Raw genomic sequence first — 142514 nt, forward strand, 5'->3', positions numbered from 1 at the left:
ATTTACTAAGCAGGCCAAATTACTGTACCAACAGGTGAGAATTACAAGAATCAATAGATGGGAATGTTCGGAGGGTCAGTCACTGTTTAAACAAAGATTCAGCCAGTTTGCTGTAATAATTAAGTTGCCGACCTACAATGCAAATTAGGACCCAGTGAGAATGAAAGTAATCTGCTAGGATCAGCTTTGGTGTCACGCCAGGCACTAGGTCAGGGGGGAACATCCAGGAAGGGGGAAGGGTCCAAGGGGGCTCGAGGGGGTCCAGGCAGGAGGGAATCGAACTCTCAAACCAAACCAGCAGCCACTCCACATAATCAACTTAGGGGGAAAACTCTCTCTCTCTCTCACTGCGACAAGGAGAAGCCACGACCTGCACACAGGGAAGACAAGGATCACTGTGGAGATGCCACAGAAAACACTGGAGGAGACGACAGAGATGTAGGAGCCAGAGTTTCACTACCAAAGTGGGTCAACGTTCCAGCGATGACTGGCAGGCTACCCACGCCTTAAGTAAGAGCCCCTGATTGCTCATCTTCCACAGGTGGGGACCAGCCACAGGTGAGTTGGGCGGAGGCTCAGGAGGACTCTCGTCCACAGATGACTTTGAACACAAAGCAAAGAGACACAGAGACAGACAGAGTCCACTGCAGAGGCCGGGTCCTGACATTAGTTTTTACGCATGCCATGAGCACAAATGCGACTCACTGGTTTTTTGTTTTCCTGATGTTGTGTGGGCCTGCAGATGTTAATTAAAATCAAGTGAAGGAATTCAACTCACGCTCACTTGTTGGCGACAAACAAACAATTAAAGCCTAGACAGCAGGAAATGGCAAAACAAGGAATATGAGCCATTATTATTTCACTTCAGGTTGACGTTCATTGTCCATGAATGTCCCGGTATTTTTTGCTGGATTTACAATAAATCTTTATGGCTTCAATTATTTCTAATGCGTTTTCATTAAACTTACCCAATGGCGTTGGCGATTATGGTCCTCCAAGATGGCGTATCCCTCACACAGAGCAACAAGTCATTGTTGTCATTATTTTTTTGATCCAGTCTTTCATTCCATCGATGATGGTTTCTCTCCTTCTGCCTCTGCTGCTTTTCCCTTCAACTTTCTCAGATGCAACATCATGTTCCTCATCCTCCTCTTCTCATAATGTCTCCAAAGAAACTTGCTTGCTTCTCTCTGATGTTTTGTTTTGAAACCTGTTCATTAGTCGGCCTGATATTCTCATCCTCCTCCTGATGAACTACATGTCTGCCGCACTCATAGTGTCTACAGTTTCTTGCTTATTGTCCATGCTTTGCTTGCATATGTGTGGTGGTGTAATATGGGTCTCTTTGTGATGCTGGACTCTTTCTTGTCTTGATCCAGTCTTTCAGTTAATTTGTTGATTAACTAAAAGTCAGAGAGAGCTTTCTTTGTTATTGCAATCTGAATCTTGATTTCAAGCAGTGGTGCTCCATCTCTGCCGGGGCCCAAATATTGAAATTATTTGGCTTGTTGTAATGTGGAATTCTTTGGTCCGATGTTACGTGTTGAATGATCTTTGTTTTGGAAATCATTGTCTGACTTTTTGTGATGTTTAGGAAGAGTCCCACTCCTTAACTTTCCTCCTTACATCAACACTACAATGAGCGGGTGGAGGGAGGTTTGGAGTCTTCTCTCACCCCCATTCTCTGCGGCCTGCTGGAGCGGGGGGGCTAGGAGGAGGAGTTGGCCGTCCGACTGCGGTCTGGAGTGTGGGGCCTCCCTGCTGCTGCGGAGTCGGGGCGGTCTGCCTCCCCCCACCGCAGGGAAAAGGGTAACACCACCTGCGTCTGGGTGCAGTTCCCCCCTCCAGGGGCAAGGGTACCCGGTTCGTAGAGTACGCTTGGGGAGTGTGATCGTGTGTACAGCGTCTCTTTATGTCTGTCTCCACGTTGGTTGAGTGTGGAGTAAGTGCATATGAGAGCATGAGGGTGGGAATGGATGTTTGTGTCTGTGTGTGCCTGTATGTCTGTGTCTATATGTCAGGTTGGGTATCAGACGCCACCTCTCTGGGGACATCTCAGGCCCTCCAAGGTTTGGAGGCCTATCTCCACCCACCACCACTTCCCCTGCCAGTGGCGGACTCCCTCAGGTGTCGGTGCGTTGGTGGTTCTTTGTGTCTGGGGGTGGGCGTCCAGGTACACACCGGCTCACTCCTTGGCAGCCGCTTATCGGGGCCTGGAGCCTGGGGCTTGCTCGGGCCACTTCGGAGGTGGGGTGCCCCCGGCCTCTCGGCCTGGGGCTCGGTCACTCAGGCACAGCTGGCTGCCGGCGGAGCTCACGGGCGCGTCACTGCAACTCCCCCTGGATTCTGCTCGGTGGCTGCTGAGTGAGCCCTCATCTGGGACTCTCCTCAGCTCTTACTGGGACAGTGGCACGGCTGCCCCTCTGTTGGTCTTCCTTGGTCTCTTGTGTTCTGGGGGGCTCTGGATGTCTGGAGTTTTGATCTCCTCCATACCTGCTTCATACCCTGGAGGATGGGGCTGTGGCTCCCCACACCCTCTAGCAGATCGTTACATGGAGAAACCTTTGGAATGCAAGCATGCTGATCCACACAGGTATGCACACAGGTGTACACACGGGTATTCACAGACGCGGACTACAGCTTTCTTGGCTGCTGCCTCAAAGCACATTGTGCGCTGTCTATCTTGCGTGCTGCACAATATCGTTTATTATTTAGTATCTACTGATATCTACTGCTAGCTAGTTTATTGTGATGGTGCCGTTTTTTTTATTATGTTGCTCTTTGTTGTTTGCTTTCTCTTCTGTTTTTTTTCTCCATACAGGTGACCCAGGTGTTTTGTTTTTTTTGTTTGTTTGTTTTTTTTTCTTTCTTCCCCCCCTTCTCACCGTCTCTTCTCCCCTTTGGTTTTCTTTCTCTCCCTCTCTTTCTTTCATTCTTTCTCCCTGTCCTATCCCCCAGTCATGTCTGTCCCGTTTGTAGCAACTGAAAATAAAATAAATTCATAATTATAATAAAGGTCAATCAAATGGACCAATATGGCAAGGCCATGATGATCCACTTGGTAAAATAAATCCGCTTGGCATCTTTCTTGGCCTTCAGACAACAATTCTGATGGCTAAAGATCCAAACGGGACACAAAAAAAAAAAAAAAAAAAAAAATTTCCTCCTTACAAAGCAAAAAGTCTCATAACAATGTGCAAAGTGCCTACACTGGAGTCCTCGTCAGGTAGAGATGATCATGTGTCACAGGTGACCCCCAAACATCATTCAATGACCAAGAAGCAATCCATGTCAGTTTCTTTAAATGCTGGCATATATTAAAGTTGGTTAGAGTTTATTACTGGAGACTATCATGGAGGTGCAGTGGAATCCTTTTTGTTTGGTGACAAACACCTGTCCATTGATGCTGCCATCCATTGTCAAATGCTGATTGGTTGAGAAGTGGCCAGAATAGCAAAAGGAGTGATAGCAGAGTTCACAAGAAAGAAAGAAGCAAAATAATAATAATAATAATAATAATAATAATAATACGGTGGTCAGCACAGTTGCCTCACAGCAAGAAGGTCCTGAGTTCAATTCCACCGTCAGGTCGGGGTCTTTCTGTGTGGAGTTTGCATGTTCTCCCCATGTTTGCGTGGGTTCTCCCTGGGTACTCCGGCTTCCTCCCACAGCCCAAAGACATGCAGTTTGTGGGGATAGGTTAATTGAAAAATCTAAATTGCCCATAGGTGTGAATGCGGGAGCGAATGGTTGTCTGTCTCTGTGTGTCAGCCCTGCGACAGACTGGCGACCTGTCCAGGGTGTACCCTGCCTCTCGCCCTATGACAGCTGGGATAGGCGCGTCCCCTGCAACCCTGAAAAGGAGAAGCAGAAGCAAATGGATGGATGGATGGATGGATAATAAAAAATTTAATACCGTTTGAGAAGTACAGGGAGTGTCTGTAGTCAATGCTTTCCATTATTTTAAACACTCAGTGTCAAAACTAGCCATACCCTTACAGAATACTAATATCTTATAACAGCCAACTAATGCACATTATCGTATAAAATACATGATTGATTTTATTTCTCTGTGAACTAAAATTGATGTTTATGTTCAGACTCTTCTTTCCACAAAAAATGTTTCACAAATGACGGCACGAGGCAAACTCACTGTTCCTACTGAAAGCACACACAATGCGACCAATAGAAAATGAGATTAAATATACCTGTTTTATATATATATATATATATATATATATATATATATATATATATATATATATATATATATATATATACATGGAACGCCATAACCAAGTGGCCGGCATAGTGTACAGGAACATCTGTGCCGAGTATAACCTGGAAGTCCCGAGGTCAAAATGGGAGACGCCCCCAAGGGTGGTGGAGAATGACCGAGCTAAGATCCTGTGGGACTTCCAGATACAGACGGACAAAATGGTGGTGGCTAACCAACCGGACATAGTGGTGGTAGACAAACAGAAGAAGACGGCCGTAGTGATCGATGTAGCGGTTCCGAATGACAGCAATATCAGGAAGAAGGAACACGAGAAGCTGGAGAAAAACCAAGGGCTCAGGAAAGAGCTGGAGAAGATGTGGAGGGTGAAGGTGACGGTGGTCCCCGTGGTAATCGGAGCACTAGGTGCGGTGACTCCCAAGCTAGGCGAGTGGCTCCAGCAGATCCCGGGAACAACATCGGAGATCTCTGTCCAGAAGAGCGCAGTCCTGGGAACAGCTAAGATACTGCGCAGGACCCTCAAGCTCCCAGGCCTCTGGTAGAGGACCCGAGCTTGAAGGATTGACCGCCCGCAGGGGCGTGCTGGGTGTTTATATATATATATATATATTATGTAAACGATTTAGCTTTTAGCCCAGTGACACATTAAACTAAGACTAAGACCATTAACTGAAAACAAAGGTATTATTTAACTCTACAGAAAACACCGAGCTGTCAGCAGCAAAGTGAAGCGCGTCACATTTTTGACATATTTGTCAAAGACAAATTTGTCTTTAAGCTGAACACAACCCATTTATAAAACACACTGTCGTGGTTAATATTAGGTTTTTCACACACCGCTCATTTTTATCCATTTACTACATTAGCATCAAAGCCCATAAATCATCACTGGCAACAGCCTGACTTATGATACAGAGTCTTGTTTAAATGAATGGCTTTTTGCTGGCAGCTCTTGGCAGGACATGAGCAGTCATAACTTTGAAAGACAGCTGCACTTATTTTGCACCTGAATTTTAAAAGTATTGGCCTTCATTACTTGCATTAGAATGAGATACTATTTTCTCATTGGTGCAAAACTGCCAGCCTTGACCTGATGATCAACAACCCAGTAACCTGATACTGGAGCCAAGTAAAAAAACTAATTCATATGTCTTAGGTGTAGCCCAACAGTTTTTTGACATTCATTTTGCCCACATTGAGCCGTTCTTTTTTGAAAGTGGACAGCCTTATTAGACAGCCAAAGCCTGGGGAACTGGGACATCTAAACACACAAAAAAGAGGGAATACATCCTCATGTTGGATGACAGAATAAATATATGAACTAATCTACTTCCATAGAGGTACCATGTAACATTTCCAGCATCAACAAGTGCCTTGCTCTTGTTGATGATAGCATCGTGATATTAACCAGCTCTCTGGTGGCAGAACAATAAACATGAACACACGTCTGTCACGATGTGTCGTTTTTAAAGCTTCCCTCTGCCCAGTCTCAAAAACTAGGCAGACACGTGGACATCAGCATCCCTGTCTGATGAAATTTACATCACGTGGACCCTCATCGTATCATCGGACCTGTTAAACAACTTTAGTTGGTATTTGCTTTTTACTTAATGATAACTAGCACACAGTAACAGTTAAACAATTATATTTGATGCTAATAATATAAACAAATGCAAAGACTTACACTTCTGTCTTCTTCACAACATTTTTTGATAGTTTTAAGAGGCAAATACCTTTGAGACAAGATGTCTGTTGTTTCATGTATAGAAGTGTCGTGAAGCACTCCTTAGTCAAGATTTATTTTAAGTAAATTTCAACATTAGTTTTAGCTGAGTGAGCACTGAACTGACACTCGAGCTTTTCACTCCACAAGTCTCACAGTGACAGCAAAGCTTTAAAGCAGGTTCCACAGAGCTGACACGCTCAGCAGGCTATAATGACTTCTAAATAAATTGCGAGATTTAACTGTCAGAGGAAATCACACAAATGTTGTGAGCAGCAGTGTATTCATCTGAAAAAAGAAATGAAACTGAGGTGTCTGCCTTGAACAGGTACCTCGTGCACCAGAAACACCAGAAACATCCAACAACAGTCATTTGGAACATATCGGTTACTTTAGTCGAGTTAAAACAACTATTTGAATCATAAACTCACAGTCACTTATAATTTTAATTTAAAAAAACATTAATCACATTTGCAGTACAAACTGATGATGATGAACTTTGAGTTCAGCTCTGACTCTGTGTCACAGAGTTTTCAAGATTTGTCTCCAAGAACACGGAAAATATGGAAAAGTTCTGTCCATTGACATGAATGAACAGATTAACAGATTAAATGTAGTCACTATTCCAGTAACTGCAATGTGATGCAATAGAAGAATAAACGTGTGCGTGTCGTTATTTAATGCTAAGACATTTATTTCACCATATGGTTGGAAATCTCTGGAATGTGCTTCAGAAGGAAAAACTGATGAAGGAAAGCTAACGGTGTCTTTATGGCGGGTTAATGAGAGCTGCAGGGATCATATGGTCATGATAGGAGCCAAATATTCAGCTGTAGGCAGCAACAAGTTTGGTTTTGGTCTTTAATGGGGAATGGCTTTTCTAGCATTGAGGGAGCAATATTACTTTAAACCAATTTAGCACATGATGAATAAATAACAAGAAGCTTTGCTACAAGAAGACGACATGTGGAGTGTAAGTGTTCCTGTCCCGTCTGTAAAGACGTGTTATCTGTGGCCTTTTTCATAGATTTGAGTAAAGAAATGTTGAAGAAGTGTTATTGGCATGGTGTTGGGTCTATTTTGTGTGAGAGAGAAGAGAGCAAAGAGCATTTTCTTAAATTTATTAAGCAGTTCTGTGCTCGCTCAGGAGAGCGCCACACTCAGAGTAATGCTTTTTATTATGTGTGAAAAACAGGACACTAAGGTCCAAACAGTTTAGGGTGGCCTGATGTCAGCTCAGGTTTCTTCTTCTGTAGCTTTTCGGCCACTTCACCCATCACTATGGCAACCACCTCTTGTCCTATAAGAGCTGTTTTATGACTGACAGGGAGTTTGTTCCTTCCTTGCAGGAGTCCACTCTGCAGGTGGGGGAGAGTCACAGGAGAGGTGGAGAATAAACTTAACCTGGGTGTCTACTGTCTTGTGCACTCTGGGAGATGATTGAATGGTAAATGGTAAATGGCCTGTATTTATATAGCGCTTTATTAGTCCCTAAGGACCCCAAAGCGCTCTACATATCCAGTCATCCACACATTCACACACTGGTGATAGCAGCTACATTGTAGCCACAGCCACCCTGGGGCGCACTGACAGAGGCGAGGCTGCCGGACACTGGCGCCACCGGGCCCTCTGACCAGAGGGTGGGTACAGTTTCCTCTGAGGTGGGGTCAGGTGGGCTGCCCCGGGTCCTGTGGGGCTGGGCGGTCCTGCTGCCGTAGTCCCCGGTCTGGATGGGCCTGGGCTCCCTTGCCTTGGTGGGGCCAAAGGACGGGGGTGCCTACTGGGGTCAGCGGGGGAGCTGGCCCCAGGGAGGGGCATCTTGCTCCTCCCTTCTTTTCCTCCCCATCCCCGGCTGCCTCCCTCTTCCCGCTCCAACACACCCACCCACACAAGTAGGGCCTTGGGGTGCGGGTGTGTCACCAGGGTGCAGGGGAGGAATCCCCCCCCCCTCCGTCCCCTTCTGGCCACCTGTGCCTCAATTTTACTCCACAACTTAGACATCCAGTGGGCGGTCTGTGTATTCAACCCCACCTCTCAATTTTAAATCCATGTAGACATTGAGGGTTCTCGGGAGGGGCCGTGCTAACACCTGCTGCTCTCTGGCAGCAGCACCATGCTCTCCCGTGTTTTAAATGCACCTTAGAACAACACGCAGCAACACTACACATGAGCGAGAGGAGGGAGGTTTGGGGTCTTCACACACCCATGTTCTCTGCTGGCCATCGGGGCGGGGGCTGGGAAGAGGTGTTGGCCATCTGATTGGGATCTGGGATGCGGGGCCTCCCTGCTGCTGCGGAGCCTGGGGCGGTCTGCTTGCCTCCACCCCGGGAAGAAGGGTAACATCTCCTGGGTCTAGGTGCCGTTTTCCCCTCCAGGGGTGAGGGTACCTGGACCCGGGGTATAGAGTTTGTTTGGGGAGTTTGATTGTGTGTACATGTCCATGTATGTCTATCCCTACGTTGGGTGAGTGCTGAGTATTTGTATATGTGTGCACGAGGGTGGGAATGCATGTTTGTGTGTGCCTGTTTGTATATGTCAGGTCGGGTCTTACACTCCACCTCTCTGGGAACTCCCAGGCCCTCCAAAGGCCTATCTCCCCTCACCACACTCCCTGCCGGTAACTGATGCCCTCAGGGGTCGGTGCGTTGGTGGTTCTTGGTGTCCGGGGCTGGGCGCTCAGGTATGTACCAGCTCACTCCCGGTGACTACTTGGCGGGGCCTAGTGCCTGTTGCTCGGTCAGGCCTCTTCCAGGGCAAAGGGGGCCCTCGGGCCTCCAGCCTCTGGGCCTGCGGCTCGGTTCACTCTGGCACAGCTGGCTGCCAGCAGAGCCGGCGGGCACGCCACTGCAGCCCCCTCTGGCTTCTGCTCCGTGGCTACTGGGTGACCCCTCATCTGGGGCTCTCCTCAGCTCTTCCCAGGAGGGTGGCACGGATGCCCATCCGGTGGTCCTCCTTGGGCTCTTGCACTCTAGGGCCTCTGGATGTCTGGAGCCTGGATCTCCTCCATGCCTGCTTCATGCCCTGGGAGACGGGGCTATGGCTCTCTACGCCCTCTAGCAGACCATTACATGGGGAAACCTTTTGTATACAAGCGCGCTGATCCACACAGGTGTGCACACGGGTGTTCACTGTTCATAGACAGAAACTACACCTTTATTGGCTGCTATTTCCAAGCACATTGTGCGCTGTCGGTCCTGCTTGCTACACAACAACATTCAATATTTAGTATTTACTGCCGTTTACACTTAGCTAGATTAACGTGATGGTGTTGTGTTTAGTATGTTGCTCTATTTTTGGTTTTTTTTTTGCTTGTTTTCTCTTCTAGCCTTCGTCGTGCTGTTCAGGTTGCCTAGCAACCACGATACTAACCGCGAGAAACGTTACATACAGCTTTGATTGACAGAAATGAAGGAGAAAAAATGTTTTGTTGGTCATTCATTTTTGTCATGACATCACTTTGATTAGTTGAGTATCTGAGGCTGAGACCACAGGACTGTAAAACATGATTGTTGGGCTTCATGTCTGTGCTGAACAGTCATTTAAGATTAGCTAGTAAATAACAATTAGGTAATGTTGTTCATGAGACTAAAATCATCTCACTGTGGTAATGTAAATATAATATGGCCAATATTATATGTATTGTCAGATTATTATGATATATATATACATATATATATATATATTAGGGGTGCAACGATACACAAAATTCACGGTTCGGTTCAGTTCGATACTTTGGTGTCACGGTTCGATATTTTTTCGATACAAAAAAAATGTTCATGCCTTTTTAATTTGTCATTTATTAAAATTATAAATATATATTTTAACTCAAAAGTACAGTTTTTAAATTTAACCCTAACCCTTGTGCGTGTTTTTTATTTTGACAGCGAATGCGCACCTGCGGACCACTTATGTGCAGCCCTGGTTATTTAGCTCGTCATATTGCAGCCACAGAAATTCTTTTGTCCATGAAACCATAAAGCTGCACTTTCTTTTTGCCTTATAGTCTGATTTGTCATAACTTCTCCGTTTTGTGGTAAGCTTTTCTTTGGCTGTCACTTCTTCACCCTTCTTATTTGGCTCAGCAGAACTAAAATATATATCCTGCTGCTTTTACACACGCACTCACATAAGCTCAGCGATTCTCTGCACGATCAACCTCTCACATGTTTAAGCTTGCTGCGGGAGATTTCACTTGTCATGTTTGCATAGTAAGCTACCAATTAATAAGACGATGTCAGAGGAATTGGTGCACAAATTATCATCACTCACAGATCAGTGCTGTCATTGCAAAGTGAAAGCAAAAAAACAAGCGCAAATTCAAACGCGATTTCAATATGTCACATATTGACAGTGGCTCACCGATGGCAATGACATAATTACCCAGCTACATTTCTGAAAGAATGCAAAAGCATTGACATATACTTTTCCTTCCTACAATAGCCCGACGGGCAGGGAAGAGATAGATTTTGGTAGCCCGACTGAAAAGATCGCTAGCCCCGGGACGTCGGGCTAGCGATATTGCGAGCCCTGTATCTGATTGAGGAATCACTCATCTTTGGAAAAGAGAGTTTATTACAGAGAAATGTCTCTTTCCAAAATAAAAGCTATACTATACGCTTCTTCTGGGCTATATTCTCAGCAGCATATTAAACATATAAGGAGAATCATGTGCTAACAGCTGTCTAAATGACTCGGCTAAAGTTAGTAGCATGCTTGCTTGTTTTTTTTCTGCTTCCACTTGTCTTTGCACTAGGATGATGTCGGCGTAAATGTGCAGTCATATTCGTTGTGTTCCCACTAGTGCTTTCAGGTTAATCTCGTTGAAATGACCTTAACGCCACAACACGGCAAATCTCCGTTAACGAGCTACCGCCGATCGCCCCGTGCATGGGACTAGACGGCCAACACGTTAACGAGCTAACTGCGCTAACACACTAGTTCCCACCCATGTAATTGAGCATTGCATGGCACATCCAACATACTGTTTTACTTTAGTCCATGACTCGCTTACCTTCGGGGTCATACGTCACATGAAAACCAAAATAATTCCAAACGAGTCCATGTTGCAAGGAGAGCTTAACTTCTGTCTCGCTAGCTTGCCCTGCGCTCTTCCTTCTGATGATGCTGTCTGTGTTGAGCGCTCATTGGATCTGCGTTCGACTACTACCGCCTAGGTGCACTGTCGAGCCTAGGCGGAGTAGTCGAACGCAGATTCACTGAGCACTAAAACAGACAGCATCAGTCAGAAGGGAAAGGTTGATAAAATAAATAAAAAAATTTTGTTATTGTTCGACTACATATGCGGTACCGAACCGAAAGCACTGTATCACAACGGTTTCAATATCGATACGAAAATCGTTTGCACCCCTAATATATATATATATACAACACACATATGACAGGATGTATCCTCCTGAGACCCAGGGAAAAAAAGTATTGTTTTTGATTTTTTTTCAGAGAAATCAAGTGGTGGGGAATGGTCAAAAACACATTTACAAAAACAAAATTGGTTTTTTTAAAACTATGTTATTTTGTTAACAACCGCATCTGGTTGGGGCTTCCTTGTTCTTTGGGATTTTTGGAGAGAACTCTTTATTACTGGTATTATTCAGGTCTTGTTTCAATGGTTTGTCTCCCTGGTTGCTTCGTGACTTCTTCTGCCGTCTCCTTGTTCTGCTCTCAGCCAAGAGGAGCTTGAACTCCAGATACAGTGAGTTCTTTTCACACATTGAGATCACTGATAACTTTCAGCAAAGACGTGATCTTGTAGAAACAATCAGGTGTCATGGATTCAGCTATAATTGCGACTCTTATTTTTTACTTTACTGGAAAACATTTCTGCATTTTACCCATATTTTATTTTTAACTCAAAATCAAAAATTCCAGATTCTCCTACATATTGGTTTTGGACCAGATAGGACGACAGATTTCAGGTGGCCCTGTGTTTTTCTCTATTACATCTGCCACTGCATGTTGATAATCTTCGTGTGGCTCCTCCTGGGTTCTCACCCTCTCCTATCTGGCTAACATGACTCTCATCTTCTGAAAAATCTATGTTTGAATCTCCCTCAATTATTCTGTTAAGAATTATCTCTGCCTTTGTCAAAGAGTTGTCTACTAGGAAAAAGTGAAATAAATATAAGTACAAAGTCCCGACGTGCACTAGAGTACACATTAATAAATTAGTCATTTCCTCTGTGAAACTAAATAAGCTTAATTCTTAAAAACCCCTCAAATTATTTACTAGATGTTTATTTTTGAAAATTAATCAAAATCTGATTTTAAAAAACATTTTAAATGTAAATATCATGCTTACCTTTCTTTCTTCCATAAAATGTGCTTGTGGGCATGCCAGCCATTTTGAAAAGGTGGGAAAAAAACAATTGGCAAGGCCACACCCCCACACATGTGATATCATTTTAAAGGTACTGTTGTCCTCTCTAAGAAACATCAGGACTTAGAAGAGTGGCAAGCAGAGTATGAGAGGTACAAGCAAAAACTAAATGTGTACTACAGTGCACAAAAATGAATTACTGGGTCTCAGGAGGATATTACTGAGACCCAGCAGTGAGCTTGAACTCTGGGTCAAAGATTCAAGTTGCAGTTATTTATATTTTCTATCACCTTAAATCTTCACTCAAAGACAAGTATCTTTGACAGTGTATATGTAGATGTATTATACATAAGAGACAAATATTGTTCGTTTAATATGTTGGCATTATTACATTTGGCTCAATGCTCACATACATGTGTAAAAAGGAAAATGTACGAGCTGTGAAAACTGTGTCTGATAGAATGAAGAGTAGACTGATATATTAAATATTCCTTTATTGGGTGAGAAAATCAGACCATGTCATAACTGCTTTAAGTCATACAGAATAGATATCAGAGCCTTAAACAGGCTGACTTCTGCTAAACACATAACATCCTTATAGAATATGATGTAACACTATAGATCAACTTACCTCAGAATATATAAAGCAAATAAACAATTACAGCAATATGATGCAACAAACACAGCAGTACTACTAATCCAAAATACTCAAAGCTTCATAGAACTGAAACAAACATTTATTTTTAGCTCCATTCTGCTGCTGATACAAACTTTAGGTTTCTGAATATTAAACTTGTTGCTGCCTTTCATAGTGTGTAACTTGAAGGCCCTGAGTACTTTCTCCCACACTGAAAACACTGGGAGGATAAAATTATTTGAACATTACCTAATAAGACTGATTCAGGACAGACAATTAGTTATTTTAAACTTTTCTAGCAGTCCTTCACAAGTCCTGCATTTTGGGTCCAGCCCGTCCCTGACATGGCATTACAATGTATGACAGATTAAAAACAGCACAACATTCACAGTGTGCAGTAGGAAGGATTGTAGTCTCTGCACATACATGAAGAAAAATTACATTGTTGGTCCAATGTCCATTTTTAACATGTTCAGCCTGTGAGAATCTGGAGAAAATGAAGGAGAGGCTCAACATCCTTCAGTCAGAGCTGTCGTCATACATGGAAACCTTTTGAGTCCATCAGGTTTGTGTTTAATATTAATATAATAAAGAATAAATTTACTGAATTTTCACTGTGTGTGTGTGTGTGTGTGTGTGTGTGTTGGTGGCATGTATATTTTTCCTTAACACACCAGCAAACAGCAGAGGACATTTTGGTGATGAATAGAGAGGCAAAAATAAAACGGTCTGCTCTGCTCCATGAATCTGATGATGAGGTAGAACCAGCAGACAGATGGGGCGCCTTCACTGATGTTTTTCTGTGACAGCTGCCCTTTCATGATATTTGGCTTGTATTTTGTTTTAGTTAAGAGCACTGTCAGTTTAGTTCAATTCAGTTATATTTGTATAAAGCCAAATCACAACAACAGTTCCCTTCTGGAGCTTTATATTGTAAGAAAAAGACCCTACAATAATAAAGAGAACTTCCCAACAATCATATGACCCCCTATGAGCAAGCACTTTGGTGACAGTGGGAAGGAAAAACTCCCTTTTAACAGGAAGAAACCTCCGACAGAACTAGGCTCAGGGAGGGGCGGGGCCATCTGCTGTGATTAGTTGGGGAGTACAAGTAACAAGTATGATTCAATGCAGAGAGTTCTATTAACATATAGTGAGTGAAGAAGAAACACCCAGTGCATCATGGGAATCCCCCAGCAGCCTACAACTAAAGGAGGATTTGGGGTCACCTGATCCAGCCCTAACTATATCTTAAAATCTTCAAAAAGTAGAGATAGTCTGTCTTCCAAATGAAGCCTCTGTGTGTATTTTTAAATATATCTCGCTGTAAATGACTCGCAGTTGATGAAACTGCAATGATTGATAGCTTTTATCGTAGCCCATTGTCGCACCAGTAAAGCACCTGCATGTGTTACTTTTTTGACATCCTTGCTATTTAAATGTTTTCTACGATTGTCGCCTTTCACTGATTTTGTTTTTTTCTCTGGCCTCAGTTTAAAAAATGGAATTTGATCTGGAAGACGTTGTGGCTCAGCCTAGCATCGCTGCTTGTTCTGTCTGTGCCTGTATCCTCCGGCAGTTAGAGTTAGACACACGTGCTCTGCTTAGAGGTAAGTATGAGTTTCAGATCTGTGGAATGGGGGAAGAAAATAAAAGGGAGACACTTCAGAAATAGTGCTCCGTCTTCATTATTGCAGTCTGTGTTCACAGACAAAGCAAAGGAGATCTGTGCTTGAACGAAAAAAACGTTTAAAAGTCCAATGTGTGCCATTTAAATCCATGTGATAAATTCTGTTTCCATGGACAAATAATTCAATCTCTGTAATCATTGGTAACACTTTGGTGTTTTGTGTGGTTTTTCTTTCCTAAAATGATTTTTCTTTTTGAAACGATGAGGTCATTAGGCAACTTAAAGCTCTACGTGATTACATCACCATATAGCGTATGTACCTCCTATTTTATGTGCAGGAAGGGAGCGTGTCACCCACACACAACATCGCTGTAACCATACAGCTGCTTTCCTGCATTTATATTGGCAGGATATGAGCACTGTTGGAAAGCATTTAGGTGAATGAGGCAAGTTGTACAAAGTGTTTTGAGCAAGTGGATAAGCACCAGTCTATTCACAGCCCAAGTGTCACTTACCTTCATTTGTAGGACACGCCCATCTGCTCTTTAATTGGTCAGTCTCCTCCAGCTGCTGACGCACTGAAAAAATATTCTTCATGCTCAAGAAACAAAATCAAAGGTTGATTTATTCAGATAATGAAACATTAAAGTAAATGCTCTTGGGATAAACTGACTGTATAGTAATCATGCACATTTATTGGACCAGCTCTCCATAAACTCTTATATCTCACACTGTAACTATGTAACAAAGTGACATGGAAAATTTACATGTAATGAAATTATTCAAATCAGCTTTTAGGGAAGTTTTTTTTCACTGTGTTGTCAGGCCAGCAGAGGGGGAAAGTAGCCAAGTGCAGTTACTTAAGTATAATTTAGATGCACTTCACTCACATTTACACGGCTCCCGTTTGGTCTTCTTCACAAACTGTATATACTGTAAGGCTGCAAAGCACAATAACTTGTGTCCAACATCTTCAGTAGTCTGATAATGGATGCATTTAATATTTTATATGTTAAAATTGGACTGAAAATTTCAAATTTGTTTCTGGAAAAACACAATAAATGTATCAGTACATGAAATGATCTGTCCTTAGAAAAGCCTTAGTTTTAGCTTGAAAAACACTTTTTTACAATATCACACTCTGACTTCAGCTGTCACATGGTTTAATGTTTTTAGGCTGAGACTGAAATAATGAAACCGCCTTGAAACAATCAGCGAATGCATTTGATGCTTCACCAGTGCTCCACTCACTGATGAGAAAACAATTTAATCAAATTATGAATGTCTTGGATTTCCTTAGAGTCACATCTGTTTGATCCACGTTAGGATTTTGTCTCGTCCTTCAGATAATTCTGCAGGATGCACTTTACCACAGCTTTGTAAAACACATGCGATTATTTTCACATTAAGGGACTTGCTGCACTTTCTTCTTTGCTTAAATAATTGCAGCTTGTCTCTTTGTCTATTATACTGGAATCTCACAGGCTCGCTATTCACATACAAAACTACAATTAATAATCTATAGCATCCTGCTCTTTTGTGCTCGATGCATTTATTTCTTTTCCTTTTTCATTTAATTATTTGTTTCACATCACAAACAAAAATAATGCCTTTGTTTATTTGATTGTGCACCAAAGGCCCGGGGACACAGAGCTGGTCTTTGTGAAGCAGACAAACTGCTGCGAGTTGATGCTTTCTCTGCTTTTGTAACGCTGTAGCACTACAGCCTCTTTCGGCTTCACTCGGGATAGTGGATAATGTTTGAAATCAAAGTACTTTGTCCTCCTGCGTGCTTCTGATCACGGCGTCCCCCCTTTTTAGGTTGAATGTAAACGTCCTGTCGAGTCATGTCCGCTCTCAATCAATCAAATGTTGAGATGTGACCAGAACTTACAGTGTAGCTTGGTAATGAGATTTGGAAATTTGTGAAAGAGAGAAGGGGAATGAGATGCAGCAAATGGTCTGGCTTGTTGGAAATTAGTCTCCGCTGTATCACTAAAATAAGCCATAAGCAGAATGCCACAGCAGAGCTACAGAGAGGTGAAATAGGCACAACTGGAATGCTGATGTGATAAGGACAGGTGAGGCGTTTTGATATAACTTACTGAGGTCATGTCCTTCAGTTGGCCTGGAAATATGTTGGGGTTGCTGCCATGCTGTGGTATAATAGAGGAAATCATAGGATAGTCCCCTCTGAAACTGTTCCTCACAGCATGCACATGGACACATCAGCAGTGTCACGGTGCATTAATACAATACAATGTATCCAAATGGGGCCTGTGAGAAGACCAGCGTAAGTTTGCACTGTACTGTTGAGCATGCAGAGAGTACTCACCCCTTAAATCTTTTCCTCTGTTATTCCCTGTTTGTTTGTTCCGTTAAGTTTAAGGACCACGGAAAGTTCCCTTTCCTGGTGTTCAATGAGAGCTACATTCCCACAGAAGGACAGATGATAGTGGAAGTCTGGCTTTCATGCTACGGTAAAAACTGAGGCAGAGGGATGAGAGCATTGCAACGTGTTCCTCTGCGTGTGATCTTCTGGTGTTTGCCGACTCACAGATATACATGTGGCCTTGATCTAGTGCCCTTCTAATTTTTGAGTAGACAGGAAGGAGGCTCACTTCACCACATTATCCACCATATTTACTTCATATTGCATGTGATGCTCACATACTAAAGTGAGATTTTATTGCCATTTGATTAAAAGTTGCTACAAAAACATCCTCATTTTGATTCATAGTTTATTTTTAATGGTACATTATTTTCGTTCTGGCTTGTAGCTGCTCAATTACGCCCACACAGTGAGTGACAGCTTAGTATGAAAAGTGCTGTGGACATGTTGCTTCACTGGGACACAACAGCACGAACCTTCAGGCTGGGCCCAGGACCTCGTCTCCATGTGCTTCACTGTGATCTGTGAGCCTATAAATAAATGAGCTGCTAGATTTTGAAACGTTTTGTTTTATCTATTTATAGCTGAGTTTTGCTGGAGGAAAAAGAATCATTATTCTTATTTGGCCGTAAGATGGTTAAGGGTAAAAGACGCATTGATTAATGACACATACCTTGTTTCCTCTCTATTTAAAAACACAGTATTGACCAACACATTTCCAACCCTCCGTTAAGGTTGCTCGTACATCACAGATATTTTCCTACATTTCCTACATTCTTGAGCAGGAAGCTGCATCCACAACTATGTTTTAAAGTAAGCATATTTTTTCCCAGCTGTGCGATAGACTCTAGAAATATCCAGGGTCCATTCAGCTACTTGCCCTGTGATAGCTGACATATGGGCCAGCTCCCTGGGCTGCCCGACCCAGAGTCTCCTGGGGATGATCTTTGCCTCAGGGTCTCATTGCTGCTTTTTGTGCATGATGTGATTTTTCTTTTTGCTCCATCAGGGTGGTGTCCTCCAGCTCATGCTGGGGTACTTCTTTTTTGAATGAGAGGTGGCAGAAATGAGAATTAGCACTTTCACGGTTCTCAGACTCGAAAGTGCTTAAAAGGAGGATGAGTCGTTGCCCCAAATGGAAAGAAGTTAAGTATTTCAAGCTCTTGTTGACAACTGAAGAGAGTGCATGTCCGCAGTTAAGTGGACACAAACGAGCTGTGGACAATGACCAAAAGGGGCTTTGATCATAATTCACAAAATGGAATTTATGTTATTTTTCATAGAAGTCAATGCAACTGGAAGTCTTTCTGCAACAAGAGCAATCCAGTAAAAAGAATTGCAGTTTATGGCACTGGCAGATATGTCCATCTTATATGTGAGCGGGGTGCAGTGGTTGAATACGCCGCCCCTACATGTGCCAAAGTGTTTGTGACCAAGACACTAAGAGCCAAGTTGCTCCACGTGGCAGGGAAGCACCTTGGTGGCAGCTCCTTACACGTCATACTGTGTATGTGCATCTATTTTATTTAATTTTTAAAAATATTTTTTGGCATGTAAGTGCAGGCTGTTTACTTACAATCCTATGAATGCCCGAGAACACTCATGACCATGTAGTCATCTGCATATCCAGACATGTTTGTGTGTTATGTGGCTCACCAAATACAAAGCTGATCTGGATTGGTACTCTAAGAGAGACTTTCTGTTATGCCTGCTGTTCCAGCCTGTACATGGATATATCAGTTGTGGCTCCTCCAGCTGCTGTGTATTTTGGCACACCCCCTTGTGGCATATATCGTATGATAATGCAGACTCTTCATTTTTCACCCAGCCTCTCACAAATGAATATGTTTGATCTAAAGCAGCTCTTCGTTTTGGACCATCCTGCTTCCTTTTAGATTTTGTTAGGGATGAGGTTCTTACATAACTTTAAAGTTATTGTCAAGTATGATGTTGCATAGCAACTGGAGCAATTTTTGTGTATGATTACTCACAGTTGCACTACCAATACCTGTGTCTGTGCTTCATGCTTGAAAAGATATATCAGACTTGATTATAATCTGTTTTATCTTAACTGAAAAGTCATTTATGACGGGGTTTGTTTTTTTTTTGCACAAACTGTGGTAGCGCCTGATTAACCGCACTGTCTGTCCAGTTATCTGCAGCTTAGCTTCATGTCGGCCCCTTCGAGCTCCTTACCAAATACAGTAGAAAGGTAAAAGCTGAGTTACATCGCCAGCAGTCCTGAGCTTCCATCTTAAACGTCAGAGGATAATTATCCAATGCTGAATGAGCCTGAGGTTGATTATTTTTAGTGGTTAGAGTCTTGGGTGTAGTTAAGCTCTGCCTTTTCTTTCTCTCTCTTTCTGTTCAGCCGTCTGCTACTGTAGCTGTGCATGCATTTTAATGCCTTTGCCCCCAAGCTGTATAGTGTCAACAGAACACTGTTGCTGCATGAACAACTGGCACATTTCTTACAGCTTTTTCTGTCTCCACCTAAAGTTAAAGTTTAAACTTTGTGCCAGTGGTGTTTAATTACTCTCAGGCACAGTGTGTTATTCAAAGCGCAGTGGTTTGTTCTACCCCTCACATTCCTTAAAGCCTTTTTTCGGTCAATAACAGGATTGCAGAGGCAGTCTGCCTGCTTGCTACAGACATGGAAGAACCACGGGGACGTTGTTCGCTGCCCTGTGGACGTTTTCCTCTAATTAACATTCAAGTTCAGGCACAATCCAGGTTGTAATGTTGAACTGTTATTGCATCAAGGAGGCAGAAACACCTGCCTTTAATCATCTTCCTCTGTGGGTTTACACAAGAATAGAAAGTGATGATTTAATAAATTAGTGAGTGGTTGAATAATGAATCAATGCTCCGGCTGTATGACAAGCCCTTTAATGTCGATATGACAGCACAGTGGAAAACAGGGTTAAAACTGCGTGTCCACAATTGCGTTTTAATGCGTGTCAGTGTGTGCGCTCACACACACACGCTCAGACATCTTAGGTTCGTTTATGAGTCTGGAATAAAATCTTCTTGAAGGCCCTTCTGAAGTCTCGGTTAAAAATGGTGTAGATGATGGGGTTCAGGCAGCTGTTGCAGTACCCGATCCAGAAGAAGAGGTTGAAGAGAGTATCAGGGATGATGCAGTTCTCCCTGCAGACAGCGTGGAGGCTGTAAGTGAAGAAAAACGGGAACCAGCAGAGGACAAATACGCCCATCACCACTGCCAGGACAAATGTGAAGCGCTTCTCCCTCATTTGAGCCACTTTGTTTTTGGATAGAGACGCGTGTCTACTGCGGACGGGCACCGGAGACGGGAGAAGGAAATGGTTGGAGCCGTGGTCCGATGATGCCCACGATATGGAGGCACAGGAAGGAGGGGGCACAGAAGGAGGGGGTTTCAAACTGTTTGCTGCTCCCTCCGCGTCCTTTCCCTCATCTGTTTTCATCCTCCCACCGCCTCTCCTGGGGAAGCGGAGCGATGAGGAAAAGGACAAGGATGTTTTTATTTCACCTTGGCAGCTCCGTTCCTCTAAGTCGATCTCATCCAGCTCTCCTCTCCTGTGAGTGCTGCTGTTGCTGTCGACGTTGGAAGAACTGTGTCGGGCGGGGGGCCGCGGGCTGTCCAGCTCGTACTGAGGACAGCCCTTCCTTTGGCAAACCCTGGACGTGCCCACGAAGCACGTCTCGGACTGTGACGGCTGCCGCTCCATCACGTTCTTCGCCACGAACACGGTGGAGGCCCGCTGCTTAGCAACGCGGTATATCTTACAGTAAACGAGTATCATGATGACTCCCGGGGCGAAGAAGGACACCAGGCAGGAGGAGAGGATGTACCATGTCTGGTTGTTGAGGAGACACTCCTGTTTGTGCGTGTTATTCTCACCGTACGTCCCCAGATCCTCTTTGTGGGTCATTAGCAGCGGTGGGGACGAGATGACAATAGATATGAGCCACACGATGCTGATCATTGTTTTGATCCGCCGGGGAGTACGTTTGCGGTTGTAGCTCACCGCTTTGGTGACGGACCAGTATCGGTCAAGGCTGATGGCACACAGGTGGACAATGGAGGAAGTGCAAAAGAGGACGTCCAGAGCCAGGTAGAAGGAGCACCAGGTGGAACCAAAGTACCAGTAGCCCATGACCTGGAAGGAGGACAAAGTGATTAAGACGTGTACGAAGAAAAGTGCTTATTCCTCAGTCAGCATCTGTCAGCAGGGAATCGCTTAATCGAATATTTCACTGCAGTATAAATATTCTGTCAATACCTCATAACTGCCACACTGGCTGCTGCTTTTTTACTCTGGAGGCTCTTACAGCAGCTGCTGCTCTGGTCTTCCTCCAGCCAGTTCAAAACAGTAATCTTTTCCCAGAAATATTCATCAACCCCCCGCCCCAGCTTCTGCTAGCACCAAGTCTGTCCTTTTCCAATGTCCCTTTTCATCTGCCCTCATGTACTTCACTTTTTTATGACCTGCTTGGTAAAAACAAAAAGTAGCACATGTTACCCTGTTGCACTCCTAGTTTATCGATTTAGAGGTGTGAAATGAGCCTGCATGTTAGATGAGGGTTAAAATAAATTGACTGTTTTTATTTGCACAGCACACAATCATAAACAGCAATTCCTAAAACTGGGCCAACAGTTCTTCTTACTTTTCAAGCTGCTGATCATAGCTGTGGCAGACTGAAATAACAGAATACAGCAGGATCTTTAAGTGCAGTAAACAGAAAGACAGACAGTGAGATAAATGGGAGGGAAAGCACAAATCAGTAGTTTCATTTCAACACTATTGTTGTTAAACTGTAAATCTTTATATGGAAGGATCACCATGGAATATTCCATCGTTTTTCTTTGAACATCGTACTTCTTGAATTTCAGGCGGCGGGGTGAAGCTGGCTTCAAGAACAGATAAACAGTTATGAAGATAAGCACTCAGCCGTAGACTGAGGTGTAAGCTCAGCATTTCTCACAGATTCCATTTATACACAAGACACAAGCGCACTTTAAAAGTGTTGCAAACATCTCATTTTATGAAATGCCTTTTCTGTAAATTGCCTAACTTCTAATAATTAATAGATTAGTACAATCGTCTGTCTCTCCAGCGAATCTCCCGTCACATTGAAAGACGCTAACTCCAACATGTTGGACTGCAGCTGGAGCCTGTACTCCTTGTTCTGTTCATTAGCCTCCGAGTGCCTAGCAAAGCACCACGTGGTTGATAGTTAGAGTGGCCCCCTTCTCATCTCCACCAACTGCAGTCCAAGACAACAACATCAAAGACCACTGTAACCATGACCATCCATCAGCAGGGAACATAAGCCATGCTAGACGGTTAAAATAAGGGCTTGGTAGTTAACTGGTAAGTCTACATATTAGTGCAGTTTCTTTGTGTTCTCTCCAGTCTCATCTCTTTTCCTTGTCAGAGTACCTGGTACAATAGCCGTGTCCAAATTCAGAGGCTGCATCTTCCTGAGGACCCGGCCTTCGCGGTCTACGTGGGCCGGGTCCTCCGAAGGCCAGGTAGGCCAGAAGTGAGTGGCTGTGAAATTGGACGGTCTAGCCAATAACATTTTTAAGTTATCTAAGTGACTTATGTATCATGTTTAACCTGAGTAGTGAAAGACCGCGGGGGTCTGAAAACGATTTGCCGGGACTTCGCCGTTCTCGCCGGCTCTAGTGAGCCTTGAACCCCCGGCTAGCTATTGAGCTGGTGGGTAACAGACGTCTCCAAAAACATCTGAGCACTTTTACAAATATGTGATTTGAAGTTTACACAGCAACATTTTCACTTGAAAATATCTTAAAAGTTTATTTTGTGACCCAGAAAGAGTAATAAGAGTAATATTAAAACTAAGTAGCTGCCGCCATTGTTGGAAACTGGAATTGGCCGTCTGAGCCACGGTATGAATCCCACGAGGGATACACCAGACCCATCCTTCAAATCTGGGGAAAAGGAGGACGCAAATTTGGACCGCCTTCATCTTTGGGTTGCATTGGTTGCATTGGACCGCTGTGATGTAATCGACCTGGATGCAGCCCATGAATTTGGACACCCCCAATGACTCCCCTCATAACTCCACCCCATCCTTCAGCTGAAGAAAGAAGTTGCAGACGAGACTAGGTAAGAACTAGTTACAATGTAACCAGTTAAGTAGGAGACTAAAGACGGCTCAAAGTACCAGGATGACGGTGGTGTGAGAGTGAATACAAAGACCTGAGCAGGAAGGAACAGAAAGTACTACAGATATGAAGCCATGTCTAACACAATACAGCTGCAGGATCATTTCAAGGAATAATAGCTAATGAAAAGCAGGAACAAAGCACCAGGTAGTTATTGCTGAGAGCAGAGGAGAACATCAGAGTGGATTCAGCAGCTACACATCAAACAGGTGCCTCCGAACTTGAGCGAGGGGAAACAATTAATTAAATTGTTCAGAATTATCTGTCACTTTTTTTAACAAGCCAAGATGTTGACAGTCTACTTCTCACACATTTTCATGCAGAACGCGAGCCAGAGAGCGTCTCTTCATTACTCAGTAAGACGTTCAAATTCATTTCATGTTTCTAGCTCAAAGGACAACAAACACTTCCAAGTAAAACATGAACGCTTCTCCATATCAGCCCTGACTGGGCTTCCCCGCTCAGTTACTCAGTTATAATATCATGGCTCAGGCTGTCCGTCAGTGTGTAAGGTGTGTTTTTCCTACTTCCTGTCTACCTCGCCTGCCTCTCCTCACCTGCAGGTCATCGGCAGTACTTAAGGAGCAGCTCAGACCTTCACTCTTCGCCAGATCGTCGGCTACTCTGTAGCGGTAAATTAGCCCTAATGGTCGGTTTGACCTTTGTTACTTCCTGTGAGACGGACATCTTATTTTATTAGGATCCTCTATCCAACAAGAATGGGTCAACACTCGTCTTCCTGCAGCAACTGTCCCTTTAGTTCCCAAACATTTACTGACCGATGTTTCAAAGATGGGAGATGTTAGACTGTGGTAACCATGGCTCCGTGTGAGCATCTTTAGCTGTTTTGTGTTATTACCATCAAAAACAAAATGACTCAAAATGCTTCATTTTCTCAATTGAACCATTTGATGGTTTCTATGTTCTGTTGTAAATAACATGGGTTTATGAGATTCTGCAAAAAGAGCATTCTCTCTAACGTGAATAAAAAAAATCCACACGTCCACCACCAAAAATAATGATATTAAAAATGTACCTGAAGTTACACCAACAGACACCTCTGTGTGTTTGCACCCAGCACATGTTTCAGTACTCACTGGTATTACTTATACAGGTTTTTCCTACAAACTCAGGGGTTTTCACAACAAGCCACATGCTCCCATACCCACGATGCATCATTCGATCCCTTTAAGACCTTTCTAACTAACCCTCACACACACATGCACACTCACAATCTGAGAGATGCATCGGGGGTTTGGTACATTACCTTGCCCATTAAGGATTGGATGAGGCTCAGCTCCAATAATTGACCTTTGGTGTAGTAGATGACCTGCTCTACTTCCTCAGTCACAGGAGGAATCGATAACCCTCTGAGGTCTACATCAGCGTACTGAAGGCGGTGATCCTGACCCTCGCTCTAACCGAACACTACACTTAAAACAAAACAACAAAATTGATGTTTTGGTAAATATGTGATTAGCTTTTGCTGCGTGTCAGCAAAGCGATCATGTCTTTGTTCCAGGTCTGCCAAGACTTTGCCTTTCAATAAACACAAAGCCTGCTGATTTCCTGGGGTTAGGGTTAGAGTTGTCCCTGACCTCAGAGCGTCAACATTCAGACTGCTCAATCCCAGCTTTAATTTCACACACTGCGCTCAATCCCCATCGGTGTTCGAGAAAATCTAGGAAATAATTCCATCCATGACCTTTATGCAAATGTATGAGCATGAGTGAATTTATGTGTCGGTCTTTTGTGGTGACAAGAAAGCTGTGTGCTTAGGTGAATGCACCTGAAAGAATCCAATCACAGAGATTGAGCTTCTTGTGTCGGGGCTCAGCCTTAGAGATAAGACGAGGAGATCAGTCAAAGCCATGAGGTGCTTCGGGCATCCTACTGGGATGCCTCATGGGTGTTTCTGTTGTGACGTGTTTTAGAAGGAGACCCCAGGACAGATCCAGGACACGCTGAAGAGACGGACTCTGAGCTGGGCCTCAGTATCTCCCCAGAAGAGCTGGAGGGGGTGTCAGGGTATCTTTGCTGCTGCCCCCAACATGCAGACCCCGTTAAGAAGTAGAAACTGAATGGATGGATGAAGTAAATTTGTTGCCATAAACAGCTGATGGGGCTCACACTTCCGCAGGCTGCAATTATTACAAGGAGATGAGGGAAGGATATGATTTGATTCAATGTGCTTTAATCAAAGAGTAAAAAATGGAGAAATGTCTTCAACGTTTCTTGTGTCTCAGCAGCAGAGCAGAAGCTGCTGTGAACATTACATACATTCATGTATGTTTTGTGCATTATTTATCATGTATTTGTTTCTTCTGCATGCTTCAAATGTTTTGAAAATGTCTGTTTTCCTTCTGGGTATTGCAAGGTCAAATCGGAAATGCATTTTTAAAAACAAGTGGATGGAAATGCTTCTCTTGATCCACACCTGGATACTAATTCAAAATTCAGCACCAGAAGCTCCCACCCCACATATTTACCCCTGGCTTCATTGTGATGCAGTCTTTATGTGCATGCAGTACATGTTTTTGGCCCAACGCTGGAGGGTTCCTTTAACCCTGTCATGCATGAATTATGACAACCTCAATCAGGATTTTTTTCTTAAGTATTTATTTTCATCTTTAGCCATGAAAAGATGAATAAAGTACTTATTGTTATTGCATTGCAATTTTGAGGTACTAAAGTCGCTTTGAAGAGCAGCTGTAGACCTGGTCTCCAACTTCGAAGCATTCATTTCAAAAGCAACCAGTTCATTTTCACAGAGTTGCATTACTGGTCATGCTGTGGTCTCCTACCAGTGTTTCCCCAGTGTCACTGAAAGCCTAAAAGCCTGCTAATAGAAAATATGTAAAAAGGTCTGCACCATGTGATTCACAGTCCTTGGATCAGTCTTTATAAGTAAACTAAAGGCTTCACTATATCTTCCACTACACTGCTTTCTTTTGTTGGCGTTTTAATCGCAGTGATTAAAAAAACCACAAGCTGCCCTTTTTCTATTTGTCATTTATCCAAGTGAATGGTAAATATGGTAAATGGCCTGTATTTGTAAAGCGCTTTACTTAGTCCCTAAGGACCCCAAAGTGCTTTACACTACATTCAGTCATCCACCCATTCACACACTGGTGTGAACATTTCACATGACTTAATTTAGAAGACTCAGTGGAGGATTCCCAGTTGTTACAGCGTCTTTTTGTTGAGGTGTGAAGGTGGACACCCCCGTGAGTCTGTGAAGGTTCTCAGTCATCCAGGTCATCGTAGTCTAAGGAGCTTGGAAAGAAAAGCGTCTGGACTTCTTTAAGTTGCTTGAAGACGTTTCACCTCTCATCCGAGAAGCTTCTTCAGGTCAAATGGTGGAGAGTCCCAGATTGACCTCAGAAAATCACATGATAGGGTGGGGCTAAGTTTCACAGCGGGTTCACCTGAAACCTTGGCTGATTGTGACCCACACCCGCTTTCCCACCATGGATCGTGTGATTAGGTAGAGGATCATTAGGGGGACCTTTGGCCCTCTCGGGGGGGACAGTCCTACAGGGTTTGACTCTGGGACTCTCCACCATTTGACCCCAGAACTGAAGAAGCTTCTCGGATGAGAGGTGAAACGTCTTCAAGCAACTTAAAGAAGTCCAGACACTTTTCTTTCCAAGCTCCTTAGACACCCCTGTGAGGTAATCCAGCTTTAAGTGAATGGTAAATGGTAAATGGCCTGTATTTGTATAGCGCTTTACTAGTCCCTAAGGACCCCAAAGCGCTTTACACATCCAGTCATCCACCCATTCACGCACACATTCACACACTGGTGATGGCAGCTACATTGTAGCCACAGCCGCCCTGGGGTGCACTGACAGAGGCGAAGTGATTCAAAATTAGTAATGCACATTTCTAAAAAATATGTTACTGTGTACATCAGCACTGAATATGAATAAATATGTGTTTGTGTTACAGTAAATTATTCATATACTACTATAGTAGGTATACAATTTAAAAGTGTAGTGCATATCATTGCACTGCACTGAAGGTCCAACCAAGCATCAGAACGGGAGAGAAAGGAAAGAAAAGAAAACTGAGTACTTCAGAAACTGTTGATCTACTGGAATTTTTCCACACAAGCATCTATAGAGTTCACAAAGAATGGCAGGAAAAAGACAAAACATCCAGTTAGTGGCAGTTCTCTAGAAAAAAAAAAGCTTTGTCTTTCCCAGAGGAGACAGCTCAGAGGAGGGGAACAGTAACTCAAACAACGACTCATTACAACCAAAGTATGCAGAAGAGCATCTATGAATGCATCATACACTGGGCTTGGGCCACAGCAGCAGAAGACCACACCAAGTGCTAATCCTGTCAGCTAAGAGCAGTTTGCAAAGGCTCACCGAAGTGAACAATAAAAGGTTGGACAAATGTTGCCCGATCTCATGAGTCTGGATTTCTGCAGAAACGACATGAAAGCATAGATCCATCCTGCTTTGAATAAGTGGTTCGAGGTACTTATGGCGGTGATGGGAGATATTTTCTTGGCACACTTTGGCTCTTTACCAGCTGTGCGTCATTTAAATACTACAGCCCACCTGAGTATTGTTGCTGACCATGTCTATCTCTTTACAGCCACAGTGTACACATCTTCTAATGGCTGCTTACAGCAGGATATGCAAATGATCCCAATCAGGTTTCTTGAACATCACAGGCTTTGAGGGTCATTTCAAACAGATGAGCTACTTGGGTATGAGATTCCTATTTGATGCAATCTCGCGGTAATGGAGCGGAAAATGGGACAGACTTTGTCACAATGGTAGGAGGGCACGTTGCAATCCTGGGATGAAAAGTGTCATGATCAGCTGTGTGCTGCAGGCAGGAAAGGACCCAAAGGCAGACTCGTAGGCGAAACTCAAACACAGGAATAAACTGTACAAAACTAAACTGGAAAATCTAATGAACTGAACACACAGAGACTCACACAACCATGAGGGAGATCGCAACGCCGGACAGAAGGAAACAAAGAGCTTAGACAGGGAACAACAAGGGAACAGGAAACACATGGGGAACTCAGTTGGAGACAGAAGACGCAAAGCTAAACACAACACATGAGACGAAGTACCTTCAGAGTAAGAGAAGCAAAACAAAACATGGTGTACACAGACAGGAGACTACCAAAGTAAAACAGGAAGTAACGCGAACACACGCACAGAGACATGGCTGGGGAAACACGGATAAACATGACGGAGACATGACTGCAGAAACACGAGGAGGGAAGCACAACACCAGACCTCACGGCTAATATAAACACACACACACAGAAAGAGACACAAAGCTAAACAGAACAAGCTAGGCACTGCAGAATAAACTCAAGACTAACAAAGTGGACTTAAACATAAATCACATCACAAAAGGACAAAAACACAGGAAAACTCAAAACGCTGGGTTTTCTTGGGCCATGACAAAAAGCTTTTTTTAATTCCAAAAAAATAAATTGCCTAAATAAATTTATTGGGTGACTGGACTTTAATTTAAAAAAAAAAAAGTTGAGGCTTACAAATGATGCAGAATAGTTGAGTCCACAGCACAGTCTGACTGGTACTGGGCTGTACTGGCAGCTACACCTTACTCCAAGCAGTCATTTGTATTGATCGCGGCTTCAGCTGAAAACGTAGCAACACAAGAAGCACTAAGCTGTATTATATGGTGACCTGCTCTGAGGGAAGTGAGCTTTTGTGTACTCTAATGAATGCCATCAGGAGTTATTATGTATTACTAAATAACTCAGTACCTGCAAGACCAGTGTCCTTATTAGCTGTTCTATGTCGTATGATTGCACCTGTCATACGCCTAAATCAGGCCAACATATTTTAACATACTGTAAATATTGTTTTATAAACAAGAATGAGTTTGGACTTAACATTTATCAACATGATGACATGATTTACTGTTATTATGGTGTGCCTTAGGACGCATTATCAATGCGGTTTGGCCTCTGATGTACCTCATCACCAAACAGCACGAGGCTGCAAGCTCACGGGGCTCGGATCAGTCCCGTACGCTTGGTACTTGCAGAGGGTCGGTCTGCATAGCAGCCAGTGAGCGCAGAGTGAGAGGATGATGAAAGTGAAGAGAGAGGGGAGAATGGAGGGTGTCCTGAGGGTGACACTAAGGATGAGCAGGGGACAGAGAGATCATGGAAATCATAAATACTCAAATGAAAATGAAGAAAATCATGTTCTCTTAACCTTGATACTCCCAGTGAAACTCATTTAACCATCAAATAATTGTAGACTGCAGTATGTTGAGAAATGAAAGGAAAGGGCTGCACAGAGACTACTCATCTGTCGGCAGACTCAGCGTTGCAGGAGCTCTGTGGTGAGCCCCTGCTTTGGTGCAGTGAACACTGTATTTTTTCACAAGAGAAGAATCGAGATGGAGAGAAACCTCCAGACCAAGTTTGAACAACATCTAAAATTATTGGACTTTCAGAGATTTGACCTGATCGGCGCTAATACAGCTATTAATTCTTGTTTGTAAACAGACAAGGAACAGGAACCGAATACATAGAAAACTGTGTGAACTTGGAACTACAAAACAGTCGCCTCACCTCATTGGCTAGGGAGAAGGGGATGACCAGAGTTGCCACCAGTATGTCCGCTGAAGCCAGAGACACCAGGAAAAGGTTCTGAGGTGCCCTCAGGGCTCGACTGGTGAACACCGCCACCACGACCAGCACGTTCCCCACCACAGTCCCCAGGATGATGACCGTGACCACCAGCACGATAAACACCGACGCCACCTGCGAGTGAGGAGGTAGAGGAGGAGATCTGGACGAGCCAGAGGACGCCTGGCTGACATTCTCCAGAGAAGAGTTTGGTATCAACGTGGCCGGCGTGGTGGCCGTTACAGGCGTCAACGCCTCCGATGCGTCCATCCTGCTTAAACCACTGACGTTGTGATCTCCATTTTCACTGAAGACCAGTGCATGTGTCTTTATGTCACAAAAAAACCCAGCAAAAACACAGAAATGTCCCCCAAATATCTTCACCAACTTCAAAATATTAAAGTTTCAAAAAAAAGAAAAAGAAAAGATGATTTGTCTCTTGACAAAAATCGATTTCTGTCATTCTCACAGGACGATAACTATCCTGAATATTTCATACTATTATCCTCTGAAACATGCAGCTTAATATCAGTGGTCGTGCCCAAACACACTCTGCCACTACATGAAGGGTTTGCATGAGAAATTTCATTAAGAAAATCCCATCTTCTAAAGTCCCCACTTTTAAATTTTATATAAAAGCTACAGACTGACCTGTTTAACTCCAGTGAGCTGAAGGAACGAAGACAAGCATATGGCTGCGTGCTCTAGTTGGAGTGAGGACAGAAAGCCTATTTGGGATGCATGGTACCCTCATTCTGCTGCACTGGGAAAACAACCAGCGGCTGAAAAGTGGAGGGAAAAAAATACTCAAAAGAAAAGATTAAATCTTTAAAAATAAAAAAAAAAGAGTCAAGAAAAAAAAGCAGGTCCTCACTTTCATGCGAGTTATTGCTGAGCTGAGTGACGGTGCTGCTGCCGCTGCTGCCGCTGCCGCTCACTGAGTCGGTACTGCTGGAATAGAGAAGAGAGGAGGAGGAGGAGGAGAGAGAGATGAAAAGAAGAAAGACTTGGACAGGAGCGAGAGAGAGGAAGAGGTGTTTGAAGGAGAAGAGGCAAGGAAAGAGCAAAGGGGTGAGACAGAAACGATGGATGAAGTGTGAGAGTGTGGGAGGAGGGAAAAGGGGAACACGGGGAGATATAGGAATGGGGAATGAAAAGGAAACTAATGAAGCTAGAGAGAGCAAGAAGAAGAAGAAGAAAATGAAGATGAGATGAAAGAGGGGAACTGGAATTGGGAGGAAACTGAAAATAAGGGATCGTTAAAAAGAAAAGAAAGGGGAGAGGGGAAATGAAGGGTAAAGATGAACAGACAAAACAGGAAACAGAAAAGAAATGAGAAGGTGTAGAAAAAGGAAAGACTGCAGGGGCCTGTGGAGGAAAGAGGAAAAAGGAAGGATGAATGGCAGGAAGAAGAGGGGAGGAGAGGCGAGAACAACAAGAGTAGTTATGTAAGAAAAAATAAAGACAGAGAAAAGGGAAAAAACAGAGGGGAAAGAACGGACAGGAAGATGAGGAAAACCGGGCAAAGCAGACAAGTGAAGACTGGAAGACAGGAAGAGATGAGGAAAACTATGACAGGCTCAAGAAAGAAGAGAGAAGGAAGTGGGAGGAGTAAGGAACTGAGTGTGAAGGAAGCAAAGAGAGAAAGGGAGAGTGGAAAGTGGGCAGAAGAGAAAGAAAAGAGGGGAGAGAAAGGAGAGGAGGTAGAGAAGGAAATGGAAAGGAGCCTCGGAGAAAAGAGAGAAAGAAGAGTTGTGTCAACTTCTGAGTGCTCATCAGTTTCCATTTATCCTGAGATGAGAGAAGTCAGAGCAAGGAGCCTTTTACTTAATCACTGATGCTCTTAATTTAGCTGCCTGGCACTGAGCGCTCACATGTAGGCAGATCGACCAGAATCCGCCTGCACTGTGGTTACACTTCTCCTGCATGTGAATGCAACTCACCACAGTGACACTCGCAGGCCTTTCACACCAGCGTCAGAGGTGGCTGAACTGTCACAGCCATGCGTGACAGGAATCCATGCAGGGAGGTAATCCTGTGGTGCCACGGCCCGTGGGCACCTTTACAGTGGATTAGTGGATACATACAGTCTGTCTTCTTGCTCTTACTGCCTCGCTGCATCAACATCATCAGGGATTCCTGAGAGAGCGTTCATATTAGCCACGTTTGGAGCCGTTTATTCAACCTGTGGGGCTTTAGGTCATTGAGAATAATGAATCTTCATGGAGGGAAATTAACGCATCACCACCAAATGCATTGCTGGTGGTGCTGTTCCATATGTGCTCTTCAAGCTAGCAAAGAGTGTTCCTCCTCTCCCAAGTCCAAAGCCCCATTTTGCTTTTTATTTTTTGAAGTGGTCCAGATCCACACAGAAATGTAGTGGTTTCTTTATTTACCCGTGCTCCTCCTACCTACCAAGTTTGATCAGATTTGGCTTGGTAGATTTTGGCCAACAAACAGACAAATGGCAGTGATCGCCTACTTCTATTCTCTCCCTGGCAGAGGACGGAAAGAACAAGCCCAGGATCTGAGACACAGGGAGTGTTTCTGTTCACATCAGGCACTGAGAGCTGACTAAACAACCCCCAGAATCACTCCACCATGTATGCTAACATACTTGTATATATATAATGTGATAGTGTCCTTTTCCCAATTGTTGTAGGATACTAGATGTAGTGTTCCTGCTTCCACAACCTGCATTGAATCAGTGTGTTGCAGGTGATACTGATTGTACCATAGTTTAGCCATTTAACACAGCACACTTTTCAGTTACTGAAGACAAATCTTGAATTTACAGTAAATCCCTCAGAACAAACCACAGTATTCATGATATGCTGTGGTTTCCTCCCATACACACCAGAGCACGAGAGCTTAGTGTGGATCCAACTTGGAAAAACACAGTGATGCTCATACAATAGTGGCTCCCCCGAAACACTCATACTGTTGTTTCTTGCACACAAGAAAGCCACAATTCTTCTCACTCCAAGCTCGATGACTAAACTCATTGAAGAGAAAAACATCACATCATCTGCAAATAGTAGAGACAAGATCCTGTTGCCATCAAAACAGACGCCCTCTGCCCCCTGGCTCCACCTGGAAATTCTGTGACAAATGTTCTACGGATCCAGAGGCTTTCTCACTGACTTTAATGCAGTCTTGTAGAGCCTTGAGAAACTCAGAGCAAATCTCATCCACTGTGAACAGAAAGCCACTTCAACCTTCTGAGTCATCTGATGGTTTGCCAGCTGACTGAACTTCTTGTTCTGTGCGTTTTCCTCTGCCACAGTCCAATGTGCTTTGCTGCTTTTACCTGCCAATAGTTAACCTCCTCAGTATAACAGCTGCCTTCACCTCCAGTGTCCACCGTCTGGTTAGGGGATTACCAGCACGGTAAGCACCATCTACCTCGTGACCACAACTCTGCAAGAGTCCAGTGAGGTGTGGATTGGGCACCAGCTGAAGGTGGAGACGTTTGAGAAGCCAAATCCATCTTTTATACAGTCGTCCCTCGTTTATCGTGGGAGTTATGTTCTAAAAATAACCCGCAATAGGTGAAATCCGCAAAGTAGCTAACTTTATATTTTACAATTATTATAGATGTTTTAAGTAAAACCCCTCACTACACACTTTATACACTTTTCTCAGACAGGCATGAACATTTTCACACTTTTCTCTCTTGTTTAAACTCTCAAAGTTCAAACCTTCGTAGAAAAATAAGTCCAGTATTATAGAATGAAACCAAAGGCTCCTGCAGGTGGTCGACAGTGTTGTGTTTGTTGGGGAGAAAACTTACAAACACACAGTACAGCACTTCAGAGTCACGCTGCTAGGATCGAAGATTTACGTGAATTTGACAAACTGAAGGCGTTCTGTACTGTACAGAGACACGGCACGGAGATTGATTAAAAATGGTCTACAGCCAATCAGGATGCAGAACACAATGCGCTGTGCAAAAAATGTTTTTAAAAAAATGCATGCAAAATTGCAGAAAAAGAGCGAGGCCGCAAAAGGTGAACCGCATTATAGGGAGGGAGCACTATATACAGTTTATTTACTGACTACCTGGTATATATAATTTTGTAATCGTTTCAGGCATCATCTGTGATCTTTGACAAAAGTATACATACATACTGATGTTTCTGAGGTGACTGCTACAGAGCTGAACTTATAAAGGTAACCATGTACTGTGAGAAGCTGTGTGTACCACAAACAACAGTAGTGTTTGGTGGATTGTGGTTTATGTGCGATGGTGTGTGCATGGCAAGGATTGTGTCGCCCAGTGTTTGTTCGTTTTTCCAATGAAGCCTTGGGCACATGGAAATAAGATCCATCAGGTGTTTCCACCCAAACAAAATGAATCATTTATTGTGGGCTTTGGTCTTAATGAGATTTGTTGACCATCCATTTTTTGCCTTTGTGCGTTGTGTTTAATGTTGCTTTCACAGCTGCAGAGTGACACACTGCTCTGATTTTCTAGCCATAATTACCACATTATGGTGAACATATTAGCAGACAATTGCCTACTTACCCAGACAGCATCCAATATAAGCATCCATTCACAGGTCTATTTGTATCCATCTGATCAATGTTAATCCAACAATGACTCGATGTTTCCACCTGTAGTGACTCCAGAGAGGAACAGCTTTTTCATGGAGTTCCACTATGACTGTTTTTGATGTTTGTGCTTTTATTCACTTTAATAATAATTCTTTGTAGGTTTTCATATGGGACATGGTGATTTCATTCAATATGAAAGTCAAATATATTAACTGCAGAAGCTTTAACAGCCATTTCCCTTCTGAGAGCAAATCTTAACAGTTTTGGGGGATTTATCTTGACCAGGAGATCAGCTTTGGCTAACATTAGCTTGTGTGTGGGGAGTGCCAGAGGCTTTGTTCAGACCAGGCAGCTACGTTATGAGTAAATTTCACACAACAAAGTGTTTCTCGTTTGGACAATAATTAGATGTTGAAATCGTTTTTTAAAAATGTCTAGTAGCACATTCAGTGAAACGAGGAACATCACTGAGTACTGAGCACTGACAGTGATGCTGACAGGAGGCCTTTCTGTCTTAGGCAAGATAAAGAACGGATCCTTTTTTATCAGACTGTTGAGCCCAGTGGACCAAACTGACCAAACTCTGAGTGATGATTGTTGCGGGATGTTTTTTATGTGCCATCATAAAATAATACAAACTGCTGCAGGAAAAAAAAATTTCTTGGAACGTTTAGTCTTATCAATTTTTAATGAATTTGAACTGAAAGGTTCATAAATGCTTGCTTGCTTGCTGTGGTGGATTAGTGTATTCAGGCATTTTCGTGTTGCAAATGAAGGCCACCAACAGCCTATAGAGAAGGTACATCTGCAAACAAAAGGCTGACATTTGGAGCTATGAAAGCATTATGCACTGAAAATGACAGACGCAGCTTAAACAGAATTGCACAGCCTCTTATTGTCCTTTAAACTGGTAAGAGTTGAATGGTGTACAAACTGAAATAACTTTTCTCTGACTGACCACTAAGAAGGATAAAAGCTCAAACTTTTCCACTTGTATGAATCTTATATACAAAGATTGCAGAGTTTGAGAATTGCAGGTGCAATGCTGCCACGTTGCTGTTCATGCAAAACCAACATAAAGAAAGATGCATGAAAAAGAAGGAAAACACCCGATCAGGCTGATATCTCAGCAAAGCGCGTGATAGACATTTCACACGTGGCATCTCCAAAACATTAAACATTTAGCCACCTAGCTTAATTGTTTACGGCAATTAGGGAATATCACTTTATTCAGTCAAATATTTAGTACGCGGTGTTTGCATGTGTGGGACTCTCGGCTCATACATGCAAACATTTTGGCATCTCTTGTGCCACAAATACATTTTATATATACTTTATTTTACTTAAAATGTGATACTGTACTGCAGTATTTTTGTCTTTTTATTTTGTATGTCAGTCTGTATTTTTACATCTCATAGTTATGGATGCACTTGTATAAAGTTAGTGTGTGTGCGTGTCTGCATTAATCACACCTTGTGTTTTAGAGGTGGGCCTTCTTCTTGCTCCCGTCCATCAACACCTGGGCACCTGAGCTGACCTCACCTGTTACTGATCAGCTGCTCTTTATTTAGGCTGGCGTAAGCCGGCCGCTCGACACCAGGGCCCGTATCCCTAAAGAATCTTTGTGCAAAAAGTGGCTCCTAGCGGCCAAATTCTAAGAAAATTCTCAGAGTCATGACGTTTTCTTAGAATTTCCCCTAAAAGTGACACGACAATCCCAGTTAATATAAAAGCTATTCCTCAAGATTCCTAGCGCTTAAAAGGGCTCCTAAGGCGAGATCTGCTAAGAGCAGGGAAGAGGACTTTTAGTGGCTTAGGAGTTCCCCTAAGCAGCTGCACAAAATGGCCAACAGAAGAGGCAGGAGAGATGTCCTGCAAACACTGGATGACAGGGAATTATTGAGATGCTACAGATTGGATCGTGCAGGAATCATGTTTGTGGTGGATCTCCTTAGAGATGCAATTACTTCACCAACTCGACACCACAACGCTATTACACCGGAGACGAAAGTAATCACAACCCTGAGGTATTTGGCAACCGGGAAAATGCAACGATGCAGCAGTGATGACTCTGGTTTGTCCCAATCCTCCATCAGCAGAGTCATCACCCAAACACTGACAGCTTTGTCACAACCTAATATTGTGACACAATTTGTTTCATTCCCGCTGGATGCCCGCACTTTACACACACATAAAAGGGCATTTATGGAGATTGCAGGATTCCCTGGCGTTGTGGGTGTAATTGATGGAACACATGTGAGAATAATTGCGCCATCAGAGGACGAGGCTGTCTTTGTTAACAGGAGGAATTTCCACAGCATCAATGTGCAAATAGTGTTCAATGCGGCCTGTAAGATTTTGGACATTGTGGCTAAATGGCCAGGCTCCACACATGATGCGAGAATGCTCTCCGAGAGTGGCATCAGACAGCTTTTTGAGAGACGCTATGTGCCAGCTAATTGCCACTTGATAGGGGACAGTGGCACCCATGCAAACCATGGCTCCTTACCTCCAGCCACGCCAAGGGCCCCAACTAAACTATAACAGGCAAGCCAAACAATACAAAAATCATGGAAATGAAATGCAAGCAATATGTTAGAGCATCCAAGTAGTGCAATATTTCCATCAAATAATTAAAGGTCTCTGTATTCTATTGTAGGGCCCACAAGACAACAAGAGCGGTGGTGGAGCGTGGCATAGGCCAGCTTAAGAGGCGCTTTCATGTTCTCCACGGAGAGGTGCGGCTGAGGCCTGAAAAAGTCAGCAAAGTCATCATAGCCTGTGCAATATTACACAATATTTGCAAGGTTAGACAGATTGCAGAACCTCTGGAGGATGGCGATGAGGATTAAGACAACGATGAGGATGGTGGTGAAGAAGATATTTACATTCCACAGGGGAACCTAGCCCAGAGTGGACTGCCTTACAGGGCAAACTTCACAAATTTACATTTCAGGCAAGCTGTAGCCCCATGTCTTTTGAGAACTTGTGATGGTATTAAGAACTACCACAGTTTTACTGCACATCACCTGCAATTGTTAAATGCAAGACACAGAACACAATCTGTAAATGGTTTATTTTTTAGATGTTCAATTTTAAGGCGGTAGCACTCCTCCTGAAGGGAAAGGACTTTTTTTTTGTTGTTCAAACAACATCAACTGTGAGTTGCAATCTGCTCTCCTGCAGGGATGCTGACGGAGCAGGTGCTGCGGATGGGAATGGTGTTTGATCCGCCGGGCTATCCTGAGTAGCAGCTGCAGATGGTTCAGGCAGCAATCTCATCGGCAAACTTGATGGGCCCGGTTCTTGTGATGGCTCCATGCTACAGAAATACATAGGCCTAGTTTAATTATTGTTTTGATTAAATTAATACAATGAGCATGGATAACACATGAAATGGCTTCTGCAATGAATAAACACTGTAGATATGAATAACCCTGTGTCCTACCTTTGCTGCACTTAAAGGGCCTGCATCATTGATGTGTCAATGCCTGCTGGCAGCCCGGTGACACTGACCTCAGAGTGTCCCAGGACTTGAAAGACAGTGTCGGCCACCTGGGACAGCCGCTTTGCAGGTGGTCCACCCCCTAGAAAGAAACAGTCAATGAACACAGTACTTAGGCATGTAAATTAACTTTGTCAGCAGGAGCAAGTTGCCAGATAATGTGGTAGGCTATAATATTTTGCTCACCTGTGAGTGAGGATTCCCGCTTGTGTGCTGCAATCTCATCTTTTGCCTTGGACTGCAGCACATACCACCTTTTCTCACAATCGTCACCTGTCCACACCACCAGTGGAAAAGAGGCATCGATTGTTTGGGATATTGTGTCCCAGGCGTGCCTCTTGCCTTGGCTAGTGACAGTTGGGCCAAATTTTCCTCGTAACATACCTTTATGTTCATTCACCAACTGGGCCAGCAACAACCCTTGCTCCTCAGTCCAGTTCGGCTTGCGAGTCCTTTTTTTTTTTTTTTTTCTCCATTTTCTGTGTTTGTAGGATATTTGTTAACAAGCCTTTATAAATAGACCAGCCAGCAATCACAGACATTGATAAAAGCTGAGCCGTGTTACCCTCGTTAAGACCACACTGGACTTGTAACGTTGTGATTTCTACTTCATTAAGGACAGCCCCTTGAGATAGGCCATCTTGTTTTCAATGGGGTCCATATGGGAGTGAAAGTACAAAATATGCCAGCTAGGATATTAATATGAGCAAATAAGACACGAATCATTATTTGAACAGGGTGTAATGAGTTTAAGTTTTCACATATTTTAGATTCTAATGTTAGGCTATAACCCCTACAGCTTACTATTCATTTTCCAGATATTTTTTTGAATGTGAAATATTATTTACAATTACAGTCAGCATAAGATTAGAGTGTATAATTATGTTTATTGATTTGAGGGTACATCCTTTGCTCATTATCACCAAAAGCTCATTTCCATCAAACTTGTAGGATCAACCAATCACGGCTTTTGAAATGACTCATACCTAGCAACGGGGTCAACCACACCTCCTCACTAAGATAGGATTTTCCATCCATTCCTTGCTCAGAGTTCACTGAAAATATTCTGGAATCACTTCTAAGCTAAAACTCCTGGCAAGGAATTTTTAGGTTAAGTTAGGCGCTCTCTGAGAGGATTCTCAGAATCTTTAGGGATACGGGCCCAGATGTTTATTTAACGAACAATTTGTGGGTTTTTCTCTTCTGTGTTTGAATGTTGTCTAACTTTTTTGTGGGAGCTCTCAATTTATCTTTGGCTTCCTTTCTGGGACCTGGGCTTAGAGTTACCTGGGAGTGAGTGACTAAAGTGAAAGGAGGCAGCAGGTATGTTGACGGGAATCTCTTAACTGGGAGGGTGAGGATCAGATGGCTTGTTTTTTTTCTGCTGCTGCTAACGATCTGAAGTTTCCATTGTCTGTATTTTTTAATCATTCACTGTAAATAAACGCACTGAACATGGACGCTGTGTCGGTATTTTGAATCAGACATGACACTAGAGCAGGTGTCCCATTACCTCGTTTGTATTTTTATTAGTTTAACTGTTTGGAATCTAAACAATATAATAAAGAAAAACACACATTTGTTCTTTTGGATTCTTTATTACGTTCATTTGATTTTTCATTCTCTGTATCTACTGTACAATATAAAGCGCCTTGAGGCGACTGCTGTTGTGATTTGGTGCTATATAAATAAAATTGAATTGAATTTAGGATTTTAAGTGATAGCTTGTAAAGGTGAAGAGACAAGGGGACCGTCCATCCAACTGTGTCAGAAAAGAGCTGAAGTTTGAGCTGTTTACATTTAATCATTTATCTGCAGTCTAAACTTTTGGTATGTGTAAAAAGACAATTGGTAACAGTACTCATCCTTCCTGGTTGCTTCCTGCAGGATGTGGAGCAAAAGAGTAAAAGCAGCTCAATCACCTGCTTCTGAGCTCCAGTGTGCCAGTTTAGGGGAGTCTGGTTAAGAAGGGTTTTAATTTCAATAGAAATGGTTGAAGCTTATGTTATTGATTTGTTTATAGTATGTGTTGGAATGATGTATATGTTTGTTATGTGTTCTAATGTTATTGACTGTTTGTTTGTGTGGAGGGTTATGTTTTTATTTTGACTGGTTAGCCCCCATACTACAGTCCGGATGTTCACCTGAAACAGGGAGAGTATAAAAAGAAGGCAGATGCTTTTAGAGGGTTGTGCTGTGTTAACATGTGCCTTCTTCAATAAAGTTTTCCAGTCCATGAATACGTTTTATTCCAGTCTCGCGTCATATTATTGGAAGGGATCTAGGAGAACTGGCCAAACTGACAGGTTCCCAAACTTTTTTTTTTTTGTTAAGCCCCCCTTTGTTTTACAAGAAAATCCCCCCCCCCCCCCGGGCGCAAACACACCCATATTTTGTTTTCAAACTCCATTGCAGTTTATTTCACACCTCAAACATTTAGTAAACAGTTAAACAAATACAAGTAATCTGCAATAAATTACAGGCAGCAAAAAAAAAAACCAACTACTAACTCTTTTACGGCACGTCCACACCTACACGGGTATTTTTGAAAATGCAGCTGTTTCTGGGGGTTTGGGCCTTACGTCCACACATACACGGCGTTTCGAATCACCAAAAACTGAGATTTTTTAAAACTCAGTTTTTGTGTTTACATGTGGACGAGGAATACAGAGTTCGTCACGCAACCTCAAAGGTATGTTAATCTTACTGTTAATCTGACCATCTGCAGTTTTTACACACTTACATATACACACACAGTTACTGTCCCTCCATTTACAAAGGCAGAGGCGTCACAGTGTGATTATTTTACATGTAGTTGTTTTTTCCTGTGTGATAATATTCAACATTGCTATCAATACATTTTTCAAAAAATGCCTCTCTGAGCAAAATGGGTCAAAAACATAAACAGCTGTAGGATACTGTTTGTCTGGGATTTCCCACATGGAAAAGATATATATATATATAAATCTTACAAAGTTTGTATCTGTCTTGTGTGAAACTTGTATGAAAAGCATACAAGAGTGAAAACAGATATAAGATCCCTAGAAAGCAAGCTAAAACTGATGCAAGTCTTTTATAAGTTTTTCCTATTTCTTTTCCATATGGGTTGGACGGCCCATCGCTGCTCCCAACGCAGGGAAACTAATGGGGAGACCTACTGTGGCACTTGTGAAGCCTAAGGCAGGATATGCTTCATCATATTTTCTAGTCTTTGGTTTGGAAGGAAGTTGCTTTGGAAACATATTTGGCGATGCTTCATCTTCTGCTTTGCGTTTGTGTGGGAGCCCCTCAAAAACCTGTCCAAGCGCTCTTTTTTTTCCTCCTTTTTTTCCTTTTTATCATAATCAAATATCATATCTCACTTTTACATTTCACATCTGCTTTTTGTTTCGGGTTCACACTAAAATGCATTCGATCGTCAAAGTTTCATTCAGAGAATGAGAATGAGCTGCCTCGTTAGCTAGAAAGGTGCTGTAGTGGATATTGAATAATATGCTCAAGTTATTCTTGTCCAGTTTCATACAAATCATTACCTGTGACCTACTTCCACGTAGTGTTTATATGCTAAATACAATAGCACTCCCTCCAAAGTAAATATTACCCCGAGTGCTTCTTGTTGTTATCCTTGGATTCATTGCAAAGCTCACTCTATATTTTATCAGTCTGTACGATATGTGTTCCAACTTACAGCATTGTTTAATTTGCTATGTTTAATTTTTTCAGTCTCATTGCTGCATGTGTGTAAAATCGAGCCGTGCTGTCTGCCTTCACCAACATTTGAGAAAAATGGATCATCCTAAAGAGGTCATTGACTCTGAGCATTGGACTCTAACAGGATGCCACCTTTGCAAAAAGTCCGTTTGTGACTTCTTCCCTCCAACGTATTCAACAATCAGCTGTAAGTGATTGCAAAGTGGGAGCATTTAGAAACTGCAGCAGCTGAGCCTTGAGGTGAGAGACCATGTAAGTTTCAGAGCATGCTCACCAAATGTTGCATATCAGCACAGAAAACTGCGAGCTTTGTTACAGGGCTCTGGTCTTTAAGTATGTTTAAGTAGTGTGCAGTGTCATGATCATTTTGAAGAAAACAAAAAACATTTCCCCGTCTTGCACTGGAAATACACTGTACTATTGTGGCACGGCCCACATTATGGAGTAGATTACTTTCCATTTTCTATATTAATTTTTTTACATCTTTGTTTGATATTCACTGTGCTGATGTGGATGATGAATGTTCTATTATGGAATTTCCTATTATCCCGCCATTATAAATGTAATAAAGATTGACTGTACAAGAAACTCCTTATTACCTGCAAGTTAGGTAAGTCACTCCATCTTATATTATTACAAGATCACAAGATGAAGAAATGTTGTCTGTTTTTCCACAAAGTTATCAAGAAATGATGCAGTATTTAAATAATTTGTCTCCTTTCCTGTAAAATACATAAAATTTCTTGAATTTAAAAAAAAAAGGTGAAACTGGAACAATGATCATTTGTTTCCTGTAAAAACCTGACTTATCCCCACATTATAGTGTGTCAACCTCTAAATATTTGTAGGTACATTAGAAATAAAACACCCTGAAATTTGTTTTCATCACAGGGGAATCGGGCTCGAGTCGTATTATGAAGTCTTACTAGAGTTCCTATGACTGAGCTAGTCCTGTACATATAATGTGTAGGTGGTCCATCACAATAACACCTCTTTGCAGAAATAATCAGAAATCACAGGAAGTGTGGGAAAACTCTGACAGCACCAGATAATGATGCAGTCAGACTAATAGAACAGACATTTACCAATATATAACAATGACCATTAGAAAGGAGCACTGGAAAACCAGCTAATAATATCCCAGCGGCAGAAACTGTGTCTCAGTTCCAGCTGTGAAGTGTGAGTCTGACTAAAACTCATTTTCATGAATCATGTCAGGATCCACCGACATGTGCCGAGGTCTCTCTGACTTTCTCTTCTATTCTCTGCAAAAGTCTTGAAGCCCAAAAGGCAAATATAAAAAAAAAATGAATAAAAACTTTAACTTTCTGGGGTCGTGAGTGCCGTTCTCATTCAGCTGCCGCTAGGGTCATGTACACAGATATATACAATACAGTGGCTGTTTTTCCCTGAAACATTGTCTGAGGCAACAACTGGAGACCTGCTAACGAGTTTAGTTACTTTCTTTTCACATATTTGACATTCACTGTACAAAAGCATTTCCAGACTGCCTACAGAATGTGTGCATGTGTATATAACCTTGATGCTAGGAGATTTATAAAGCATTTCATATATGAAATAAAAGTTTATCAAATAAAAATTGCAGTTTGTTCACCTGTTTACGCAGGACTGTAAGCTGTCTTCTGTGAGGCGTGAGCAGTGTTTGTTTTTAACATAGTTCATGGTGGAGAACAGCTGCTGACATAATGTGGATCCGAAGATCCATAATTGGCCTACCTGGGTTTGAAAGTCTCGATAAATGCACGGCGTTTCGGCGGGTACACCGGCTTCCGCGAGTGTGACGCTTATTTTGAGCGATGAAAAAATAATAGAATCTAATTTTATTTTTATATTTCTAGAACTACAAGTTAAAAAAGAACTAACATAAATAAAATACACTTCAGCTAAATACTTCTAATTTATTTTCCCAAAACACGCGGAGCCGCACTATAAGGACTAAAGAGCCGCAGGTTGCCCACCCCTGGCTTAGACCATTCAATGACCTTGATGCGATCGTGGCTCAAGAGTTGGGCGTTCGCCTTGTAATCGGAAGGTTGCCGGTTCGAGCCCCAGCTCTGACAGTCTCGGTCGTTGTGTCCTTGGGCAAGACACTTCACCTGTTGCCTACTGGTGGTGGTCAGAGGGCCCGGTGGCGCCAGTGTCCGGCAGCCTCTCCTCTGTCAGTGCGCCCCAGGGTGGCTGTGGCTGCAATGTAGCTGCCATCACCAGTGTGTGAATGTGTGGATGACTGAATGTAGTGTAAAGCGCTTTGGGGTCCATAGGGACTAAGTAAAGCGCTATACAAATACAGACCATTTACTATTTGATGTGCTTCTTTTCAGCCTTGATGATGTCTTTTAGGTGCTTGTCATGCTAAAAGACCCGCCCACAGCCTGACTTCAGTGTTCTGGCTGAGGGAGGAAGGTTTCCTTCCAAGATCGTACGTAGCCCTGTCCATTGGTGAAGTGAAGTCATCCTGTATCCTCAGCAAAACAGCCTCATCTCGTCACGTTTGCACCTCCATGTTGGACTGTGGGGATGGTGCTCCTTGGGTCATACTCAGGGCATGAGCTCGATTTTGGTTTCATCTGACCACTTTGTCATGTCGTCAGATGTTCAGTGGCTCAACCACCACCTTTCTCAAGCTCATCCTCAATCCATGAGGCAAGATCTTGGATGGAACTCCAGCCTGAGGGGGACTGATAGTCATTTTATATTCTTCCATTTCTAAATTTTATATGGTGCTTTTCTAAGTGTTTTATACAACATTAACCCAACCACGTTTTTCTATACACAAGTGCCTTCTGTCTGACATTCTCACACATTCAATGCGGAGGAAAGCAACTTGCCCAATCAAACCAACAACTTTCAACTAGTAGATAACTTGCATCACCTCTTGAGCTAATCTTCCATTTCTGATTAATCATGTCGACAGTCACCTTCTCAGCAAGCTTCTTGCAGATGGTATCATCGCCTGTTCCAGCCATGTGCAGGTCTACAACCATCAGTCATCCTTTGACCTCTTGCCTGTGGTGGTGGAGAGGTTGGAACGGAAGAAATATGATACATAAGAAGCTGAGATCAGGAGTATCTTTGATTGACTTATTGATACTGTATCATGTACTTTTTTCACTCAGTGACATGTAAATCGGTTCATAACTTTCATGTAATGTGTTTTTGTGGGTTTTTGCATGTTTTTGTGTGTTTTCAGTTGATATTTTGTCCCTCTTCATTAAATTGAAACTACCATAAAAATTAGACACTGTTCATTTCTTTGACAATGAGGAAACTTACAGATTTATGCAGTGGATAACAGTGTATAATAAAGTGGAGGAAATGTATTTTTTTACTTTAGTCAAAGCTGAGTGACAGTGATATATTCTTTCTAATCAAAAATATGAAGATGACAGAAATGGTGGCAAGGCGAGAATGAAAAAGTCCCCGTTACACCAGGCAGGTGTTCAGCTGCAGTTATAAGCCCTCGGTGTATGGTGATGTATTACTGCAGGGAGCCTGTAGCCACTGTGTCGCTAAGTCACTCTGAAATTTCAGTGAACTGCAGGTTTTAAAAAAACTGCCTGAGTCCTGTCAGCTATGCAGTGTCTGTTTAAATTGGAGCTCAAAAATTTAAAAAAATGAAATTAAAAAACTGCATATTTTCAGTGATGTGACGGGTGATGTGTGTGGACCCACTGCATGAGTCAGATCTCTAACATGAGGGGACGGGTCAGCAGAGGTGGGAAAGAGACGCACACCAACACTGAAGACAGACAGACAAAAAAAACCTCTCAGTCCTCTGAGTGCAATGTTCTGAAAGCTCTCAGTTTCTAAACTGTGTGACACCTGACAAAGAGTTTTAAATCCCCGGTCATAGTCCAAAGGTCCGACTAATCTAATGGCAAATTAATCCCCAAAAGACGAGAAAAGCTCATTAAAACATTTCGTCTTTAAATATCAACTAACAGAGAAGCTTAGCAACCATCAAGAGTGTAATGTTTTTTCAGCTAAAGCTCGGAGCGGCTGGGAGTCCTGCAGGACGCTGTTATGAATCTAATGCTGTTTCTTCACTTGGCCCACTGAGGCTGTTTCATTTGTTGTGTGAAATCCCAAAAAACAGCACATTAGGGAAGCGAACACGTTTTGGGAAGTCCACATTTTTATGCATTTTTCTTGGCAAATTTATCAATCAATCAATCAATACTTTATTTATATAGCACATTTAGAGACCAGAGGTACAACAAAGTGTTTCTCAATAGTAAAATATGAAATAAAATTAATTACATATGGGTACAATAGTAGAGTACAAATACAGTAACAGTACTATGTTAAAACAAATATTTCACTCCTAGTGTAAAAGTTAGCTAAAATCAACACAGAAATATCAACTGGAAAAACCCAGTAACACAATAGGTTAAAATTACATACAGATGCAATAAAAGTACAAAGTGTACATGCGATAAATCACTAACTAACTGAAAATACTAAATCAAATAAGTTTTCAATCGTGTTTTAAAAGACTGAATAAATTCGCGAATATCAGCTGGAAGACTGTTCCAGAGGTTCGGTGCAGCAATGGCAAAAGCACGATCACCTCTGGTTTTCAGCCGAGACCGAGGTTGCACCAAGAGCATTTGACTCGATGATCGAAGTGCTCTCCTAGGAGTATGCAGGCTGAGAAGTTCAGTTAAATAGCACAGCACAATATTATTTACGATTTTGAATGTAAGCAATAAAATCTTAAAATCAATCCGATATTTGATGTGCAGCCAGTGTAGGTCAGCAAGGATTGGGGTAATAGAATCAAACCTTCTAGTACCAGTTAAAAGGCGTGCCGCTGCATTTTGGACAAGTTGCAGTTTATGAAGACGGGCAGATTGGAGGTCCAAGTAAAAGGAGTTGTAGTAGTCTAATCTTGAAGTAACAAAGGCATGGATATGTTTTTTCAAGATCCATTCGCGGTATGTAAGGCTTAGCCTTAGAGATTTGTCGTAGTTGGTAAAAGCTAGACTAGAGAGGACACTTATTTATCAAGTTTAAAGGAACTGTCCAAAGGAACACCCAAGCTACGTACTGTATCAGAGAGGGAGGTAGCAAAGGGCCCAAATATATCGGCTAATTGTCCCCGAGGGATGTGGCTATGAAAGACAATAATTTCAGTTTGCATTTAGAAAAAGGGAGTTACCCTCTTCCCGCTCCACCACAACCACCCACACATGCAGGACCTTGGAGTAGGGGTATGTCACCAGGGTGCAGAGGAGGCTACCCCCCCCCTCTGTCCCCTTCTGGCTGCCTCTGCCTCAATTTTATCCCACAACTTAGACATTCACATTACTCACACTCTCATTACACATACATATAGGATCTTGGGGGTGGGCACGATACACGGAATCCAAAGTACCATCAGGGTGTACACCCCACCCCTGGCGTCGTTGCCCACCTCTCAATGTTAAATACACGTAGACATTGAGGGCTAGCAGGAGGGACTATGCGCTTACCTGCTGCTCTCTGGCAGGTAGCTCCATGCCCTCCTGGGTTTTAATTGCACCTTAGAACACACATGCATCAACACTACAATGAGCGGGTGGAGGGAGGTTTGGAGTCTTCTCTCACCCCCGTTCTCTGCGGCCTGCTGCAGCCGGGGGGCTAGGAGGAGGAGTTGGCCGTCCAACTGCGGTCTGGAGTGTGGGGCCTCCCTGCTGCTGCGGAGTCGGGGCGGTCTGCCTCCTCCCACCGCAGGGAAAAGGGTAACACCACCTGGGTCTGGGTGCAGTTCCCCCCTCCAGGGGCAAGGGTACCTAGACCCGGTTTGTAGAGTACGCTTGGGGAGTGTGATCGTGTGTACAGCGTCTCTTTATGTCTGTCTCCACGTTGGTTGAGTGTGGAGTAAGTGCATATGAGAGCATGAGGGTGGGAATGGATGTTTGTGTCTGTGTGTGCCTGTATTTCTGTGTCTATATGTCATGTTGGGTATCAGACGCCACCTCTCTGGGGACATCTTAGGCCCTCCAAGGTTTGGAGGCCTATCTCCCCCTACCACCACTTCCCCTGCCAGTGGCGGACTCCCTCAGACATCGGTGCGTTGGTGGTTCTTTGTGTCCGGGGATGGGCGTCCAGGTACACACCGGCTCACTCCTTGGCGGCCGCTTATCGGGGCCTGGAGCCTGGGGCTCGCTCGGGCCACTTCGGAGGTGGGGTGCCCCCGGCCTCTCGGCCTGGGGCTCGGTCACTCAGGCACGGCTGGCTGCCGGCGGAGCTCACAGGCGCGTCACTGCAACTCCCCCTGGCTTCTGCTCCGCGGCTGCTGAGTGAGCCCTCATCTGGGACTCTCCTCAGCTCTTTCTGGGACAGTGGCGCGGCTACCCCTCTGTTGGTCTTCCTTGGTCTCTTGTGTTCTGGGGGCCTCTGGATGTCTGGAGTTTTGATCTCCTCCATACCTGCTTCATGCCCTGGAGGACGGGGCTGTGGGCCCCCCACACCCTCTAGCAGATCATTACATGAAGGAACCTTTAAAAAAAAAAAAAACAAGCGCGTCCATGCTCACAGGTGTACACACGGGTGATCACACCCACAAACTACACCCTTTTTGGCTCCTACCTCAAAGCACACTGTGTGCTGTTGATCTTATGTGCTGCACAATAATGTTTAATATTTAGTATTTACTGTCATATTCCCATATATCATTGTGATGTTGTTTATTCTATTACTCTTGTTCTCTTCTGCTTGTTTTCTTTTTTCTTTCTCAGCAGGTGATCCAGGTGATTGATATATGCATTTTTTTTTTTTTTCTGCTCATTCTGTTGGTTTTTGTCTTTTGCCCTTCTCCCCCGTCCCTCTTCTCAGCTGTTTCTCTTTCCCTCTTTCTTTCTCCCCTTCTTTCCCCCAGTCAAGTCTGTCCCGTATTCAGCAAGTGAAAATAAAATAAACAATAAAAGGTGAATCAAATAGACCATTACGGCAAGGCTGGGATGGTCAATTTGGTAAAGTAAATCCGTTGGGCATCTTTCTTTGCCTTTAGACAACAATTCTGATGGCAAAAGAGCCAAACGGGACAGGCAGAAAAAAAAAAAAGAAAAAAAAAAGAAAAAGAAAAAAAAGAAAAGAAAAAGGGAGTTACTGGATAACCAGCCTTTGACCTCCCTCATACAATCAAGAAAGCAGCGTAGAGAAGATGGGGTGTCATCGGTCAGACAAAAATAGATTTGAGTATCATCAGCATAAAAATGAAAAGAAATGTTATATTTGTCAAATATAGAGCACAAGGGTAGCATGTACAATGAGAACAACATAGGGCCCAGAACAGACCCCTGGGGCACACCACAACGAAAAGGGGTAACAGAAGAAGAGTAGCTCCCCATCGTAACAGAAAAGGACCTATCCAAAAGATACAATTTAAAGCATTCAAGGGTGTTTCCTTTAATGCCTACTGAATATTAATATAAGTTTTTGCTGATAACACTGGATATGAAAGCATCGCTGTCCTGCACCTTTGGTTTTACTAGTTTTTAGAGATTTCAGTTCTTGTTCATTGTAGTGTCTGTTTTGTTCTTGCTTTGGTTATCATTTACATTCTGCATTCTTTTGAGTTTTTAGTGCTCAATCTAGTTTTCTGTTTGTTTATTTGTTCCTTCAGGTTTTCCTCCTGTGTCTTTTCATATGTTTCTGTTTCCATGTTTAGCTATTCTTTCTCACTTCCTGTTACTTATTTGTGTCCTGTCTGTTGTTTACGCCTCTGTGTCTCGTTACTCTACTACACATTCTACATTACTGTTCTGTTTCCACTCCATCTGATTACCCCTTCTGGGTATCAATAGCACTGTTTTTCCTTTAGTCTTTGTCACAGTGTCTGTTAATATCCCCTGTTGTTTCCTGTCAGGCGGTGTGCTTTAATTTAATTTCTTGTATTTTTTGACCTTTTTTCATCTTTTGAGCCTAAAATAAACGGCTGCATTTGGTCCTTCACGTTCAGAAAGGTAAATGAGTTCAAATTTCATTTAAAAGTAAACTAAGAGGAATAAAACCTAAAAGATCTTTTCTGTCCCTACTCAAAGACTGAACAAAACAAGACATAAACACAACAGTCGAAACTGTACGACACTAACAAATTTCCTGAAGCCTACACTACACATTTACATAACAATAGCACCTCAAAATGGTCCCAAAGACATTTCAGCCTTCAGTCTTACAGTGCTTACACTGTTTACATGCCTGTATTTCAGGTGTATGGTAATAAAACGAATACTATTAACTGAAGAGAATTCAGAGTGAAGTACTTTCATATCAGAGTTGTAAATGCTGCTGTATGCTTTTATCAGAACAGACAATTACATTTAGTGAAATCTGTCATTTGTCAATATGACGTCACTCTCATACAACTCGAGCTTTAAAGGTAAGAAAAAAACTTTGGTATTTTTGGTCATTTGTTTTTTTGTCAGCTGGAGGGAAAGTGGTGTGAAAAGCCTGTCATTAGTGTACGCTTTTCATGTAGACACACTAAAGTGATGAAAGCAGCTGACTGAAGTATGCTCAAACCCTGCATCCTTTCTCACCTCTGCACACCTTGCCAATCACTCTGTGAATTGGATGTGATTGCTGGCTTGGGAAAGTCGCCGAAATTGCCAGATGCTGTTCAGTCATCCACTTAATCCAGCCTCCTCACAACAGATGTTGAACCTGGCAAGCGTAGCTTCGCTCTCATTCAGCCACAAGAGCATTAGAGAGGTCCAACGCTGATGTCGGCTGATAAGTACATGGCTTAAAGTGAGGCCAACTTCTGCACCAGAAATGTGTTAGGTGACTCGGAGAGGAATGGAAGAAAGTTGGCTGTTAACCCAAAGAAGTTCAATTCAATTCAATTCAATTTTATTTATATAGCGCCAAATCACAACAAAAGTCGCCTCAAGGCGCTTCATAGATACAGAGAAAAACCCAACAATCATATGACCCCCTATGAGCAAGCATTTTGGCGACAGTGGGAAGGAAAAACTCCCTTTTAACAGGAAGAAACCTCCAGCATAACCAGGCTCAGGGAGGGGCGGGGCCATCTGCTGTGATTGGTTGGGGTGAGAGAAGGTAGACAAGATAAAGACATGCTGTGGAAGAGAGACAGAGATTAATAACAGGTATGATTCAGTGATTTAATTTAAATTAAATATAAATGTTCACATCTAAATTTGCTCAATTTGTAATTCTTATAAAAGTTCAGACGTCTGATATCAGACATATCACACTGTTTTAAAACAGATCCACTTTTTCATTCACCCTTCAGACCCGCTGCTGTGAGCAGACATCCAGGAAACATGAGATGTGTTTATTTCCTTTTCTTTTGCAGTACTGAGTATTGATTCACTTCCCTCCCCACTAATCCTGCACCAAGTTCTCACTTTTCCATGATAAACGGGAAGTAACACTTTTTTAAAAGGGCTGTAATTCCTACCTTATACTGTGAACACCCCGGCTCATCTTATGACAGACATCGTGAATGAAAGACTGGTTGGATTTGCTGGCTGGCGTTTACCTTTGAATCAGCCATGAGGCTGTCCTGACCTCTGACCAAACATGTGGGATAGTTTTGTGGTCTGAGGTGTCCAGTCAGGTTTTTCCACCTTAAACTGGTTGATTGAGCTGAAATCTGCACTACTGCAGCGTGTAGTAGCAGTCCGGTTTCCCCATAATGGAACTAAATAGCATAGATGTACTCAGTTTGTATCATATCGTGTCCAGTTAGATGTGAATTTTCATCAGTTACGAGTTAAAGAAATATCAGTCTTTGTACTTCATGTCATGTTTTAATGTATTTCATTTTTTATTTATTTTCCAGACATTTTTTCAAAGGCGCTCTGAAAACCATTAAACATAATATCTACCTGCTGGCATAGTGGCAGCCCTGATACAGTAATTATGGGTAAGTTTTAACTAAGTAATATGAATAGATTTTTTTCCCTCTCGCCCTGTGCATCACCACTTCTCTGTGTGCGTCACACATCCATTAGCCTTTGAGATCTGGTTGTATGTATTTTTCATGACGCTAACATGCTGGGGCTCCAGCGGCTCGTATCCATTTTCAGCGGCATGACTAAGGCTTTGCATTTACTCCCCCTAAGAAACGTGAACAGACTCAGAACACAGTGTTTCATGTTTCTATGCGGTGATGTCACTGGAGTGCACACAGCCTCATCAAATGGGTTATACTAGTAATTATTGGTAGAACTTTAAGCAGTTCCTTAAAAGGACACATGAGGCTGTCCCCAAACATTAGTGACCCCCATAGACTCTTCTGTCAAAGTGCACCTATCATCCCACTTGGACTGACAGGTGCATGACACAAGCATTACTGGGTCTGTGACCCAGTGTTTCTGTATTACTATTGAACTTTGATTTTGTCATTGTTTATCTTTTCTTGTCTTTTAGTCTGTGTCTGTTCTGTTTCCTGTTTAACTTTGAAAGTCTGTGTCCTATGTCAGTGTATTGAGTTTTGCTTCTCCTTGGTCTTGACATGTCTGATTACTCCCAGCTGTGTTCCCCTTCTGTGTCTCATTCCCTCGTTATCCCCCTGTGTATTTAAGCCTTGCGTTTCCCTCTGTTAGTCGCTGGTTCATCTGTGTGTCTACCCCTGTATTTCTGCTGTGTGCTTCTCCCTGCTCCAGGTTTCTCGTTGCAGGTTTTTGTTCCTTTCATTATTATTTTGTCGCTGTTCCCAGTTTAGGTTTTTGTTAGCGTAGTTCCCTGCAGTGCTCTGCTTTGGTTTATATTTTGCCTTTCTTTGTTAATGAACTTTCTCACAGCTACGCTGTCGTCCGTGCCTGCGTTTGGGTACAAATCCTCCTCCTCCAGATGATCTGCCTCCCAGATTGTGACAGTTAGCTCATACAAGAAGATTGTCGGCTGGTTTTATTGAATGATATTTTATTTATCTGGTTTCATTTCTTATCATCTGGGCCTTCACATTAATAGCTTAGCACGTCCTTTCTTCTTTACACCCATCGTCTGATACTTACTGGAGTCCAGTTTATGGGGACAACAGTCTGATGCCCAGACCACTCTACCATGAATTATTCCAAAGCCTGAAGAGATCTGCCCCAGGGCTTCGATCTGGTGGGACATTTCCCCATCACCTCACATGCCTCCAATACTATCAGACAGAGTGAGCCTCACTCTGTCTTTAAGGCTGAGCCCAGAGTCTCTGCAGAAAAGCTGGATCTGCTTGTATCCCCAGTCTCAGTCTCCCGGTTCTAAGACAGCAGACAGTAGTGTTTAAAAAAAAAAAAAAAACTGTGACAGCCTGAGGTTCTTCTTTCGTTTTTGTGTCTCTTAGCTTCGTAAGGTTTCTTTTCTTCACTTCTACATATGAATTAAAGTGAAGTAAGTCTAGACTACTCTAGTGGCTGTGTATATTTCCAAGGACTAAACAGAAAGATTGTAAATTGTGGAGTAGATGAAAGTGACTCTAAAAACATTATTCAGACAGCTCGCTTTATGATATAGACTTTGTCTGGATGGACATATTTGCCATTTCCCCTCCAACATTAAATACCCCACAGTGCAGTGTAATGTGCATGAGTTTAAACTCCATCAACAATATGAAGAGCAAAACGTGAATGGGTCTGAATTGATGGGCTGCAAAATGATACTTTTTGGATCCTTTCTAATGCTTTTCTTCTTCCTGCCTTCAGCAGCTTTGGGAGACATTTTCATTCCTTTTGAGAGCCGATGGTAGAAAGGTGAAGGAAATGAGGTGAAAGAGAAAGGGGATGACATGCAACATAAGTTCTCCAGGCAGCCTCCAACCACAGACACTGCAATTACATGGTGACTGCCTTAAGCCCTGAAGCCTGTGAGTGCCCTTAAGTCTGCTTAACCTCCCAAGAACGCATTTTTCAAAACAGAAATTGCACAAGTGCTTCCTCTCACTATTACATGAGAAAACAGCCTAATATATAGCCACCACCTAAAGCACACCTTACAACATGTATCCTAATGTGGAAATTTGAATTGTGCTCATCCCTACGGTCCAGGCTCCTTGTCACTCACAATAGTTGTCTGTATATACGTCTGTGTGGGTCTATTATCTTAGTGAAGTGTTTATTTTAAGATTCAGGCCTCAAATCTTTGCACAGTGCCGCATGTTCTCCTGTCATTTCCACGGGGGAATTAGTTAGATCCCATTTGTTCGAACAGCCTTTTGTCTTTAATGATGAGTGGGATCCCTGATTGAAGCGCACCTTTATAACATGGCATCCTACACAGAGAGAATACAACAAAGGAGGAAAGGTTAGATTAAAGGTCAAATACCCATTTATTCTCATCATTTGTCTTTGCAGGCCTGACTGCCATGTACAACAGCACAAGGACAGAATCTTACATAACAGCCTATTTTAGACCTCAAGTGATAAAAGAACACGTGGACAAAGCTCATAACACAACTGCAATATAAAGGTGTCCTTCCCAGAACAACGAGTGTAAAAAGTTTAGCTAGAAAAACAACAGTTAATGGATTTAAATCCAGTCCTCTGAGAATGTAGACAGAACTGTGTCAGCTGTTACAGCTGCTCTCTGCCAAAGTCTAATCTGCCCTTCCTGGTCTGGTTTGCACCTTACTGTAAATCTTCTGTATTTACGTGTAGACACTGATCGGCCTGAGATACGCCCACCTCCTCAAGAATGTTCTTGTTGTGAAGTTGTTTTTCTTAACCATGGAGAGGTAGACTTTTTGGTATTGCTGACAAGTTCAACAGTTAATGCAATACTTTGGATAAACCCCTTGAGTTAAAGCTGAAAGTCTGCACTTTAATCATATTTTGACTGTTTGATTTACAGTTCACTGTATCATCATAGAGCAGCAAAATCACAAAAACGATACCATCGTCTAAAACCTCATGTACACACAGTTGTGGTCAAAAATTTGCATACACTCATCATGGTCATGAATATCATGGTAAGTCTGGGCTTTAATAACTTTAAACAACAAGAATTTGGAGCACGATCAAAAGAAGCCTAATGGATGATTTCTATGTAACTGCAGACTCTCAGATCTGTAACTGGACATAAGTATGATGTGTCAGCATATTTCCAAGGTCTGTAGGACGACCAAATCTGTCACCCAAACAGGAATCTGTTTAGGAACAACCCAGGAACCAGTAAGCCTTAAATCTTCCATGAACTGGCAGCTGCTGGAGCACCAGCACCACGAGTGAAGCCAGTTACTGTAATGGACTGATTGTGCCAACCAAGAATGAAGCCTCTGCTACAAAACATCCATGAGCTCGACTGACGTGTGCAGCTGCCTTCTGGAGAAAGTTTTATGGTCAAACGAGACAAAGATTGAGCTCTTTGGTTATAATGACAAGACCCTGTTTTTATTTTGTTTCTTTTAACTCAAGATAATAACCAAGTAAATGCAGAGGATTTGATGCCAATTTTACAGCATAAGTGCTGCGCATCAGCAGTAAATGTCAGCACTGGGTGTCAACAGTTCGCTCGTGTTCAGAGCTTTTTCTATACACCCACACTTTCCTGTACAGAAGGCAGACAAGTAAGTGTGCATCGTTTGATGGCAGCTAATCCATCAAATTAGTTCACAGCTGTTCTGTAAAGGTCGTTCAATGGCAATAAAACGTACCAAAATAAATAAACCGTTGATGAGGTAGGTTAGAGGAAGGGCTTAAATACTAAAGATGTCCTCAAAGGGTTCAGAAGCCATGATCACAGCTACACTGTGTTTATCTCTACTGTCTGAGCAACAGAGCAAAGTCCACTTCCTTCTTCCTGTAAGATCAGGAGCTCTCCTACCGCCTGCTGCCCGTGGACCACAATGCACTGCTCTGCGCTTTCCGATATCAAAACCTCCACCAGCTCCTGTTCTGTCCCTGCAGGCAGCGAGCCCTCCGAGGTGAAGAGCAGAGGAGTGGAGCTTGGCGCTGACAGGTCGTCTGTGTGGACGTACACGACGGCGTGCTGGATGTTAGCTACGCTATCTCCCTCTCTTGAGTCAAGTGTCTTTAATTTTGCTTCCTCTTCTCCTTTTTCTTGTGATCTTCTCTGCTTCACCTCACCTCCGTCCTTCTCTGCTGTGCCCTGAGGGTTCTTCTTGGGTCTGCCTCTGATTGGCTTTGGGTGACTGCATCCTGAACTTGCTAACTCTTGTGGAACCTCCTGATTTCTGGTGTGCATCTCCTCTCCATGTCCTTCTTCTTCCTCTTTTTGAACTCCTCCGTCTGTCCTGTGCTGAGCTTGGTGCCTCAGCAGACTTTGTCTCACAGTGTAGGAAGCGCCGCAGTGGCAGGTGTATGGTTTCTCCTTCATGTGGGCCGACTTCACGTGTCTCCTCAACTTGGTAGCCAACGTGTAGCCTAGACAGAAAATTCAAAAGTACACTTCAAATGCAAAGATTCACCAAACATGAATATACAATCTGCTGACTCAGATTAGCAGCTCGTAAATCAACCCTAAAGTATACCCTGCTTTATCCTCCTTTTTCACTTTAATGGCTGGTGTAGTATATCTATATATTTGTCAGGGTCAAACTTTAGCAAGTTCAGAGCATAAAGTTACAGTCCAAGCTGCACAACATGTCTCTACACATGAGCTGAGCATGAGTTTATTTTAATCCAAGGTCATCTGTCATCAGAAAAGCACAAAGAGTGGAAAACAAATTAAACGTGGATGATGGAAGATGAGCTGACTCGTTGTTTGCAGCTGTGTTGCTTTTTACACCTGTATTGTTTTTTGTACAGTGGACGTCTGATTTCATAACCCATCATTATTTTAATGCAATTTACAAAATCAAGAAAAATCTGATATATTACAGCCGTTGTATGTAAAGCACTCAAGGCCTGTGTTTATCTAAGAAATATGATCCTCTGGAAAAAAGGTTTAAACTAAGAACAGCTCACTTGAAGAAATCATTTTCTTCATTAGTCTCTCACGTCAATGTGGAGGAGTTTCAGCTCACTCTTCTTTACAACATGGCTTCAGTTCATTGAGGACTGTCGACATTCATCTATCTTAAGGTCATGTTAGAGCATTTTAATCAGGTCTGGACTAACTGGGCCTGGAGTGCTTGGAATCTTTATCCTGCGGCCAAGCTCCATCTCACACACACCGACTGCAGAGTACTTCAGTGTACAGGGGAGGTCACGATCAACCGTGACTACAAGGTGCCCACCGCTCCACCACCCTGCCTGACAGATGATGAGGTGTTTATTTCTCACCAGTTATGGCCAAACATGTCCTCGTATTTGTCCAAAGGACTTTGTTCCATGCTCTGTTTAGAGAGACGAGGCTTTCAGTTCAGTCTTTTTTTGATTTAACTGTCATGAACTTTTACATTTAACATACTCGTGAGAGCTGTAGAGCCTCAGGTGTAGCTGTTTGTCTGAGCTTTGCACAGTTTGAGCCTGGGTGGATCTGTTTGGATGTGCACTCCTGGGAAGACTGCGGCTTCATATTAACACACACCTACATGCAGCACACTGTCAAACCTCCTGCTTTTGGGGAGTCAGGCTCACTTATACATTTGATCATCAACACCTGCCTCTTATTTAGGGTGCACTTGTTTCTTCACAGGACTGTAAAGAGTACTCTGAAAGTTCTTCTTCACAACACTAAATAACCCTTCATGTATCTGTCAGTAATATAACGTCCATGCTCACTGCTGTAAATACAAGAACAGAATTAAACTAGAAAGTGCATTTTCTGAAGAAACTGCAGTGTGAATGCTTGAATCTGAATGTATGCACTGAAATGAATTAATTGCTGAATTTAAGTTAAAAATATTGAATGAGATAAAAAAACAAAACAAAAAATTTAACCTGAAAACAAAAGTCCTGAACTGCTAAAAGCTGAAGGTTACACAGAAGAAGAAGTTGGAAAAAAACTGAAAATGTTTTAATTGTAAATTAGAAAAACCTAAGGAATGAGAAAAGAACATTTAGAGTCAGAAAACATCTGAAAGAATATTAAAAGGTCATATTCTTTGAATCACTGAATGACTCAAATGTGATCCCTCCACTTGGACCCACACAGTTTAAAAAGTTTACATCTCTGAGCTTTGAAAGACAAGATGTTGGAAAAAGAACAACGATGGCGACGTTTTGAGGGTAAAATGATGGCTGTAACACTGTGGACACAGCAGCAGTTGAAAGAGAAGTGTTTAAGATGAATTTTGGCAGAGTGGCAGAGAGAGCTCGTTAAGCAGGCAGGTGTGAGCCTGGTTGCTATAGTGACTGCACCCAATGGCTCCATACACACGTACACAGACATGCGCCTCACTTTTGCTCCTTAAAATGAACAGAAAAGTCAAGCCGAAACAAATCGTTCCCAAATGAAAAGTAAAAGTCGTATTGACAAAATTCTTTCACCGTGAGCGACAGCAATGTCTAGTCTACCTAATTCTCAGTTTTCATGCCTGTGGAGCTTATTATATGGACGTGGTGTCAGTGGAAAGACACCATGCTCTTCTGATTTTCAAACCAACCTTCTGAGCCATTTTAACATTAGAGTCTATGGAAGAGTTGGAGGGAGGAGGCTGTGCATTGGTGACATTTATGAAAGAACCATAACACCTAGTACAATAGTAAACACACTGGATGAAAGAGGACAGCAATGGCTACGTTTTGAGGGTAAAATCATACGTGTAGAGCAAACGCTGTGGACACAGCAGCAGTTTTAAAAAAGATTTTATGATTAATTTTTTCGCTCCTCTCACTCTAGCAGTTGAGCTGTCTCACTCTAGCCCCAACATTCCGTCCCATACACACCCATTATAAACTCTGAAACGGGTGAAAAAACATCATGAAACTTAAACTGGAACTGAAGAAAAAGTGTAATAGATATGGAAAAGATAAATACAAGTTGAATAGTTGAATGTCTTGTCTTCGTTTTAAAGTTTGAATGGTGGCTCTATGTCAACGTATGTGGAAGTAGTAGGAGTTTAAAAATGAGTAAGTTGAATGAGAATTTGAAGGGTCTCCCCATTGAAATACATGGGAAATTTTTGTTGAATAAAGTTGAATAAAATTAAAAATATAAATGTTAAAAATGAGAAAAGTAGAAGCAGTCATGTCTAAAAGAAGAGGAATCTAACGGTGTTTGAATGGTTTTGAAGGAGTAGGAGTACAAAGAACAGATCCACACAGTTTAAAAAGTTTAAATGTCTGAGCTTTGAAAGACACAGTGTTGGGAAGAGAACAATGATGGTGACGTTTTGAGGGCAAAATGATGGCTTTAACACTGTGGACACAGCAGCAGTTGAAAGAGAAGTGCTTAAGATGAATCTTGGTACAGTGGCAGAGAGAGCTCGTTAAGCAGGCAGGTGTGAGCCTGGTTGCTATAGTAACCGCACCCAATGGCTCCATACACACGTACACAGACATGCACCTCACTTTTGCTGCTTAAAATGAACAGAAAAGTCAGGGAGAAACAAATCGCTCCCAAATGAAAAGTATAGGTCGTATTGACGAAATTCTTTCACCGTGAGCGGCAGCAATGTCCAGTCTACTGAATTCTCAGTTTTCATGCCTGTGGAGTTTATTATATGGACGTGGTGACAGTGTAAAGACACCATGCTCTTCTGATTTTCAAACGAACCTTCTGAGCCATTTTAACATTAGAGTCTATGGAAGAGTTGGAGGGAGGAGGCTGTGCATTGGTGACATTTATGAAAGAACCATAACACCTAGTACAATAATAAACACATTGGATGAAAGCGGACAGCGATGGCTACGTTTTGAGGGTAAAATCATACCTGTAGAGCAAACGCTGCGGACACAGCAGCAGTTTTAAAAAAGATTTTAAGATTAATTTTTTTGCTCCTCTCACTCTAGCAGTTGAGCTGCCTCACTCTAGCCCCAACATTCCGTCCCATACACACCCATTATAAACTCTGAAACGGGTGAAAAAACATCATGAAACTTAAACTGGAACTGAAGAAAAAGTATAATAGATATTGAAAAGATAAATACAAGTTGAATAGTTGAATGTCTTGTCTTCGTTTTAAAGTTTGAATGGTGTCTCTATGTCAATGTATGTGGAAGTAGTAAGAGTTTAAAAATGAGTAAGTTGAATGAGAATTTGAAGGGTCTCCCCATTGAAATACATGGGAAATTTTTGTTGAATAAAGTTGAATAAAATTAAAAATATAAATGTTAAAAATGAGAAAAGTAGAAGCAGTCATGTCCAAAAGAATAGGAATCTAACGGTGTTTGAATGGTTTTTCTAAGTTGAACGGTTTTGAAGGAGTAGGCTTTCAAAAAACGTACGGAATAGATAAAATATAATAATAAAGATTAGAAGAACAATACTGTGAATGCTTTTCAAGCATTCACACTAATAATAAAGATTAGAAGAACAATACTGTGAATGCTTTTCAAGCATTCACACTAATAATAAAGATTACAACAACAATACTGTGAATGCTTTTCAAGCATTCACACTAATAATAATAATAATAAAGATTAGAAGAACAATACTGTGAATGCTTTTCAAGCATTCACACTAATAAAGAAATTTGCAGACTTGCACAGAGATGGTAAAATTATGATGACTGATAATGGAGACGAAGACAACAGACCATGAGGACAGGGAGGAACAGAGGGAACTCGGGACAACTGGAGACATTTAAGGATGCAGGGACTGACAGAGACGGGGAAGACGTCTCATCGTGATGACTAAAGTTCATCTTGCCTGGCTGAGCAGCTCTCGGTGCTCAGCACCCCCAAAGCTCTGATCCTAGAATCGCCCCTGGAATGATCTGCTGCTGGGAGGAGCTGATCAAATCAGAAGGAATCACATCCATGTCTGTCCTGGGACGGGGTGATGGTGCAGGAGCATGAGAGCATCTACAACGACTACAGACTGAACCTGAAGACAAACACAGAGGTTGTATAGAACAAGAGTAAAATCTGCTGAGGCACACAAACTGACTACAAGACACAGAGGCAGGAAAACTGAACCCAGGGAAATAATCAAACCAACACCATGAACAGAAACTAGAACACAAAAACAATTACACTCCAAATGCAAGGTTACCTGGCAAGGGGGATGGACCATAGTGCAATTTGTCCTGATTGGTGATTGGTCAAAAGTCTAGAGTGAAAGACTTCTGATTGGTCAAAAATGTGCAATGAAGGCGACTTCTGTTTTTCATTCAGTCTGTTGTCTTTTTTTCTTTATCAGGTGATGTTTCCAGCTCCTTTATCCCACCTGATGCCTGGACTGCTGTCTGTGGTCTTCAGCGTGTTATTTATTGACACGACAGTAAGCATTATCAGTGTATATACAATAAAAGCATCTAGTTTTTACTCCAACATTGATGAGGATTTTTCTTTGGCTCTTGTGAACCAAGAGGTTGGAAAATCCCCTGAAATTACTCTTGACATTTGCACGAAGAGTCAGTGTTGGACTTTGCTGCTGCAAAAACCTGTGTTTGCCACCTGCTTGTACACATTGCTTCTTTGTTTCTGGTCTGTTGTGTGTTGTGTGAGCCTGTTGGCAGAAAACACTGTTTGTGTGTAACTTAATAAAAAACATATCAAACATGTTTCTTTCTATAGATTTTATTTATTTATACGTGTATGTTTTGTCAGTGACTTCGGATCTTTGTGATGCTGATTCAAAGAAGGTCAGTGAGTCTAAGGCAGATTAAAGCCCAACTTAGGCGTTCATTAAGCGAATCCACAACTCAGTTACTGTAACACAGGACACTTTATTAAAGTGGATGAAACAGAAATACAGGAAAACAGCACTGCAGGGTCGTCAGTCAGTGAACTTGATTATGAATCCAATACGAGGAGCTTTACAAATTCAACTGTGTACAAAGAGTCAAAAGTGCCTGTCGGCTGCGCTGGAATCATACACGTTACCATCAACAATATCATCGTGAATGTTTCACGGAAAGTTTACAACGAGCAACATGTACTGAAAATAGCCGTACACGGGTAAATCTGCCCAGTGTGATATTAAATATATGATACACTTCATGAATCTCACATCATTTGTCATGAGCCACCAAAAGCACCACTGAGCACAGCTGATGTGAAGGCGCGTGGACTCTGCTCCATGAAGCTTCTGTGCGTCGGTGAAGGCAGCGACTCGGCTGAGCAGGTTCGTCTCTTCCAGCTCCAGACTTTGCTTATGGGAAGCTCATGTGTTTCGAAACACCGCGATCACGTGACCACAACCAAACCAGGTGGTGTACCTGCTGCTACGATAAGGCCAGGACAACGATTCACATTTTGTATCACACACAGTCATTTGGGCCGGGCCTTGTAGTTACTGGATGAGTGCTTTGATTGATGACACTCATTGTTTTTGCTGTGGATTGTGATGACTAGTATAGATTATTCAGTCAGTCAACAGACTCCAGTAAATATATTGATATATAAATAACATAAATATCTCACTGGAATGATTAACAGCACATAGATGAGAGAAAGAGAGACAGGTGGATGAGCTCCATCCACTCCTATCAGCAGAGAGCGAGAGCGCCACACTCAGCTGCAAATTCATTAAAGTGTCAATAAAAAGTTTTTCTCTGCTCAACAGAAGTTCTCAGCTCTGACTCCGTCTGTTCTCTACCTTTTTCTACTTTCAACAGAAAACTGTATTTGCTGCATTAGATGACATCATCCTCACAACAACACACGCCACCATGAAGAGTATATTCATACTGTCAACAGAGAAACACTCATTAATTACAGGCAATCCTTTTCTTAACATATTTTCTTGGCAGAGGAGTTTTGTCTTTCCTTCTTTCGTTCCCCCGACGTGTCTGTTGTGAATATTTCATAAACAACAGCAGTTGTGCTGGGACGGCACCACCAAAGCTCCAGTCTCAGTAAAACATCATGTAGGTGTTACAGGACGAAGCATCGCTCAGGAAAGTTTATTCATGGTTAGAGGTAAAGATGTGACGATTGGTCAGAATCAGCCCCTGAAAATGTGATTAATTTGACCTTTTTATTTAAAAAAAGAAAACAAATTTTGTCAGTTTTTAAAATTTAAATATAAATGCTTAGGTAAACTGAAAACTGATCATCCTGTTGGGTCATCGCTGGCCTGACGTGATGATCATAGTTACTGACAGTCTGGCATAAAAAGAGCTCATCTGCATCACTGTTTCACAGAAAAGCATCCTCGAGATGTAGAGATAACAAACTGGCAGCAGGAGTCACAGCAGAGATGGTTTCAGATTGTTCTGGCACAAAGGCTTCGTATGTTTCAGTGTTTCACTACCTTTATCTCCTGGGAAACGAAAGTCCAGAAACGTAATCCAATACACAAGCAAACGAACACAGACATGACGAACAGAAACAGACGCTCCGACAGAGAACAAAGGAAACCACAGGCTGTATGTACACGGACACAACCAGGACTAATCAGGAGCCTGGAACAAAAACTGCTGAAACTAATCAAGACAAGTAAATAAGACTAAATACAAGACACAAGAAACAAATGATGACCAAAACCAGACAGGAAGTAACTAAAGTGGCCGAGCATGGCCATCGCGGAGCTTTGGCTGCTCCGTGCGTCTCACATCACTTCCATGAATGAGATCTCACTGAAACGATTTGCATCTCCATCGCCCTGCACCGATCTCTCCATCAGCGTCACATCTGACTTTACAATTGGTCTGTGATCTCAGGTGCAGCGTTAAGGCCAGCACAGTCGTTAGTAACCGGGGCAGAGGTCGATCGGTGCGGAAATGTCCTTTATGATCCACACGTTTGCTCTGCTGAGGATTTTACACCCGATGCCCCTCCTAACACAACAGTGCCATTTTTCTGGGCTTGGCACCAACACTAGGAGTAAAATAATGAAGTAAAATGATAGGAAAGAAAACTTGTGGTAAAAATATAAAAAATAAATAAATATAATACTTTTTAAAAAGGGACTAACCAGGTCAGTTGGTCAGAAACTGTGTAAAAGCCAGAAAATAAAATATAAAAACAAGCAAACAATATAAAGAAAAGTGTTTGTGACTTTATTTGTCGGTGAAGGTTCTCAGTCATCCAGGTCATCGTCGTCTAAGGAGCTCTCTTTCCTTAGACGACTTTATTTGTCAGAAGAAGAGTGAACATAAAAATCTAAGCAATAATATTTGTAAAATAAAATACAGAAATGCTTTTAATATTTGACATATTTTGTTGGCAAATTAATAAAAATGAAACCATTTTCACAGGAAAACTGGTGGAAAATCTGTATGAATGTAAACATATCAATAAAAACAAATCAGGACAACAACATTAGCACAGTGAGCTAGTGATGTGTCGGTCGCACACGAAACGGCTCTTAGAGCCGACTCTTTGACATGAACGTCGCGAGCCGTGGGTTTTTCTTTTTCTTTCTCTCTCTCACACTTTTTTCTGCACGTGAGTCTTGTGCTTTGCGCTGAGCAGAGGGGGGAGGGGTATGGGCAGAAATCTGTGCCATCAGAAACTGAATTTGAATAAATTAAATTTGAATTTGAATTGCTCGGATTGAATCTGAATTGTAACTTGAATAAATGCTTTTGAAAACTGAATTTGAATTAGTCTAATTTGAAATTGAATTTATGGTTTGAAAATGATCATCACTAAATTGAAATTGAATTTTATATTTTGAAAATGAATTGATTTGCTTTGAAACTGAATTTTATCCTTTAAAAATTCAGCTCTCGAATAATTTCAGTTTCACTTCTCACCATTCAGTTTCAGTTCTACAATTCAGTTTTTTGGAACTTACATCCGGTTCCGGTTCAAGCGCAGATTAATAGAACTACGTTTTACTAGCGGACCGAAAGTGTTACTGACGGGAATCTACAGCGTCTTGAGCTGAATTAAGACTTCAGAAGTCATTCGTCATGTCGAATGAGCAGCGGATAAACTCTCAGGTTGGTAATAAATGTATTACATGTATAAGAACAAGCGTCATGTTAACAAATGATAGCCGTAAGGTAACTTTTATGCTTATTGTAGCTGCTAGCTAAAAACGCTAATTTAGCGTAGTTTGCCCTGAATTCAGCTTTGACAACAAATATGATCGACTGTTTCTAGTAGAATTCCAAAGTTGTCATCTTGGACCCTCTCAGAGTACCCCCTCTGTATGCTTGCAGAGACCCCTACAGTAGGGAAACATGCCAAACTGTGTCCAAACCTTTGTGTTTTAGCTTTATTTATGTCTTGCACAGCATCCCAACTCTTTAGCTAACTTAATAACTTTAGCTAAAGTGAATAGTTAGTCTAATTCATTAGTGCAGCATTACTGGATCACCTCTGTTTGAAGTGATATAATATGATATACAACTATCACTGTGTTTAACTACCATAATAATTCTTAGGGTACTGAGTGCATGCTTAATTAGATTTTTTTTTTTTTAAACACACTGCTCCATTGCTATGTTTGACAGGCTGAAGTTGTCGGGTCACCTCCTAAATCGACCATCTTTTACAGGTGTTTTGTGCCAGAAATGGAGTGTCCACTGAAGACTGAAGACACTGAATCTCTACGCCTTGCCATCGATCCCTCTTGTGCCTTCATCTAGACAAGAGACATTAACTTAACCACTCTCATATGCTCTGTACCTACATCACCTTCCCTGACAGTCGTAGCTTGGCTCATCTGAGGGTGAAATTATAAGAATGTGTTATTTTGCAAAGTGCTCTCTAGGGTTCCTAAATAAAATATGGCATTGAGGTCATTTCTTTTGAATTAATCCCTTCTTCTGAAATATAAGAACATCTCCTGGTTTTAATGGCACTTTGGATTTCCTTACTTTCTGTTCCACTCCCAACCCCAAATAGATGCTGACAAGCTGCCACAGTAACATGGAAGAGGGAAAGAAGTTGGAAAGGACTACTACAAATAAACCCAATGCCTAACAATGTAAAATGTAAAATAAGAACAATAATAATAATAAAGATAAAAGATGAAGTAACAAGTTTTTAGTTTATTCCAAATGATCATCCAGATGTCTGTGACATGTGATGACAAACACCATAATGGAAGGCCTTAGTCATCACATGCTTAAACTCATCATATATTTTTGCATATGTTGAACAGGCAGTCAGACATGCTGTAACTGTGTGGTAGAAAACAGCATGAACACCATACGGCAGGGGTCTCAAACTCCAGTCCTCGAGGGCATGGAAAAGTTGCATGACACTGGCCCTTGAGGACTGGAGTTTGAGACCCCTGTCATACGGAATATGACAGGTGTGGCTGAACTGCATGAAGACTGAAGTTTCTCTTCTCTTCTGGGAGGTCAGGAATGTGGCCTTGTCCTGTGAGCCACTGTAAGGATGTACTTAGAGTAGAACTGGACTGTCACCAACCTCAGGCTCTTCACCCTTTTCAAAGACAAAGTAGTCATTTAGATAAAATATTTGATATTGTTTACCTGTAAATGCACAAAGAGAATTTAGAAATGTAATTATTGTCAAGAGTGAACAAGCACTGATAGTGTAATCTACAGCTGTGGCCAAAGGTTTAGAGAATGAGAAGTGTTGTTTGCTTATTTACAAAGTTTGCTGTTTCAGTGATAGTTGTATATCATATTATATCACTTCAAACAGAGGTGACCCAGTAATGCTGCACTAATGAATTAGACTAACTATTCACTTTAGCTAAAGTTATTAAGTTAGCTAAAGAGTTGGGATGCTGTGTAAGACATAAATAAAGCTAAAATACAAAGGTTTGGACACCGTTTTGCATGTTTCCCTACTGTAGGGGTCTCTGCAAGCATACAGAGGGGGTACTCTGAGAGGGTCCAAGATGACAACTTTGGAATTCTACTAGAAACAGTCGATCATATTTGTTTGTCAAAGCTGAATTCAGGGCAAACTACGCTAAATTAGCGTTTTTAGCTAGCAGCTACAATAAGCATAAAAGTTACCTTACGGCTATCATTTGTTAACATGACGCTTGTTCTTATACATGTAATACATTTATTACCAACCTGAGAGTTTATCCGCTGGTCATTCGACATGACGAATGACTTCTGAAGTCTTAATTCAGCTCAAGACGCTGTAGATTCCCGTCAGTAACACTTTCGGTCCGCTAGTAAAACGTAGTTCTATTAATCTGCGCTTGAACCGGAACCGGATGTAAGTTCCAAAAAACTGAATTTAAAACTGAAACTGAATGGTGAGAAGTGAAACTGAAATTATTCGAGAGCTGAATTTTTAAAGGATAAAATGCAGTTTCAAAGCAAATCAATTCATTTTCAAAATATAAAATTCAATTTCAATTTAGTGATGATCATTTTCAAACCATAAATTCAATTTCAAATTAGACTAATTCAAATTCAGTTTTCAAAAGCATTTATTCAAGTTACAATTCAGATTCAATCCGAGCAATTCAAATTCAAATTTAATTTATTCAAATTCAGTTTCTGATGGCACAGATTTCTGCCCATAGTAAATGAACATTTTTTAAATTATTTGAATAGATATGAATGCTTGTGTATAAATACACAAACAATACACATATGCTTTCAATTGTGTAATTTAAGTGATTTAGGTAGCTGTGTTTTGGAAGTTCAGTTAAAGTGTTTTGTCTCTAGGGGTCACCGTACACTCAAAAAAATGAAACGTTGACTTTAATTAAAATTATTTTGTCAACAGGTTCCACGAAATTGAATTATGTTAGTTTAAAGCAAAAATCTTTAGTTCATCTAATTTAAAAAAAGTACTTAAGATTAACAAGACTTATTTAAGACTAACTAAATCAAGTTATGTTGTATGAACATAGATGATATATTTACAGGTTAGATAGTTTAGATTAGTTACTTCAACACATTTCTTATTTGTGGCAGTAAAATGTTAAATTTAAGTTAGATTAATTCAAATATTATATTTTCAGCCACCTTGTGCTTTATTAATTAGTTTTACATAAATCTATTTTGTCAACAGGTTCCACACAAATGAATTAAGTACATCCAACTTATTTTTTAAAATTTCTTTTATTGCCAACACATTCAGTGAGCATTTGTGTAAACCCAGTCCAAAATAAAACACAACAGCTCATTAGGGTTAGTAATTAACAGTATGTAGACAGATGCAACATCAAGACTTTAAATTAAATGTCTGTATCTACCAGAAATAGAAGGAAAAAAAAAAACGCATTGAAGATCACATAACACATTGATAAGATGACACTTGAGTTATGCACATGTGATGCTAGTAAGGTCTGTGGAGTGTTTTTTCTTTTAGTGTCTAAAATGAATAGCAAAGTTGCTATTTGCAATGATTGCTTAGGGTCAGTCCAGTAACACAACGCCAATGAAGTGCTTTCCTTTAACAATGCAAAGTGAAGTGTCCACCTCAACAGCCACAATTAAAAAAAAATAATTAATGTAATAATAATAATGATAATAATAATAATAAATAGTCCACTGATATTAGCAATCAAAGAAAATTACATCACCATCCCAAATAAAACTTTAACAAAACATGCCAACATTATGGTCTAACAATAAAACAGCTTGTCAGCGTTCAGTTTTTTTGCAACAGCACAGCAGTAACCATTTAACACTCGCCACTGTCAACGTTTATTTTACCAGTGTTTGGGCAAAAAAACTTCAGTTGTAAACATTTTAACATGGAAACAATTGTTCGTCTTTAAAAGTCCGCAAAATATACATTCATCCTGCATTCCTAACTTACCCTTATTCTTAGTATGTTTTGCAATTACCTTTACAATGCACACAATGTAACACAAACTGAATATGAACATATTTCCACCTCATAACAATATGTCTTGAACGCTAATATACACACCACCCTTCAACATTTCTGGTGCAGTATCATCTCTCAATTAAATCCTTTAAATCTCAATACTTTTGATGGTCTCTTACTAGCCCCCCCACAAGAGTAAAATCTCTCAAATTGTAGTAGTTTACAAACTTTTCAAAATGTTCTAAATTTCTCTTAAATGTAATTTTCCCTTTATCTGTCATTTACAAATTACCATTTTATTCCCATTCAGCCTCCGAAAAACTTCTGTCCATCTGACAGAACATTCATCATCCAAATTAAGGGTTGGCTTATTCATTCAGTTTATTCTTGAGCAACTGTACCTTGGTCAAGAGTCTGCTGACATACAGATGAAGGAAGAGCTTCTGAAGTACTTCAAAGAAAGCTTTCAGTCTCGAGGTTAACTGAGATTCAGTGTATATATCCCATCCATTAAGAGTGCACATGCAGAGGCCAGGTCTTCCAGGTCATGTAGGACACACTAGATCATAGGTGTCAAACTCTGGCCCGCGGGCCAAATTTGGCCCGCAGCCTACTTACATTTGGCCCGCAAAGCCATACCAAATTACTATCAGAGCTGGCCTACTGGTATGATACAGCTAATATATATATTGTTTAGTATTAAGCTTTGCTTGTTCCATATTCAGTTTTTCAGCAAAACGTGTCCATAAGAAAAGATTCATTCTTATATCTGGAGGAATAAATACATTTCAATAAATATTAACGTTAGCCCGCGACTTTGTTCCAGTTTTGAATTTTGGCCCACTGTGTATTTGAGTTTGACACCCCTGCACTAGATGGTTATACCCACATCGGCTGGAGGAGTGCTGGCATCAGCTCTTTTGATGGTAAAGATAGCAAGGGTAATTTGTTCCAGCTCCCTCTGAACATCTGTAGCTTAGACACAAAAACATAGAAAAATGGCATCCAGTTTTAAAAAAAGAAAGAAAAAGGGCCAAAGCTACCCTTTAATGACATAAACACAATATTAGGAACATGCACCCCAGTGCGCCACTATTTTAGACTACAGATTCAACAATAAATATAAATAGTTTGGGTATACAAGAAGATTTCCCAAAACATTTAAACAGGTTCCATGCAAATTACAACAACAACAACATTACAACATGCAACAACATTAGTTATTCAAAATTTGGTTTAATACAGATAAAAAACTAAACTAAAATTACCAACCAATTATTCTTTGAAGAGGATGCTTGGGTCTTCATTCAGGTAAAAAGGTAGGGCCCTGAGGAAACACTCCCTCCCCTTTCAATAGTTTCCTTCTGTAGAGAGTGGCAGAGATACAGGAAGAGAAAACAGAAATACTTTAGGATGACACAAACTCACATTATATGCAAAATGAATGACATATCCACTGCACAGATAGACATGAACACAAGACCAACTAATCATCACATGGACGTGAATAGTTAACCTGTTGGGCAGGGTTTCCACCACATTATATATGTCCATAATGGAGGTAAAGACAAACTAATAAATCATCTTTTTTGCATTCAAAACATAACATAAAAACATTCACTTCTGGTTTAACCTAAATCGAGGGATCAGGTTTTATATATGTTTAGGTAATTTAAATTTTCCAACGTTTTGAGTACCAAACTTTGTCTTGCTTAATATAAATTAAGTGCACTGTGCAGCTACCGTACACTAGCTGTTTAAATTTGAAAATGATCTTATTAGCCATAATATTTTGCTACCAACAGAATAACGCACCTGTGTGGCAGGGGCCAAAGTTTGTCTAATTTTCTTCCCTGCAACGCCTCCTTTTTTCTTGAAGACTTTTATGAGCTGGTCAGTGTATTGGTCAAGTTGTGCAAAAAGCCTTGGAACAAGTGGAGCAGTAGTAATCCTCACAAATTCTGCTTCCACCTGAAAACATGTCAACAAACACAACATACTGTACTGTAAATATACATACTATATGTACACATATACATACTTTATAACTAAAACTAATGTAGTAAGACCTCATTAAAGCTATAATTTTAACAAAAACATTTACACAAAATGCTAATGGAGCCATTACAGCTTTTATTGTTATTTATCAAGTTCCAAAAAATATTGATCACAGCTGATCTGAAAAGAATTTCATGCCTCAGGCCCTTGAACTGCAACCTTTACCATGGTTCAGATGTGGAGAAGAAATAACAGGGGCATGGGATGGGTCACTGAAGAAAACTTAACTTATAAAACAGTTTTGTTTTTAAAAGTATAACAGTTCACATACCACATACAAGCTCAGCAGTACCACATACACCACATCAGTATAGGAGGGAGCAGGTAAAGGCAGGATCTGAGATTTATAAAGTAAAACAAGAAATTCATTACTTAATTTCAAGAAGCAAATTATTGTTTGAATTACAACTTAATAAAATACTACTCAGAAGAAAAGCAAGAGATTGACACTGCCATGTGCTAACTTTCTATAGAAGCAATTATCACCAGGTCTGTCGACCTCCATTGTCTGTCCACTCATATGTCTTGAATAATTTTATTTAAAAATTTAAGTGTGTACTTTCACAAACTGTAATTTATAACTATGTTGATATGCATAACTCCGCTAGGAAACATGCTGTATTTACAGACCATTTTTACATAATACAGATTACTGATAGAGTATAACAATGGTGTCACAGTGGCTTTCGCCCTTGACTTTTTGGATTTTAAATGTCACTTTATGCTATCCTTGCTATCCTATTCGATATTTCCGACTCTCGGATTATAGAAAAGGAATCCCAAGAAAGCAAATAGAAAAATAACCCCTTGAAAAAATAACCCCATGAATCCCTGTAGCTAATCCCTTAATAAAACAAAAAAACAATAAAAATGTTTCTTACACAGTCCACAAAATAAGCATGTCCAGGACCCAGTAAAACTAATGTAGAACAAGCGCACGCAAACGATATAACATGTCTTGTAAGACAAACGCAAAATATAACCATGCTCGACATGTAGATACTACACAACATAGTCAAAGAAAAAAGTGATCTTACCTCTCAAAGAAACAGCAGCTTGGCGCCAAAACAGCGTTTTTCAATTAAATTTGAAGTCTTGCGCATGAGCAGGCACAAGCCGTGAAACCTTCTTGTTCTGCGCGGTTTCATTACAACTGTTTTTGCATTACTGCCACCTTGTGGATATACAAGGTATATCGATCCTAATTGACTTAACTTAAATGTTATGCCATCAAGTAACACATTAGTATTATGTACGTTGAATAATAGACACAATTACGTAGACTTGATTAGAAAAACATATGTTAACTTAACAAAAACATATATTTTAAGTAAAATGAAAATAAATAATTAATATACACTGAACAATCCACCTCATTCATTTTTTTGAGTGTATATATTTATATATAAACATATAAATAAAACCACATTTTTTTTACATTAGTAATTCCTTTTGTGCATAATTTTATATTATTGTTAATAATAAATTAATTAAAGCAACAAAACAACCTGAAGAGCCGGTTGGGAGCCGAACGAGCCGGTTCTCTAAAAAGAGCCGGAAATCCCATCACTACAGTGAGCAGTGTGGTCTGTTTGCATCTATGTTTGCTTTTGGTTTCAGAAGAAGGTGTGTCAGGTGTGTTTGTGGCGTGTGCTCAGCTGGCTGACGGTCAGGTATGATGCAGGCGGTCACGCCCTCGTGCTTTACAGACTCCTGCCGTTGGAGTTGGGAGACACTTTGAGAAGAGACTCTGTGGGGATGGAGCTGTTTTCATGTGGAGTCCTGCTGTTGGCCTTAACGCTTACAGGTAAGTCTCACCTGAGATTTAAGACTCACAATCTCATTTATTTTGCAATTTAAATGATGATACAAAGAAATTCGGCTCGTCTCTTTTTACAAACTTGTAATAATTTACAATATTGTAAGTTATAAATGGCCGTGGACACATTTGTTCAGGTTGTAACATCAAACAAAATTAAAAGTCTGCTTTTAAATCTGTAAATTTCCTGTTTTCACTGCTACACGAACATCCAGACGAGTCAGTTTGACTCCGTGTTTCTCAGAGACCTGAGCCGGGCTCTTGTGCTGCTTTTACTGCTCATTACAGAACAGTACAACAAGCTGACTCATGATTACCAGAAATGAACGAACAAATGAAAAGAGCCACAACAATACCAGCTTCAACAATCTGAGATCTTTAAGTTAGAAGGATCGTTTTAATACTTTGTACTTTATTTCACTAAATTCAGAGATAAATGCTAAATGTATAAAGTTTAGAAGGATGTGAAACATCACAAATTTACTCAACTAATAAAATTAACAATTCATGTACATGGAAATGTCTCAGCATCAATAAAAAGCATATAATTTGTATTGCTGTAGTTTATCCTTCTGCTCATACGTTTACAGGTTTTTTTAATGCAAGTTCTCAGTAAAAGTATCTTTTAAATATCTGAATCCTTCCTCCACTTCACTGACAGTTCCTGCTCTCAGGCGACTGTCCTGTAAGAGATTTGCGGTAGTTTCAATTAGCAGTCATGGGAGTGAATTCTTGTAAACTGTACCAGTTTGAAGATAAGATTTTACAGACCCCACGGCTCAGGTACAGATAACAGAAGAATGCAAAGAGTGCACCAGAATATAAACTCAAGAAATACAAAATAAATAAGATAATCCAATATATACAACGGTAGGTTCTATGAATGTGTTATGGATGAAGGGTCGTGGAAATATGCAAAGAATAAGTCAAATATTTTGACGTTTACATTTAGGTCGGCAGGTGGCTTCTGACAGGAATATTTGGGGCTATTTTGGTGTAAATACTTAAAACTGCAGTTCTCTATTTGCTCGAGGCATCGAGTCAGTCCCACAGACAACTGTAGCCTTTAGATGTGTTTTCTTAAAGTGAGGGTTGCTGTGAGTGATGGATACAGACAGCACGGCTGCTAGCTGTCGGCTACCGTTTGCCTTCACTTTAGTTAGTTAGTTATTCTTCGAAGATCGTTGTGTGAAGCTGGCCGAACAAAGCAGAATAAGAGGAAGTGAAATAAAGTTCACCCGCAGGAAACAATCTTGTGAACTTTGTCCTCTTTCAGTCTGAACAGAAACCATCAGGAACTAATTAATATGTCATAGTGATGATGCCAGAGCAGATTGTGTACATACCTATGAGATGCCCGCATGCACTGGTAGCATCGGGCACACTGAATGAGTTTCTAAAGCGTGATGACAGCGCCGCCGTGCTTTACTGATGGTGGCAGTCAGCTGCTCAGCGCTGAGGGCCTGATGGATGGGGGCTTCCTCATCTCTGTCGAGGACTGAAAGTTGATTCCAATAAAAGTTTTTAAGAGTATTTTAATTTAACATTAATTACAAAACAAGGAGAAATCAGCTGAGAAAAACAAACACGATCATGCCATCATGACTTCATCATAAAATAATAAAACAGATCATCCCTGTAATCATTTAAAACATAAAAAGCAACAAAAGCGTGTTTTCCTGCTTCCTCTTACATCACAGGTCAGAGTTCAGACGGAGTCAAGCTGTGAGTAAAGAACAGCTTTAATTCATCAAATAATGCAGTTCAGTAATAAAAATAATACATTTTATTTTAGACATGATTTAAAAGAATCTTCCTGCTAAAACATTAATAAGAAACCAGAAAAGTGCTTCCACCATAAAGTTCTTTGGTTTTCTCACATCATGCTTTTAGACTGTAGAAGCTCCGATGTTCCCGACGTGTCCCACAGAACAAACAAATTCTTGGAAAAGAAAACATGACGTCCATCAGCTGATCATTTAAGAGCTGTAGACTAAAGTAAACAAGTCAAAGAGCTTTGAAGTCATACAGGTTAAAGGAGCTTCAGGTCACGTCAAAGCTTTTTTCGGTTTAAAAAAACCAGGCTGGCCGGTTTGATTCTCGGTGTCCTGCTGATGATTCATACTGAGGTATGGACACGTGGGTGGGTTTTACCTTTCACTGAACGCTCTCGTCTCAGAGGGCGTTCTCTCACACAGGTTGGATCAGAAATAATTATGTCACTGCAAGCAGAAATCAGCCATGTGCAGAACTACAATAACAATAACCTATGTTAAAACTATAAGACCATTAAAACAGGAAGGACCGGAGAGAAAAACCTGAAACCTATAATAATAAAAATGTTCACTGGAAACATTATTGAAACATTTGTATTTCAGTGTTATGTTATAATGTGACTTTTCCAGGGTCATTCTCCTCTTAACACGACGCAGTCCTATTGGGTCTGCCATATGAGTAAAAACATCCTGCTGTGACATCAGGAGACAGTTTTTCATTTCTTAAGCATTTTCTAAATTTCATTTAAAATCCAATTCATATGCTTTGTGTATGTATGTAGGACAGTGTTCCAATAAAATGCCCGGGACATTTAAACAATGGATAATCCGTATACAAAGAAATTCATGCTTTTCTCCTCAACAGAGAGCGTCCCCCGATTGAGCAACAGCGCCGTAAAATAAGAAGAATGGCGCCTAATTACAGAGTTCATAATGCAGACTTTGTAATATCTCACGTGTAGATTCATCAGCCAGATTAAGTGTTTACTGACAATTGACAGTGATAGCGCACATCATCATCACTATTCCAACAATCCTCTCCTCACAGACAAGCATATACAATATAACAGGACACTGGCGTAAATTCTCGACTGGCTCATACTTATGTTTAATCAGGTTTCTGTTTGACGTTTAGTCAGCTGTGTAAAAACCAAGGAGGAGGGGGATTAATAAAGTTTTATTTTAATCTAATCTAATCTAATAACTTTAATCTCAGCCAAACCGATTTACTCACGAACAAACAAAACACTGAAAAAAGCCCAACAATAACATTTTTAGGTTGTCTAAGTGACTTATATATTACATTTAACCCGAGTAGCGAAAGTCCGCGATGATCTGAAAATGATGTGCCGGGAGTTGTGCCGTTCTCGGCCGCATCAGTAACCCTCGAGCTCCCGGCTAGCTGTTGAGCTGGTGGGTAGCAGACGTCTCCGAAAACATCGAAGCACTTTGGCAAATATGCGATATCTTGATAAACCGAGCAGATATTTGATGTTTACACAGCTACTTATATGTTAAAAGTTTATTTTGTGACCCAGAAAGATTAGTATGAGTAATTTTAAAACTTAGTAGCGGCCGCCATTGCTGGAAACTGGAGTTTGGCTGGGCCGCGCTATGAATTCTGGGATATGGTGGACCATGAAGGACACACCCGACCCACCCTTCAAATTCGGGAAAAAGGAGGACGCATGTGTCGGCTGCTTTCGGAGGAGTCTACAAATTTGAACAGCTTTCGGCGCGTCGCTGTGACGTAATCGGTCTACAAATGCGGCCTCAGGAGGATGCAGCACATGAATTTGGACACGACCAGTGACTTGTGTGGACTCGGTACAGCTAAATATCCCAGAATGCAGTTCGTCCAAAACTCAAACGCGGCAATGGCGGACGAGCGGGGCTAAAAACGTTTAAATATTATTCTTTCTGGGTCACAAAATAAACGTTTAAGTTATTTTCAAGCGAGAATGTAGCTGTGTAAACTTCAAATATCGGCTCGATTTATCAAGATATCACATATTTCCAAACGCGCTCCGATGTTTTCGGAGACGTCTGTGACCCGCCAGCTCCATAGCAGACCGCGAGGTCGAGGATCATTAGAGCCGGCGAGAACAGCGGACTCCCGGCACATCGTTTTCAACCCCCCCGCGGTCTTTTCGCTACTCAGGTTAAACAAACCCCAGCAGCTGTCTATTGTATTGAGTGTCCACTACAATAAAAATAAAAGCGTTCTAACATCTCATCTGCTTGTTTTTATTAAGGTATGTACACGTATGTACATGTACACTATTTTTATTAATAGAGATTTCACTACTGAGGTTAAAGATGATATAAAAGTCACTTAGATCACTTCTAAATGTTGATGTTTGGTTTATTTCAGTGTTTTATTTGTTCCTGAGTAAACCGGTTTGGCTGTGATTAAAGTTAAGCTTCATAACATATTAGGCTACTCACAGTTAAATTAAGAGGGGATGGCAGTAAAAACTCTGGACCTGAGACATCATCAAGTACGCTGGTGTTCCAATTGTACAAATTGCAAGTCCCTGCTCGCGTTCTCGGCAAGTACGTGCTCGCCGAGAACGCGAGCACGTACTTGCGTACTTGAGAATTGAGAAAGGTTCCTTAACTGCTCTGTTTCTGCTTATCTCACTCTCTCAGTACACTTATGTTCTTCTTGTGGCCTACTTATATATCCTGCCTTTCAACATTATTGGGTTTTTTTTGTCTTGCTAAAAGATAAAGATATCGTTTCTGTCTTTTGTTTGGCTTCATGCTGCACATTCCAGCTCCACCTAGAAACCTTAACAGCACGTTAAGAACAACCAGCCTGTTCAGTTCACTGAGATCTAACAAATACATCATGTCTCTGTTTCTATTGTCCCTAAACAGGAAGCAACGCACAGCTCGATGGTGAGTACACACACACACACACACACACACACACACACACACACACACACACACACACACACACAGTAAAACAGAAAACTGAAGATAATCTGAATCTTTAATCAAAATGAATCTCAGTTTGAAAGAAGTGAAATAAGCCTGTTGCTCACTTGACCTTTGACCTTGGTAACCACTTTTCTGGTGAACTTAGGGTCTTGGTGAGTAGTTAAAAGTCTTATGAAATAAAACATGATGTTTATTTTAATATTTTAAATATTTTAAAATTACCAATATGCTTTCTGATACAGTTTTTGTCAACAGCTAAATGGAAAGTTGCACATTTGCAGGATGTCATCCATATATCCATAATACAGTTCACTGACATTTCTGTAAGTTCTTCATCAGAAATGAATCCCCTGTAAGGTCATATTATCAGCATAAGCTCCATCATTACGATGCTTTTAAATTCAACAATACATTTGGGCATGTCTAAGTGTGTGAAATGGAGACTGCAGTTCTTGTACTGCTGTCCTGCAGAGGCATGTATGTAAAGGACAGTATTAGTGATACAATTCTCATTTGTACTGGAAAGATTGCCTAGGGTGTTTAGCCTAAAGAAAAAAAGGGCAAATCTGAATTGAATAATCTGACATGGGACAGACTGTTGACCACAGTCGCTGAGGTTTCATTTGTGGACCACTGGATTTCTTTCACTCATGTTTTTTATGTGCTGACTGTCTGAAGCTGCTTTGAATCAGAATACACAGACGCTTACCCAGAGAAAGTTTACTAAATGCATATATGCATTTGCCTACAGTTTGTGGAGTTGCTCCACTCAACACCAGGATTGTAGGAGGCGAGGATGCTACTGCCGGGGCATGGCCCTGGCAGGTCAGTCTGCACCATTACGGTTCACACTTCTGTGGCGGCTCCCTGATCAACAACCAGTGGATCCTGACTGCTGCACACTGTTTCCAAAGGTGGGTTTTCATTGTGTCACATGACCCACCCCTCACCTTCTGAACCAAAGCATTAAGATACTTATTTCTTGGTTTTCTCAGCTATGGCACACCGGGGTTGACTGTTTACCTTGGACGCGAGTCACAGGGAGGCAATAATCCCAATGAGGTTTCCCAGTCAGTGTCCCGGATAATCAACCATCCCGACTATAACTCCGAAACTAGTGACAATGACATCGCACTGCTGCGGCTGTCCTCAGCTGTTACATTTAACAACTACATCAGACCTGTTTGTCTGGCGGAGAAGGGCAGCGACTTCCCTGCTGGGACGACGACCTGGGTCACTGGCTGGGGAAGGATCGGTTCCAATAGTGAGGATTAAGTGACAGCTCAGAATTATTACATTTTATTGTTATAGACTGATTTTGATTATCCTCAGCTCCTGTTAATTTTAAGGTGACATATTCTACTTTTCCACCTGGCCAAAGATTTAAATAATGAGGTGAGTGTGCATCCAGTACACTTAATCTCTCTGAGGGTCAGGGTCGGGGCTGGAGCCACCCTCAGCTACCATATGACCAGAGCCGGCAGTGTTGGGGAGTAATGGAATACATGTAATGACAGCGTTACGTATTTAAAATACACAATATGAGTAACTGTATTCTGTTACAGTTACCGTTTAAAAAGGTGGTATTCAGAATACAGTTACTTTGTTGAAATAAAGGGATTACACGGCGGTATTTTCCTGTTTCATATGTTAGGCCAGTTGTTCTCAACTTTTGAGTACCACCTCATAAAATATATGGCTCTTGAAGCACCACCCTTATGACCAACATTAAAGTACAGTAGTATAGGCCTATTTAACACCATATACAGTTTACACGAGACAATTTTATTTCTTATATGAATGTTATTTATTTTCACTGTCATAAACGGGATGTGCTGAATGATAATAATAACAACTGTACTGCATTAAAACATTCACGGCAGTTGGGATATCCGGTCTTTAAGTGATGACGTGGTGAACCCTGCTTCCAGGTCCAAACTACTCTGCATTTATTAAGGCTGTTGTGTTTTTAAAATGTTTTAATGTTTTGTATCTTGTTCTATTTAATCTGAACAAGCCCCTAAAACCAGTCAGTGATCCCTGTCGGCCTCCCTCTGTTTTTATTACCACTGTTCATTTTAAAGCTCAGTTTTTAAACCCTTACGATGTAACTGCAGCTCAGCCCAGCAGCAGTATATTAATGACTAACCTCATATTGTGGATGGATTATCTCAGTTGTTCTGACTGAAGTTTGGTCTGTTTACAGCATCCTGCCATGCGATTGCATTTGTCTCTAACCATCAGGAACCTTCACTGAGTGGAAAAACGTTAGCGCTCTTCCAGCGTCACTCTGTTTATATTATGCTAACATAGCTGTGTAGCTAGCCACCACACAGCAAATTATTATATAACAGCTAGCCAAACTTCAGTAACCCTACAAAAGTCACTGCTGTTTTTTGTCTTCATATATAGTGGAAGTGATAGCAGAGCTGTATGTTTGAATTTTTGCTGTGGCGGTTAAGCTGCTGGATTTTTGGCTTCACGACCCTCCTTCATGGTTCGTGCACGTCGAAGCTCAGTTTGCTCTTCATGGCGTTTCAGCCAACGACACGAAATACCATCATGAGGTGGCCTTGGCGCCCTGCGAGCTCACTGCGTCACCCCTCCTCTGCAGCAAGCCAAAGACCACGTCTCCGCCACACACGAAAAATGCAAAGGATAAATGTCCAGTCACACAGGAGAGAAACTGTGTGTGCTGCACTTTTTTTTAATGGACTGTGCATATGAAGCACTTTCTACACACCTCAGACCTAAATGTTGATATTTCTGTTTTCTTTTCCAGATCCACTTCCCTTCCCTGGGAATCTGCAGGAGGTGAGCATCCCTATTGTGTCCAACGCTGACTGCAGTAAGTCCTACAGTGGAATCACAAACAACATGATGTGTGCCGGCTTGACAGAGGGAGGAAAGGACTCCTGTCAGGTGAGTCTGAGTCCATCTTAACACCCACAATCAAGTCTGGGACTATGATGTAAATCACCAATGAAATTAGAAGCAGTGGAAACTGTGAAATATGTAAATAGAGTCCCGATCAAATGTTTAAGGTCACCTGAAAAATGGCCAAAAAAAAAAAAATCTTACTTTGCAAGGTTGGATTTTAACAAAGTTCCAAGTAGAGCTTCACCATGCAACAAAAAGAAATGGGACAAGCAGATCCCACCTGAGATGTTTTCTATGCGCCACAGTGGAGGGGGCGCCATAATGGTCTGGGGCTTTTTCCTTCAGTGGGACGACGGATATTCAGGAAGTGCGGCCACTGGCTGTGTCCAGATGTTGCAGAGAGCGTCCCTCATGACTGAGGGCCCTCGTCTGTGTGGTATCGACTGGGTTTTTCAACAGGACAACGCTACAGTACACGATGGCTGCAGGACAAGGGGCCAGGAGAATAACATCACTCTTTTGGACCATCATGCGTCTTCCCCTGATCTAAATCCAGTTGAGAACCTTTGGGAATGGATGGGAAGAGAAGTTGACAAAAATGGACAACAGATCCAGACAGAAGATGCCCTTCATACGGCCGTCTTCACCACTTGGAGAAATGTTCCCACTCACCTCCTGGAAACACTTGCATCACGCACGCCACAACAAATTTTTGAAGTGATCAACAATAACGGTGGAACTACTCATTAATTCATGTTTGGAACTTTAATTTCTGTTTTGGGGGGTTTACAGGGTTTTTTGGAGATGTGGCCCTTAACTTTTGATCAGCTGTAAAACAACCTGTTTTAGTCTAAGTGTTGTTTTCAATAAATTGTATGCTAAACCCCCCCCCAGAGTCCTTAGTCAGAACTTACTGAAAACTGTGGAAGCAATACAGAACACACAGCGCTCACAACATAACAGAGAACTGAGGTCTTAACTACACACATGAATCAGCGAGATGGAACACAGCTGAACCAAATCAGGGAAATACAATACAGAGGGAAGCAAATCTAAACACAAAGCACTCACCACGAGGGACTGGCAGACTGACACTGAGACAGAAAGAGAAACAAAACAGAGAAAAGACTGACTACATACAGGGGGCACTATAGGGAGGACACACAGATACAAGACCAGGACGGGCCAGATGCAATATTAAATAAGGAACTAAAAACTAGAAGCTTGAATAACTAAGAACTAAGGTACTAAAGACTAAAGAATATAGAATTACGGTAGACTAAAATCACACAATAAATCCAGAAATAAATTATGAACCCACAAAAACTCAAAACACTGTGACAAAAACAGAAACCACAACAAAATGAACTGAGTAAGAAGATGTATAATGATGTTTAAGTCAAATGTTAAGATCTGTAAGAAGAAGAAAAAAAGACTAATTTAATTAGATTTTTTATTGCTTAAGTTAAGTTATAGTGGAATGCAGAAAGAATGTCAGTGTGAAATAGTTCAAAAAATGAACTGATTTCTTCAGTTTTTTGGCTCCTGTAAAAAATGAATAAAGAAACAGTCGTCTTGTTTTTTTTAAACACTGACTCTGTCAGCAATGTCAAGGGCAGCTTTGTGTGAATCCTTAAAGAGCAAAAACAATCAAACAGTCACATAAATAGAAAAATTCAAGTTACTGTAACTATAACCACCATGTCTGATGTGTGCAGGGTGACTCTGGAGGCCCACTGGTGGTTAAAAACAGCTCCGTTTGGATCCAGGCTGGAGTGGTGAGCTTTGGGAATGGCTGCGCTCAGCCCAATTTCCCAGGAGTCTACACTCGGGTATCACAGTACCAGTCCTGGATCAACAGCCAGATCGCCTCCAACCAGCCGGGCTTCATCACCTTTGTGCCCTCCTCGGCTCACTTCATCTACCTCTCAGTTCTTCTGCTGCTCTCCATCCTCCCCATCCTCTTCTCTCTCTTTGTCCTCTCATAGGAATGCATCATTTCTGCTGAATATCACTGGAAATATCACACTTACTTCAAGATCAGTTTCTCTTTAAAAACTTAAAAACCTCACCTGAGGATATCAAACATTCACATTAGTTTCCAGTTCACTTTGCTCTTTTAATAACATTACAGAGAACTTGAATCTTGGGAATGTGTGACTTTATTGTTGTTTGTCCAACCCTAAAAACAGATTACAAAGCAATACTAATTCATTTAAAACTGATTAGCTCACATTTAGATGGACCAATCTGTGTAGTTTCATTAAAACGAATTCTGAAATAAAGTAAACTGTGTTGGAAATTATCATCCCACCAGAAGAATAATGACCCTGACACTTTTTAGTATCACTGAATTAACAAAGCATATTTATAAAAAGTAAAATATTTCACTTTCATGGAGCCTGTGCACCCTTATAAAAATCATGGCGTTTTATAAAAAATTACCCCTTAGTCTTAAAATATTCTATTAAAGTAAAAGTAAAAAGAACTACAATTGTATATTTTTTAAATGCATTCTTTCTTTAAATGACGCAAATTAATAAAATCTAAAAATCTTCAGAAGAATTACATCTTGTATTTGATTGATGTTTTAATTAAATTGAAATATTTGATCCATCAGTTTGTTTTGCTGTTTCCATTTTTATATCAAATAGGGAAGAAAATAACTTAAAGAATATGTATACACGTATTAATAATCTTATTAATGACTTGTGACAGTAAAGCTTTTCAGTAATAAATTAAAGAAACATGAAAAATGATGAATCGTTTAATTAAAAACAACTCCATGTGCTAGGACACATCAAATTTACAGTATATAAAAGCAATAAATGAGCAATGACATAACGACAGCTGTTATGTTGAGTGTGTTCAACTAAAATACTGGTGCAAAAATGTTCTACTTTCTCTTTCTCTACTCTACTACTCACCTTTAAACAATCAATATCAGTGTGATTTTTTTTAAATGTTCTATTTAACTTCAGCCAGTGTCTACATTTACTGTAGGAACTGAAAAAAATGTAATTCAGCTTTATGTTGTTTATGTGGTGCTCGATGTAACACGTACTATCTCAGGGCACTTTCTGGTTAAAGCAGCTCAACAGTTTCATGAGTACCAGCTGGTGAAAGTGGGGAGATAAAAACTCCTTTTTAAATATGAAGGAATCTCAAGCTGAACTAAACTGATGACTAAAGTAAATATGAACCATTTTGACTTTTTAAAAAATCTCTTTTTATCTTTCTTTTCATTAATTAAGTTTAATGTTTTAAAATGTTTGAACCAAGTGCCAGTAACTGTGATCTGCTCTTTAAGGCCAATAAATCAGAGGAATATTTACTATTACTAACTTTTGCACAGCTTATTAAAATGATCAGGGATATTTGTGTGTCCTGTGTTTAAACGTGCTGCTGTGTCTCTTTGGCCGTCATCAGTCTAACAATAGAAACGGAGTCGACCAATCAGTGACATCAACATGCGACTGGAAGTCTTTCTGCAGACTTTCATGGTGGCGTCACTTTTTAGACCCAGAAGCTCTGTGCACATTTTGCACTGTCTATGGGCACTTTGGATGCCATTAAGATTTATAACAGGACCGAGCACAGTTAGTCCCAAGGAAGAAATCTTTGTATGTGTCTGTTATGCTGTCAGCAACCACTGACCTGTCAGCCGGGGGGGGGGGGCTTTTGTTGTTTAGACCCAGGGGCCAGAATTGGCCTGGCAAAGACTCGTGGCAAGGACACTGGACAGCTTCAGAAAATGTGAAGGAGAGCGTCAATTTTGGAGTTTTAATTGCATTTTCATGCATTTCAGTTCTTCCTGCTGATAAAAACCTTCCACGCAGCTATTCATACACACTGAAGTAACAAATAAAGAGTTAAATGAGAGAAAAGTTCCTGATTTTTCCCTCTTCGCTTTAGAAGGAAGATGTTTCTGTTGGTCCTCAAAGATTTTAACTTTCATGGATGTTTCAGCTGCGTGATGACGACAGGCCTCACCTGCCCATCAAGTGCTTATCGCTCAATTTTTCATTCGTGTCCGAGTCTCTGAAACGGTGCTGTGTATAAAAATGTCTGTAACTGCTGAACATTTGTGTTAAAGCTCTGAAGCTGAAGGTCTGAACTTTAATCGCATCCTGAGTGTAAAACTCAAAAGCTGTCCCTGTCCACACATTCACGGCTCTGACTGCACTTACAGTTCTGAGTTTAATTTGCGAGCTAAGACTCTAGATATCTTTTTATTTATTTGAGTATAATAAATATACATTCCTCTGTCATCAGTACAGCTACATGTTGATTAACTCATTTAAATAAATAGTGACATGGTAATAAATATAGAATTATGGTTCTTGCTTTGGTTTTGTATCATTTCAACTGATGTGTAATGTGTTTAATTTCATTCTGAACAGGCGGCTGATGTTTAAATACTGCAGTCTGTATTTATCAGATGTAAAGCAGGTGTATTGGAACAACACAATGCAAGAAATACAAAATGCAAATGAGCTAACAGGAAACAGATAATAGAGGAAGAAAATGGAGGTGTGCAGTCGATGGTTAGGTCTCAGATTAGAAAGCAAATTTTTTGTTTAGTCAAACAAGAATGCAAATAGATGTGCTGCAGTTTGTGCTGTTTTGCATGAGAGCAGCAACAAACAGCAGGACTTTATCAAGGTCACCGGCTCCAGGTGGGTCACAGCAGTGCTGCAGGGAAACGGGCCTCTTGAAATAAATAAAGAGTTGAGGACTACAAACCGATCTACAGAGGCGCTCAAACGTTCCACGCACCTCGAACGCATCAACCGGTCTGATTAATGTGGTCCTTTCTGATTGGCTGTCGTCCAGGAAGTAGGAGTCGGCGCTTACTTGACGTTCATGTGGGACACTGAGGAGAAACAGGCTGATTTGTGGGGCTGAGCTCAGTCGAAGCTCGCGGAGGCTTTTGGGGAGAATGGAGATCAAAGCGGTGCGGCTCGCTTTTATCTTCTTCACCGCCGCAGTGACTGCGCAGCTGCAGCAGCAGGAGGAAGATGAGGATGGAGGAGGATGGTGAGCTACACTCTGCTTCAGCCTGACACGTTTGCATAAAACTCATTCAAACAACCCTCGCTGTAGTTTCAACCAGACTCCGTTCAAAAACCTGTGAAGTTAACAGCTGTGTCCACGAGGAGCGATTTCAGTGGCACTGATGACGTCATACGTTTCATGCAGAACGAGCCTGGTCAGAGACGATTATGACTACGATAATATAACCGTATTAAACTGTCCGCGTGCTCCTAAATACGTCATATGGCAGCTGATTTTGTCCCCGCACAGACAAATAAATAAAATCGTTTCACGTTATTTTTATTATTGTTTAATAAAATATAAAAGCACAATTTCAGATTTTCCCATCTTAGCTTCCTGCAGCACTTCAGCAGATCCGAGGGTGGAAATTAAAACGAGAGCATCATTTTATCGTTTAAAGATAAACTCTGGATTCAGATTAGTGAGCTGCTGGGAGGCTGCAGTTCATCCAACGTCCAGGAGAGGCAGCAGTGAGTCAGCCCCCATAGACTCCAGGTTAAAACTTTCCAGCAGAAATAAACATGTTTGCAGTCTGTAGATAACACCTGTGTTTATAACTCACCTATTTAAAGTTTGCATTATTAGGGGCGTGGCCTCTGTGACTGACAGGTGGATGGAGACACAGGTGTAGCTGTCTGCTAGCTTCACCTGACCTGGACCTCTGGACCGTGTTTGTGCTGTTGGAGCATTTTGAATGACATCATGTGACCAATAACATGGCTGCTATGGGTTTGAGTCTACGCCTCAGTTTTATTTAATAGCTCCTCCTCCTCGCATCCTGGAGGTCATCAGCTCGAATGTGACATGAATGTTGGGTTTTTAAGGTGGAACGAGGGAGACAGATTTAAATGACTGAGGAGCTGCTGAATGAATGTTAAAGCGTGTAAGCAGCTCCACAGGTGAGCTTTGCTCTTACCTGCGCGCCTCGCTCTGCTCAGGTTCTCGGCCTCAGACGTCAGGTCTCAGGATGAAGGTCGGTGTAACATCGACGTGCTGGACGGCTCGTTGCTCTCGTACCAGCAGTTCATGGAGAGGTGCGTGAGTAAGCTGCTGTTTCTCAGCAGACATTCACTGATGACATCACCGTGTAAACAGCAGCACTAACCTTCAACTGTGTTTCCTGCAGGTACGCGTACGGCAGGCCGGTCATCCTCACAGGCCTCACTGACAACACCGTACGTATTGAAAACAGACATCTTATCTACATGTAAGCATCACATGACTGAGCTGCAGGCAGGTGAGCCCAGGTGAACAGCCTGAAAGGTCACGCTGGATCTGTTTCAGAAATTCAGGCTTCTGTGCTCCAAGTCGAGCTTACTGAGAGAGTACGGCGCCCACAGAGTGAGGCTCAGCACGGCCAACACCTACTCCTACAGGAAAGGTACGCCCGTCTCACCTGTGTGGCCTCACAGACACACCTGTTCACTTCCTGCTCCTGACTGTGCTGATGTTTTTCAGTGGACGTTCCCTTCCAGGAGTACGTGGACGAGTTTCTGAGGCCTCAGTCTGCGGACGCCCTCGGCAGCGGTGAGTCTTAAAGCCGCCGCCGGGACAGGTGTTCAGGAAACGCTCTCGTTTGGTTTCCTGTTTCTGGCTTTGCTTTGTTAAACTTGTTTTTTTGTTTTCTCTCATTTATTCAAGTTTTTTAGGTTTCGTCATTTTTTGTTTAATTCTAAACATTTTTGGTCACTTTGCTTTTTTTAAAAAGGATTTCTTAGTTTATTCATATTTTTTGGTTTTAATTGTTTGTATTTCCTCTCATTTAGTGATGTCTTATATTTATTTATTTCGTTTTAAAACTTATTTCACTTCATTTTTTTTAGTTTTATTTTACTCTTGTTTATTTATTTATTTTTTTTAATTTAGTCTGAATTTTCTGTCAGAGACATTTTTTATTTTAAATGTTTTCTATTTTTACTATTTTGCTTTTATTAACATGGTTTGTTTTCATTCATGATTAAAAAGTATTTTGTTTTCCTTATGAATCTGTTTCCGTCTGTTTTCTTCGACTGGACGCTGCTGTGACTTTTATGCTGTGAGATTTATTGAATAATGTTTGACTTTCCTGCAGACACGCTGTATTTTTTCGGGGACAATAACTTCACCGAGTGGCAGAGTCTCTTCGAGCACTACGAGTCTCCGCCGTACGTCCTGCCGCTCACCAGCGGAGCGTACAGCTTCGGCATCGCAGGTCAGAGAGCGGCAGACAAACGAGGAATGACATAAAATCAAGAGAAGGAAAAAGATCTGATAAACCTGACAGGACTCGTGTGATACATAATTCTCTATGATAATCTGCTTTTTTTAGGACCATTACTGTGAAAATTCTTTTAAAATGAAAGAAATCTCAGAAATATCCGAGAGTGGAATCCAAACTGCAGCTCCGCTTTCATCTTCTTCAGGTCCTGGAACAGGAGTCCCTTTCCACTGGCACGGCCCGGGATACTCCGAGGTCATCTACGGAAGGAAGGTGGGAGGAGTATGGGCTCAAAATGTGGTCATAAACTTTTTGTACTTGTAAATCAGGATTTGTGTGTGTAAAAAAGATTTGTGTGGACTTAGCCAAAAAACCCTGCAAGTTACAAGTACGAATTTTGACCCTATTTTTCTTCCTTTCATCTGATTGGTCAATGTCATGTCAATCACAAATGTAACAATCCAATCAGAGAACAGATGGGTTTGGCTGTCGAGGGGCGCTTTTTTTGAACTGCAGGTCTTTGAAGGGAATAAATGCCCTTTTACATGCCAACCCAGCGTTTTCCTTCATCACCACGAAGGAAAACAGTCTGTGGTCGTCCGAGTTTGGTGATTTTTGTGTCACAGGTCTACGTGTTTAATACAGGGACTTCCACAGCCTTTTCAACAGCGCTGCGGACCGCGGGGTGGGGGCGGGCAGTGTTTTGGAAATGACAGTCTTCATTACAAAGCTTTCTTCGTTATGAATTAGCATACATGTTTTTATTGAACATTTGAAGAACTAGCAAAAAAACAAACTCTTGTAGTTCACATAAAGTCAGAGATAGAAAAGACAAGGAGCAGGTGCATCTAGTACAGGTAGAGCTGCTGCACACAGAGCTCAGCAGCCAGCAACAAATTCTGGATCCTTTGCTTTTAGTTAGCAGTTAGCATTAGCAGCACATGCTGTGTCCGATGTGAAAGGACCTTTATGCTGCACACTGTGACTCACAGCCATGGTCCCGGGTCAGCCCTGACTTTGTGTTAAACTAATCCTAAAGTAATAATGTATTTCTAACCACTGATATACCACAACTTTATCCTTTCAACAGCTGCTCAAAGTTAGAGGACCTAGCTGCTATCGGATATTTATATAGCGATCCTCCAGCTTCAAACTGTATCACCCTTCAAGGACCTGCAGTTCAAAAAAAGCGCCCCTCCGACAGCCAAACCCATCTGTTCTCTGATTGGATTGTTACATTTGTGATTGACATGACATTGACCAATCAGATGAAAGGAAGAAAAATAGGGTCAAAATTCATACTTGTAACTTGCAGGGTTTTTTTTGGCTAAGTCCACACACAAATTTTTTTACACACAAATTCTGATTTACAAGTACAAAATATTTATGACCACATTTTGAGCCCATAGAGGAAACCAGCTGTTTAATTAAACTAATTAAAGAGGCTCTGTGTGGGGAGGGGAGTGGCTTTGTGGACATGTGGCGCCCTCTGGTGGATCTCAGCCATTCAGAGCTGGATTTCCAGTAACGGAGTGGATGAGGTGTGGTTGTGTAAATGCGTGCTTAAATCTGCGGGTCATGTGGCAGCATTTCAGTGTCAGATTTTCAAAATAAAACTGAAGTAAACTAAAACTGCTTCCTCACAGAGTGATGCGTTTCCTGTTAACCTCTGAATTACTCCTCGCACAGCGGTGGTTCCTCTACCCGCCCGATCAGGAGCCTCACTTCCACCCGAACCGCACCACCCTGTCCTGGGTCACAGAAACGTACCCCAACCTGCTGGAGGACGAGGCCCCGCTGGAGTGCACCATCCGACCCGGAGAGGTACCGCCGCCCAACCTGCTCACGACTCGCCCCAAGCACACACAGCAGGGTCGCTTTATCTCAGCATCCGTTTCAGTAAAAACACGAAAGTTAGTTCATGTGTGTAAAGTAAAAAGCTTCGTCTGGACTCTGACCGCAGACGCCGGCGAACTAAGCAGTGACCCGTTCAGAACGCCACAGATAAACAGCTGATTTAAGAGAGACGGGATTCAGCAAAGCTTCAGATGTGAGAGCAGTGATACTCAGGCTGTTTCCTTATTTGGACATTTAATTGCACCTCATGCTTCTGAAGTTTTCCAGCCCCTGACGGGAGACCGGCTCTAAAACGGAGCCCTCGGAGCGCCGCCTGTTACATTTGAACGACTGGATCGTGAGCGCAGCGCTAACGGTGCGTTTCTGCATGTTTGTCTCCAGGTGCTGTATTTCCCCGACCGTTGGTGGCACGCCACTCTAAACCTGGACACAAGCGTCTTCATCTCCACCTTCCTGGGCTGAGCTCTCAGGACGTCTTTAAGGATTTCCTGGCACATTTTAAGTAAACTGACTCACGGAGGGATTCAACCGCAAATAACAGATTTGTGTCATTTTAGGATGTCTGCAGTTTAATTCTGCAGACCTCTGTGGATCACAATCACAGATTACTCATTTATTTTACCAGGTTGTTGTAATGTTGACCATCACGCTGTTTCTGCACTCTGGAAGCTGAATTCAGCTCTGATCACCGTGTGCTGCAACAGGTTTTACTTGAAATCAAATGCAAACATCTTTTCATTTTTTGATGAGATTTGATTTTCTGTCATGTTAACTTTTTTACGGCGACCCCGAGGGGTCACGGAGAAGCAATAAAGTACTTAAAATCCTGGGAATTAAACCGAGGACCTAAACTGGATTTTTTTTAAAATGTTTTTATTCCTGTAACATGACTCTAACACCGAGCCCTCCCACTCTCCGGCTGCCTCTAACGGTCAGGGAAGCACTCGGGGAAAATTTCTTCCAAAATGCAAAAAGCATGTGACAGCTGTGAAATCTCCACACATCTGGAGCCAAAAAGCTAATACAGAGGCCCCAATGTGGGCGGAGTCAGTAATCATTTCCATCTTTTATATACAGTTTAACAATCTGAGGCAATCGTTCTCAATGTGCCCATTTATTTTATTCATGCAAGACCTTTAATATGTTTGGCCCCTGCAGGCCTCCGTAGTGTCTGCTTCTCACCGGGTAAAACAAAAAGAGCTGAGGTTGAAGATGTGAGTGTTTCTGGAGCTTTTCTCATTTTGTCTTTTATTTGAGCTGGTTTTGGATTGTTTGTGGTCACTGAGCGAGACGAGCACGAATAACTGAGGCTGAAATACAAAAACACGAAAGATTTATTCACATTTATTTCTACTGAACATCGGCAGGTTGATCAGAGTTTTCCCGTACAGACGTCGCATCACCTGGATCTGAAAACCGTTCCCTGTGAAATCTGCTCCCACTAAACAACCGCGCAGGTTTAACTTGATTGATCTGAAGCAGAAACGATAAAATAGCAAAAACATCGAGGATGAAACGAGTGAAAACGGGCCGGCGTACAGAATACCGAGCATGGTGCGATGTCTCATGTTTGCTCAGGTGTCAGTGAATGCAGCGCTGGCCTGACAAACACCACCTTTCAGGACTTTCCAGTTTTGTCTCCTCAAACATTAAACATCTACAGCCGAAGCGTTCGGAGCTGCGACGTGGGTGCGAACCAGTAAAACCAGAGTTTAACCTGCGATGTTTATACCTTCAGCAGCGTACAGTCATAAAGAACTGTGTCGGCTCAGCGCTCTCTCCTACGTCCTTTTTCCAGAGATCTGATTGGCTGGCGAGTGATGATTTCACACCTGTTGATCTCTTTTCTCACCTCGCGTCGCAGCCTGGGCCTCTGATTGTTGTGCAGCAGCGTGATTGTGGTCATGTGGTTCTCAGACTGCTACGCCATCAGCGCAGGGCGTCGTTTTCAGTCCGTATTTAATCAGATTAAAGCAGAAGTGGTGGGTTTGTTTCTGTGGACACTAAAGTGGACCCACTCTGCTCATTAACTGGACTCGAGAGTGGACTTTAGCCCACTTAGCTCAGCGGTGCAGGAAAAAACATCTGGAGTTTAAACTTTTTGGCTCACGGGGATTAGCGCACACACCGAACGTCATGTTTAATACAAACATCCAGAACTGGAACAGGACATACATGACAGGAAATAAGGAGAAGCTGATTGGCCCGTTGACCTCACGCAGCAGCTGTCTTTACCTTTCATGATAAAAACTCCCAGAGTGACGGCTGCTGTGACTGGGATGTTTAAAATAAAGCTGAATTGAACAAACTGGGTCAGTAGTCCTCCACCCATCCGTTCTCCAAAATAAAAGCATCGATGACTTCCTTCATGGCCAGGTTTGGGATGAGCTGATCTTGGGTCAGCGGCGTGCGCGTCACTGGATCAAAATGTCCGACTCTCTGTGGGAACAGAGGAGAGAGCCGTGCGTCCTGTGGTCATCACAATACTACAGACTTCAGTTAAACTTCATTCGCTGGTAAAATCAGGATTTGATGAGTTTTTCGTGCTGAAAATGAGTCAATGAAAGCAGGTGAGCGAGTTGGGGCATTTTTTACCTGCAGGTGCTCCTCGATGTCTTTGCGGTCGTAGGTGATGCCGCTGGGAGTGATGCACGGCTCCCTCATCAACTCAAAGCTGATCTTTCCACACAGGAAGTCTGGGATCTCACGCTTCTGTCAAACACCAAAACAAACTCATTTGTCCTAAACCGGCTCGTTGTACGAGGACTCGTCCGACTGAGGAAAACACGGCGGACCATCACTGACCTTCCTCTTTTCATCGACCTGACAGAACAGCTCCTCCAGGTCCGACAGGTATTTGTCCTGCAGATAAATAAATAATATAAATCAGAATTTGTTTGCTGGCAGCATTTCAGCTTTAATGTTTTGCACCATCAGGACGCTCCTGATGTCACTGAGGAGAATTTCACAATAAAAGCCTACGTGTTTGGTGTGGATCTCGTTGAGACGCTGACGGACTCTGCTGTCGTCGGATTTTTCCTCTTGCTTCTGTCTGCAGCGTTCCAGTTCTCTGAGGATCAGACCACACAGACAGACACACTTTACTCCGGGAGCCCTCGTTACAGCAACCAAACGGCCGACGGCTCGTTTCTCTCGGGCCCTGCCTCTTTTTCTCGGCGTGGATGAGTTTGGTGAGATAGGCCTGCAGCTCGCTCTCCTGGTTGATCCTCCTCTCCTCCATACTGTTCCAGCGCTTCTTCTTAGCGATGCGCAGCGCGCTGGGGATGTCGTCGCCAAAGTTCAGCCGCTGCTCTTTTGCCAGATTATAAGCTGGAGAAGGAAACAAAGAGGTTTTAATGCAGTGCTGCCTGAGGGCCGCAGATTCTCAGAATGACTTGCTGAGACTGCAGATAATGAGAGGAGCATTACTGTAAAACTGTTCCACTGTTTGCAGACTCGCTTTCTTCATTTCTGAAAAAGAAGCAGGCGTGTTCTAAATCCCTACCTTTCTGCAGGTTGCCGATGGCCTCGTCGTAGTTTTCCATCTCCAGGTGACACTGTCCCATGAAGAAATGTGCTTTGACCGACTGGCTGTCGAGCTCCAGAGCCTGCCTGCAGTCTGCCAGAGCTTTGTCGTACTGCTGCAGCTTCACGTAGCACAGCGCTCTGTTGGTGTAGTACGCCGGGATGGAGGGACTGTGGCTCTGATGGAGAACAGACACACGGAGGCGGCGGCACTGATCAGACTGATTCCTCGGTTTCTCAGAGAAAATCATGGAAGTCGGGAAAAGTGTGTTTATATGAAAATGAGCAGAGGGAGGAAGGCGAGCACGCTCCCCATGGCCTGACCCTTACTATGGCTTTGGTGTAGCAGGCTGCGGCCTCCAGGTATTTGCGGCTCAGGAACAGACGGTTTCCCTGCTCCTTCAACTCCTGAGCCGACACAGAGGCATCCTTCTCTGGACTTTCGGACATTTTGTCACCCGAGCCGGCTGCACCACCAGCAGCTGCTGCTTCGCTTTGCTTCCCTATCCTGACACTGGGATCCAACAGGAGGAAGAGGAAACTGGAGGGCAAAGATCCAGAGAGTGAGTCAGTGTGAGAGGATGTTTGGTACCTTTACCTGGCAGGAGCTAGATCCTAATGAACAGCATCCTGTCCTGACTGGACGATGAGATCAGACTTTGATTACACAATCAGGATATTATTGACTAGATGCAACAATGCTGTAACTTTGATTACTGAGTTTGTGCAGGTAAACAACTGTGCACAGGCAAACAAAACTACACCTGTAATCCTACCATGTCAGTTTGAGTGCATTTATTAGTTCTTACTGCGCATCACCACAGACACTGAAAACACGACTAACCCGTTTTTCACGGAGCTCTGAGCTCTCACCGGCCACACACCATACAGGAGGAAATGCTAATGTGAAGCTAGCCCTAGCATGCTAATGTTAATGTTTCTTTCCCTCTTTTTCTGACCTGGTTCTTCAGAGCTTTGGTCTCCACCCACGTTGTTTAATTAAAACGGGGCTATAAAGCTAATCAACGAAGTCTGCTATCAGCCAGCACAGCTAGCTGTAGCAGATGCGACACACACACCCAGCGCTAGCTAAAAGCGTACCTGAGCGTCACGGCTACACACCTGAGGAGGCTGAAAACCACCTGGACCTCGAAGGGCTCACGCTTCCTCTGTGACGTGTAAATATGCCGTTTTTATATCAAATACAACGCCAAGATAAAGCCCACAGCTACGAGCTGCCAACAGATGTTTTGGTTTGGAGCGTGATGAGAAACGCGTCATCACGTCCGGAAGTGGGTTTTGGGACAGAAAATACCTTAAAATATTTCGCATTTTAATATTTTTTCTCTCTGAAAGTAATTTATTGATATATTTAGGGACAGTAATGAGTACGTGACAAACAAAACAAACTCGGCGCCGTTTATTCTGCAAATATGTCAATAAATACATGTTTAAAATTATTAACAAAACTCACATTACAGCCGTGTTGTGCTGGGGGCGGGAATCGGAACGCTGCCAAACTCGCCTTCGAATCACTCGAGTTTTAAGATTTGTTCATCATCAAAGTAATTCAGTGACACATGTCAGTGCGTCAAATGGTGCATATAAAGAAGAACCTCCTCATAACTAATTCGGTCTTGTTAATTCTACGAATATGTAAAAAATAAAGGTTACAATACGTGTTAAAGCCATACGTGCTGATTATGGGTTCTCAGTCCCGTTTTAAGATTACTTAGGGACAGAAATAATCGATTAAGCTCTACATTAATGCATATATAATAAGAAGAAGTGGCTCATAACGTATTCGGCACATTTAGTTTTAAATATATATTGATAAATAAGGGTTAAAAAATAAAATCAAAGTGATTGTACAGCAAAGATGTACTAGGAAGAGTTGATCCAGAGCTTTCCTGGGAATCAGTGGATTTTAAAATATTGTGGTGTCAAAGGTGATACAGTGATGGGTGTTAGTGCACTCACGAATTATAAAAAAGAACTCTAGGTAATTCTGTGTATTTAATTCTCCACACTGTAAAGGGCCATGCAACTGTTTATTGTGAAATACTGCATTAAAAGACTTTTCTGCTGATTGCGTCTCAAAAAATGAAAAAACGAAGATGTGAAAACTTTCAAATGTTTATTTCCTTCAGTTCACCCGCATATTTTTTCTATTGTTATTTACATTCATACTGCTATGCATACAGTATATAAACTTTATATTAAAGTAGCTACTGAGCGAACAGAATACGGAGTAAAAGTCAACCTGAACGTTTAAAAAGCTTCAGTGTAACACTAACCACATCAGAATGCATACACGTCTATTTTCACCCTGCTATCAGAGAAGAGAAGCTGCAGATAGAGAGCTCGACTTGTTTTTCTGAAGCATAAAGACAGCTTTCAAACATTTGCATAGTTTTCATTCTGTCAACACGATGGTAGTTTTAAATCCACGAGAATAAAACTGTTTCCTACACGTCCTTCAAAATAAAAGAGACTCCAGCATACAGTTGATAAAGTGCTAATGCTTCACACAGCAGCTCTGCGCTGTGACTCTAAAACACAACATTCAAACATCACGCAGACACCATGTCATCTCCACGGCTGCCCTCCAATCACGTGTCAGTGGTTGCAGCAAAGACAGCGTGGACCTGAACACACTCTGATGTGACGGATAAAGTGCATCGTGTGATTTCTGCTCTAAATGTGGTGTTTCTGGGGGGTGTGCGGCTCCGGGTTCACTTCTCTGCGACTCCCAAGGCAGAAGTCAAAATGTTAACAGACACCTGAGCTGGGAGACACCTGCAGGTCCAGCTCATCCAATCAGAGTTGGGCAAAAAAACCCCAAAAAAACCCAAAAACGTGTTACTTTAGACTAAATTCAAAATTTAATTTAAACTCTGTGCAACTATGAGGTCAGAGCAGATGAAACTGGTTCTGCTGGACGTTTCTTCCTGCTAAAAGGGAGTTTTTCCTTCCCACTGTCGCCAAAGTCCTTGCTCATCTGATTGTTGGAGTTTTCTCTGTATTATTGTAGAGTCTCTACCTTACAATACAAAGTACCTGGGGTGGCTGTTGTTGTTTGGTGTTATGTAGATAAAACTGAAACCAAATTTCTGACCTTCACTTTCAGATGTTAGGCAGGATTCACACGGAGGTGTTTCGAGCTTCACCTGGTGTCAGCCAATCAAGACATGCTTATGCAAATACTCCAGTGCTGCCACTAGCCAATGAAATCACAATATGGAAATCCTGAGGGAGTAGCATCAAAATGTTGGAGTCAAAGCAGAGAGCAATCAGGAGCTCCACCTTCAAGTGTTGGAGCAGCATGCAGGTGTGAATCCCGCCTTACAGGTGAACATTCACAGGTTGATCGTGACCGCTTGCTCACAAACGTAGTGTCAGTTTGTAGTGATAAAAAGGGAAGGTATTAAATAGCATTTCACACTGAGACAATTTCCTGCAATAATCCAGAAGAAGAAGAAGAAGAAAAGGTTACAGCGTGCTTTTATGTTGAAGGAGCTGCGACGGCACTAACTTCTAGACTGGCTTAAAAGAAGAAGCTTCATCCCTGCAGACGGGAAACTGGCTCTCATGCAGCTTCTCCCTTTGCTACAGGAACAGCACAGCTCACAGACACTAAGTGCTGCCCCTCTGCAGGCTTACAGAAGCTGGCCAATGAGAAACAAAACGGCTGTAAAGGCAGTAGGGCCTTGAAGGGACAGAAACTCAAACGGCTGCACGAAGAGTCAGCAGCCGATAAAGAAGGTCCAAGATTAAAACTATGGAGGCAGAAATGAGCAGGAGACATTTAAAGATCTGTGAAGAGACAAATGCTTCAACCTCTGAAATAATAACACAGATCGATCGGACAGGCTACAGAAACTCCCACTGAAGTCAGGAGGTACACCTGCTCCTCAGGCCTGTGGTTCATCCCTGGCTGCTCCAGATGTGAAGCTACGTAAATATTTAAAACTAAAGAATAAAAAAACAAGTCTGTGGATGAATGATTGCAATTAGTCTGTAGAGTAAAGAGTAAATACTCATCCTTTTACCAAATGTGAACCAGCCAATGGGAGGGCTGCTTCCATTTCAAACCAACAGATGGGATTAACAGCAACATGATGTCTGAACCTTTGGAACATCTGTTCCACATCTGTAAGAAAGAGAAACCGACTTATTGAGCTCGTCCGCGCTCTGACGAGCCGTCACGTCGCTGTGTGACGCGTCGCCATCTCTGTTCGTGTCATCCAATCAGACGTGGCGTGTTATTCTGGTGATGACAGATGATGTGTGAACTCTGGTCCTTAAACAGTTCGTAGAAAAAGAATTTCATCTTAATTAAATTCAGTTTAAAGTAATCTCAGACTGGTTTAAACTTAGATTTAAGGAGAATTAAAGTGGTTTCTGATGTTAACCCTGTTTTCTTTCAGCCTCACTTTGATAACTTCTGCCGATGAGGAGCTCTGACTCTAACAGACTCGGTGTCCGTGGGAAATAACCCTGTTCTCTATCAAGGCAGCGGTCCGATGAGTTCCTGTGTCCATCGACACGCTTCCTCCCGGCTCGTCATAGCGGCCGAGGCCGGTGCAGACCTGCGGTCTCGGGGCTCAGAGCCGGACTGTGCGTCGCCTTCGAGGGGCTCCAGTTCCCCAGAGAGGCCTGGACGGCCTTCCGGTGAGCCAGTCTGTGCGTGATGGAGAACCCAGCGTTCCCCTCCAGCTGAGACAAAACCACAAGCACCTGTCTGAGAGACAAACACAGGCCGAGTCACAGGTGTACAAACATGCTCCGCCCCTTTATTTTCTCAGAGCGAGGAAATCAAATATTAACACATAATTGAGTTGTGACTATTTCCTGATAGAGTCAGATCCACAGGTTTGTGGACGGTGGCGCGTGTCTCGGTGCGTCCCACTACAAACAGGTCTCAGCTGGGATTTAAGTGTGTATGAAGTACAGCGGCGTTTTGAAAGTTGTGCTGAAATGTCGCGGCGTTCCCGGGTGGGAGCGTGAGGCTCGGCGTGCGGCGCACCTGTGCAGAGGAGGGATGCTGTCGATGGTCTTCAGGCTGCTGCGCGTCGACACCACGTTGAAGCTGTCGCTGCAGTCGCAGGACACGTGCAGGTGATGCCTCGGGTGCCTGTTCTCCACCATGACGATAAGCCCCGCCCAGCCGTGGGTCAGGTAGTAACAGGTCATCCCCTCCCGACCCTGACACACAACAGTGATTCTCCATTACAGGTCAAAGTTTGAAGCAATGAAAGAGACTTCCTGTTAATGTCAGGGTGGATGTTGTTTAATGATGAATGAAGTCGATTTGAAATTGTTAGCGATGAAATGAAGACGAGAGATTTAAGAGCTCATAAATACTGAATGAACTCCACACGTCTGAATGAGTTTCAGTCTTTGAGGACGTCAGAGGTGACAAACGTGTTTCAAAGCTCTCAGACTCTCTCACCTCGTGCCGCTCGCCTTTGGTTTCTGCCAGCTGGATGATGGCGTCGGCGATGGTGGTGCTGGAGGCCGTCACTTGCTCCACCATCACCAGTCTGGAGCTGTAGACTGCCAGCACGTAGCCAGGCGCCTCCGACCTGCTGCAGCTCACTGAAACAGTACAACAGCGGCTCACTGATGACGGTGTAACGCCTGCTGCGACGCTTCAGGTACACCTGAGTCAGTTTCCCCCTGAGTCAGTTTCCCCCTGAGTCAGTTTCCCCCTGAGTCAGTTTACCTCTGAGTCAGTTTCCCCCTGAGTCAGTTTCCCTCTGAGTCAGTTTCCCCCTGAGTCAGTTTCCCTCTGAGTCAGTTTCCCCCTGAGTCAGTTTCCCTCTGAGTCAGTTTCCCCCTGAGTCAGTTTCCCCCTGAGTCAGTTTCCCTCTGAGTCAGTTTCCCCCTGAGTCAGTTTCCCTCTGAGTCAGTTTCCCCCTGACCTCTTTTGAACTCTTTAATGAGTTCATGCAGCATTTACATGGATCCTCTGCACTGAGGGGCTAAAATTCAGCTTTTTCTTGCATTTTGAGTCTTAATGACCTGATGAGTGCAGGAGCCATCGCCACAAAACTGTCAGGGCTGGAAAACAGATTTAAGCTCTGCAATGAAACCAACTTCACGTCCACTCCACGGTGCAGTCTGCTTTTTGTTCAGCAGCCGAACCCCAGAACTTTAAAAAGTGCATTCTGGGTAAACTTTCAGGGCTTTAACCAGCATGTGGGGGATATGTGTCTGCTCAGAACCAGTTGAAGCTCCATTTAAACTACATTTTCTACCAGGATCATCTTCCAGCTCCGACTCCTTTGGAGTAAAAACACTTTTTAAAGAAGACACATTTTGGCTGCAAAATATAGAATCATCATGGAGATTGAGTGCTCGTGTCCTCACCTCCGCCCTCGGTGATGCAGCTGTGCCAGTGGTTAAAGGCGCAGCAGAGGACGGCATACTCGCCCGGCTCCAGCATGACATCGCAGCCCACGAACCTCCTCACCGAGCGGCGGCTGTGAGCCAGCAGGCGGCCCAGCGTCAGCGTGCCGGCGCTGTCGTAGGCGACCCGAAACACCAGCACGCACAGATCCAGCAGGTGGCTCTCTGCCGTGTCCCAGCGCCTGAAACACGGCTCTTTTATTTCACCATCTTTACTTCATCGCTGACGTTTATTTATCTTTACTTACTTTTTCTGTCTCATCTGCTTTTAATTGTTTTTGTGAAACATGTTTAATTTATTTCTGACACTTAACCTGTTTTTTCTGTTTATTTACTTTCTGCTTTTGTTTGGACATTTTTATATTATTCGTTTTTTCTCTGTGCATTTCAAAAGCACAAATGAACACAGATCACCATGGACTCGTCGAGGATTCTGCTACCAAAGCTGTATGTAGGTACAAAGTGGAGGCGTTTCAGCCAGCATCGTCTCTCCTACGGGCGAGCCGCCTCTGTGGTGCTCAGGTGACAGCGGTGACGTTATGAAAAGCCGCACAGGTGCGCGTCCTACCTGCTGCCCTGCTGGAATAAAGCCAGCTCCATGGCCGTCCTCTCCAGCACCGTGAGCGACACCACCGACACGGGGACGTCGGCGGCTCGGGGGAAAACGCCGGGGACTCGAACCTCCTGCCAGTCTGAGTGGATCTTACAGATGTCCACGGAGTCAAAGTACCTGACAGGAGAGAACAGCGAGTCTGTTTTTGTTCAGCGTTTTGATGCTTTTCTTTACTCTGCAGGTCACCAGAGAGCCTTTAGCAGGAGAGTTAGGACGACTTTACAGTCACAGATTACACAAAGCAACGCACAAGAGGGCAGAGAGAGCAGGCAGGGTGGATGTTAATGAACACTTTATATTCTGTCATTTGTCATAAATGAACTCTTTGTTTTTCCCACATCTGAGTAAAGTTTTCTTCTGTTTTTAGGTCTTCCTGCTCAGACCGGGACTAAAACTAACGCAGACATCAAAAACACGCTGCTGCCGTCACCTGGTGAAATCCCAGAAGTCCATCCAGAACAGGCCGTCCTCGGCTCGCTGGGCGCACAGCTCCCTCTTCAGCTGCGGAGGCCAGTCTGACCAGTCGTCCGCCCAGGCTCCGGTCCAGGAGAAGCGACCCCACGGGTTCCTCAGCTGCAGTAACCTGACACACACAATGGGATTAACAGGCTCGCTAGCTTAAAGTCAGATTTGGCGAGCCTTTATAACCTGGCTATATCACCATGGTAACTGGTGCTGAACATGTGACCTGGTCTGGAGCAGGTTATACGGTTTAAAACCAGCTGGAAGTGCCAGATTTCACTGCTTCCTCCACCTGGTTTCTTCCTGTTAAAAGGGAGTTTTTCCTTCCCACTGTCACCGAGTGCTGGCTCACAGGGGGTCATAGGATTGTTGGGTCTACCTTACAATATAAAGCGTTTTGAAGGGGACTGTTGTTGTAATTTGGCGCCGTATGAATAAAATTGAATTGAACAGATTTAGTGTGTATGCAGCTCCTCGCTTAATAAAAGCTTAAAGATGCGTGAACATTTGCTCTTCATCACTGCTTCGTGCACACAGTCAGAGGCGGTTCGAAATTTTTCGAGGAGTACGATGAAGAAGATGCTGATGACTCACAGAGTGATGTGCAGTATGTGTTTCACGTCTTCTAAATGTTCACGCTGCTGGGTTAATGAGATGGGTCTGACGCCCACGGAGACATCTCAGAGCTGTTCTTTCAAACTTTTTCAAGCGTCTGCAGACTCCACCTCCAACCCCACCGACAGAAAAACATCCGTTTGTGAGTAATCAGCCTCCCGTTCCCTCGAGGGTTTCTCTTGCTGCCACCTCCTCCTGCGGATCCTCCTCCCTGTAGCTCGCAGCAGTCGCCGCTGTAGGTTTGAGGAAACATCCTGTATGCGTGTGAATGATGAAGCGGTTAATGGAGTCACGCTGAGAGGAACATTTGTTCTCTGAATGTGTCCTTAAGGCAGCGCTCGTCTGCAGACCTGCTGCATTTATACTGTGGGAGTTTTGATGGATGATAAGAGCAGAGCCTCCGGGCTCAGACTTGGAGAAAACACCCCCGCCTGTCCCACGCAGGAGCAAGTCACTCTGACTGATGGAGGCACACGACTGCAGACATCGAGTCTCTGCTGTTTGTGCAGTTTGTCTCTGCTGCTCTTATTTGTGTCTGTTCAGGATGGATGTGCGCTCGTGTGTGTGGTCAGGTTTCACGTCGTGTGGCCGGGTGTTCGACTCCCTGCTGCACTTTGTTCTGCGCTCAGTTTGCTTTGCGTCTCCTTTTCGGTCTTGTGGCGTCTCTTTGTCTCCGCCCTGCGTCTCTTTGGTCGACTTTGTAACTGTTAACTTCAAGCAGAGACTCAGAGAGTGATGTCATCAGCGGGTCTGTCTGACCGTCAGTGTTTTGGACACAGAATGACTGTATGTGGACGAGAGGGTGGAGCTGAGTAGGCGGGGCTTCTTTGATTTGTGGTGAATTTTTCTGCATTAATTTATGTTTGAAACGTTGTTTATGGAAAAACTCCAAAACCAGGCACCAGGTTTCCAACACCATATATGGAAGGAAGTCTTTCCTGTTTTTACTGAGGGGGACAAACGCCCATCCACCTGTCAGTCAAAGAAGCCACGCCCCTATTAACGCTAAACTCAGCTTTAATCCAATTCAAACAGGTGAGTTATAGATATTTTATCATTCAATCAGTTTGAGCATCAGGCTGTAAACTATGACTCTCTGCTGGAGGATCTGCAGGTTTCTCAGCTTCTGTGTTCATGTTTTTTAAACCTCTGCTCTTAACTTTTACCTGTTACTCTTATTATTGTGCATATTTCCAGTTTCTGTTTTCTTTTAAATATATCTCTTTTATTTGTTGTACAGTGTCCTTGGGTGCTCTGAAAGGCGCTATTTTTAAATAAAATGTATTATTATTGTTATTATTATTTTTACTAAACTATAATGAGTATCCAGCTAACGCTAACCAGGAGCAGTGATAACGAGAACGGTAACCAACGGAGCGACCTCGAAGCCTCACCTGTGGCCGTCAACGTCCCGCACATCGAGCACAGAGTACGCGTGTCGCGGACGTAAACCTAGAGACTCGTACTCCGCGTCGTCCACCTTCATGTTACCTCCACCGCAGGACGCCCCCATCAGGAACCTAACAGCAGCACGGACAGAGGCGGGGTTAACCGAGCTTAAAGAAACAGCTCCGTCCTCTCAGAGCGCTTCAACCTTCCCACAAACTTCTCACCCGGCCTCTTTGGAGCTCAGCATCTTGGCCCAGATCAGGTCCGTGTCGATGGGCTCCTCTTTGGGGTTGGTGGCACTGACCTGAAGGGCCAGCGACTCGCAGGGGGCCCCGGTCAGGGTGGAGAGGCCCTCGATGGCGCGGCCGGCTTGCAAAGCAAAGTAGGAACCGTGGAGCTTGGCCAGAGCCTTTTCAATCAGAGCCACCCACAGCTGCTTCCTCTGGGCCTGGGGAGGATGGAGAGGATCAAAGCTTTAACATGATGACGAGAAGAGGAAGTGCACATATGTGCTCACAGCTAATCAGAGAACCCGAAGCCTGTTCCTGATCCTGATCTCATCATTACTGACAAAAGCAGGCTAACAGGACCTGAGAGTGGACACGTCAGGACTTCCATTAGAAACCTCCAAATTCTAAGATGCATTAAAGTATTAAAGTAATCCAGGGATAGTTTTCTTCACCTACTCCAAGAGATAAAACACCTGTTAGCTAACTGCTGCTCATTTGATGCCTGAACTCAAAATGCCGTGAAGTACGGTGTGGTGGACAGAAATTATTTTACTGCAGTCGAAACCTGTAAAAAATCTAAAGGATATTCTTCCACAGATAAAACATCCGAACTCAGGCAGTAATAAAACGCTGCCCTCTGGTGGTGAAGCTGAATTCTGCAATGTAAATTACACATTAAATTGCATTGCAATTTAATGTGTAATTCACTGTGTAAGGTGTAATTCAGGCCACTGGGTGGCGCCGCAGAGTACAAAGGAAGAAGAGGATAACTTAAAGATGGGAGTCTTGTTTAGCCTCCCTGTGCTCCAAGCAGGTACAGAGGATGGCTTTACCAATCCTTAAAAATGGTTCCCATCCTCTAAGGGGTGAATTTCAGCTTCTTTCCTCAGGACGGAGGTTTCTATTTCCGAGATGCAGGACAAAGCGTTATAAAAATAGCTTTGTCCCCATTGCTGTCACTGAATTAAATAAGAACTGTTTTTGATTCGAGATATTAAATTACTATATATGTGCTACAGTGAGGTTTATATCTTTATTAGGTATGTGTGTGTTTTTTTTTTTGAAGGGATGCCAAATGCTGTCATTTTTCTGTAAAGCAAATTTACCTTGCTTTTGGGTATAAATAGAGTTACCTTGAAAAACTCTGGACTTTTCCCCGTGTTTTGAGCTGAGACCTTTTTCCAACACCAACCACACATCACGTGAACAATTTCACCTGAGAGAAGAGGAGGTGGCCGCTCTCGTCGCACGGCAGCATGTCGTCCACCAGCACTGTCGTCCACGAGCCGTCTTTGCACAGACGCACCTGATAGGCTCCCTCTGCGCACAGCAAGCGGGTCACCATCACCTTCTCCACCAGCTCCGGCCGCTCCGCCAGAACAGCCAAGGCGCTCAGGAACCTGCTCTCCGAACACAGCCTTCCTTTAATGTGCTTAAACAATCATCCAGAAATAAATCCTGGGAATAATAATCAATAATAAACTCTGTGACAGCATAATCAGCTCACCAGCAGTTACCCAGAAGCCCCTGCAGGATGTCGGATGGACGCAGCGTGCGGAAAACGGTCCACTTCACGCCGCGGTCTCTGAAGGCGGCACAGCTGATTTCCTGTGGACGAAGCCACTTCTTGACCCGATGCTGGACGCTGTCGTCCAACGGGAAGCCGACGGACTTTGGACCAGGAGGGAAACTGTCGTCCACAAACGTCACCGCGTTCTGGGAGAAGAAGAAGACGATGCAATGAGATGTGCACACCGGACACGCCCACTCCTCCATCCTTCATCTGCTGTTTAACCCGTTTAATTTTTCTCGTTAATGTCGGAGGTTCTGGTGCAGATCCAGAGCTGAACACAGTGAAGTTCAGGCTGCTCTGCACTCTGGGTGGAGGTCGTTTTGGCTCTGAGGAAGACTGTCAGTCCACCTCCACGATAGTGAAGTAACATCAGCATAAACTCTTGTTTCTACCTTAAATTTAAAGGTGAGTGTGTGCTTTAAACGCACCTCTCTGCAGAAGCTGACGATGTTCTCCCACAGCTCTTTGGCCGTGCCCTCGTCGCTCTGCCGCAGCGCCTCCACCAGCCGGCTCTCCTTTCTCCTTGGGAACAATTCTGCTTTTAGCTGCTGAGGGGTGTGGCAGGCCTGGCAGTGTTTGGACTCCAGCCGGTTTATGAGTGTGCACGCCGGACACGCCCACTCCTCCATCCTGTTCACAGCGAGCGAGAATGACATGGAGGCGTCTGATGCAGGTGACAACGGGGACATCTCTTCTTTAAGGATGCTGAGTCTCCTGCCGGCCAGCAGCTCCGGCTGGGTGGAGGGATGGGACACAGCGAGGATGGAGGGAGAAGACGTGCTCTGAGCCTGGCTGAGGCCAACATCTGGAGGGGGCACCTCTCTGCGGCTGCAGGGCACTGGATTGTTGTGGCCAGCAGGGGGCGCAGTCAGCACGGAGGAGGTGTTCGGATGCAAAGCTTCTGCATGTAAACTCTCCCCTCGGGCGGAAATCGATAGCGAGAGCGCCGCCGCTGCAGGTTCGGCCCGCCGTGCTCCGTGATCCTCGCAGACGTCGGGCACGAGGAGCGCCTCGGCCGGGATCTGAGGGAGGGACAGTTTGCGGGGTCCACCGCAGGCCGAACAGGACATAGAGGTGGGCGTGTTCTGCAGCGTGCACCTCGAGCACTCCCATGCCAGGCTGCTTTTGTCGGCGTCTCCGGGCTGCTTCCTGCTCTGGGGTCGGCACGTCTCCGTCCAGGACATCCTGAGGGGGCCGGAGCAGCTGCTGGAGCGCTGAGGCCGGGGCTGGGCTTCCGCGGACGCCCTGGCGTAGCCGCAGAGGTTGCAGGCCAGGCTGTCAGGGGAGTTCGCCAGTGTGCAGCGTGGGCACGCCCAACCGTCGTCCTCTCTGCTTGCTCCGGGCCACATCCACCGGGCATCGGGTCCCTGCCGAGGAGCTTCACAGATGGAGCAGCGGGGGGCGCCGGCGGCGTTGAGGAAAGTGCAGCAGCCGCACGCCCACTGACTCCTCTGGATGGGCATCGATCCAGAGGAGAAACTACAGAGAGAAACGGAGTCATGTGATCAAACGGGAGGACATTAACATCAGAACCTGACCGATGTAAGATTATTGAGACCGATATCGATATCAAAATCCATTTATGATGATTTACCAATATAGTATAAAAATTTAGCTAAAAAATAATCGTGTTTCATTGCTACAACAAGTCATGAATTACTTGTTGACTCCTTTTTTGAGGCATTCTAAACAAAAAAGTTGCAGAGCGCCCTCTGGTGGACAAACTATGCAACATCAACACTAATAAGACGTTTGAAGAGTGTTTCTATTGTCTCTTCTTTACTCTTATTTATCAGCCGTTACAAATGCAGATTTAATATATTGACAAAAAGCTAATATCGATCAACATATGAGTCGGACTAATATATATTAATATATATTATTCCTACAAATAAAATCCATCAGCAAACACCAGTTGTTAAAAATAGATATTGGTCAAAGCGTCTCCTGGGTGGATGATGTTTCGTCATCTTTGAGTCCTCATCCTCTCCAGCTTTTTTCAGCAGTATTCATATACAGCGTGTCTTTAACTGACAATACAATGCGCTGTAAGAAAAAAAAAAAAAGCATAATTGCACCCAAAAAACTCCGCGAAACAGCGAGGCCGCGAAAGGTGAACCGCATTATAGCGAGGGAACACTGTATAACAATTTACTTATTTATTTCCTCTTATTTAGTTAAGTTTAGTTTAATTTTAAATATTAATCTTTGCACTCCCTGCCCTCCATATTGGATTATTTTGAATCTAGAGATCAAGAATTAAATGAACAGCTTGAAATAAGCAGAGTAGCTGATCACTCTCAGACATTTTCTTCATTGAGATAAGAATGATGTCTGGAAATGTTAGATAAACTTTGCCGTGTTTTTCATGACACTGGTGAACATTTCCACCGTGAGTATCTGCTAAAAGCAAACCACAGCCACATCGAGCTTCAGTGTGTTTATCTGTGAAAACCCGAGAGACGTAAATGGAAGAAAAAGCCTGAAAATATGAGAAGAAATCCAAATATAAACGAGTGAGTGAATAACAGTTTCCTTTGCTGTGCTGGAGGGAAAATATTAAAATGCACGAATATGCAAATGAAACAACAAAATCTGCTCTTCCACTTTTGCCTCCCTGACGCCGGCTTCATCGCGAGCAGGCTGCTCAGCATCTTTGTGAATATAGAATAAAAACACGGTTCTAATCTCAGATTCATGCTCGGCTGTAAAGCAGACCCAGATAATCTGCACCCTGGTGTCCAGGGAGGAACGAGACCTCGGGAGCCAGCGTCACAGCCGTGTTCAGGCTGGCCCACATTTTCTGGCTGCACTTTTCTAAGTAGTTTGGCATGAAGCCTGAAACTTCCAGCACAGCTGACCTGAAGGATTTACTGCAGAACAAGCTGTCTGTAAGAGCCAGGTGACGGCTGCTGCACGCCGCGCTCGGGACAAAACACACTTTTAATCAACAACCGGCCTTCGTGAGAACCTCTGCTGTTTGTGTGCTTGAGAAACAAGCTGCTCGTTACCCACACAGAAGGCTGTGCAATACAGAAAACCCCGAGTTAATTTTACTGACAAGATATAAACATGAGAACTTTCTAAGGTCATAAAAGTTGGAGGTGCTCATTTTCTGCAGATCCCCTGTGCGTTCATCGGCCCATATTTCCATGCAGATAAATGCTGTATGCTCATTCATTCAACTCAATTTAAACCAAATCAGATGGAAGTAGTCCCAAAACAGCTGCTGCACAAAGTGACGGATGGATCCAATTTCCTGGAAATGTTTCTCATAATCCGGACACAATGAGAGCCTTTTAGCTGCAAATTACAGCGGCTGAAAAAGGAACCGACGCAGGGAAACGGCCTGCAACCTGTGAAGGCTGCAGTTCCACTGACGTCCACTGGGGACTCCAGAAGTGAGTCACCCACTCAGGTTTTGAGAAGTTTTGTTGGATGTGATCAAATGAACGGCCCGGAGAGCTGTCAGCAACCACCCTCGATGCCAGCACACTGCTGCGGCTGTAGTTTGAACTCGTCTGCAAACAGCCTCCTGCTGCTCTTTGAGCTGCACTGAACAGCTAACTGCGAGTCGCTTGGCTAGCAGTTAGCAAATATTTGCAGACAAATGCGAAAAACTGCCGTAACCATGACGACCAAAGCAATCAACACAAAGTTTTTGGTGCAGCATGGTCTCATGACATTGTTTGAGAAACGCTAAAACTTTGCATCAGGAATAAAAATGTTTACAGCCTGAAACACAAACTGATTGGTCTCTGTCGATCATTTCCTCCTTCATAACACCTGATTTTATAACTCACCTGTTTCAACTGTATTAAGGCTTAAAGTTTATACGGTTAGGGGCGTGGCCTCTGTGACTGACAGGTGGATGGTGACCAGTGTTGGGAAGGTTACTTTTCAAATGTATCCCACTACAGATTACAGATTACATGCCCCAAAATGTAGTTTGTAACGTATTCCGTTACGTTACTCAATGAGAGTAACGTATTCTGAATACTTTGGATTACTTAATATATTATCATGCTGTTTACAACTACATGAATGAACTATTGCTGTGATTTATTACTGTTACTGAAGGTTAAGGTTTAAATCTTAATATAAATGAGTAACAGTAGGTGGACATTAGGTAAGGCTGCACGTTTTGCAGCGATCTCGTATAGAAAACTATTCCACGCGTATATAAAACAGGTCCGCGGCTCCGAACCGTAGTAAAGGGACCTCTGGCTAATACGTCGGGTTTGTGTCGGGCTCGTAGCTGAAAACTAGCTTTACTTTGTTGTCTGGGTCAACTTTGCTAGCGAGAGACAGAGAGAAGCGTTGAAAGGCTGCTGCAACTGAACTTATTGTTTCAGAGGAAAACAGGAACACAGCGTACAGTCGAGTCTTAATAGCTTACTCACAGCTGGGCTCGTCAGGCTCTCTTCTTGGCTGCTGTGGTTATTATTATATTTACATGCTTCCAGCTCCTGTTTCTGCTCCGTGACAGCTCGTACTTTTCCTTTTTCTCCCTCCTCGCTCACAGACACATGACGGGTACAGCAGTCCATTCTCCCTGCAGCACGGACTACACTGCCCATCAGGCTGCATGCTTTAGGGCGATGCATGTAACACTCTGCTATTGCCTTCATATTAAATCATTTTTTGAATAATAATTAAAAAAATATTTAAATAAATATTTTTTCACATCATTATGCGGCTGCAAGTAGAGGTGACGTGGGCCGTGAGACTGAGACACAGACATTAGAGCCTCTTAATGCGTGTTTGTCTGGGTTTCCACCGGCGTGGAAATACCAAAATAGAGAGGGTTTAGCCGAACATATGAAACAGGAGAAGACCGCCGTGTAATCCATTTATTTAAACAAAGTAACTGTATTCTGAATACCACCTTTTTCAACTGTAACTGTAACAGAATACAGTTACTCATATTTTGTATTTTAAATGCTGGTACATGTACTCCGTTACTCCCCGACACTGATGGTGACACAGGCGGCTGTCGCTGCTAGCTGTCTGCTAGCTTCACCTGAACTGGACGTGTTTGTGCTGTTGGAGCCTTTTTAATGACATCATATGTCTGCTGTGGGGTTACTGTAGTAACAGAAGGCGGAGCTGCAGATATGATGAAATTCTGCAGCAGTCTAACTTCTGCTCTTCACTTCTATTTAATTTAATTTTTACTTCTCTTATTGACTTTATTTTGGCGCCTTATCAACTCCTGTACTCTGCTATTGATCTCAAATAATTTCATTTCAGTTTTCTTAAATGATTTAAGAAAACTGATTTCATTTCATTCAATAAGGAGGAGAAACACTGAAGGTGCAGGCAGCTCTAAACCTGAATCAGATTGTTTTGTGGATCATGGAACAACCTGCTGAGATCTGGACTTCCTGCAGCTCTAAGGAGGCGATTCCTCGGAGAACCCTGGAACTTCTTCTGTTCTGCTGTGTGTGTTTCCAGATGCCACGGCCGGCCTCTTTTCCTTCTCCTCCACATCTATGAAAGGTATTTTGATCTCTGTGCATCAGACGGGGAGTGCAGTGGCCTGCTGAGCTGAATTCCCAGCGGAAAGCTTGAGTGGGCTTCTTCAGACCAGCTCTTCCACCGGGGATTTCCCCATCAGCGCTCCATTTCCTGTCAGCGAGTAACTCGACTCCCGGCCGAGGCTCCCGAAGGCTAAGATGACTCACAGTGAGCCGAGCGCCGGTGGTTTATTCGACATAAATGCAGTAATAATTAATAAGGAAGGCTGCGGTTTGATTCATATCGAACGATTCATGAAATATTCACGGTGACGTCTAAACGACGGACATAGATTCAGCCTTACTATAGTCGCTCATTAATAAAACCAGCTGGGAGACCTGTGGTGGTGCTGGATCCAGCTGTTCTGGTCACGCCGGGTTTGAAGATGTTTTTCTCCTTTGTTCTCGTCTCCTGTGCTTCTCTGTTTGTTGTGTGTTTCCTGAAGCCGTGTGTCGGTGCTTGTGTACGTACTCTCAGTGTCTGGATGGTATGAGTGTGTTTACTGCATGTGCTGCAGGAGAAGCTGGATAATTTAGCGGGGAGAAAATAGACCTAGGTGAGCGGGAATCAATCTCAGAGGACAAAACAATTTAGGATTCACGTTTTAGCCCCCACACATGCAGCATCAATGATCCAGCTGAACTCAAATAACATGGCTTCATTTTTTCTCGGTTCCTAATTAAACAGTAATCAGCATTTAGCGTTCTGCTAATCTGTGCTGATTGGTCGGTTAATGATTCAGGATGGTGCCCGCTGCAGCTAAAGCCCAGCAGAAGCAGCTGACTGAGGTGGTTGGAGGCAGCCTCTTCGCTTCATGCCCCAAATCAAAGTGGAAGATGCCGTAAAGCAGCGTGTGGCATCTTACTACAGCAGAAACCTCTGAGAAATCTAAAAACTCAACTATTTCGAACTTCTTGAACTCTTCTGTCAACAGCATGATGAAAATTTGCAAATACAGAGATTGGTTTATTCTGGAGGAGCGTAAGAGCGCCCCCTGTGCAACAGGAAGTTCTTCAGTCTGGACTGCTGCACGCCTTTGATCTTAATGTTCATCTTCCAGAGTCCATCTCTGTGACATCGAAGCCTTGAGCTGAGCGTTTTATGGGTTTGACTCCCAACACAGACGACGCTTTGCCCATCTGTCCTATTCCCCTCGCGCCTCCTCGCGTCTCCGCTTTGCTTCCTGTGGTTTTCCTCCCTTGTTTTTGCTTCTTTGGATTCAAACTTCCAGATTGCATCCCAGACATTTCAACATTGTTGAAAGGTTTGGTGACTTTGAGGTCGAGATCAGAAATATACATCGGATAGTTCCAGCTGGTTAGTAATGATTGTGATCAGACGGCCACACAGCGTCAACTCTGTGGCCCGTTTCCTTTTTAAACCACTTAAACCTAAATTCTGTTTAACGTGTTCTGTGGCGAGCATCTGAACACAGCATGTTAAACCCTGTGCTGGGAACTGACGGTTACCTCAGAAGGACAATTTTCACTTTTTTCAAGATCGATTTATCTTATTTTTCCCCAGAAACAATAAAATGATTCTTCTTCGGTCCGGCAGACTGTAAAACTCACATCTTCAACTTTAGATTTGGCCCCATTTCCAACCTCGGGTCTGGACATCGAGTAAAGCTGATGGTTACTGAACACCTGGAGGGTTACAGACATTGTTAGCAGGTCTGATAACCTTTAGCTCACCATCGGCCAGTTTAAAGGGCGGCACCTGCGCTCCGACTCTGGGCTTACAGCTCATATTCAGGGCTCTTCATGTCGGCTTTGCACTTTAACCCCCTAACCCTGCACCCCCAGCTGTAGGAACTAAATGCTTGTAAGAGACTAAATCTGCTCTGCTCGTTAGCGGAGTGGTTAAAATGCAGCCTAGCAAAGATCCGTGTTTGCCGACAGCCTGGAGGATGAGGAGAGGTTAAATCTGCCTCTTCTGGTTTCTGCAGGTCTCTGTGGAGCTGCACAGCGCTGATTATCTGCAGCTCTGATTCCCAGCAAACCGGCAGGCACAAACAAACCTGCTCGCTGATAAAAAACAATCAGAGCAGAAGTGGGACCGCTGCAGAGGATATTACACTGCAGATATTACAAACTGAAAAAGAGCCACGGTCTCGTTCTCATCTCATCGTTACGTCTTGGCCACGCCTCCTTCCCGTCTCACCTGCGCTCCCTGTGCCGGCCCGGTCTGGGAAGCTGCCGAGGGAGGAATGTGCTTTGGCTGCTCCTCAGGCATCCCATGATGGGAGAGGGAGGCAGAGCTGCACCCCGGGGCGCCGCATCGTCCTCCGCCTCGTCAGCGAGGGAGGAGGAGGAGCTTCCCATGATGCCGCTGGCTCAGGTGGAAGTGCCCTGATGAAAGAGAGGGGGAGGCAGAGGGGGCATGAGCATGCACAGAGGACAATAACACAAACACAGTGCTGCTGCTGCTTTCACTGACTGTCTCGTCTCTGCTAACGTGCACGAGCTCCTCCACGTCTTCAGGCTTCTTCTTCCTTTGGTTTGCTGGGACTGAAGCGTTAACCCGGCCGAACGCACTGCTGATGGGATTCTGTGCGTCACTTCTGACCAGTGTCACAAAACTTTAAGTGTCTCCATTAAGCTCATTCATCTTTTTATTGTTGGGCTTTACAGCAGCTTTGCATGAAACACAGAGCAAAATAATCCTTCTTTATCTCGCACCGCAGCCCTCGGTTCATCCTATCTGAAAGGAGGCGCTTAAGCCCCTCCCCTTTAAGACATCTTTATTCTGATTGGTTGTTCATCATTAAAAAAAAAAGTTTAAACGGCAGGTGGGTCAGAATATGTGCTCTCTATGACATCATACAGATCCAAGAGTAGAGAAAGCTGCGATAAACTGAGTGTTCAGAACAGGCTGGAGTTCCTGTGCATACATTTTGGTTCTAAACTCTTTTCCGAGTGACTTCAGAAAGAAATTATATTTGCAAAGTCTGAATGACTCTGCAGCGGACTTAAAAGCCACGTTTGATTGATGCAGATCCATCCTTATAAACCTAATCATTCACCACTTCCACCATTAAGAGAAAGATTATCCCAGAGAGAAAATCACATTTAGCTTCATTCACGAATAGCAACGCGTCATTAGCCTCCCTCCCTTACTTACTGAGCATAAGTGGACAGACGCCGGCTGAGCATGTAAAGGAGGGATGAAGTAATTACCGTTTCTTTGTTTTACTGTGAGGTTTTGGTCGCGCTGAAAATAAAAGATGGAAAAAGTGCTGAAGCTTTCTAATCGTGCATTATTTGTAACGGCCAGCAGGTGGCAGCTCCTCTTGTTGTAACGATGAGTTTGAATAAAGTTGTTGATTTATGACCTCAGTAAGCACGTCAGGCTGAGTTTGTGCTGGAAAGTTTAAGTACCTTTGCATGATTCACAGTTCTTCTGTTTGAAACAAGATTTAGCCCCACCCCTTTTAGGGCAACTGCAACATTTAAACGGGTGGTGGGTGGAGCTTTTGTCTGCTCTCTGACATCATGCAGATCCAAAAGTTCAAAAAACTCTGTGAAACTGGTTGTTTGGAGCCGTCTGAAGACTACGTTACGTTATGATAAGATAAATGTGTAATACATGAAAAATTAAATAATGGGTGATGTTATGATTATTATTAACTATTAACAGATTTTTAAACTAAATCACTTTTATCCTCATACTTCAGTTTTAAACCAGAGGAGGATTATATGAAATGTTAGTCAGCAGCTTCATCTTCATCAGACTCATCAGTGTGTCTCTGGCTCCAGCTGCTCCTGCTCGCTCCACAGTTGTGTCCTTGAACAAGGACTTCAGATACGATCAGGAGCTCCAGATCCAGATGCTCCTGATCGGAACGCTGACTGAGAGTCTGCTGCACGCTCTTCTACCAAAATCCTCCGATTTTATTCCCAGAAGAGAAAGCTTTGCTCTCAAACTGTCTCTCTCCTCCTTGGTGTTTATCACTAAATGATAAAGATACGCTCCGAGCGTTAAAGCCGCAGATGTCTGCTGTTAAATGAAGTGATCAGAGACAGTTTGCTCTGCCTCCCTCTGTCCCTCACTGCAGAGGCTTCCCTGCTGATACCTGAAGTTCACATGCAGACTTTAGGTAACCTGGTGTACCTGCAGTACAGCTGGCGGCTGGCTGAGAGACTGCAGGCATGAAAACAAAGAGCAGCCCGGAGGAGAGCTGCAGACTCACCGCGGAGAGGACGCCCGCTGCCGCCGCTGCTGCACCGAGGAGGACACGGATCTGTGGCTGCCAGCTGCCGGAGACCTCCATGCATCCTCTGTCATTCACACAGCGATGTGCACAGTCACCATCGAGCTCCTCGCGGTCCCCACCGTCAAGCTGCGGGGAGGAAGAACCACTTCCTCTCCGCACCTTCAAAATAAAATCCCAATAAAGCAAGAAGAAGATTACTAAACCCCGAGAGGAGGCTGAACGTTTGCGTAGGAATCTGCGAAGGAAGCCACGTTAAGGCCTCATTCCACATTTCATCTGATTTATCACTAAACAGAAATGAACTGTACCTCAGTGCAATGACAAGAAAGATTCATCCTGGTTTCTGGGACCGCCCAGAACATTTCAGTGCCTGTGTCACCATCCACCTGTCAGTCGCAGCGGCCACGCCCCTAATAATGCAATCAGCTTGTATATCAGACTGTAAACGTGTAGTTCTGCTGTAAAGTTTTAACACTGGAGTCTATGGGGACTGACTCATTGCTGGAGCCTCTAGTGGACGTCAGAGAAACTGCAGGTTTGGTGCTTCACGTTACTGCTTGGTTATAACTCTCAGTAATCAGGAATTTTAAATGTTTTGTATATTTACAAGAAAAACATGCTGTTAAAAAATAATGGGATTAATGAATATTTTCTTTTTTCTGAGGTACAGCGTGTTAATATTATTATTTTTGCCCCTGTTACAACTCTTTTTCATTCAGTTGAATATTACATTTGTGTCCTATAAAGTAAAAACAATGTAAATGATCATTACTTGGAAAGACAGATTTTACTTGCAGTGCTTTAGTGGACCGTCTCCCTTCAAACTCTTTCTAATAAGTAAAAGTGACGTCACTGCACGCTTTAAGCGCCTGTGATCTGTCTGAGCTTTAAATGGGTTGATAGAAAAAATTTACTTGTGAGTCAGTTACTGAATGATAATGGTCAATTATTTTCTTATAAGGAATTTTTGTCTGTTTATGATTTTCCTGTCACTCTAAGAGAATATGCTGTAGTTTTTGATGCAATTCCAGATGGGGTGAGAAGGTTATTGGTGTCTGCTCCTAAAGGTAGAAATTGTGTTATTCCAGAACTAAATCCCACTAGCATGTACATCGGTAACATCTGTCCTTTATTGAGTGATAAAGCCACAAATCAATGTATTAGACAAATTATTCAAAGAGATATTGTTTCCAAACCTGCAGCTTTATTCTATTGGATATTTACAATGATATAAACTGGAAAAACACTTGGATTCTGTCAAGGAAATTTATTATCACTAATAAGGTCAGAGAAGTTACTCTTAAGTTGATCCACAGATGTTATCCGGTAAAGACATATCTGGTTAAATTTAAGAAAAATATTGATACTCTTTGTACTTTTTGCAGCAGTGCAGAGGAAACAATATGTCAGGTACTTTGGGAATACACGTATACACGTATGTTTTGTATTGATCTAAATAATTTTATAAACACCAAAATTGATCCCTTATGTAAACTGAAGTTTCAACATATTCTGTTTGGCCTTTCACATACCGATAAAATAAATCCAGGAAAAAAATATATTATCAGTCTTCTGATTATTTTTGCTGAATTTCACAAACATTGCACAAAATTTTCTCAACAGCGTCCAAACATATTTGTTTTTAAAGCCCTGCTTTCCAATTATCTAGAGAATCTAAAGGACAGCACTGACTCCAAAGCGTGTAAAACACAAGAGCTGTGTCGACTGTTCAGTTTCACTTCATTTATATGTTGCTTGTTTAGACCTTGAGCACCTCTTTCTTTTTTAATCGCTTTTTTGTATACATGACTTGTAAAAGATACTGCAAGCTGTGAAATATTTCATACCCTTTCTATAACTACATTACTATGTATATTTGTTGTTAAAAAAAATCTGAGCTTTTATTTTGAAAGTGACTTCCTCTTTATTTCGCTCTGGCTCGTGGACGGTTGTATTCTGCAGGGACGTTTTCAGGACAGGACACCGACCGAGCCAGCCAGCCGGGGCATGGCGCCTCTTCTCCGGGAAGATGACCGTCTCCTCCCGCAGTGCTGTCCTGGAGGATGAACCGGTCCAGCTCTCGCGCACCAGCCTCCGCCGTAAATCTCGCTGAAATGTGATCAGCCTCGTCAGCTCCCACCGGCACGGAAACACTGACAATCAAAGTTTAGTTTTTATGAATCACTGATGCTTCCTGTGTAACTCGGCGCTAAATTTGAATCATAGCGTGGAAACGTAACTTCAGGACACAGAGGTTTTTACACGCGCTGAGAAGTTTTACCACTCATGCGCAAAATCAGTAGAATGTGAGTTATGTTTCTGTCCCTGATCACCTGATCCTGCTCGATCATTGGTGCTTCAGGTAAATCACGTCACACTGTGATCATCCAAACTAAAAACTGGGCATAAAAAACATTTAAATAAAAATAAAACTGGGATCAAAGGAAAAATTACGTTTATTGAGACTTTGCTTTAAACCTTTCCCCTGAAAATTTTCACCAATATCAGAATTTTAAAAAACTACAAGATGGAAGATTAGTCTGTCATCACTGTTTGTATTTATCTGTGCTGCTTACTGTCTCTCAATATTTTTACAATTTTTTTACTTTCACTAAATGAAAGCAGGACTTTTACTTTATAAAGAGTGTCTGAGAGTGTACACACACACACACACACACACACACACACTCTCTCACACACACACACACACACACACACACTGTTACTGCAAAGGACATCGTGTCTGTTTGAGCCTACATACTGTGTCATTATTAAACTGGACTGTCCTTTCCCCCGTCCCTCCTGTTCCTGTGCTGGATTTTCAGATTAAACATGTCCGGTGTTTCTAACTGTGAGCTCTGAGTGTGTACGAATAATCTGAGTGAGCTCAGGCTCACCCTGCTGTAAACACTCAGCTCGTTACAGTTTTTGTACTCTCAGATCTGTCTGATGTCACAAAGGTTATGGTTAAAGCGAGCACAGCCTGAACTCTGCCAGCGTCTGTCGATCTGTCTCAGATTTGACGACCATCAGATTCATTTCCAGGTTTTTCTCTTTCTGTTCAGATCAGGAAAGAGAAACGAGGGTTACCCTCGTCGACACCTGAGGGGTAAAGAGGTTCTCACTATCCTTTAACTATAACCTTCACCGCCAGGGGGCAGCATTTCACCAGTGAGAGCGATTCATGACAAAGTTTCGTGGGCAGGAGTTTCCCACCCTTACTTTTGAGTTCCTTTTGAGACCACCAGACCCTCTCACGATGAGACAATCTGCTGCCACACCAGCAGCAGTCTGTCCACACTCTGTTGATGGTGTCAGTAAAATTTGCAAGAAAGAAAAAGAGACGCTTACAGAAACTGAGGGTGTGCAGTGACGTCCACTGTGACCCCTGACCCTGCAGAGGTCATACAGCTGCTTTAACACAACATCCGACTTTCAGCAACACACGATCAATGAGCACGCTGACTTTCAGGGTAATAAACAGAAATCTTTGGTAGTTTGAAAAGCAGGAAAACATTTTCCACATCATCTGACATTTAATAAACTAATAATGCAGAAATATTTCACTCTGGTCCAGTTTTCCAGCAGTGCCTGGTGCACTCAGGCAGTCCATTAAAACCCCGACATGTCGATCATGTACAAAGGCACAGGCGGTCCAGTTTCCTTCTTCATCTCCTACTGTCCTTTTCTCCAAACCTCCTCTCCAGAAATATAAGTGGCTTTGACGTTGAGGCCCTCATCGAGCAGAACGAGGTCTATAAAACAAAATAGTGCAGAGTGTAAGAAAGACAGGAGGCAGCGCTGCTGAGAGAAAAGAATCAGAAGACGGTGGAAAGTTGGAGTTCTGTCAGTCGCAGACGGTTTCCTCCTGAACATCAGGACGAACGTCGATGCTTTGAAAGATCAGTTAAACTGTAAGTCTCACAAATTCAGCCTGAGTCGAGCCGCTGGCCTCACTTAAAGGAAAGCACATGAACTCCAGGAAAGGTCAGAGCGCGGCGGCGCGATCCCAGAGAACCTCACGGCTACAGCCGTTAAACTTTAATCCAACGCCGTTGACCTTTGAAGCGCTGCACAACTGACAATGTGCAAGATGGAGGCTAAACATTCACTCAACATTCATGTGGGTTATTTTATTTACTCTTATTAAAACTTTTATTGTAAATCTGAAACAGAGAGTTCGAAGTTCTCGAAGCAGTTTGGCTGTAAACGTGTTTATTTCTGCTGTAAAGTTTAACATGGGAGTCTATGGAGACTGGCTGGAGCCTCTGCTGGACACTAGAGGAACTGCAGGCTTTGGTCAACCGTTATACAGCCCCCTCCCCCTCCCACCATGAAAAAAGTCCAAATTAACACCCAAGAAAACGCTGAGGACACAAAGGAGGAACTACAGCAGCTCTAACAGCAGGGAGGCAGAAATAAATATGCAGTCGGCTCTGACCTGCGTCGGAGCCGTAGTCCAGCTTTCCCTTTTTGGGGCTGATTCCCAGAAGCTGAGCCGGATGCAGGGAGGCAGCTTCCAGAGCCTCCTGGACACTGCAGCCTGGAGGACAGAACAGGAAGTGAAGAGCAATGATGATCTGACCTGCATCGCCACAGCAACCAGGTCTCACCTGCTGGAGTTTACATGAGGCAGCGCGTCACTGCTCATTATGATTCTACTTCCTGGTTTTAGTCATTAAAGTAACACAAACTGACCTGAGGCCTGCTTGAAGTGGCGCACACACATGTCCATCGTGGCGATGCTGCCACTCAAAGTCTTGGTGCCTGAACACATAAAGAGTGACGTTACAGAGTTTTACACATGAAACCGTCGCGAGAACGATTTATTTGACTTCTCCGATCTCTGGTTCTAGTTATGCGTTTGCTCCTTTCTGCAGCATCGCTCAGGAAACCACGGGCCTGTTAGATAATAACGTCTGAAGAACATCAGACCTGCCACGTAGGCGTGGAGACCCTGGATCTCGATGACCTGCTGGCCAAGAGTGTGACGGCCGGGAGGAAGACCCATCGCGGTGATGGCGTCCGTCACCAGCACCAGACCTGAAAGTATGAAGCACACAAGACACGGGAAAGTCCAAAATCCATCTACTCCCAGGTGATGCCACACGTTTAAACACGTTTGCAGACTTTTACCAACCTCCTGGAACCAAAATAAGAACATTCTGATACATTTAGGAATATATTTGGGGAGATTTTCGTGCTTTTGGCTGCTGATCTGAAATAGAAACCTCGGGCAGACCTGACGGGTGAGCTCTGTGAGCGATGCGCAGGGCTGCAGGGTTGGTGTGGATGCCATCAGCGATCATGCCGTAATAAACCGCCCTGCCTGCGGGGATCCTGTCGCTGGTCAGCAGACCCACTATGCCCGGGTCACGATGGTGGAACTGGACCACAGCAGACACAGAAGGATTACTGAGAGCGTGAAACCGACCGGGCTGAACAGAAACGGACTCAGAGACGAGCAGCAGCTGGGACTCACAGGCAGCATGGCGTTGAACAGGTGAGTGATGAAGGACGCGCCCTGCTGCACCGCCTCCTCGGCCTGCGACAGGTCGGCCGCCGAGTGACCTGCAAGAACCAGTCGAGCAAACTTTGTTCACATCAGCGCTCTCAGACGATTACAGCAGCTCCAGGTGCTCTACAGAGGACTGACAGGCCCACGCTAACACCGCGCACAGCACCGAACCGGAACACGATTTCAACAGAAACAGGAAATAAAAATGAAATCAATCATTCAAATAAAAATACAAGCACACGAGAAAAGTGTATAAGTAAACAAGGATTGAATAATAATATGGAAATGAAAAAAGGATAATAACTTTTTAGAAAGTCATCTTTAAAAAGAATCTACAAAATAAAAGCACATTTAAAATAAATAATGCAAACAATAAAAAAAACACCTAAAAATGGAAATAAATAAAATAATAAATTAAAAATGTGATTTTTTTAATTTTAAAAAAACTCAAAAGAATAATAAATGTTTAATGAAAATAAAAATAATCTAAAATAAATAAAATCATATTTAAAAAAATACAAAGATGCAAAAAAAGACAAATTAAGAAATAAAATGTCAAATATTACAGAAACAGAGAAAAAATGATGTAAATAAAACTGAAAATGAAACTTTAGTGTTTTATTATTTACATCATCATCATCACTTTGCTGTATAATCGTTGCCGTGACTACACGATGCTCACCTAAGGACACAGTGATGCCCCTCTGGCTCAGCTCCCTCGCCACCGATTGGCTGCCGGGCAGCTCAGGAGCAAGCGTCACTATGGCAACGTTGTCCAGGCTGCCGTAGACCTCCATCAGGTGCTCGAGGCCTCCGGACTTGAAGGTGCGGAGGTATTTCTCCGGGTGGGCTCCTTTCTTCTCGGCGCTGATGAACGGACCCTCCAGGTGAAAACCTGCACACGCAAGTTTACAGGAAGTGAAACAGACGCCATTTTTGGCCGCGGTCGGCGCTCGTGTACCGCAGCAGCGTGATCGTTTACGTACCAGCAAACACGTCTGCAGCTTCTGATCAATGAGGAGAAACAAAGAACACAACAAACATTCACCAACAGCATCTGTAAAACCTCACCGAGAACTCCAGCTCCATGTGGTCCTCCATCATGAACTTTGACCTGAGGCAGAACCTGGAACACACATTTTGATGATGCTGTGATTTTACACATAGAAGCTTCACGTCACCGATCGTTAGCGCCCCGACGTGTAAATGCTCAGCGTGTTCAGGGAGATGCACGACTCACACCTGCCTTCACTTCATCAGCTTCAGATGCACCTCTGAACCTTCCAGTGCTGCTGCCTCCAACCCCGATCTCCAGTTTTAGTTTAACTCTCAGTGCTCCGTCCTGGTTGTTTCCAGGTTTGGTTTTAGATGGCGGGTGGAGGCGGTGCAGCAGAACCTTCCAGTGAAGGAACTGAAAGCAGAAGCTGACCTGGAAGAAGCTGTCCAGAGATGCTCCAGAAGATGACTTTGAAGGAGAGACTAGGAACCCCTGAACACGCGAGCGCGTCTAAACTTGAACTGATAAAAATGAAGCAGTGACCTTGTGGTAAACTTCGGGAGGGGAGGTGACCAGAGTCGGGCAGAAGGACGTCACGCCGTGCTCGAGGATCTTTTTGGCCACAAACGAAACTCCATCGCTGATGTCCTCAGACGCCTGCGAGAAGTCGATGCCGTAACCTCCTGCAGCAGGAAGACGAGCCGTTACTCCCCTCGGGATAAACTAGCCCCGCCCCCTCAGCAGCAACAACGCTCTCTGTGACGCTGAAAAACTGCAGCGTCAGCTCAGATGCCACCGACACCACCTTCAACTCCAGAGACTGAACATTAAGAAGAGTTTGAAGCTGTGCAGTTCTGTCATCTTTGTTCCAGCACGCCGTCTGACCAGGTATCAAAGTTACTGCAGCAGCGCAGCTTCTGAAACACATGCAAAGGTGTGTGTCTGTGGGTGTGTGTGTACCGTTGATCTGGACGTCTATAAAGCCCGGCGCGATGATGCTGCCCTCACAGTCCACACGTTTGTCAGCGTATCCCTGCTCATCGAAGAACAGCTTCTCTGGGTCTAAAATCCTCCCCTCACGCACCCACAGGTCCTCTCTGCGCACACACACACACACACACACACACACACACACACACACACACACACACACACGCACACACACCAGAGTCATGACATCCTGGTCCATGGTACAGCATACATCATTAATGACTTTATCAAATCAAAACTGGACGCACAACTTTGAATTTATCTGAGCTGCAAAGGCTCAAAACCCCAAACACTCCCACGAGCTGCGACCCGGCGCTCCGAGTATACTGCTGTCAGGAGCTCTGAGCGCTCGTCTCAGCAGAATAGTTGAAGCTGGCGGGTTTCCTGGCTCAGACCGGCTCTCTTTGCAGTGTTGTTTTGTGTGTCGTACCTCTGCAGCTCGTTGTCCCTCAGGATCCTGCAGTTGATGAACTGAGTGATGGGAGCGTCTGACACCGATTTGTTGGACGGCATGCTTTTGGTTGTTGTGTCCTCTCAGCAGGTGAGCGCGGACACCGCAAACACCGCCCGCTCAGCCACAGACGACTGGGAAACACAGCAGAACAAATCAAACCGTTTCCTGTCACAAATCTTTCGATGTTCATGTTAAACACGACCACAGCTTCTTACAGTGCGAGCACACTTATTCCGGTTTATCAGTTTTCCCCTGACACAGGCATCTCAGGTGGAGAAGCAAACTTTACAGTTCACAAAAAGTAACCAGCTAAAGGAGGATTATTATGAACTGTGAATCATGCAAAGCTGCTCTAGTCGAGTCCAGCATGACAGGAATTAGGAGCAGGACGTGCTTCAAGCTTGCGATGGAAAACCAAAGCAGAAGCAGAAGTTTGTAACATGCAGGTGAGGTGAGGCGCAGCTGCAGGGTTTAATGAGGGTCTGATCTTATTGCTGTGGGTGCAGCCGCTGACTTTGACCTCTGATCTTGTTTATGGTCTCTGTGAAACATCCTGAGATAAGCCAAACTATTCTTATCTGCCTGTCTGTAGTCAGCTCCATGACTCTACCCCGACTCTGCTTTTAAATGTATTTAAAATTTAACTCGTCCTCACTTTTCTCCTCTTTACCTACCGTGACACACAAAGTGGTGAAACCCCAGAAACACGCCTCCGTCTCGGCCTCCGTCAAACCCTCAGTGGGACTCTTGTTTGAACACAGGCTGATCTCTTCCAGCCGCCACAGAGCCGAAACCTAAAACTGCGTTTTTCACACGGAGTTCTGCGGCGCCTCCACCCGCGGTGCCTCCACCTGCGCTGCAGCTGTGATCCAGCGGCGCTTTAAGGTGTGTGATCGCGCTGGTGCTCAGAGGAGCCGAGCAGAGGAAGAGGACCGAGTCATGTGACCGAGGCAGGTCAGCTGATCAAAACAGGACGAGAGCAGCTGCGGTTTGCTGACACATGCCAAAGTTTTCCACGATCAGCACAGAAAAACAAGTTTCACGTCACGAAAAGCTTCAGTTCTTTTAAAATATCTGTAAATGTTGGAGGTGACAAAGCGCGTTTTTATTCTCAGACGGTTAACAGGAACAGTGGAGCCATGTTTCCTTTAATGACTGCGGGAAAAAACGGCTGCAAAATATTGACTGTTCACAGTCTTCCGACACTTTATTAGGTACACATCGTTAGCGCCAGAGGCCGGCTCGGTTTAAGTGTCGTAAACGAGTTTTGTCCGCTGTAAATGAATTCACGTCATTTTGATGCAGGAACAACTTTCGGGCTGGATTCCGTACGCAGTGTTTGCAACGTGGCTTCTTCATAAAATACAAAATACAAAATAAATTAAAAATCGAATAAAATTTAATTTATTGAGAAAATAATTCAGTGACGTTAAAAATCAGTTTTCCAGCACAGATGTGGCCAAAGAGGGCAGCAGAGATGTATTTTTACAGAAGTGTCACATCTCTTTAAGCAGTGGGTCGACTATACTGAGAGCACTGAGTTATAAAGATCGCGTCTTTATTTGAACATAACATAACTCCCGCTGACTGCAGGTTACAAAAGAAATAGCTTTACGTCACTTCCTGACATGCCCAGCAGAGGGCGCTGGGACACAGCGTGTAGCTCCTCAGCATCGGCTCTGTGAGCTGCTCTTCCTCTGACGTCACTGTGTCACAACCAAAAGTAAAATATTTAAAAGCGTCTCTTATGTTGTACATTTTTGTTGCCTTTAACTCAGAAGGACTGTCAGGATGTTTCTGAGCACACTCGGTCACAACACGCCTGTGTGTTTGTTTATAAAAGCTGCATGAACACATGTCTACCACATATACATACACACCCTACAAACCCACACCTCAACACACTCACACTGTGAAACCTTTCACACCCACTCGTACACACTCCAAACACGTTAACCATGACATCATGTCATCCCAGAGATTCTCACAAGGTGCAAGGCTGAACTGTGTCGTGACCGATCCACACTCTCTGACCCACTCCTTTGCAATCCGAGCTCAATGAATCCCAGCGGTGTCATACTGGGATATTCCCACAGCATCGTGGAGGAAAAGAAGAATCCGTACATGGAAAACCTGCTCAGTCAGGAAGTGGAAGGATGACGGTTGGTGTTGAAGGGTGAAAAATGACAGATTTGACTCGTCTGCTTTCTCAGGATCCTTTTTCTGCTTTTTACTCAAAAGCTGTGAAATTCTGCAGGTTTTAACATGTTAGCGCGATCCTTCGTTTCATTCATGGACTGAAACGAGAGGGACGATTTTGCAACAATGCCCTGAGTTAAAATTAATTCAGCAGCACAGAAGAAACAGGACTGACGGATGAGCTCAGTGTGACACTGAAAATACAAACACGACAGCGAGCGGCTGACAAAGCAAACACCTGAGAGCAGAATGAGACTCACTAAAAACCTGCATCCATCTTTTATATACAGTCTGCATGTGGCTCAGCGTCACGTCCACTTTGCAGATGTTTGGTGTGTGCTGGTGTGTGGGCCACATCTGTCCACAGAGCCCCGTCCAGAGTCTAAGTGAGGCCTGACTGTGTGAGCGTTCACTCCACCGGGATGTGCCACCCCCGCCGTCAGAGCAGCGGCCCCCTCCTCATTCCTGAAAGTCAACAATAAACCACGTTTCCAGTAAGCCGGATACCTCCCCACGTCCTGCTCATCCCCATGGAGACCACTACGAGAATCTGCAGGCCTGTGTCCTCTGGCCAAACCGGGCCACCCACGAGGAGACAGAGAGCCTATATTTTACCACCAATATGGATCAAAATGTAGCCGTGCTCTCGGCTCTGTTTGCTCGGAGAGAGGACTTGGCAGCAGCGCTCGTGGATATTTGATTGGCTCAAACAGAGAAAAAAAAAGCCCAGAAGAAGCCCTCGGAGGTGGTGTTTTACAGCCTCCGTCTTTTGTGAGCCGTGACGTCAGCGTTCCCGTCTGAGTGACACAGTAGCTTTTGTTTTGGAGTCGCCACATCTCATTCACAGCCGCTTAACTCCCGAGTCCGCGGGCTGTGTGGCGGCCTTTCAGCTCCCTGATTCCTTAATCCTCTGGTTTTTAAGGAACTGAAGAAAATCGGCCATTTGTGTTCTGCTTTATGTGAATTGTTGACTTGCAAAACACGCCCCGAGGACGCCGAGTGACTAAAACACAGAGGGGCGGAAAGAGTGCCAAGCAAGGTCACGGCGAAAGGTCGGCGGCGCTGCTCACGTGGAGCAAAGGAGCAGAACAAAGGACGGCGCAGCAGAAGATGGGAACTAAAAGATGAGGAACCGACGTTTAGTCCGAGTGCAAACACAGCTCAGGCTACAACACGAATTACTGTGAAAGTTTCCAAACAGTTTTAAATAACTTCATACTTTCTTCTCCTCCTCACATTTCTTTTATATCCACAGAGAAGTTTAGAATAACGTGGGGAAAACACAGTTGATTCAATTATGACTAAAAGTACATAAAGATGAACGTGAGATTATTCGTAAGCAGTAAAACGTCTCTGTGACGTTTCTTTGCGCCGTCCTCCTCTGATGTGATTCACAGTAACACAATAAAAACACACTAAAGGTCCAAAAGTCTGAGAGGATGTTGAACATCTGTCATATTTAATGAGGAATCTGTTGAATCTGTTCTGTGTGAAAAATCAAGACTAACATACTCCAACGTGTTTATTTATCTGTGGGTGAAAAACTGAGATAAAAACTCATCTTCACATCATTGAACTTTGTCCATCAGAAAATGTGAAATCCTGACCGGCTGGTCCAGAGCTTCGTAAACAGCTGGACGTCGTGGGTCAGGGTGGCTGCTGAAGGAGAACTAATGACCACAGCTTTAGCAGGTCAGTGCCGGAGGATCTGACTGCGCGAGAGGCGCTCGGGACGTCAGGTGTCGTATCTTTGTTTGCTAATGGATTCTAACTTTTCCCAACAAACCTCAACGTGTGTTTGCGGACGATTCAGCGCTGCTTTCAATGATCTCTGAGTCTCACTGTGCTTCAACCGGTTGCTGTAATATTATGATTATTATTACGGGACGATCAGAGGCAGCAACCTCGGAGGCTTAACAATGAGCCTGCAGTTCCTCTGATGTCCAGCAGAGGCAGCAGCGAGTCAGTCCCCATAGACTCCCATGTTAAAACTTTACAGCAGAACTAAACATGTTTACAGCCTGATACACAAACTGTTTGCATCATCAGGGGCGTGGCCTCTGTGACTGACAGGTGGCTGTAGCTGCTAGCTTCACCTGAACTGGACCTCTGGACCGTGTTTGTGCTGTTGGAGCCATATTAATGGCATCATGTGACCAATAATATGTGAGGTTACTGTAGCAACAGACAAACAAAGCTGAGCTCCAGGTTTGTGAGTGAAGTTCAAGGATTTATGGTCATTTCTGGATCCAAAAATCCAACATGGTGTCAGCAAATATGTAGATTCAAAGCTTCAAAGGAGGAAGTAGGCAGGAATTTTATGTTCCTTCTTTAAATTACTTTATTTGCTTTGTCTGTAATAATCAGATTTTCTTCTTATTTCATTTGGAAGTTTGCATCAAACTGAAATCACAAGTTATTTAAATTATTTCAGTGTTTTCAGATCTTTTCTTTTCAGATTGTTCATTTGGAGTTCCAGATCAGTTTCTTAATAAACACACCATCACACTTTTATGCAGGTGTAAGAATATACTGTTTTATATTTCTGCAGCTGTTTTCAGGTAAATTCATTCACTAACAGATTACTTGGTCTTGTTTTTAGACTGACGGATGCCTGGAGTAAGATTTTAGGGGTATTTAATGTTGGAACAGCATCAGTTTGAATATTCAGACTTTTTAAAGGCCTGAATACTTGTTTGTCTCGTCTTTCACTGAAACTGCATTCCTCTGGAAAACTCTGGAGGCTTCTCCTGATCAGCAGGTGGTTTACAAGGAGTAAATGTGGGAGGAGGAGGAGGAGTCTTCACTCTCCCTTTCCCCTTTTACTCCCCCCGGCCCTCCGTGCTGCTGTCCTGCGTCTGTTTGCATTCCTCTCAGTTAATAAGTGTTTGTCTGATCCCCGGCGGGGGGTGTAAAGATCACCCCACACAAACACAGCAGCCCGCCCCCCTCCTCAGCTCACCCAGCTGTAAAGGCGACTTTAACATCACGATAACGGGCAGGCGGCAGCGGACGTGCAGATACATGCTGAACAGATTTGAAGGGGAGGCCGCAACTCCCTCCTGATTGGCTGCAGGCTGGCGGAGGCCTGCAGTGAAACTGTATAGGAGCTGAACTGTCAGTTTAGCTTTCCTCGAGTCAATCATTCCAGGACCGCAGACGTTATTAGATCACATATTAAACCAAACCTGGAACTAAATGTCGCTTGTGGCTTAATTTTGGGAAGATCTGGGAAAGGAGGAAGAAAAAGTCCACAGCTAAGTTAAAGGAAAACTGGATGTTTTTGCTTCCCAACTCTGAGGTCAGCATAACTTTTTCTGACCTCAGATCAATTTAGGCTGTTAATCAAGTCACAGTGACGGGCAGGGTCTTTGTCATCATCTCAAACTGGTTTCTGAAACATGACGATGAGTTCACAGTACTCAGATCTCAGTCTAACAGAGCACCTTTAAGATGGAACGGGAGAGTCTCATCGTGGATGCAAACGACACATCTGCAGCAGCTGTGTGATGATGTCACCATGGACCAAAATCTCTGAGGAAATGTTTTCAGCAGGAGGTCGGATTCTAGCCAGGTGTCTGTGTCTCGTAGAGCTTTGAACAGTGACGTTTGACAGTGTCGGTCCTTCTTCTTCATAACTTCAAAAACATATTCTAAAAATGTCTCGAAAGGCCAGCTTCATCCACTGATCTGCATCAGTCAGCGTTTCACCACAGAGGGCTGAAGACTGACTCTGCACGAATTTAACCTCATCATATTCTTCAATTCGATTCAGTTCAGTTTTATTTTATAGTGCCAAATCCCCCTGTTAGCAAGCACAGGCGACAGTAGGACAGAAAAACTCTGTTTTAACAGGAAGAAACCTCCAACAGAGCCATGCACAGGCAGGGGCGGGGCCATCTTTATCCTGTTGGGGATCAATTAATCTAAATAAAAGTGAAGCAGTGGCCAACACTGGCCCGTTTCCTCGTTCAGTTCATTAAAGGCCGACGAGCCACATCCAGCACAAAACGGTGCTATGTGGCGCAGCTACCAGTGCTTCATTGCTCCATTAACTGAGTACGTGAAGAAACACGAATGAATTCATTGTAAAAACGAGATCAGGTGTAAACGTGTCGGGGATGCAGCATCAGACACGAAGCCTGGTGTGTGAAAGGATCTTTGAAAGGCTGCAGGCCTGCAAACGGAGCCAGACCTTTCTTCGGTTTCACAGGACGGTGATGAAGCTCACTGCTGTGTGAAATCCAAGATCGGCCAGCTCCCTTTAAAAAGGTCCGACTGATAGCATCGGGATAAAGAGCTGGATGCTAAAGAGCGCTGCCAGAAACATCCGACTGTGAGCTGTTTGGGAAACGTCGTGGAGGGCCGGCTTCTCGCTCTGTCCCACGTCCACTCTCATCAACTCAGCCTGTGATGCATCCAGAGAAGCCTCTTTGCTGGGGGGGAATGGACGGACTTCAGACCGGTGCAGTAAACCCCGACTGTGTGAGCAGCGAGGGGGTCCGAGGCTTGGACCGGGCCTGACCGGGGTGTTGTCGCCTCGGCAGCTCACCTATTGAGGGCAGAGTCTAAGATATGCAAAGCAGCAGCGTTTGAAAGCTTTCCCTCTGCTGTGAGGCGAACAAAGAAATAAAGAAATCAAATTAAAGATTGGAAAGCAGCGAGTGAGGAGCGGGAACGAGAGAAGAGCATCTGTGGTGCTTGTGCAGCGTGCCAAGCTCGATGACTGCTGAGAAATGGAAAAAGAAAGGCGTCATTAAAAGACGGAGCGAGGTGGAGGGAGGGTGCTACGCCCTTGTTTGCCCGGGGTGGTATTTCCTGCTCTCATTGAGGCCGTCCAAGTCCTGCAGCTGGCTTTAGTGAGGCTCCCTCCCAGCATTGAGAGGCAGGCCCGGGCATGCCCGGCCAAGGTCAAACTGTAGCCGCCAAGAACGCCGCTCCCCCCCCGCCCGGCTCTGTTTATGTTTGTTTTTCAGTCCGTCCCCCCCGCCTCCACCTCCCCTCTGGCTCCGGACATTTCCACACAGGTATCAGGTGACCCTTCCTCCTGCACATCTTCCCTCAGTATCAGTGTCCAGCTCATCTGTGTGCGTTACCAACGCCATAAAACCAAACTGTTTCCATGTCTCCAGACTTCTGCTGTTTGTGCAGGAACCGGTGAACCTGTGAGCAGCTTAACACTTGCAGTTTTTGGACCATCGTCGCATGAGATGACGACCTGCTGCAAGTGAAGGAAACAATGCTCGTGGCTGGTGTGAAATGTCATGTAAGCCGAGAGTATGTTTGGTAACTGACTCGGGTATTTAGAGAGCATTGTCCTGTCACTGCAATGAGTCACCAACCTTTATGTTACCTGGACAGCAGAACGCTGCGGAGCCCTCGAAGACAACAATGACAGGAAGTTAGATAAGAGAAACTCCATCCATCCATCCAGCAGTCCACATCTCCACGGCCTCTGAGGATGCTGCACAGCCTGACACCCACCGTGCTTTTATAATAATAACTTTGTTTTTTTTATCACTTTTCAAAACACATGGTTACAAAGTGCGAGACAGTTTGAATGAAACTGCACACTAAAGATAAACGTACAGCAACCACATGTCTGATATTGCGTTGGTCCCCCTGACCCATCGGGGCATGGACGCCACCGCGAGGTATCTGCACCCAGATGTTAGAAACTGATCCTTTGGGTGTTTCCCAGGTGAGCGTGCACCTGGTCGTCGTGATGTCATCGGATCAGGGCACCTTCTTCCACTGCTTTCTGCTCCAGTTCTGATGCACACAGCGGTGGGCGGGGGTCAGCGTGGGCCCCCCGATTGTCTGCAGCTCAAATGTAACCGTGTGTTGGTGATATCAATCAGTAACTTATTGTAGGGTTTACAAACTAAATAAGAAACAAAAGATTAGAATTTCTCTCATAACGAAATCAAAGAGACTTTTTATCTTTGGCACCTTTTTATGTGTAAAGCGATGAGTGAATCGCTCCACTGCTCAGATGGACGTCAGGCCGGCTCTACTGACCCCCCTGAGCTTCATGTTCAGTGAGTCAGGTGTAAGTTCAGAAAAGCTGATATTATTTTACAGTTTTTGTCCGTTGCTTGAACACATTTTGCAAAACTTCGCTCATTGTGCCAAAACTCTAAACACAAGTAAACATGACACAACACTGGGAAATATACCGTTCACATCTGTGCCAAATGGAAACTCCGCTGTCGAAACCTAACATTCCTTTGACAAAATGTAACTCTGTTGACAAAATGACACATACTTGCATCACATGCAAACAGTTACAGATCAGGGGACACACTAGTCTACTTTATATAAAACACTGCAGTCTTTGATTTCCATTGGTTATGCAGAAGGCATATTTTCAGGAGACACAAACAACCAAAAAAGCAAATAGGCCTACTCAATATTGTCCACTGCAGCACCATGAATTCAGATAAAGCAAAAAAACCAAACAAACACCATAATACAGTAATAGAAAAAACACTATACTGTACACACAAAAAAAATCATGACAATTGTGCATACGTGGGCTCATGGATCCCGCCGTCTGTTGGGGTCTGGCCACAGGACCTCATCGACATCGCAAGCAATGTCTTCTCCCGCTGGGCACCGGGGAAAATATCCTCTTGCATGTCGAAACCATCCATGGATTGCTGTCACCTGAATGTCGCCGCTGGCCTGTTCCATTGCCTGCAGAAGAGGCATGCGGGCATGTGGTTGGCGGTCATATACACGCCATCTCCAAGCCTAAAAAAAATCCTCTATAGGGTTTAAAAATGGTGAGTAAGGGGGAAAGTATACCACTTCAAGTTGGCTGTGGTTGGAGAACCAGGCCTGGACCAGAGCAGCCGATGGAAACTGACATGATCCCATATCACCACAAACCTGGGCTGATCTGCTCTGTTCTGTACAACTATATCATGGAGAGCATCTAGAAATGTGAGTATATGTTGGCTATTGTATGGACCTAGTTTTGCATGATGATGCAGAAGCCCTCGAAGGCTTATGGCGGCACACAATGTGATGTTTCCCCCGCGCTGCCCTGGAACGTGCACAATTGCCCTTTGGCCAGTTACATTACGACCCCGTCGTCTTGTTTCGCACAGGTCGAATCCAGCTTCATCAATGAAAATGAATTCATGAGGCTGTGCAGCTCCATCCATGGCTGAGATTCTCTGTAAAACAAAGAGAACATATTACTGCACTACAGTGCTACACATACAGGACCCTCACCCATCACACAGGTACCTGTGTAGCTCTCAGGATGGAGCCATGTGGTACTGATATGGTACATATTCAGCTGCTGCTGGATTTCACCAATACTGTATTGTCATGTAAAGGACAGTTACACGTACCCGTACATATTCAGCTCGAAGTCCTTTGACCCTGTCACTGGTCCTCTCAAATGGGACTCTGTAGAGCTGCTTCATGGTGATGCTGTGTTTTCCCAAGATGCATCTGATGGTGGTGATGCTCACATGGTTTATGTTGTTGAACACTTGCCTGTCTGCAAGTATTTGCTTTCGTAGCTGGTGGAGACGGATGGCATTGTCTGCCCTCACTAGGTCCACGACGGCGAGTTCCTGCTGTTGTGTGAACAGGCGTTGGCGTCCTGCCCCAGAAGGTCTTCGAGTCATTCTAGAGAAATACAACCACATATTGTCATCGCTTTGCTTACTTTACTGTATATACTGTATCATCCACTGTACAACACTGTACTTCAATATAAGTAATCATGCTATGTTTCACAGAAACTACCCCTTTGGCTGCAAAAGGAGCATTAGCACCCTGCAGTACCCTGCACACTTGATATGGTGATATACTGTAGAACAGTGCTATGAAAACCATCTGAGTAGAGTAGAAGGCAGAGAGGTGAAGACAGACCTGCTTTCTAGTCTGAATGTTCTTATTGCAGATGCCAGTGTGAAGCGGCTTAGATGTGGGTGGACTCTCTGCCCAGCTTCCCTCATAGTCAGGCCGTGGTTGATGACATGGTCCACCAAAGTTGCTCTTATATCATCAGAAATATGGGTCCGTGCATGGCCTCTTCGTCGTCGTCGTCCTCCTCCTCCTCCTCTTGCTCTCCCTCCATCCATGCTTGCAAAGTTCTTGAATTGGCTGAACTGAGGGCTTTTTGTAGTTGGCTAATTGGTGTTCAGTTTTGCAAGTAAGTGCCTTCAGGTGTGTATTTGAGTGGTTGCAATTACCCGATGTGTTTTGTATTTTGGATACATGTGTTTTCCAAATGGCACCCTGAAATTTCATTTTGTGAGTGAAGTGTCTTATGTATGAAATAGAGTGTAGTATGCAGGACCATGTGTGTTGCATAATTGCAACTAGGGTGCAAAGCAGTGCTTTTGTTTAAGGTATGGGTACATGTGTTTGCGGTCTGGTAACAAAAGCTTCAAGTTGTGTTACTTTAGTCTAAGCATGGCTTTATACAACGGGCAACAACTGTAAGTCGTCCTGAAAAAACAGCATCTGTTTGAACAGGTTCCACAAAACTCTGGTTTCAGTCTCGCTGGTGTTTCATGGTATGAGCCGTTAAATTAAATATGAGCTCAGTGATGGATTAAAATCAACATTTGTGCTGGTGCCATATGCATGTGACGAGTTCAGGGTGTGGAGGTCAGGGCAAAGATTTGTAGGTCATTGTGTGCAGGATCTTCAGGAACACTGTGTGTGTGTGTGTGTGTGTGTGTGTGTGTGTGTGTGTGTGTGTGTGTGTGTGTGTGTGTGTGTGTGCGTGTGTGTGTGTTCTTTGTCAGGAAGACACAGTCTGAGGGGTAATCCGACATCCATCACAGCCTCAGTGAGCAACACACTCTCTGTGTAACAACAAGGAGACAAAGGGCAGGGAAACAGTGGGAGGGCCTCTTCATTCATGGTGCCGGGCTGGGAGACGTCCTTTTGTCGCGGCTTCAGAGGAAAGAATGAGGCAGCAGAGGACCAACATGACACAGCTGTTTGTGGAGGGACCAGTACAACTCTGCAGAGAGCTCAGAAGCTTCTAGAGGAAAAACACGGCGCTCCGACGAGCTCAGCGCACGCTCCTGCTTTCTCCTGAGGCTACAGGGTGGCCGTGTAGACACAGGGTAACTGATCAGGCCCATAATCAACGGCACCAGATTACAGATCACTCTGGGCGATTACATCATCGCTCTTTCATTTTCTGTAGATCCTGCATTAATTTTGTGAATTATCTTTTGTTTTTTTTGAAATCGCAAGGAGAAATTGTACTTTCTAACGTAAAATAATTACACACACTTTATTGCAGCACGTACGTGTGTGTGTGTACAGAGGAGATTTCAGCCCTGCTTCAAAGCTTCAGCATGACAGGACAACCTCTGGGAATATCGCACGATCTGATATCGTCGTGTGTGGTGTTGTTCCCAGATCATCATACTAAATGTTGTTCCAGGATCAACATTGCAAGTGGCCAATCAGAATGTTGTGACGTCATACTTTTGCGACTTCGGGAAAAACCGCCGTAAAACAAAAAACTGTAGTTAAGCTGCGAGAAAGCGCCTCTGTCCGCCGATCAACGGACCCTAACCCTGACCCTTTAATAAACGCTGAGCAGAACTGATATTGTCTTTGCAACATTGGAATTTCATAAATGCACGAATGGCTTGGTGCGCCAAAGAATAACGTCACAAGAATGTGATTGGTCACTTGCAATGTTGTTCCAGGAACAACACCAACACAACGATATCAGATCATTTGGGAATATCTGAGTATCATAACTGATTGATTGATTGATTGATTGATTGATTGATTGATTGATTGATTGATTGATAATACTTTATTCATCCCGAGGGAAATTGGGTTAGGGCTGCCAGCTGTGCCAGCTCCATCTTCATCATGATCATCATCAAGGAAAATAAAATAAATACATAGAAATAAATAGTGTACAAATAAAAACAAGAGTTGTGTCTACTGTTTACAAATGGTTGCTATATACAGTAAATACACTCAGAGAATGTAAATATGTAGATAAAGTTCAGTGGGAGATATAAATGTCACCAAACCTGCCTTATAGCTGTTCATTTAGCTTACAGTGCATTGTATTTAAAATGCTGACTGATGTGCTCTTTGGGTGTTTCAAACCTGATCACAGGTGTTTGCACAGCATAGTCTGAGCAAACAGACGAGCAGCCCCTAAAAGCTGAGAGCCACTCTGTTTGATTTTATGGTGTTGATTTTTCATGCGCTGCTGTGACAATAAGATAAGACGTGTCTTCACATGTTTCAACGCAACACAAACAGCAGGAAGAGAGAGCAATAAATATCACATCAGGTGACGGAGAAGCTGCAGCAGTAAAATGCTTTCTATGTGTTTACTGAGCCACCGGCACTCTTCCATCGTCCTGACGAGGAGTTTGCATGTAAGTAAGTCACCTGTTGACTGTGGGGGGGCAGGAATGAGTGTTGGTACCTCCGATCGTTGATTTAATGACGTGCATCTCGGGAAGATCTTCAAGGCTCATGTCAGCATGTGAGATGGGTCACTGTTCAAATCCAGTTAGAGCACATGAAAGGTGTCCTTCATACCTACATTGTGATGGACCCCTCAACATCAACCATTTCATAGAAATCATTGTATTTGTCCAAACAATTTTTTAAATTACAAATGTCCACATATTTAATTATTTTCTGTGTAAATCTGGAGAGTTCGATCTGTTGATATTTTTGTTTATGTGGTACGGACTGTAATATTTACTCAATCCAACATGAAAGTTGAATAAAAATACAATTTTCTTTGTTTTTGTGACAAAAAAAAATTAAAGTTAAGAGAATTGTGTCTTTTATTTTTGCATTATTATGAAATATGATGATATACTGTTCAGAAATTACCACTATTTGTCTTTTGCAATGTGAATTTTTTTTTAAATTAATGTGTGCTCAAATATGCTACTTTGCAACGTGATGCATTTTTAAAAATATTTTTACTAGCCTGAGGTGTTATGTGTCCCAAATTACAGATGCTGACTTACTTTGATATAAAGATGAGTGAAAAAAATCAGACTTTTATCTTTAATGGTTTTTGAGATATTCATGTTCAAACGTGAGTTTCAGTGCGCAAAACACTGGCCTGTAAGTGGCTCAAAGGAGCATTTTTCAGAAACATATCTAAGAAAGTATTTGGTAAAGGAAGCTAAAATCTGACAGCAATCACTATATTTGTTCAAACTTTGGACCATATAGTCTTCTTGCAAATGATGGAGCAGGATTTGAGGTGGAGCGACTGTCTTGAAGTTGCATGGAGTCTTACCTTCACACTGTGAGTATTTTCAAAGTTATGGGGAGAAAACATTTTTCATTTTTTAATTTGTGTAATTTTCATTAGTGAGACCTCATAAAGGGACCCATAGATCCTGATGCTGCTCCATGAACTCCTCCATGAACTCGCAGATGCTTCTTAAGGTGGAAATGATATTTAACAAAGAGAAAAGAGTGCGAACAAGCATGCCAAAACTCTCCTTTAAGCAGGATTTAAAGCAGGACTTTCCCTTGTAACGGCATGTTGTTAATCTGATATATTGGTACTTTTACATAAGTAAAGGATCTGAAGAATTCTTCCTGTGCCATTGCACTTTGGGGGTCTGTTCTCTGGAGCCTCACTTTGGTGAGGTAAGTGAACTTTCACAAAAACCCTGCTGCAATAAATCTGGGGCTCCATCCACACCATCCCTCCTCAGCCCTAATCAACCCGACAGCCTCCATAGCACCAGGAACAGACCGTCACCCATCCCCGCTCCCTCCAGTCCTACATGACAATGGTACCAGCAGTTACCCCGGCAACAGGCTTTTCATTAGCTGTGTGAAAATAGATGTATTCCCCGCCGCTTCTCGTCTGTCCACCGTTTCACATCTTGCAGATAAGCTGCAGATCCCTCATTCGGCAGTGCAGCTTGCAGGAGTGGAGACATCCTGACTGCTCACAAGAGCTGAGACTGACTAAACCTGAGCTCAGAGCACCCGGACAGTCACAGGCTGACCAGGTGCTTCGTCGCGAAATCTCACTCGAGTGTCATTGTTGTGTTGCACCGTTGTCTGCGCTGAATGTGAAGCATCCAAAAACATGTCAAGATGGCTTTTTTAAATGTCGTAATGGTGTCAGCTGCTGGTTTCAAGTCTGCTAGTTTGGGAAGGACGAGGCGGTCCGTGCTTTACCTCGTGATCCACATCCTGAGGCTTCAGAACCGTCAGGTCTGTGAACCTGCCAATTATCATCCCTGTCAGCTGTGTCAGAACTAAATGCTTTCGATCATATTTTACAATCATATAAAACAAGAAAATAAGGGACAATCTTCACACACAAGGAACTATTAATCTGAGGTTAATGAGGTTGATGAAAATGAGGTTTTCTTATCTAAATGATTAGAAAACCTCATTTTCTCTGAGGTTTTGGCAGGCACCCTGCTCTCTTCTGCTGAAGCCTGCTGTAAGTGGCTGCATCGTCAGCCCGGCCACATCGGGTGTTGGCGTTTAGCACTTTCAGTTTGCAGCGTTTCTTGTTGGAAGAAGCGGCGAGGGTTAGCGTTTCAGCAGGTGGCTCCTCTTACCTGCAGCCGTCAGCAGGGCCGGAGAATAATACCTGCATCAGGTTACCACGGCATCTCATCTAACCAGCCTGCTGCATTATAATTATGAGCCCTGTGATCCAGCTGGAGAGCTCCGTCCAGCAGGTAATAGCGCTGCGGGGGGCCTACATGGAGCTCTGGCTGGGGGGGGGGGCAGCAGCTCCCCTTTCCAGGAAAAAGGCTGCGGGGCTGGGCATGAAGATGCAGGATCCTGCTCTTCCACAGGAGTGTTGGGTGTCCATCATGCAGAGGTGTAGCGTTACAGCACTTTATCTTTTCCCTTCATCCCTCTGCCGTCATTACCTCATCAGTGACCACAGACAGACACGCTCGCTCACAGAGAGCCCGTCTGTTCACGACCCCGGGGGGACGCAGGCTTCTTAAATTCTACGTATTTGCATTTGATTACTGCGGCTATTCATCTGATGCTCTGAACGCGAGCCACCTAGCTAATCTGCGGCAGGGTCAGGGAGTGACGGTGTGGTCTACAGCGGGGCAGACAGGCCGTGATATATGGGGCCGTGGGACACTTGTCCCCGTTAGACCCCACACCGCCCCAATGAGGGACCACAGATCTGAGCTTCATGGGGAACAAGAGTTTGACTGAGCACAGACAAAGCCCTGAAACAGAAACCCAGCCACCCCCCGCTACTATTACCCATCTACTGCCTGAACACACCGAGAGCCCCAAAAGAGACGAGCAGGAAAAGAGCAGCGTAAATCTCACGCCCAGGCGCACTAAAGCAGAGGGGGGTGAGGGCCGAAACAGACAGCGAGCAGGAGAAAACAAGACATACCACGTAGCCACGAAACAGCCCCGGAGGCATGCTCACAATGACAACGTGCTGATGATTAGCAGCTCAGCACGGCGACTGTTTCAGATTACCCTGTTTGCCCATCGTCATTTCATTCAGGTCATAAGCCAATAAATGTGGTAAAACTGCACCATAAATTAAAATACAGCTTAATGAAAAGTCTCAAATTATAATATTTCATCCTGAGGGGAACATGAAGTCCCGAGAAAAAAAGCTGCTGATGGATTTTAAATATAACAGAGGACCAAAGTCATTTAAGGTTATCCTCGGGCGCTCAAAATCGGACCCATGTAAACATAAACGCTAGATTTAAAAAATCTATTTAAACCAACTAAAATAATTTTAGTGATCTTGGAAACTACAGTAAAATAAAATTACAGCAGAAATATCTGTGGATTTGGTATTTGTTAACTTGTTTACTGTCTGATGAGGGTTTAGTCCACTGCTTTTAAATGTTCTGTTTGTACTGTGATATCCAGACTGAATAAAAAACATACTAAAACTGTCAATGTAACGAAATATTTTCAAATAATAAAAGCTAAAGCTGAAATAATAAATAAAATAAAATACAAACTAACGAGAAGCCGAATCTTTCAGCATCCATAAAGTAGATCGTAGAAAAAAATACTCTTGGAAAATATCAAATGCGCAGAGCTTCGTGGAAAATGGCACGAAGCTCTGCATGAATCTTCATCACATCCATCCAACAGCTAAGGATGGGGTTCATCCTCAGGGAACAAACCACTACTCCTTACAGACTGATCTGTTGAGTCGATAGGACACAGCATAAGTGAAAAGCTATCAGAAAATCACTCAAATGTATCCTGCAGAAACCAAGAATATCCAGACAAAACATCAGGGCTGTCCTGTTCCCATTTGAATACCTCGACCATCACAGTCATAGACCAGCTGATGAAAAAGAAAAAGCTCTTTTATGAATATCTGTAGAAACTATCATCACAATCCATCCAGAGTGACTGTTTTAAGAGAAAAACTTCCTGTTTCATAACCACCAGCCTTAGGATTCACCCTCGGGGGACTTTGAATGAGTTATGTACCAATCCAACAAGCAGGAGTTGATGTATTTTAATAAATGAGTGAAAGCTTGGTCTGGTTGTGGTCATGGCATCACCAAAATTATTTGAGTTAAAGCTCGAGTGTCACAGCAGTCCAGACCGTTAGCATGTAGGAAGTCACCCTCTCAGGACCACAAATGCCTTTCCAGACTTTACAGAATAACTGTGCTACAGATTAGCTGTTACAGTTGAGATCATTAAGATTCACCCTCTGGGGACCACGAATATCTAAACATGCCAGAGGAATCCCCACCAGAGCCGTGGAACTGTTCTTCTTAGACGATAACCTCGTGGTTGGACTAGAGAAAAGTTAAAGATTCAAAAGTCATTTTGATTGTCCTCTGGGGACCACCAATGCCTTTAAAACATTTCAGCCTTTACATTAACTTTACGTGTTACTGGATGAGTGAGAGGCTTGGAGGTTTTTGATAGAAGAGTTTATCCTCTGAGGACTGTGAACTGCCTTTTTTGGCAGTCAAACTGAAAGAGCCTTCATGACTAAAAATGAGGAAATGTGTCAAGTAGACAGGCGAGATGCAGTAAAACATTTTTTATTGTCAAAGAAAAGTTGAAAAATAAAATAAAAACAAAAAGGTAGAAGAATACATGAGCGTTTAAACATCAGCATAGAACCAATCATGAGGTAAGATCCCATTATCGTGGTTTAAAGTGTTATTTGATTGAGACGAGCTAAAACACAACCATAGCTGGTTTTACTGAGAGTCCCTCGAGTGTATTCACACCTCCGAATACACAAAACAGTGAGCCTGGTCTCTCTGAAGTAAACAGCATGAATGGACTCCAACAAATGACTGTAACATATAACAAATATCACTGTACAATGATTGCACTTTCACACATGTTTAGAGAACAGTTACTGCATCTCAGCAGTTAAAGACTGTCCCCGTCCTTATGCAGCGTGATTTGGTTTAGTCTGAATCCAGCGAGCTCTTTTGTTCACATCCAGCAGTCCCCAACTTTATCGCACACCAACACAAAAACATTTCCTCATTGCAGTAAAATGCGCACGGCCGCCCCGTCGAGTCCCAAGTGTTGTTCTTGGCACATAGAAGGTCAGGTATTCATTTACAAGCCACCGTGGCCTCTTTAAACTGTGCATTTTAAGCTCCTAATGGTTCTTTGTTGGAGAATTTTGCCGCAGGCTGCTTTGTGTTTATTTTAACTTTTACACCGCGAAGCTGTGACGCGTCCTCTGCTGTGTTTCTTTATATCTACCGGCTACAAAGTCACAGGAAGGAAGAAAGAAAGCCGTTACTTCTACAAGCCATATACGTCAGTCTGTTTTTCTGGAAAAAGTTAAGCTAACATGAATAATTTGTTAAAGTTGTGCTAGTTCATTCTGAAAATAAAGAGTTAGTACCAAAAAATCCCACGCCAAAAAAAGACAAGAAAACTAAATGAGTAAATCACATCTACACAGAACATAATTTGGCAAAAATCTCATCATCAGTCTGTCGTAGCATTACTCCTGATTCCACTTTAACAATTAAAAAAAGTCTTAGTTGATCAACTGTTCACTGAAAATATCTTTCAGGCAACATGATCTCCTTTTTCACAATAAAACACTTTCGTGACGTAAACAGAGACCATGTTGTGTCGTCTGTAAGGCCTGGTCACACCAGAGATCAATTTATTCCAATAAAATTGTGCCGATTGGTGGATTCATGCTGTTAGCTGTTTATTTCTGAAAGAAAATGTGGACCTCTCTGATCAGATGGAGTGGCTTTGGTTGCCGGTGGATTGTATAAAATAAAAGTTGTGCTTTATCACCAAAACCAACTCAATGAAAAGCCATACGGTCTCTGATTCCAGTTAGCGTCGCACTTCTCACAGTTTCATTACCGCTTGGTGAGTAGTTGACGTGTGTTTGCAGACAAGTTCCATGCAAACTACTGGTGGGAGGAGCAACCTGCTAGCAACCAAAGCAAGCACAACAAGGTTGTGGTGTGGCATTGTGTTCCTATTCTAAGTAATTTCACAATATCAACTGCCAGAAACCACATGCAGCCAAATCCACACTTTTCCGTAGTGGTAAACCGAGTATAAAACATAATGAACTGTCAGTGTTTTTGTGTAGTTTTGAGAGAGTTTATTTTGGGGGTTCTCATCTTCCTGTTATGACTGAGTGGACTAGTGACTGGCTAACTTATTAGCATTATCTGTAGGAGCTCTATGTAAGAACATAAATGTCTGAATCAGTTTGAATGGACATTAAACTAGAAATAAAGTCTACTTGCATTTAGCTCCAGCATCTTTAAACTACACCCTCCCTAACAGCTCAGTGATTGGCCAACTTCTGGAAGCTTACTGAAGGGCAGCAATCAGTGCTTGTGAAGGGTAATGACCGCTGGAAATGTAGTTTAAACAAATGTTTACATCATTATGTGAAACTCGTTTAGCAGGAACACCGTCCACCCCTGACCCCGTGTTCTCATAAACACACGAAGGGAAACATGACGCTAAAATTACCGTGCTGCCTTCTGGTGTGTCCAGGCCTTCACTCTGAAAACTTTCATTTCACAAAAAAAAGGAAAAAACATTCAGTGTAGTTTCTCTGTGGAATATGAACTGCTGCTGTACATTGTGGCATCATTGTTCGGTAGGCATTGAGTGTTTATTTCCAGCATTGAACCTGCATAAAAATGTTTCTCTAAAAATACTTTAAACATCTTGAAAAGGACGGTTAAGCTTGCATGAGGATAAAAAAAGAGTATTTTATTCCCAAGTTGTGTTGAGAAGAGTTCTTAGTTTGTAAGACAACCTGGAAATTATTCCTCAAAGGAGGGTGTCCATCCTGCTGCTGGGGTCCCCACCTAATGGGTCCTCGAGCCCAAACAGCTGGTCTAAGTTGACGGTGGAGCTACAGAGGAAATCACTGCGGCCGTGATCCTCCTCCTCCTCTGGCCAGGGGTTCTCCAGGAAGGCTGTGGCAAGGAAGGTCTCCTCATCAAAGTCAGACATGTTGTTACTCCTCTCTGCCTCTGCTGAGCCTGCAGGGGCTTCAACAGGAGAAATGTGGGTTCCCCTCACTGTTAGGTCCTCCTCTTTCATGATGGGGCTCAGAGGCTCACCACCTTCCAAAGTGAGCTCCCCGCTGAGGGCAGAATCCAGAAGGGCATCCCAGTCGAAGTCCCCCTTCAGAGGTCCAATCTCCTTCTGTTCATCCATGGAGAGCAGAGGGGAGCTGGACCGACGGGGGGCTTTGGCAGCACCATTTCTAGAGCCCTGCTTCCTCTTGAGCCCACTCCTTCCCCTGACGACTGGCCAGGACCCCAGCATGGTCCCCTCAGCCAGATGGGGGTCCCAATTCTGATCAGCCCCCGTTGCCTCTTCGAACTCTCGAAGAAGCCTTTGGGACTCTGGGTTGACGCAAAGCCCGATCTGCCCTCTGGGCTGAGGCTGCATGTTCACCCCGAGCCTGTTCCGCAGGGCCGGGTTGATCTGGACGGGCGGCATTCGTCTCTTCTTGTAGGCACCACTCAGGAGGCGCTCAGCGTACTGCGGGTCAATCTTCCAGAAACCCCCCTTCCCGGGCTCGTCCTTCTGCCGCGGCACCTTGATGAAGCACTTGTTGAGCGAGAGGTTGTGTCGGATCGAGTTCTGGAAGGAGGAATGTATATTTTAAATAACAGCTCACACACTGTCTTCATTCAGCTCAGATCATCAGATTGATGTTGCTCTTATTTGTGTTCAGCACATTTGAAGCTGCAGCCTGGATTAACAGTTAGCTTAGTTTAGCATAATGGTAGTAACATGTTTACAAAAACTGTTTCAGTCTGTGTAGATAATTTCCCCCCTCATAACTGTACAAGGGAGAATGTTTGGATAACTCTGGATTACAGTTTGCATTATTAGAGGCGTGGCCTCTGTGACTGACAGGTGTATGGTGACACAGGCGGCTGTTTGCTAGCTGTCTGCTAGGCTTCTCCTCAGCTAGCTAGAGACCCTGAACTAAATGTCTGGACCATGTTTGTGCTGTTGGAGCCTTTTGGGGCATTTTTAATTATCTAACCAATAATATGGATGCTGTGAAGTTACTGCACTAACAGACCGTCCAACAGGTCTGAGCTCCAGTTTTAGTGAGTGAAATTCTAGGACTAATTGGATGTTACTAAAAAGCCAAAAAGAATTCCTAAATGTTCATGCTAAGAATAAATGGCAGAGAAATCTCCTTTAAAGTAATACAGGTACATGTGTACTATATCTGAAGTCCTTTTTTGCCTCAAGCCAGGAAATCAGGGAGCCAAGGATGTCAGGTTGGAGCTGATCCCAGTATGCTGCCTTTAGCACACCTGCTAAACCTGTGAGCTAACCTGCCCGCTCATGTTTCCTTTTATCATCCTTTAAAATTAATCTTAATTTAATTCTTTTATTTTCAGGCATCCTTCCATTTTTGGCTTGGGTAACAATATTTACATCTTTATTTTAACACACATGAGTTGCTATAAAGCTGCTGGTATGTAGCTTTTTAGGTTCAGATACCTTTAAGTGTCTTTTCAGCAA

General features: G+C 43.2%; 7 protein-coding genes and 3 long non-coding RNA genes across 16 annotated transcripts in view; 3 read left to right on the forward strand and 7 right to left on the reverse strand.

Moving 5' to 3' along the window:
- Positions 1–17726: 17726 nt before the first annotated feature.
- Positions 17727–31666, reverse strand: LOC120739512 (alpha-2Db adrenergic receptor-like). Its single transcript, XM_040041285.1, has 2 exons — positions 29718–31666; positions 17727–21095 (listed from the first exon to the last, which is right to left on the reverse strand). The coding sequence occupies exons 1-2, from the start codon at positions 30042–30044 to the stop codon at positions 19950–19952; spliced, it is 1473 nt and encodes a 490-aa protein (XP_039897219.1). The 5' UTR covers positions 30045–31666; the 3' UTR covers positions 17727–19949.
- Positions 31667–36716: 5050 nt separating this feature from the next.
- LOC120739519 lies at positions 36717–38648 on the reverse strand. 2 transcript variants are annotated; one of them, XR_005697239.1, is made up of 4 exons: positions 38221–38648; positions 38023–38109; positions 37780–37918; positions 36717–37653 (listed from the first exon to the last, which is right to left on the reverse strand). It is a non-coding gene; the product is annotated as an uncharacterized LOC120739519 (long non-coding RNA). The 2 variants fall into 2 exon arrangements; XR_005697238.1 differs by having other exon boundaries at positions 38023–38232.
- A 252-nt stretch (positions 38649–38900) lies between these two features.
- LOC120739530 lies at positions 38901–51306 on the forward strand. Its single transcript, XR_005697240.1, has 3 exons — positions 38901–39004; positions 49150–49159; positions 51296–51306. It is a non-coding gene; the product is annotated as an uncharacterized LOC120739530 (long non-coding RNA).
- Positions 51307–69149: 17843 nt separating this feature from the next.
- LOC120739537 lies at positions 69150–71640 on the reverse strand. 3 transcript variants are annotated; one of them, XR_005697242.1, is made up of 3 exons: positions 70525–71101; positions 70011–70166; positions 69150–69559 (listed from the first exon to the last, which is right to left on the reverse strand). It is a non-coding gene; the product is annotated as an uncharacterized LOC120739537 (long non-coding RNA). The 3 variants fall into 3 exon arrangements; XR_005697243.1 differs by lacking the exon at positions 69150–69559 and adding an exon at positions 71291–71640 and having other exon boundaries at positions 69959–70166; positions 70525–70590; XR_005697241.1 differs by lacking the exon at positions 69150–69559 and adding an exon at positions 71135–71640 and having other exon boundaries at positions 69959–70166; positions 70525–70590.
- Positions 71641–71958: 318 nt separating this feature from the next.
- On the forward strand, positions 71959–81872 carry LOC120739558 (testisin-like). Its single transcript, XM_040041357.1, has 6 exons — positions 71959–72060; positions 76731–76751; positions 77548–77710; positions 77792–78060; positions 79579–79718; positions 81395–81872. Exons 1-6 carry the CDS (start codon positions 72012–72014, stop codon positions 81662–81664), a joined length of 912 nt encoding a protein of 303 aa, XP_039897291.1. The 5' UTR covers positions 71959–72011; the 3' UTR covers positions 81665–81872.
- Positions 81873–84093: 2221 nt separating this feature from the next.
- Positions 84094–89644, forward strand: jmjd8 (jumonji domain containing 8). The gene is made up of 9 exons (XM_040041403.1): positions 84094–84716; positions 85673–85768; positions 85861–85909; positions 86019–86115; positions 86193–86261; positions 86806–86925; positions 87137–87204; positions 88621–88755; positions 89170–89644. The coding sequence occupies exons 1-9, from the start codon at positions 84619–84621 to the stop codon at positions 89248–89250; spliced, it is 813 nt and encodes a 270-aa protein (XP_039897337.1). The 5' UTR covers positions 84094–84618; the 3' UTR covers positions 89251–89644.
- Positions 89645–89769: 125 nt separating this feature from the next.
- LOC120739566 (E3 ubiquitin-protein ligase CHIP-like) lies at positions 89770–93602 on the reverse strand. Of its 3 annotated transcripts, none has more exons than XM_040041371.1 (8): positions 93436–93602; positions 92644–92854; positions 92294–92492; positions 91953–92118; positions 91771–91858; positions 91594–91650; positions 91384–91500; positions 89770–91227 (listed from the first exon to the last, which is right to left on the reverse strand). In XM_040041371.1, the coding sequence occupies exons 2-8, from the start codon at positions 92761–92763 to the stop codon at positions 91102–91104; spliced, it is 873 nt and encodes a 290-aa protein (XP_039897305.1). In that variant the 5' UTR covers positions 92764–92854; positions 93436–93602; the 3' UTR covers positions 89770–91101. The 3 variants fall into 3 exon arrangements, with proteins under 3 accessions (XP_039897305.1, XP_039897313.1, XP_039897323.1); XM_040041379.1 differs by having other exon boundaries at positions 93415–93602; XM_040041389.1 differs by lacking the exon at positions 93436–93602 and adding an exon at positions 93158–93179.
- A 2055-nt stretch (positions 93603–95657) lies between these two features.
- Positions 95658–113460, reverse strand: LOC120739545 (calpain-15-like). Its single transcript, XM_040041331.1, has 13 exons — positions 113322–113460; positions 111293–111480; positions 104038–105088; positions 103544–103752; positions 103253–103436; positions 102031–102254; positions 101812–101937; positions 99771–99923; positions 99296–99457; positions 98689–98909; positions 97769–97914; positions 97343–97521; positions 95658–97057 (listed from the first exon to the last, which is right to left on the reverse strand). Exons 2-13 carry the CDS (start codon positions 111451–111453, stop codon positions 96880–96882), a joined length of 2994 nt encoding a protein of 997 aa, XP_039897265.1. The 5' UTR covers positions 111454–111480; positions 113322–113460; the 3' UTR covers positions 95658–96879.
- A 2325-nt stretch (positions 113461–115785) lies between these two features.
- Positions 115786–122512, reverse strand: amdhd2 (amidohydrolase domain containing 2). Its single transcript, XM_040041345.1, has 12 exons — positions 121979–122512; positions 121281–121435; positions 120821–120957; positions 120404–120543; positions 119935–119989; positions 119546–119758; positions 118828–118916; positions 118588–118732; positions 118281–118388; positions 118044–118112; positions 117787–117888; positions 115786–117100 (listed from the first exon to the last, which is right to left on the reverse strand). The coding sequence occupies exons 2-12, from the start codon at positions 121361–121363 to the stop codon at positions 117021–117023; spliced, it is 1221 nt and encodes a 406-aa protein (XP_039897279.1). The 5' UTR covers positions 121364–121435; positions 121979–122512; the 3' UTR covers positions 115786–117020.
- Positions 122513–137603: 15091 nt separating this feature from the next.
- Positions 137604–142514, reverse strand: part of foxj1a (forkhead box J1a) — a 7089-nt gene continuing 2178 nt past the window's right edge. For both annotated transcript variants that reach the window (XM_040041427.1, XM_040041417.1), the window contains one exon: positions 137604–141611. In XM_040041427.1, the coding sequence (XP_039897361.1) occupies positions 140787–141611 (825 nt within the window). In that variant the 3' untranslated portion in view covers positions 137604–140786. The remainder of the gene's footprint in view (positions 141612–142514) is intronic.

The sequence above is a fragment of the Simochromis diagramma genome, unplaced genomic scaffold (assembly GCF_900408965.1).
Source record: "Simochromis diagramma unplaced genomic scaffold, fSimDia1.1 OVJJ01000321.1, whole genome shotgun sequence".
NCBI classification, from domain to species: Eukaryota; Metazoa; Chordata; class Actinopteri; order Cichliformes; family Cichlidae; genus Simochromis; species Simochromis diagramma.

Bases quoted from the DNA above. Each gene is read 5' to 3' on its own strand.
- LOC120739512 (XM_040041285.1), bottom strand. From the start codon at position 30,044: ATGGACGCATCGGAGGCGTTGACGCCTGTAACGGCCACCACGCCGGCC. The intron at 21,096-29,717 runs GTGAGGCGACTG...TCCTCCTTCCAG, and splicing joins CCTTCTCCCTAGCCAATGAG to GTCATGGGCTACTGGTACTT.
- LOC120739558 (XM_040041357.1), top strand. From the start codon at position 72,012: ATGGAGCTGTTTTCATGTGGAGTCCTGCTGTTGGCCTTAACGCTTACA. The intron at 76,752-77,547 runs GTGAGTACACAC...ATTTGCCTACAG, and splicing joins AAGCAACGCACAGCTCGATG to TTTGTGGAGTTGCTCCACTC. The intron at 77,711-77,791 runs GTGGGTTTTCAT...TGGTTTTCTCAG, and splicing joins GCTGCACACTGTTTCCAAAG to CTATGGCACACCGGGGTTGA.
- jmjd8 (XM_040041403.1), top strand. From the start codon at position 84,619: ATGGAGATCAAAGCGGTGCGGCTCGCTTTTATCTTCTTCACCGCCGCA. The intron at 85,910-86,018 runs GTACGTATTGAA...GATCTGTTTCAG, and splicing joins CAGGCCTCACTGACAACACC to AAATTCAGGCTTCTGTGCTC. The intron at 86,262-86,805 runs GTGAGTCTTAAA...ACTTTCCTGCAG, and splicing joins TGCGGACGCCCTCGGCAGCG to ACACGCTGTATTTTTTCGGG.
- LOC120739566 (XM_040041371.1), bottom strand. From the start codon at position 92,763: ATGTCCGAAAGTCCAGAGAAGGATGCCTCTGTGTCGGCTCAGGAGTTG. The intron at 91,859-91,952 runs GCAGGGCCCGAG...TCTGATCCTCAG, and splicing joins ATCCACGCCGAGAAAAAGAG to AGAACTGGAACGCTGCAGAC. The intron at 91,501-91,593 runs GTCAGTGATGGT...GGTGTTTGACAG, and splicing joins AGGTCGATGAAAAGAGGAAG to AAGCGTGAGATCCCAGACTT.
- LOC120739545 (XM_040041331.1), bottom strand. From the start codon at position 111,453: ATGGGAAGCTCCTCCTCCTCCCTCGCTGACGAGGCGGAGGACGATGCG. The intron at 102,255-103,252 runs GTGAAATTGTTC...CATCCTCCCCAG, and splicing joins GCCACCTCCTCTTCTCTCAG to GCCCAGAGGAAGCAGCTGTG. The intron at 97,058-97,342 runs GTGCGCCGCACG...TTTGTCTCTCAG, and splicing joins AGCATCCCTCCTCTGCACAG to ACAGGTGCTTGTGGTTTTGT.
- amdhd2 (XM_040041345.1), bottom strand. From the start codon at position 121,363: ATGCCGTCCAACAAATCGGTGTCAGACGCTCCCATCACTCAGTTCATC. The intron at 119,990-120,403 runs GTCACTGCTTCA...TGTGTGTTCCAG, and splicing joins CTCCCGAAGTTTACCACAAG to GTTCTGCCTCAGGTCAAAGT. The intron at 117,101-117,786 runs GTCAGAGCCGAC...TTTGTTTTATAG, and splicing joins GGACTACGGCTCCGACGCAG to ACCTCGTTCTGCTCGATGAG.